The sequence below is a fragment of the Antechinus flavipes genome, chromosome 1 (assembly GCF_016432865.1).
Source record: "Antechinus flavipes isolate AdamAnt ecotype Samford, QLD, Australia chromosome 1, AdamAnt_v2, whole genome shotgun sequence".
NCBI classification, from domain to species: Eukaryota; Metazoa; Chordata; class Mammalia; order Dasyuromorphia; family Dasyuridae; genus Antechinus; species Antechinus flavipes.
In genome coordinates this window covers 676,817,102-676,932,687 of record NC_067398.1, presented here as the reverse complement: position 1 = coordinate 676,932,687, position 115,586 = coordinate 676,817,102, and the positions used below count along the sequence as shown (strand labels likewise).

At 39.2% G+C, this 115,586-nt stretch overlaps 1 protein-coding gene across 1 annotated transcript; it reads left to right on the top strand.

The window, feature by feature from the left end:
- The first annotated feature begins 24,594 nt into the window (after positions 1-24,594).
- On the top strand, positions 24,595-98,579 carry GNA11 (G protein subunit alpha 11). Its single transcript, XM_051972405.1, has 7 exons — positions 24,595-24,794; positions 64,206-64,390; positions 86,413-86,567; positions 88,240-88,368; positions 89,668-89,797; positions 91,033-91,186; positions 96,260-98,579. Exons 1-7 carry the CDS (start codon positions 24,659-24,661, stop codon positions 96,448-96,450), a joined length of 1,080 nt encoding a protein of 359 aa, XP_051828365.1. The 5' UTR covers positions 24,595-24,658; the 3' UTR covers positions 96,451-98,579.
- The last annotated feature ends 17,007 nt before the right edge of the window (positions 98,580-115,586 follow it).

Below are 115,586 nucleotides of genomic sequence, written 5' to 3'. Positions count from 1 at the left end.
AGAGTGATCTTAGGAGTGTGAGACTAGGCCTTGATGCCTGGATTCTTGTGCTGTTCTTCAGGGGCCTGTGGTAGCCCTACCAGTCTGCCTGTAGCCATTGGCAGAAAAAGGTGATTATATCCCCAAAGTGTGAGCAGGCCATGAAGGGAACAGAGCAGGCACTGGGGATACAACTCAGACTGCATAGAAGTGAATATTTGTGGGAAGAAATGAATGATTTTTTCCTATTTCCAAATAGACATTAATAATAATAATAAGCCCAAAGGCATAAAAATGAAGAGGAAATTAAGATGAAGATGGGACTAGAAAACAGCCCATATATAGATTTAGTGTCTAAGGAGACAGCCTGGCTTGGAAAAATAAAGTCTTGGGGGAAGACTAGGATAAGTGTCTGCAAGTATTTGATCTGATTTTTCTTGTGTAGCATGATAAATGTGGAAATATGCTTAAAAGAATTGCTTATGTTTAACCTATACTGGATTATTTGCTGTCCAGGGAAGGACAGAAGGAGAAGAGAGGGAGAAAAATTTGGTTTTACAAGGGTGAATGTTGAGTGAAAGTTGATATCCTTGGGGACAGGGGCAATAGACAGACATGTTCTGCTTGGTCTTCTCAGAGGAAGAGAATTCAGAGCAATGTGTGGAGCTGCAAAGGGGCAGAGTTCTATTTTTTGGAAGAAAAATGGAAACAAAACCTTCCTAACCAGCACAACCTTCCTCAAGTAGAAAAGGCCTTTTCTTCAGGTAGTGAACTAAAAAGTCTCTGAGGCAGAACCTTGATCTTTCTGACTCTGAAATCCAATGCTCTATCAGCTGTGAATTGCTGCTTTCAATCTGGGAGTCATGGACTCAAAAGATTTAATTTAGCTTTCACATAACTCAGATCTCTTGTTGGTTCCAAATGTCTGACTCAGCTCAAATGCTACCTCCTCCATGAAGTCTTTCCTGATTTCCCCAAGCTGAAAATGATCTCCTTTCTCAGAATTCACCAGCCACGATGGCAGACATTTCTCTTTTGCCACCATCACAATTTATTTTTTGGGGGAGAGCTCAGTGTGTCTAAAAGACTGATTGAGGACAGGGATGATTTTGACGTTACAAGTTAATAAATTCAGTTCAAGTCATTGAATTGAATTAAATTATTGGATTGTCAGTTTATTTTTATTTTTTAAATAGTTCCACATTTATCATACAGCCCAAGAAAAATCTGATCAAAAAGGGAAAAATGAGAAAGAAAACAAAAAACAAGCAAACAACAACAAAAAAGGTGATCCCCACTCAGTCCCCATGGCTCTGGGTGCCGACGGCTCTCTCCATCACCAGTCTATTAGAATGGCCTGTTGAAAAGAGCCCCGTCCATCAGAGAGGACCATTTTATAGTTTTGCTGTTGCCAGGTGCAGAGTTGCCCCGGTCCTGCTCCCTTCCCTCAGCATCAGTTCCCGTCCGTCTCTCCAGGCCTCTCTGACCTCATCCTGCTGGTCGTTTTTTACAGAGCCCTAACATCCATAACTCATTCAGCCATCCCCCACCTGACGGCCCCCGCTCAGGGCCACAAGCATTTTGCCCGCGTGGGTCCTTTTCCCTCGTCTCTTTGGGACCATTCCCCGCAGAGCCTGCTGGGCCACGTTTCTACAGCCATGAGCCACCCTCGTCTCCCCAGGTCAGGGATGGGCCCACAGGCCTCCGGCCGACTCCTCCTTCAGCCCCGGGTGGTCCCTTAGCCCCAACCTTCTTGGTTTTGGCCACTTTCTCCTCCGGGCCGCGGGGCCTGCAGCCACCCGGCAGGGAGCTGGGAGGGTGGAAGGGAGAGCGGAGCCCAGCTTTACTAACTGACGCCTTGTTGTGGTATTTAAGGCCTTTAACTCTCCCCCATCCCCCATCATTTACTGCTCTGCTGAGTAATTAGATGCAGCAATTGGAATGGCTGCGTGATTAGCCTGCCCTTCTCCTGGGAGGGCTGGGGAGGCAGCCCTGCCTGCAGCGCAGGCTGGGAAACAGCTGCTTCTCCTGCTCGGCTCTCCGAGCCCGCCTGCAGCTGCCCGCCGCCTCCTTCCTGCGCAAGCCTGCCAGCTTCCCCGAGCCAAACCGCTCCGATGCAAGGTCTAATCCCCTCTGGCAAAGAGCGAGAAAGCCAACCGAGCCCTGGGCCCCAGTCAGGAGGGCTCTGGGCCCGGGGGAGATCCGGGACGCGCGCCTTCCTCTCACTGGGCCTCCATTGGCCCTTCTTTAAATCCAGGAGCCAGAGAGAGAACACGGGGAAAGGTAGTTCCCTCTCTTCTTTGTAAAAGCCAGGGGACCGTGGGTACAGAATACTGACTATGCTGCCAGATTTGATGGATCCTGATTTTTCCCCTTTTTTTCTTTTTGCTGAGGTTAAGTGACTTGCCCGGGAAACTTTAAGTGTCTGAGGTCGGCTTTGAACTCAGGTCCTCCTGACTTCAGGGCTGGGGCTCTACCCCTGGATAGAGCCCTTCCCCCCCCTTTTAAAAATACTTTGTTAGAAAGAATGCTATTGGGGAAATATATTCAGATGGGGTGATTATGGAAAAACAAAAATTAATTTTAAAAAAGGTTAAAAACAACCTCCAAAGGGAGCTAGACCATTGTTGAATAACAATGGTCATTGAACTACTGTTAGTGACCCCATTTGGCGTTTTCTTGTCAAAGACACAGAGTAGCATGCTATTTCCTTCTCTAGCTCATTTTACCGTTCAGGAAACTGAGGCAACAAGGTTACGTGACAGCTAGTAAGTGTCTGAGGCTACATTTGAATGGGGACCTTCCCGACTTCAGGACAGGTACTCTCACACCTAGGTGACCTCAAAAGGACCTCCCAGCTTTGATGGGTCAGGATGATATGAAAGCTGTTCTGGTTTCTTATATCAGCTTGGTCTAGGGCTGAATTATACTTTAGTACCAAGTTTCATAGATAACTTTGATTCTAGTTGGCAGCTACTTTATTTTGTTGTTGTAAGTGAAAATAATATTTTTTTCAGTTAACAAAAATTATTCCCCTCCCCCATCTTCCCTCTTCTATCAGTGGATGCATAGGGAAACCCTTATAATTAATATTCACAGTCAAGCAAAACAGATTGTTATTGGCAATGTCTAAAAATATGTCTTATTCCATAGCCCTAGAAGGTCAGAAGCCCTAGATATGAGCATTTTGCATAACAGACCCACAAAGGGCTCCATTGATGAGTGGATGAGAGTTGGTTGAGTCCACCAAGAGACACTTCCAAGGCTGGAAGGAATCTGGAGCTTTCCAGCCTAAATGGGTCTTATCCAAGATATGATCTAATGGGTCAAAGGCATAATAAGGTCTGGAGAAAGCGGGGGTTAAGAATTAGGTGCAACACATGTTTAACTTGCAGTGGATTGTTTACTGTCTGTGGGTAGAGGGGAGGGAGGAGAAAGGGAGAAAAATTTGGAACACAAGGCTTTGCAAAAGTGAAAGTTGAAAACTATCTTTGCATGTTTTTGGAAAAATAAAAAGCTGTTATTAAGAAAAAAGAATTAGATGCAATAGAGAGGATGGAGATTGAGAGAAAGGGAACGGGGAAGACTAGGAGAAAGATGGAGAAGAAGCAGTTATGACTTTGTCTAAGTCCTTTTTATTTCTTGGGCCTCAGTAACCCCATCTGTAAAATGAGAAGTCATTTCCTAGTCTTTATTTTTATTCTAGCATTATTCCCTACTCCTCTCAGTGCCCTCTCTTTTCCAGTTAAACTGGCCAGCTAGTTAATAGTTCCCCAGACATAAGAATCCTATTCCCTTCCTTTGTGCAGGTACTCTCTGTATATGCAGGAGGCTTGTGTTCTCTCTAATCCTTGGAATTGAGGGCTGCCTTTTTCACAGGAATCTTTTCTCCATCCTCCATTTTGTTAAAGTTTGCTCTGACTCTCCTCTAAAATTGCTTTATATAAAGTGGTCCATGCTTCTCTCTCTGTTCATCCCCTCACTAGGAAAAGAGCTCCTTGAGACCAGGGTCTATTTCTTCTAGGCAAACTTTTTCACTGTGGGCACATTCCTTTCCCTTCCCCTCCCATTTCCCTTCTTACTTCCTTCCCCTCTCCTTGCCTCACTTCCTTTCCTTTGCCTTCCCTTCCTACTTCCCTTCCCATTTTCCATCCTACCCTTGTCTCCTCCCTTGCTTTGTCTTCCCATTTTCCTTTCTTCCTTTTTCTTGCCTTCTCTTCCTACTTCCCTTCCCATTTTCCTTCCTACCCTTATCTCCTCCCTTGCCTTGTCTTCCCATTTTCCTTTTCTTCCTTTTCCTTGCTTTTCCTTCCCATTTTCCTTTTCTTCCTTTTCCTTGCCTTCCCTTCCTACTTCCTTTCCCATTTTCCATCCTACTCTTGTCTCCTCCCTTGCCTTCCTACTTCCTTTTGGGTTCATCCCTTTACCTCTCTCTTCCTTTTCTCCTCCCCCGTCCCCCACTACACCTGTTTTCATTGATTTAGGTAATTACCAGTGAGGAAACTCCCTGCCCAGTTTCTGTCCCCGAATAAGCCCTTGTTCTCCTCTTGTAAGCTTAGAGAATCCTCTGGTCCACCCAGAAGTGAGGACAGCCTGACCAGGACTGTGTGGCCAGGAAACATCTGAGGGAAGTCTAGGACCTTAAAACTCCATCTCCCTGACTGGCCATGAATAGATAGGAAATATTCAGTAAATCCTTGATGAATGGAATTGAATGAAAAGTTGGATTATGTGATTTCTCGAGTCCTTCCCAGATTTCATCTTCCCTGTTCCAAGCTCAGAAATTCTGCTTTCTTGGCTAAGAAGCAGAGGGTCATGGCACAAAGCAAGCTGGAGAAGGACATTTGGAAGAAGAATGGTTTGGAGTACCGAAGATAAATTCGTCTTAGTCAATAAAATCTGTGGGAAGGGGCCGCTAGGTGGTACCGTGGATAGAGCATCTCTCCATAGTCAGGAGGACCCAGATATTGGCTGAGTGACCCTGGGAAAGTCACTTTAACCCAGATTGTCTCCCAAATAAATACATTCGGTGGGAAGAATGGTCCAAGGTGAGTGACACACACAGGGAACATATTTAGCTAAGACAGCTCTGGCAATATTGGGCTCATGATGCATTCCTTTCCCGTGGCCCTCATCTCAGTTGGGGCCTGCTGGCTCTGCACTTCCTCAAATGTCAGCTCTCATCTTGGAGGAGTTATTTTCTCTCAAATCCATGGTCTGCTCTCTTCTCTGTTGTCAGAGGTCACCTTTCACACTCCTTTAATCGCTTCCTTCCTTGAGTGACTGTATGACTGGAGAGTTCAGCTTGACTCTGCTGGAGGCTTCTCAAGTGTGCCTGGAACTCTCCTGAGCCTACTAGCTCTCAAACTGCTGGATGCTAGACACTATGCTTATGGGGGAAGAGGGGAGAGGAGAGGAATGGGAAATCCCCTCCTCCCCACCTGTGTCCTCTGGGAGGCACAGAGCTGCTCTGAGTCTGGACTCTCTGATTTTTGAACTGAAACAACCTGATTGTAGGGCTGGCTGGCTTAGCAATTTATTCCCTTATGCATACATTCATTCATGTATTTATTTTTTTATTATTTCTAGGTGTTTATGTTTTATACAAATTTTATTGTTTTTTATATTTTTTGTGTTACCTTTTATTTTTCAAAATAAAGACATTTAAAGATATATTGAACTCTTCAGTTGGCATATCCTTAAAATTTTTTTTTTTTAAATTAAAGCTTTTTATTTTCAAAACATATGCATGGATAATTTTCAACATTGACCCTTACAAAACCTTGTGTTCCAAATTTTCCCCTTCTTCCCTTCCTTGCTTTCCTCCCCTAGGTGGCAAGTAATCCAATATAATGTTAAAAATATATATAATATACATTATATATATAAGTACATATATACAGATACAGATAAATATATATTTGTAATATATATTATATATATATAAAATGTTACATATATAAAATATGTTAAATCCAATATATGTATACATATTTATACAATAATCTTGCTGCACAAGAAAAATCAGATCAAAGAGGGAAAAAATGAAAAAGAAAACAAAATGCAAGCAAACAACAACAAAAAGAGAGAAAATGCTAGGGCATATCCCTTTGAAAATTAAGTTATTTTATTTTTCCAAATATATGCAAAGGTAGTTTTCAATATTCACCTTTGCAAAACCTTGTGTTCTAAATTTTTTTCTCCCTCTCTCCCCACTTTTCCCCTCCCCTAGACAGCAGCAACTTAATATGGGTTAACCATCTGCAATTTTTCTAAACATTTTTCCATACTCTTCATGCTGCACAAGAAGAATTGAATGAAAAAGGGGAAAAAACAGAAAAAACCAAGCAAATAGACAATAATAATTTTAAAAAGTGTGAAAACACTATGTTTTGATACACATTCAGTCCCCATAGTCTTCTCTCTGGATGCAGATGGCTCTCTCCATCACAGTATTGGAATTGCCTTGAATCACTGCATTGTTGAAAAGAACCCAGTCCATCACAGTTGATCATCACATAATCTTGCTGTTGCTGTGGACAATGATCTCCTGGTTTTGCTCACTTCACTTAGCATCAGTTCATAATAAGTCCTCTGGGCCTCTCTGAAATCATCTTGCTCATTGTTGCTTATAGAACAATAAAATTCCATAACATTCATATGCCATAATTTATTCAGCCATTCTCCAACTGATGGGCATCCACTCAAGTTTCTAGCTCCTTGCCACTACACAAAGGGCTGCCACCTTTTCCCCTTTTTTATGATGTCTTTGGGATACAAACTAGTAAAAACTGCAGGATTAAAGGGTAGGCACAGTTTGATAGCCCTTTGGACATAGTTCCAAATTGCTCTTCAGAATGGTTGGATCACAGCAGTGTTTCTATTGGGCTTATACCCCAAAGAGATACTAAAAAAAGGAAAGGGACCTGTATGTGCCAAAATGTTTGTGGCAGCCCTGTTTGTAGTGGCTAGAAACTGGAAAATGAATGGATGCCCATCAATTGGAGAATGGCTGGGTAAATTGTGGTATATGAATGTTATGGAATATTATTGTTCTGTAAGAAATGACCAACAGGATGAATACAGAGAGGCTTGGAGAGACCTACATGGACTGATGCTAAGTGAGATGAGCAGAACCAGGAGGTCATTATACACTTCGACAACGATATTGTATGAGGATGTATTCTGATGGAAGTGGATTTCTATGACAAAGAGACCTAACTGAGTTTCAATGGATAAATGATGGACAGAAACAGCTACACCCAAAGAAGGAACACTGGGAAACGAATGTGAAATATTTGCATTTTTGATTTTCTTCCTGAGTTATTTTTACCTTCTGAATCCAATTCTCCCTGTGCAACAGGAGAACTGTTTGGTTCTGCAAATATGTATTATATCTAGGATATACTGCAACATATTTAACATATATAGGAATGCTTGCCATCTTGGGGGGGGGTAGAGGGAGGGAGGGGAAAAAAACGAAACATAAGCGAGTGCAAGGGATAATGTTGTAAAAAATTACCCTGGCATGGATTCTGTCAATACAAAGTTATTATTAAATAAAATAAAATTTAAAAAAAAAAAGAATGGTTGGATCAGTTCACAACTGCATCAATAAAACATTAGCATTTCAGTTTCCTTACATCCTCTCCAATATTTATTATCATTATCTTCTGTCATTTTAGCCAATCTGAGAGATGTGAAGTGGTGGACATACCCTTTAAAAAAAGGAAATACAATTAAGCAAAACTTACCAATAAGATGAGCCTACCTTGTATGCAACATTCTTTACTTATGTTTGCCTAATTTTTTCTAACTATAAATTTATTTTTTTAATGATTTTTGTTCTGATTTTTCTTTCCCAACATGATTCATAAAGCAATGCATATTAAAAAACAAACAAATAAAAAAAAATGAGTGGGGGAGAAAAAAAGGACATAGCAAACTATTCCAGTTTCTTTGTCATAAAAATCCTGAAAGGGGTCGGGAAATGGTCAGATATGGAATGACAGAAGAACAACAAAGAAACACAAGGTACTATTAGACTGTTAGCTCCTTGAGGGCAAGTAATAGTATTTTGTCTCTAATTCAAGGGCTTAGCTTAGTGCCTGGTAAAGTAAGTTCTTAATAAATACTGCCTGATTTGACTTTCTTGATCTATTAGTGCCTAATTACCTCTTCAAGTTGTCCTGTGCCTTCTTATCTTTTCCTTTCTTTTTCTTTTTTTTTCTTTTTAAACTGGGGATAGGGGTGGAATAAAGAAATCAATTGGTCAAAAGCAAATTAAGTCTTATTATAAATAAAATAGAAGGCAGGGTCTTCAGCTGGGAAATAGTAAGAAAATTTAGTTTAATAGTTTAAGAAGAACAGAGAAGGTTTGGAATTTGGAGAGTGGGATAGAGTGATAGCATGATCTGAAACCAATTGAAGTCATATTTCACTTGGTGGTGCTAGCCAATCAAGGGGCCAGTTTCCATCAGTCTACTGGTGCCATTGGGAAAATTCCTCTTGTAATCCTTGACCTCAGATCACCCTGTGGCTCTGACAAGAGGTCCTTGGAAAGTTGGTTTTGTGCTTGAGAGCAGTGATTAGAGAAAAAGAACCCCCTTCTGCCTCTCCCTACTCCCCTTTTTAAAAATTTCAGTAGATTAAAATGATTCACACAGGATAGATAGCAAGATCTCAGGTATATTATTTTTTCCTTACCCACCTTCAAACTTCCCTGTTACTGTCAGGGACAACCCCATCCTTCTAAGGTACCTAAGTTTTCATGACCTCAGTGTCATCTTCCACTCTTCACTCCCTCTCACCCCACATCCACGTTAGTTCCGAAATACTTTGATTCTACCTCCAAATCTCTCACATCAGCCCCTTCTGCCTACATTCACTGCCACAGAGTAGACCCTATTCCATTGGCTTCTTAATTAATTACTTAGTATCCCTGCCTCTTTTCTCCCCTTTTAGAGGCCAAAGTGATTTTCCTACAGAATAGATCTGACCACTACTCGATAAATACCAGTGACTACTCATTCACTCTAGTTCAAAAACAAGATGACCCCAAAGTCTTAGTTCAGTCTTACATTTTAATAACTTCAGAAGTATAAATGCTATAAATTTACAAAATACACAATTTGAAAGTTTTATTATATAAATTTCTTCTGTACTTATTTGAATTTTTTAGATTTTGACTATTTGAATATTTAAATTTTTATTTTATAATTTTTTACAAGATAGGGTACCCTGTAATTATATATTACACATGAGATAGTTTCTGGATGGCATTTTCTTGGACCAGTGGATCAGTAAAGGGGATCTTCTTGCTCAGCCACCTAGGTCACCTGATATATCATCATTAGATTTCTTCTTGTAGGGCCACATCAAATTTGTCATGTATGTACCAACTTCATTCTTTGGATTATCCTAATGCTAGTCACAAACGTAATTCTTTCAGTCACTGAGAAAGCTGATGAAAGTCTTTACAACATTTGAAAATTGAGTGAAGCACAAGACAGTGGTTATGTTGAATTTTATTTTATTTTGGGGGCAATTTAATCATTTTATTAACAAGATTATCAGATTATTAAATTTACAAGGATGATCATTTGACCATCTCTTTTACATCAAAAACAATCAGATCAAAGATAAATACTTCATCAAGGATTTCTAACCATGGAACATATGAGGGGAGACAATATGAAAGGTAAAAAAAGTGATAATCGCCTTTGACATATGTTTAATTTTAATAAGAAACATATCGATATTTTAAAAACTTAAAATAGTTAACTTTTCAAATAGTATTTTTTGTAAGTGCAGCATTTATGCTTCTCAAATTATTAAAGCTTAAAACTGTCCTAGGGATTTCTGAAACTCTAAATATAAAGTGTAGCTCGATCTCAATCTCTTAAGATGATTTTTTTGGTGCAAGTTTCATAAGGCACATGATTATATAGTCATTCATATATATAATGTTTGAATAGATAAATATGTAAATATTGAAAGTTCATGCTCTAAAATGTTTTGCATGTAGAAGTGCTTGGTCAAAAGAACATAGCAACTATTAGAATGTTTGCATAATACTCAGGTACAAATTTATACACAGACACATATGTATAGTTACCACAAATAAATGCAGAGACATCCATGTACCCAGAAATACACACATGGACAGATACTCACATACATGACCACATAATCACACGTAAGCAGGCACAAACAAAACTATATATTTCTCCTACATGTGAACACACACATATACATATGCTCCTTTAGTCTGCACAAAAACCCAACTTCTCAGCCCAACAACCAAAGGGTTTCCAGGGTCCCCAGTCCTGGGCCAGGGGCGTTTCCAGAGGCGGTGGTACGGAGTGTGTCCACTGGGAGGCAGAGTTTTCCTAAGAACAAGCAGCCAGGGATGAAGTCTACAAATCCTTCCTCCCTCCCTCCCTCCTTCCGTTTCTTCCTTCCTTCCTTTCCTCCCTCTCTGTTCCTTCCTGTCTCCCTCCCTCCTTCTGTTCTTTCCTTCTTTCCTTCCTTTTTTTCCATTGTGGACACATGCCTTCCCTCCCCTCCAAGTTCTCTCTCCAAGGCCCAAATAGAGATGGGATTAACAGAAGTCCAGCATTTTAGGGCCTGGGGCTTGGACTTCAGTTTCCTCCATCCAACCTTTTCACTGATCAGATACAAGCTTGCCTCCTCCAGGTAGCCTTTATGGATTAAACAGAAAGGATGGGGAAGTACCTTTCCCATTACTAACTACCCATAATATTTCTGCCATCATTCGAACCTCAGACACACCTTGAGATGTTCACCTCCCCACACAGGAAGGCACATTTCTGCTTAATGTAAGAAAGAACAGAATCTTCATGATTCCATTTGTTGTTTTCCGAGTAAAGATACTAAAGCGGTTTGTCATTTCCCTCTAGCTCATTTTACAGATGAGAACAGGACTAAAGTTACTTGGCCAAACAGCAAGCTGAAGTTGGATTTGAACTCAGGTTTTCCTGATGCAGATCCTGTGCCATCTAATGACCCAAGAAAGAGCTTATTACAACATATCTCATAAGTACCTAGAAATCTCAGAAGCTACCTAGTCCAATTCCTTTATTATTATTATGATTATTTGGCTTAGGCAGTTGGGGTTAAGTGACTTATCCAGGTCACACAGCTAGGAAATTAAGTATCTGAGACCAGATTTGAACTCAAGTTCTCCTGACTTTAGGGCTGGTGCTCTGTCCACTGTGCTACCTAGCGGTCCCCCCAATACCTTTATTTTTATTTTTATTTTTTACAAATAAAAGGTATTCATTAATGAAATTCGGTTCATAAAAACTTGTGCAGATTCCTGGGAAGTGTATGTGTATCTGTGTGGTGTGGTGAGGCAGATAAAAATCAGGGAGGTGATGCCATGGAATGCAAATGAATTGGATTTCAGTGAGAGAGAACTGTCCTCTTAAAACACTAGGGCCTGGTGGCCAGATATAGATCAGGACAACTGTCTGTGGCCTTGGGATGCTCTGGGAGAATTTGGCCTTTTTAAGTTAAGGTCTTTAACAAGTCTTAGACTGACTGAAGCATCCCCAATGAGTGATTAAGATTAGGTGAGAAATGAGACAGAGAATGGCTTCTTTTACCTAGTCAAGGAAAAAAATATGTTATATATGATAAGTATATAATAATGGTATATGCATGTATATGTAATATATATTATAATATACACATATACACACATATATTTCTCAATCTGGGATGAGGTATTAAAAAACTTAGAATGAAATTCCCAAGTTCACAGCTGATTCATCACATAGCATCTCTTTTCTCAAGAAGTCATCTGTCCTCAGGTCATAGCCAGGTCTTCTACACCTGTGATCATGAGGTGATCTCGTATGATCCAGGCAGCTGTGTGAGGAGGTCACTAGTATGTTACCAACTGCCTTTTTTCAATGGAGCAAAATAAGGCTCAGAGAAGGAAAGTTTGTTGAGGAAACTCCCACAGCTAGGAAGTTGTACCTCTGGTTCCCAATGGCATGTGTCTGTTGTCTTCACGTGAGCTTAGATGTGAAGCCTTCAAAGGTAGAGAATGTTGGAGACAGAAAAGCCATAAGAGATGATCCAAGTCCATCCTGGACCCCCTTTCCTCTCTTACTCTTTTAAGTCCTTTCCTTCGTTCCATATTTTACTTGAGGACCACTGGCCTGAGGTGGGGAGACTAGGGTTAGAAACCTGGCAATTTCTGTTCCAAAGCCTACTTTCTTCTGCCCAAATGGAGCTGCACCAGGCCAGCTATGGGTAGGAAGCACAATCTAAGTCAAGGCTGGCTAGGTGGTTGAGTAAGGGAGTTTTGGGGAGCAAGAAGATATAGGCCCTGAGATATAGGAAGAACTAAAGGGTTAAACCTGAAAGATGCCAGATGGGGAGACTGAGTTCATTCTAGAGAGGGCAGAAACAAGGGCTTGCCCAATACTCTGGTTTTAGCAAAAGAGTCTGAGGGGTTGCTAATTAAACATATTTTGTTTCTGGCCAGGGAAGCCCATCTAGTTGAGTTTGGGGAGAAATGCTAAGGATGGTTATAGAGAATGACACTTAAGAGCTTCAATAAGACATGGATAGCCAGAGCTATGAAGACATGAGATCACCTAGCCTAGGGTTTTCTAACTTTTCTTTTGTCATGAATTATTGTGGCAATCTCTTCTCAGAATATTTTTAAAAGTATAAAATACATAGAACTATAAAAGAAATTCATTCTATTGAAATAAAACTCTCATTTCCTTGTCATATTCATGGATCTCCAAGGAGTTTATGGATCTCAGGTTAGTAACACCTGATCTAGTTACTGCCCCTCACTGGCCCAGGAAGCTCTCTAAAAGGCTATTTTATATATAGCATTTCCTTTGTTGCTCTATTTTTTTTTTTCTGGTTATACATGTATATTAACTTCTAAAATACACATTTCTTTATGAATCATGTTGACAGAGAAAAATCAGAACAAAAGGGAAAAAAACCACAGGAGAGAAAAAAAAGAACAGAAAAACGATGTGAACATAGCATGTGTTGATTTACATTCATTCTTCACAGTTTTCTTTCTAGATGCAGATGGCATTTTCTATCCAAAGTTTATTGGGATTGCCTTGGATGTAGCATTCTCTTTGGAAGATAACCCCAATTAGTACTTGTGGATTGAATTTCCCAGAGTGACAAAGGCAGTGTGTGTCAGTGGCAGAATTGGAACCTGGATCTTTTTTTTTTTTAATTTTTTTTTATTATTATAGCGTTTTATTTACAAGATATATGCATAGGTAATTTTTCAGCATTGACAGTTGCAAATCCTTTTGTTCCAACTTTTTCCCTCCTTCCCCCCACTCTTTCCCCAAGATGGCAGGTTGACCAATACATGTTAAATATGTTAAAGTATAAGTTAAATACAGTATATATACATGTCCAAACAGTTATTTTGCTGTATAAAAAAAGTCGGACTTTGAAATAGTGTACAATTAGCCTGTGAAGAAAATGAAAAATGCAGGCAGACAAAAATATAGGGATTGGGAATTCTATGTACTGGTTCATAGTCATTTCCCAGAGTTCTTTCCCTGGATGTAGCTGGTTCAGTTCATTACTGCTCTATTGGAACTGATCTGAACCTGGATCTTCTTGACTGGGACAACTCGGCTTCTCTATTACGGTAATTCATTTTCTGTTTGTACCTTATGTCCACACCCAAGTCACATTTCTAGGGCTAGCACTGATGGGCATGAAAGCCAGATGTCAAGAGTTCTTTGACCCTCCCTGGGACTGCCTGGCGCTCTACTAGGGCAGAAATCTTCAAGTCACTCATCTTCCCTATCTCCTTGCTCCTGACTAATAAACTGTGAACTTTGTTCTTCAATAACCCCTACTTTATCTAAAGATAGTAGGGCACACTGCATATGGGTTGGTCCAAAGGTGACTGACTGGTCAGAGAAAATGGAACTTCAATAGGGAGAGGTAGGTGCCCCAGAACTGGATGACAGGACTCTATTTGTCTTGAGCATACTGGGATGGGAGAGGATAGAGAATGGGGAACACACAAAACACTGGGGCAGTCAGGGGAAAGGGAATCATGACAATTGTTAGATCTGTATGTGACTTTGTAAAGAGATTTTGACTTGGTATCTTTTTATTCCAAAGCATCAGTTTCCTCATCAGTAAAATGAGGGGAAAATAAAATAAAATGAGGGAAGGAACTGGATTAGGCCGGAAGTAGTTTTTTTCTAAAACACTTTTTGTAATCCTTATATCCTTAGCAAACTGGCAAAGAACAGGATCCCTTTCCAAAACAGTTTTTAATTGCATAAACCAAAACACATAGGATTACAAAGGAAACCAAGATAGGTGGATATAGTTTTACATGTTTTTTAATATAGTTATATATATGTATATATAGTATACATATATATACACACCTACATCTACATACACATATACATATATACACATCTACATGTATACATGTATATGTACATACATACACACACATATAAAATATTACATATCTTTTTTTTTTTAATTTTCAAAGCCCTGGGGTTAGGAATCTCTAGACAAATTTTTTCAAAGACCAGCTGCAGCTCTGCTTTATGAAGATTGGTTACAAGAACTGAGGCTGTTGAGCCTGCAGGAGACAAGATTTAGGAAAGATGTAATCATTGCACTCAAGTATTGGAAGGGCAATCAGGCAGAAGAATGTGACTTGTTTAGCTTGGCCTCAAAGGGCAGACATACTTCAGGAGTAAGGATTGCAGAAAGGCAGACAGAGGTGCTTGGCAAGAAAAGCTTTCTCCATAATGACAGCTGTCGAAGTGTGGAGCTGCTGGGCTCCTCCGCACCTGAGTTCTTCACACAAAGGCTGAACCACAAGATCTAAAATGATTCAGGTCAGAAAGAGGTGAAGTGAAGATGGCTGAGCAGCCAGAAGAGGTAAAGCCAGCTCTTCCCTGGATAGGGAGTGTCCATGAGTCCTTGGCTGTTGTTCAAAGAGTAAATTCAGAAATAAGCAGCTGCTTTATGTCTTCAATCCCAGAAGCAGGGCAGGATCTCAGTTCCAGTTTCTGGCCCAGTCTGAAGCCTGCGGAAGGATAACCAGGGAGAAATCCTAGACCAAAAGGAAGCCTGCAGTTGTGTCCCTGTGAGCCAGCAGAGCTTCCCAGCTGGCTGCTGAGTCCAGCAGGGGCAGACCCAAACAAAGGTCAGGAAGGTGCAGAGCTCAGATGAGAGGAGAAGTGGTTACACTTTTCCCCAAATCAGACCACTGTGGGAGCACTAAAGCCTTTCAGGTCCCCAGACTAAGATGTACTTCATATTCTAGAATAACCCAGCACTCTATAATGCGAGAAAGCAACAACAGAACCAGCTCACACCTTTCCCTTCAGAAAGGCACAGAGTTCAGCCTTAACATGGAGACCAAAGTCAAGAAGTAGGTTGATTGAATGAGCAAATAAACAAACAAAAGAATCCCACCATAAAGAGCTATTGTGGTGACTGAAATGCCCAAGACATACACCCAGAATATGAAAACAACTTCAAAACATTTTCATACAAAGCCTAAAAGAAAAACATAACTTAAACAGAATTGTTAGAAGAGATGACTCAAGAGTTAAAAAAGTTTTTATAAATGTAATGAGAAAAAATTGGAAAAGAAATGAGAGCTATATAAGAAAGAACTGGAAAGTAAATTAATAGGTTGGCACAAAAAGTTTGGCCAAGCAACAAACTGAAAATAAGAATGCAACAAATTGAATCCAATGACTCTATGAGACCACAAGAAATACTAAAATAAAGTCAAAAGACTGAAAAAGTAGAGGGAATTTTATAACAAAAACAACTCCTGTGGTAAATAGATCAAGGAGCAAGAACTTAAGAATCAATGGACTACTTGAATGCCATGATTAAAAAAAGAGCCTACACATGGACCCACACTTAACACCATATACCAAGATAAGATCCAAATGGGTCCATGACCTAAGCATAAAGAACGAGATTATAAATAAATCAGAGGAACATAGGATAGTTTATCTCTCAGACTTGTGGAGGAGAAAGAAATTTGTGACCAAAGATGAACTAGAGACCATTACTGATCACAAAATAGAAAATTTTGATTATATCAAATTAAAAAGCCTTTGTACAAACAAAACTAATGCAAATAAGATTAGAAGGGAAGCAACAAACTGGGAAAACATCTTCACAGTTAAAGGTTCTGATAAAGGCCTCATTTCCAAAATATATAGAGAACTGACTCTATAAGAAATCAAACCATTCTCCAATTGATAAATGGTCAAAGGATATGAACAGACAATTTTCAGAGGATGAAATTGAAACTATTACCACTCATATGAGTGTTCCAAATCACTATTGATCAGAGAAATGCAAATTAAGACAACTCTGAGATACCACTACACATCTGTCAGATTGGCTAAGATGACAGGAAAAAATAATGATGAATGTTGGAGGGGATGTGGGAAAACTGGGACACTGATGCATTGTTGGTGGAGTTGTGAACGAATCCAACCATTCTGGAGAGCAATCTGGAATTATGCCCAAAAAGTTATCAAACTGTGCATACCCTTTGATCCAGCAGTGTTTCTATTGGGCTTATATCCCAAAGGGAAAGGGACCTCTATGTGCCAAAATGTTTGTGGCAGCCCTGTTTGTAGTGGCTAGAAACTGGAAATTGAATGGATGCCCATCAATTGGAGAATGGCTGGGTAAATTGTGGTATATGAATGTTATGGAATATTATTGTTCTGTAAGAAATGACCAGCAGGATGAATACAGAGAGGACTGGCGAGACTTACATGAACTGATGCTGAGTGAAATGAGCAGAACCAGGAGATCATTATACACTTCGACAACGATATTGTATGAGGATGTATTCTGATGGAAGTGGATTTCTTTGACAAAGAGACCTAACTGAGTTTCAATTGATAAATGATGGACAGAAGCAGCTACACTCAAAGAAAGAACACTGGGAAATGAATGTGAACTATTTGCATTTTTGTTTTTCTTCCCGGGTTATTTTTACCTTCTGAATCCAATTCTCCCTGTGCAACAAGAGAACTGTTCGGTTCTGCACACATATATTGTATCTAGGATATACTGCGACATATTTAACATGTAAAGGACTGCTTGCCATCTGGGGGAGGGGGTGGAGGGAGGGAGGGGAAAAACTGGAACAGAAGTGAGTACAAGGGATAATGTTGTAAAAAAAAATTACCCTGGCATGGATTCTGTCAATATAAAGTTATTATAAAATAAAATAAAAAATAAATTAAAAAAAAAGAAAAAAAAAGAAGAAAAAAAGAGCCTACATCTCTTATTTTAAGAAATCTTCAGAGAACACTGCCTTGATCTCTTAGAACCAGAGGGCAAAATGGGAAACAGAAAGAATCCACCAATCACCTCCTCAAAGTGACCTCAAAATGAAACATGATAGCAACATGATAACCAAAATTCAGAGCTTCAAGGTCAAGGAAAAAATATTGCAAGCAGCTAGAAAGAGGAAATTCAAGGAACTAGTAATCATGTGTTATGATCACACATGTTTTAGAGTCATTATAAAGCGGTGAAAAGCTTAAAACAATGATATCCCAGAAGGCAAAAGATAAGAGTTTATATCCAAGAATAACTTATCCAGTTAAGCTAAATACAATGCCATAATGGGAAAAATGGATCTTTAATGAAATAGAGGACTTCCAAGCATTCCTGGTGAAAAGACCAGAGTTGTAGGAAAATGTTGAAGTTGAAACACTGGAGTTAAGAGAAATAAACACAGAATACCCAAACAAAGGTAAACTTTACATTCTAAGGGGATATATGTATGTCCCCTCTGATCCCTATCATTCAACTCATATAGGGAATCCACTCAGATAAGACCTGGAAATTGTTCTGTTATATTTTGATGATCTTAAGAATGTTAAAAGAGGGAAAGAGCAATAAGTTATAGGGGAAAGGGAAAGAAAGATGAGGGAAAATTATCTCATATAATGAAAGTGCACAACTAGACAGATATACAAACAAGAAGGGGGTGGGAGGGAGTAGATGGTATTTGAGCCTTATTTTCATCATAATGAAAAGGACAAGGATAGAAAACACATACACATGCAGAGTTAGTTACAGAAATACATTTCACTAAACAGGGAAATAGGAGATAAAAGAAAGGACAATTACAAATAGGATATATTAAGGATTAACACGACAAAAATATGATAAAAGACAAAAATGAAAGAATTAGGGGTTTTCAGTGTAATGATCAACCATGATTTCAGAGGCTAATTATAACATTACCACTTCCTGATAGAAAGATGAAGGATTCAGAGTGCCAGAATATGTATAATTTTTTTAAAAGTATAGCTAATGGAAAAATTTGTTTTGCTTAATTATACATATTTATTATCCAGTTTTTTTTTTTTTTTTTTGAATTGGGGAATGAAGTTGAGGTTCAAGGAATAAAAAGAGATTTTTGCTGACTGGGAAAAAAAAATCACTTTTTTTTTTCCAGATAAACATGGAGGGAACTCAACATTCCCATCCCATGAAAGCTCTGATGCTCAGAAGATGTGAGTTCTCCAGAGGTCAATTTTGAACTGCTCAAAGTGAGCAAAACTTCCCTCTCCAATTTGTTACTGCTTTACCCTGAAATTATTCCATATTTATTTTGCATAATATTTCCAGTTAAATCTAAGCCTAAAACCCATACTAAACCTTTTGGGACTTTATTTTTTAATATACTTATTTAGTGCTGTTTGTCCTTCATTCTTGAAGAGGACTATGACATCAGGGAGATGATGCTGTGACATATAAAGGAATTAGATTAAGTGGGAGAGATGTGCATAGTCACCTGTCTCACTTTCTCCTCCAGAGCCTTCTGGATTCAGTGGCAAAATACAAATTTAGACAACTGGAGATAGCCCTGGATGCTGTGGAGCAATTTACTTATCTGAGTACTTGATGAGTATATCAAGTGGCAGAAAGTAAAGTCCCTGAGAGCACGAGTTGACTTGCTGGCTTCCTTCCTTCCTCTTATCTTTATATTCCCAAGGACTAGTACAACACTAGGCAGAGAACAGTTGTTTAATAAATGCTTGTTGACGGATTGATCTTAAATTTGGGAGGGGTTGTAAAAGTAAGAAAAGATGGAAGGGGAAGAAGCAAATCTGGGGAAAGTGTTTTTGTTTCTAAGTCAGGGATTTGACAGCCTATCCTTGATATCTTAAAACAGTGGTTCTCAAACTTTTGTTTTCAATATCTTTATCCTATTAAAAATTATTGAGGATCTCTCCAAAGCATGTTTGTTTATCTGGTTTATATTTATATTTACCATATTGGAAATAAAAAGTATATTTGAATTTATAGACCCTCTAAAAGGGTTTCAGAGATCCCCAGGATTCTCTAGACCATACTTTGAGAACCACTGTCTTAAAATCATAGAATTAAAAAAAAAAAGTATTATCTTTTTTTTAATGTCACTTTCATTTTCAATATGAATGAATGATAATACATATATTAAGTGCTTGTTGTTTAGTCCTATATGACTCATGACCTCATTTGAGGTTTTTTAGGCAAAGATCTTGGAGTAGTTTGCCATTTCCTTCTCCAGTTCATTTTACAGATGAGGAAACTGAGAGAAGGTTAAGTGATTTGCCCACACTGATACAAGTAGTTCATGACTGGGGATGGATGTGCACTTACGTTTTTCTGAAAAATTTCCTTTCATTTTAGACCTCTTACTCTTTAGTTCTGGATGACACTGCCTCCCTGGCTACCCCTTCCATTACCTTTTCTCATACACCCAATTAACCAAAGATGGTGGAAAAGTTATACCCTCTGCTTTAAGAGAGGTGGTACAATGGATAGAGCATTGGGCTTGGAGCCTAGAATATCTGAGTTCAAATTTGGCTTCAGACATTTACTAGCTGTGTGACCCTGGGAAAGTCACTTAACCCTTATTTGCCTCAGTTCTGGACAGTGACAATATCAAAATTTATGGCTCAATTCAAATTCCAGTAGCTATTATCTATCAAATCCCAAGATATCCTCCCTTCTGTCTTGTTTGTTTAGACATATAAAAATTAAATAACATAGGCTTTAATTTGTAGCCTGGGTTCATCATCTCTCAGGAGGAAGGCAGTATATTTCATCACGAGACCTTTGGAATCCTGGTTGGTCATTGTGTTGATCAGGGTTCCTAAGTCTTTCACAGTGTTCTCTTGGTTTGTTCACTTCACTTTGCATCAGTTCTTGCAGGTTTTCCCAGGTTTCTCTGAAATCTTTTTCTTCCTTTCGTATAGCAACTGATATTCCATGACAATTTGTTCCTCAACTGACAGATATCCCCACAGTTTTCTATTCTTTGCCATCACAAAGAGTATGTTTTCTACATATGGGTCCTTCTCTTTTTGATCTGTCTCTGTGTTCAGTTCCTGGCTCACATTTTCCCTCTCCACCCTAACTTCTGCCTTTTTATTAGATTTCAACATATTTGAAGTCTCTTCAAATACTTCAACTTCCTACTTCTTCAATTTACTCAGCTCTCATGACCTACTTTTTGTTTTGTTTTTCTCTTAATTTTTTTTTCCAATTACATGTAAAGATAGTTTTCAATATTCATTTTTTTTAAGATTTCAAGTTCCAATTTTTTTCCCTCCTTCCCTTCCCCAAAATGGCAAGCAATTTGATAGGGATTGTATATGTACAATCAGATTAAATATACTGTCTAAGAAAAATCATATTAAAAGGGAAAAAGCAAGAGAAGGGGGGAAAAATGAAAATAGTATGTTTTGATCTGCATTCAGTCTCCATAGTTCTTTCTCTGAATGTTTTTCTCTGGATGGCATTTTCCATCACAAGTTATGACCTATTTTTCTACTCTACCTCTAGGAGTGGATGGTCACTATTGATCTCTGATCACAATTTTTTTTTTTATCATTCCAGCTCTATGTCTATCCTTCTTCTCCCTCTAACATCTTGTAGAACAGATGATGACCTTGTCAACTTTGGAAGTCATCAGAGCTGGTGTTCCCAGTGGCTTCTGCAGGTTGAAGCAAAGCTCTTGGAACTTAAATCATTTAAAGCAGGGAGAGGCTAAGAGACATCTGAGCAAAGGCAACTACAGGAATGACTGCCATCCTTGGAGCTCTGCAGAGATCTATATCTAAGGCAAAGCTTCTTAAACTATAGTTTGTGACTCCATATAGAAACATGTAACTGAAGGTAGGGGTCATGGAATTATGATTTATTATCAGAACATGTTTAATTTACATACCTATTATAACAATTTCTCAAGTGAAAAAGAGTCTTGAGTGGAAAAAGTTTCAGAAGTCCTGAACTAAGGTGATCTTTCTGTAGATTCCCACCAAGGGAGAAAAAAACCACTGGCCACAGACACACATTGAGTTTGAACTCATTTTCCCCAGTGGCTTGTGTAGTTGGGAGGAGTACACTCAGAAGATCTCTAGACCGTATTACCAGTCTCAGCCTCTCAAGGTTACTTTTACAGCCCTGAGGGGAAAAGTAGTCAGCTGTACCCTAGAGAACCTACCTTGTTCAGAAAAATAGGAATGAAAAGGTAGCCAAGGAGGAGATGCTCCATCATCACCAGCAGCTTTTCTTTTTCTCTCTACTCACACAGCTACTGGTTTGCCTAGCTCAGGCACTTCTCACCTCTCACCTGGATTATTAGAATAGGATTCTGAAGATTCTTTCTACAGTCTTCCCCTCCCAGATTATTATTATTATTATTTTTTAACTAGGTAAAAGAGGCCATTCTCTGTCATTTCTTACTTAGCCTTAATCACTCAATGGGCTTTGCATCTGTCAAACTGAGACCCGTTAAAGACCTTAGCTTAGAAAAGCTAAAGTCTTGAACTGCATCCAGAGCCATCCCCATTTGAGCTGATCTGTATCTTGCCACTGGATCCAGATTGCTCCAGAGGAAAGAGGCTGGTGACTTTGCACAGCTCTCCTTCATTTAAATCCAATTCACTTGAATGTTATAGTGATGTGTTTGAGGTTCACCACCAAATGATGAGATTGATGTAAGCAACAAGTGTTCAGAATAATGGCCTTTCTCTTTGGCATAAGTAGATTTACTTAGGATAAGAGGTTACAGATAAAATGAACAAATACAATAAACACCAGGAATGGTAAATATGAAATAGATTTGGGAGAGCATGTAGTTAGTTAGCTAGAAGAAAGACACCATGAGGCATGGGGGAGGAGGGTCTAAAGCACCACTAGGCAGAAGGTCCTGTCTGACTTTCCGAAAAGGAGTTCAGCAAAGATAGCCTAGGACATGGACTGATTTATAGAGGAAATTTAACATAACTTGGATTTCTGACAGAACACAGCAAGAAGCTACCCATGACCTCTACAGAGGATGGGCCTACAAAACTGAGCTGATCCCATCAGTTCCTTTCTGGCTTGCCTCAGGCAGAAATTTTATCAGCACTTCAAGGTCTCTCTGGCCATCCCACTTAGTTAACCAGGACCTCAATCAATAGTATCTGCTCCCTGATGTCTAAGTCTTTTTTGAAAATGAAGGGAAAACACTACCACCAATTCCACCACAACTACCATAATTACTTTAGGATTATTCTTTCTGCCCCTCTACTTTCTTTAAACCATCAAAATGATTTTCCTAGACTGACCATGTCTAGTATAACAGGCCAGAAAATAGCTGGATTTAAGAGAAATATTGGCCTAGGGAGTTGAGGATTGAGAGATTTACTTAGGTTTTCCCTGGGATAATTTCCTGAAGATTCCTCCTCAATCACCCCTTATAACTTGGGATGAAAGAAAAATAGTTCAGCAAAATCAATCATCAATCTGCCCGAGTCTGACAATGTATCTCTATAGTCCCTCACTTCTGCAAAGAAAGAAGGGGCTGCATCGTCTCTCTCTCCTAGAAAATTGATTATGACTACCTTGTAGTAAGGAATAGGGAATTTTCTAAGGCGGGAAGGCGCTTAGATTCTACCATCCAGGCTCATAAGGCCCTCAGAAATCATCAATCTTCTCTTTTCAGATCCAATAAGCATTTATAAAGGCACTACTGTGCGCCAGACCAAGGAAATAAAAGTCCCTGCTTTTAGGCTCTAACATTCCGCGGCAGGAGTTAATAATACCCCCACATTCACAGCGCTGGAAGGTTTGCAAAAGTCTATTACCTCATTATCTATCATCTCATCTGATCTCAACCACCCTGGGAGGTATATACTCTCATGACCCATTTTTCACATAAGAAGGAACTTCAGGGGCCTTTGCAGGGTCACACAAGTCAACTAACGTCCAAGGATTCGAGGCTTGAAACGCTTTTCAAAGCTTCCACAACATGTAAATGTCCAGTGTGATCAGCCTCAGCTTCCCGGAAGAATCCGGGCCCCTTTGGCCTTTACACCTCTGGGGTCTCGAGGGGGTCCGCGGCCTAAGAGGCGCAGGGAGGGGCATCTCCTAACTTTTAGGGGGGCGCTTACCCAGTATTACTCCCCCACTTTACAGATGGCGGAAACCAGGGTGCATTAAATCAGAAACTAAATAAGCAGGCAAAATTAAAAACTCTTATTGTACGGATCGAAGAACGAGGCCCAGGATCGGAAGTAACTTTTCCAAGGTGTCACAGCAGGGAGTCAAACCCAGGGCCAGAGTCCCCTCTCCACCCTCACTTTGCAGCTCACACCGAGGGGACTCCTTGTCCAAGGTCATACAGCCAGCCAGGGGCACTAGCCCCTCCATGGTCGGACCTCAGTCTCCCCATCTGTAAAATAAATGCCCAGCTCCCCGCTACTCGGACCCTCCCCAGCGCGCCGCAAGCGGAAATGGCGGAACGCGTTCATCCTTGCGGGGCTCGGGTCGGCACGCACTTCCCAAAGCCCTCCCCATAAGTTCCCCTTGTACCCCACCCCCCCAGGCCGAGGCAGCGGCAGGCGAGTCCTCCACATTCCCACAATCCTGAGCGGCCACGCCCCGGGAGCTCTGGCCTGCGCGCTGCCCCTTCCCCTCCTTGCTGAGGCGCAACCAAACGCGCCTGCCCGCCTCGCTCACGGGCCGTTCCCTACCTCTTCCTTCCCTCCCTTCTCTTTCCCAGCCCCTCCCTTCTCCTCCCGCGCGCCGCTGCCGCAGCGGCTGCCACTACCGAGGCCGCTATCAGCGCCCCGCCCCAGTGGTCACCTCCCGCCGAAGTCCCGCCCCCTGCCCGGCTGTTAGGGGGGCGCCACCGGCTTCCCATTGGCCGCAGTGCCTGCCCGTTCGCGACGAGGTTGTTTTCAGCGCCGCGGGGTTAGGTTGTCCGGCCCTGGTCGCTCGGTCTCGGCGGCGGCGGCGGTTGGCCTGAGGAAGGGGGGAGGAGGACGGTGGCCGCTGAGGGGACGGCGTCCGGGGAGGGGGGGAGGGAGGGGACTTCGGCTGGCCTGAGGCGGCGGCGGCAGCGGCGGCGCTCGGCCTGAGGCGGCGGCGGCGGAGGCCGTAGGGCTCCCGGCTGAAGCGGCGCAGGGTCCCCCCTCTCCGGCTCGGACTGAGGCAGCCGCGGCGGCGGCGGCGGCGTTGGCGGCGGCGGGGCCCGGCCAGGCCAGGCCCCGGCTCAGGCCCAGGCCCCGGGCTCGGGCTCGGTGAGGCGGGGGGCGCCGCCGGCGGCGGGGGCGGCCCCGCGGGCCTCGGGACGATGACTCTGGAGTCCATGATGGCGTGTTGCCTCAGCGACGAGGTGAAGGAATCTAAGCGGATCAACGCCGAGATCGAGAAGCAGCTGCGGCGGGACAAGCGGGACGCCCGGCGGGAGCTCAAGCTGCTTCTCCTCGGTGAGCCCCGCCCGGCCCCTCCCTGCCTCAGTTTCCCCACCCGGCAGGCAAGGCCCTTGCCCACCTCCTCCGGCCATCGATCCCCCGCGCCTGGGCCCCAAGTCCGGCCGGGGCCTTGCCTCTGCCCCGGAGCCTCTTTCCCTCTCTCCGAGAACTCCCCAAGCCCCTCGTGTGCCCCGCGCCATCCCGGGCTCTAGAGGAGACCGTGGGCCCCCTCTCCCCCCCTCCCCCTCCCCAAGGGCACACCTGTTGCTGGTACCTGGGCTTCTCCACCTGCTCGGGACTTGTTGTCAGTGAAAATAAGGGCGGGCTGAAGGATTTAACCCCCTCCCCCGGGATGCGTTCGGGCGAAGCAGCGCCCCCCACCCCTTAATCACATTCTGGGAATGTTGGAGACGAGTCCGACGGGCCAGAATCAGGATATTCCGTCTCCGAGGCAGTCTCATCTTTCCAAAAAATCTGGCCCCTGTGGCCCAGGGCGACCTAGGGTGACCTAGGGAAGTGTCTCCAGGGTGGTGTGAGGGAGCCGACCTTCGGAGAGAGGCCGGAGGATGAATACCTGGCCACCGGGGACTGCAAGAGACCCTTAGGGCAGGCCGTGTGGGAGCTGGGAGCCTCCCCTGTCCCTGGTGCTAGACGGGAGCCCGCGCCGAGCAAGCCCCTTCCCCGCACTCCACCCCCTCTCTCCCCATCCCCCACCCATAGACTCTTCCCAACTGTGTGAGGGAACCGATCTGTTTAGGCGGGGAGGAACTCCCTCGGGTGGATGAGGAGGCTTCTGGGGGACGTGGGTTTCCTCGGGGCCACGGATCTGGAAGGAAACACGGAATGGCTGTCAGTGAGGGGCAATTTGGGAGCCCCGGGAAAGGGAGACGCCGGGAGTTGCTGCTCTCGGAATAATGCACCAGTCAGGTTCCGGTGAGACTGAGGAAGTGTGAGGCGTGCGGTTTTGTATGAACTTAGTGGTGTCTCTGGCATGCACTTGGGGTTTAAAATGGAAGTCGGGTTCAAGGATGCAGGTCAGTCACTCCTTTTTGCAGCCTTGGCGGGGCTACATTTGACTTGAAGAGCCTCCTAGAAAAGCTAAAGGGCTTCATTCAGTAAGTAAGTGGAGCTCACCGTGGCGTCTCTTTGGAGTTGAATGTAGCCAGCAGTGCCCCTTCCTGGGTATGGGGACCAACCTTTCCATTTTGGGGGGCTCCCCCGCCGCCCCTCCCCCCCAAAGTGAAACATTTAGGGTCCATTTAAAAAGCTAATGGCAGCATTTCAGGATTGGTGTTTCAACGCCGATGTCTTCCAATTATTCTATCTTGCTCCTCATTTCCAGTAGCGTAGCTCCTTCATTTCATCTTCTAAGCCGAGTGGCTGGTCAGGATCGTAGAGCTGCTACTTTTTTCCGTGCCCCCCTCCCCCGTGGCTGCATTAGTGGTAAATGGAAATCGTTTTGCTGTTCAATTTCAACTCTATTCTTGAGAGAAAAAGGATTATAGAAATGCATTAGGTTAGTTGTAAAAGTTAGGATAAATTGTGCAACAAAGTGCAACAGATGAATGCAACATAAAGCCATAGACTGGGTTCAAAGGGAGTTACCCCCCAGAACATTGGATTTAGAATCAGAAGATCCTACTAATTGTGTGAGAAAGGGTGAATTGCTTAGCTTCTTTGAGCCTCATTTTCTTCTGCTGGGGAATGGGTCACTCTCAAACTGTCAAAATTTGGATAGTGTGTGCTATGTGCTGGGCACTGTGCTAAGCACTTTACTAACTATTATGTAATCCTCCCAATAGCCTAGGAATTTAGTGCTATTATTATCGAGATTTTACAGATGAGGAAACTGAGGCATATAGATTTAAGGGACTTGTAGGTCATCCAACTAGTTAGTGTTTGAGGCTGCATTTGATTTCGGGGCTTTCCCATCATTGTACTCAATGTGCAACTAACTGCCTGCCACACTTCTTGGTCTAGGTGATCAAAGGAGATGATATATGGAAATCACCATATGGAAGAGAAAGACTGGGTTTGTGGTTTTTGTTGGTATGAGAATTCCCTGGTTAGGAAACTTCCTCTATCAATTCACATTAGGGACTTCTCTGTTAGAGTTGCCTAGCACCCGAGAAGTTATGTCCAGGGTCATACAGCCAGTCTCCGTTAGAAGTGAAACTTGAACCCAGCTCTTCCTGGATTCAAGACCGCCCCCCTCTCTCTCTACCATGCCATGAAACCTGTATATAAATATGAGCTTTAATTATTTCCTGTGTAGCTGTTTAGGGTTTGAGGGTCCATCTGTATGGAGTGCTTGCTTTATAGCTTACAAAGTGTACATCAACATTGAGATAAGTAATTACAAATTCAGCTCTCATATTTTAGTTGCATCCAAGTCTTGGTGACCCTATTTGGAGTTTTTTTTTGGCAGACACTGGAGTGGTTTGCCATTTCCTTTGCCAGCTCATTTTACAGATGAGGAAACTAAGGCAAATCAGTTGAAGTGACATGTTGAGGGTCACAAAAATAGTAAGAGGAATCTTCCCGATTCCAGTGTCAGCACTCTATGCACTGCACCATCTAGCTGCTCTGGTAATATAAAAACTATTTCTATTTTCTAAATGAGAAATCTGAGACTCATAGGTAAGGATGCATAGAGTGGTCATTTTCAAAATTAGGACTTGAATCCAGTATTCTAATACCAGTACTTTTACTGTATACCCTTCTACCCCTTTCCAGAAATGATTGATGAAAGATAAAAACACCTCATTGTCATTGTTACTGATTCACTATTTTATAACTTGATTATATTTTTATGTAACTGATCATTATGAACTTATCATTGGTATTCCATAGATAAGGAATGCTGTTTCTAGGTTTCTACTAGTGTTAAGAAATGCTAAATGAGTTCATGTAAACGTTTGATCATTAAATGAAGTATTAGAGTTAGTCTTCTTGATTTTCTGCACAACTTCCCCAGGTTCCTCCTGAATACTAAAAAAAAAAAAAAACAAAAAAATGAATTTCTGTATTGGGTGTGGTTGGCTTAATAGGAAGGGTGTCCATATAATAGTGGGACTATTGCCTTCTGCAAAAGAAGACATACTCTTCTTTTTCCAGCTCGTGAGTATTTTACCAAAGTAATCCTCTTCTGTCATTGTAGTCACAGTAAGTGAAGGAAGTGTATATAAGCTACTTTCTGAGTGACTGTCTTCATTTTTAGGTAAATCATTTTTTTCTTACTTACTTTTACCCATTGGTAGTTGGAATAGGAAAACAGACTATTAAACTTATTAGCAAAACACTCTGAAAACGCTTTGGTTTTTTCCCCTGTATTCTGGGGCTTACAGGCTAATTAGCTGAAATGATTATTTTTTCCCTTCCCATTGTCATTTAAAATACAATTCTCAGTTTGAAACTCCTAGCCAGAGAATCGTTATTTACCTGTATCAATTTGTATATTATAGCAGGGCATTTCAGAATGTTGCTTTGAGTTCTTATTCAAAAGTCAGAGTGCTGTGACCCAGCCCTAGAATTAATTTCCGTGAATTATCCAAGCTCTTTGGAGCTCTGGGCCTATTCTTTGCGTTTACTTTTCTTGCTCTGGGGTGGTTTTTGCGGTGAGCACGTGAGGAAGTGTGTGCCACTCGATATTTAACCACAAAAGGTTTCATTTTCTGATTTTTGTGGTGTAGCTGTTCTCCATAAGAGACCAGTATCACCAGCAGTACTGAAAAGACTTTTAATTTACCATTTCTAGTGCTGGATATTTGGAACAGTGCACAATGAAATAAATTTTCTTGGTGGTGGGGCCTCCATAGGGCTCATTTGGGGGCTTCTATAATTTATACAGAAAGGTTTATTTTCTCTTGAATTTCAAATGCAATTAGATGTGCATAAAAATCAGGGAATGATAGCTGTGGTAGAGTGACCGAAATTCAGTTCAATTCATATAAAGTTCAGTTCAATCTTAGATTTATTAAACCCCTTCTGTATTACAGGCACTATGCTAAATGCTGAGGATATAAAGCTTGGTGGCCGGGGGTGGGGAATGAACTGGGTGTGAAGGAAACTTTGTTGTCAGGCAGCTTCCCTTCTGTTTGGGGACAGAAAAAACACTTAGAAAATTAAAAACAAAATATATTTAATTTTCCTGGGAGAGAGAATTAGCTACTGGGTTGAATCAGAACAGGCTTCCTACAGAAGATAGTACCTAACCTGAGTTTTGAAGAAAGCTGGATTTTAAGAGATGATGATGAATAGGGAACAGATTTCCGGAATGGAGGGGGTTAGCACATGCAAAGGGAGTATGGGGAAGAGCAGGCAAGCCAATTTGACTGGAATATAAAGGGTTTGAAGGATGGTGATATATTAAGCTTAGGAAGCTAAACTGGGACCAGGTGATGAAGATCTTTCAAAGGCCAAATAGAAAAATTTGTATTTTAAAAAAAGGCAAAAATAGAAGTCATTGGAGCTTCTTGAGTAGGGGGCCTGGATGAGCACTTTGTGTATCCTTTCCCATCTTGTGGTTGTAATTTGTCTTTGTTTTCTAAGAGGACCATGACAATCAGGAAGGTGACATGAAATGCAAGGAATTCCAACCCATGTGCTAGAAATGGATAAGGTGCCCACTGAACTTCCCTTCCAGCCCTCAGATTCTGTGATTCTGTTACCTGTGCTTTAGAAATAATCATTGAGAATGGATTGGAGAAGGGAAATATTTGAGTCAGAAAAATCAGTATGGAGGCTGGGAAGTGATGAGTGCTTGAATTAGATTGGTAGCTGTGTGCATAGAAAGGGGTGAATGGATAAAAGTATGTATTGGAAAGGTAGACTTGACAGCCTCTTAACGGCTGGGGTGGGGGAGGGAAGAATCTAGATCACTGAGGTTTGAAACCTGGGTGTAGTACCTTTTTTTCCCCCAAAATTTTTATTTAAAATATTTGAGCTGACATTTATACCAATAATTTAAAGATTTTTTTTATTATAGCTTTTTATTTACAAGATATGCATGGATAATTTTTCAGTATTGACAATTGCAAAACTTTTTGTTCCAACTTTTCCCCTCCTTCCCCACCTCCTCTCCCAGATGGCAGGTTGACCAATACATGTTAAAAATGTTAAAGTATAAATTAAATACAATATATGTATACATGTTCATACAGATATTTTGCTGTACAAAAAGAATCGGACTTTGAAATAGTATACAATTAGCTTGTGAGGGAAATCAAAAGTTCAGGTGGACAAAAATAGAGGGATTGGGAATTCTATGTAGTAGTTCATAGTCATCTCCCAGGTTCTTTCGCTGGGTGTAGCTGGTTCAATTCATTACTGCTCTATTGGAACTGATTTGGTTCATTTCATTGTGGAAGGTGGCCATGTCCATCGGAATTGATTATCATATAGTATTATTGTTGAAGTATATAATGATGTCCTGGTCCTGCTCATTTCACTCAGCATCAGTTCATGTAAGTCTCTCCAGGCCTTTCTGAAATCATCCTGCTGGTCATTTCTTACAGAACTATTGTTCCATAACATTCATATACCACAATTTATTCAGCCATTCTCCAATTGATGGGCATCCACTCAGTTTCCAGTTTCTGGCCACTACAAAGAGGGTTGCCACAAACATTCTTGCACATGCGGGTCCCTTTCTCTTCTTTAAAATCTCTTTGGGATAAGCTGGGTGTAGTACCTTTAGCAGAAATCTAAAACTGAGCCTTAATGTAGTGCCATTTTTGAATATGTTTGTAAAATCTCATGTGTTGTTTCTTGTAAGTATTCACTTATGTGTTCCTTTTCCTTATGAGGGGTTCTTTTTCCTTTTCTATGAATTACCTCTAAGCAGGATGGTCTTTTAGTGCCTATTCTCTCTCTCTCTCTTTTTTTTATTAATAACTTTTTATTGATAGAACGCATGCCAGGGTAATTTTTTACAGCATTATCCCTTGCATTCACTTCTGTTCTGATTTTTCCCCTCCCTCCCTCCACCCCTTCCCCCAGATGGCAAGCAGTCCTTTACATGTTGAATGGGTTGCAGTATATCCTAGATACAATATATGTGTGCAGAACCGAACAGTTTTCTTGTTGCACAGGGAGAATTGGATTCAGAAGGTATAAATAACCCGGGAAGAAAAACAAAAATGCAAGCAGTTTATATTCATTTCCCAGTGTTCTTTCTCTGGGTGTAGTTGCTTCTGTCCATCTTTGATCAATTAAGGCTCTCTTTATTGAAGAGATCCACTTCCATCAGAATACATCCTCAAACAGTATCGCTGTTGAGGTATATAACGATCTCCTGGTTCTGCTCATTTCACTCAGCATCAGTTCATGTAAATCTCGCCAGTCCTCTCTGTATTCATCTTGCTGGTCATTCCTTACAGAACAATAATGTTCCATAACATTCATATACCACAATTTACTCAACCATTCTCCAATTGATGGACATCCTTTCATTTTCCAGCTTCTAGTCACTACAAATAGGGCTGCCACAAACATTTTGTTAGTGCCTATTCTCTTAAACTATCCCCAGTGATCAGCTTCTGTAGCAGAGTTGTCAGCCTGCCTTCACACTTTTGGTCATCCTTTCTCCTATATCCACTATTCTGAATCTGTTCAATTTGAACTCTATCAAAGATATCTTAATTTTCAAACATTTATGGAACATCTTTGGTATGCTGGAAAGTGCTTTGCATTAGGAATCGAGATCTGTATTTTCGTTAAATCATCAAGTATTTACTAAAGGGACTGCTGTATTCCAGGCACTGTGCTAAAATCAGGATATACAGAGGAAAGACAAAAACAGTTCAGTTGCCCTCAGAGAGCTCATTTTTGAATGGGAAAAGACTACATGAAAAATTCTTTACAGACAAAATTTATTCAAGATAAGCTGGAGGTAATCTCAGAGGAAAGGCCCTGGCATGAAGGGGCACTGGGAAAGGCATCTTGTATAAAATGGGATTTTGACTACCTAGAGGCAGAGATGAGGAGTGAAAGCATTTTCACCTGGGTGGGTGGGTGGGGTGTGACAGGATTATGCCTGGAATCTGCAATTGTAGGTTTGTGTGGAGGGAGAAGCAGGAGGCTGGAGTCCTGGATCAGAGAACACAGAGAGAAGTGTGAAGTGGGAGTTGAAGAGAAGGTTTTCTGTTTGATCCTAGGGATGATGGAAGTCAATGGAGTTTGATTTGAGGATGGTATGGGTTGATCCATACTTCTGGAAGATCACTTTAGCACTGACTGAAAGTTAGGAAGGAAGGCCCGAGGCTTCAATTTTCTCTGCTGTTTGTTAGCCTGGTGTCCCTAGGAAAATAATCTTACCTCTTTGAATCTCACTTTAACTCACCTATGATACAGGGAGCTTAAGGCTTGCTCTCTAATGTGATTATTAAATGAGATAATTTGTATGGGGTATTTTATAAATTAATATAAAGGGTTATTATTGCTAAATACAATACACAACACACAACAATGAAAATGAACCCATTCACTAGCTTACACTTTGTGGTGACATAGTAAATGTTTGTTATAATAGTAGTTTGGGGAGTTATTGACAATGCTTCTGACTGAATTAAACTGTTAGAATTGAAAGGGATCTCATGGAGAAGCAACTTTTTTTTTTTTTTAATAACTTTTTATTGATAGAACTCATGCCAGGGTAATTTTTTACAACATTATCCCTTGCATTCACTTCTGTCCCGATTTTTCCCCTCCCTCTCTCCACCCCCTCCCCCAGATGGCAAGCAGTCCTTTACATGTTAAATATGTCGCAGTATATCCTAGATACAATATATGTGTGCAGAACCGAACAGTTTTCTTGTTGCACAGGGAGAATTGAATTCAGAAGGTATAAATAATCCGGGAAGAAAAATAAAAATGCAAGCAGTTTATATTCATCTCTCAGTGTTCTTTTTTTGGGTATAGCTGCTTCTGCCCATCTTTGATCAATTGAAACTGATAGTTCTCTTTATCGAAGAGATCCACTTCCATCAGAATACATCCTCAAACAGTATCGTTGTTGAGGTATATAATGATCTCCTGGTTTTGCTCATTTCACTTAGCATCAGTTCATGTAAGTCTCGCCAGTCCTCTCTGTATTCATCCTGCTGGTCATTCCTTACAGAACAATAATATTCCACAATGTTCATATACCACAATTTACTCAACCATTCTCCAATTGATGGGCATCCATTCATTTTCCAGCTTCTAGCCACTACAAACAGGGCTGCCACAAACATTTTGGCACATACAGGTCCCTTTCCCTTCTTTAGTATCTCTTTGGGGTATAAGCCCAGCAGAGACACTGCTGGATCAAAGGGTATGCACAGTTTGATAACTTTTTGAGCATAGTTCCAAATCGCTCTCCAGAATGGCTGGATGTGTTCACAATTCCACCAACAATGTATCAATGTCCCTGTTTTCCCACATCCCCTCCAACATTTCGCATTATCTTTCCCTGTCACTCTAGCCAATCTGACAGGTGTGTAGTGGTATCTCAGAGTTGTCTTTGCATTTCTCTGATTAATAATGATTTGGAGCATATTTTCATATGTCTATAAATAGTTTCAATTTCTTTGAGAATTGTCTGTTCATATCCTTTGACCATTTATCAATTGGAGAATGGTTTGATTTCTTATAAATTAGAGTCAATTCTCTATATATTTTGGAAATGAGGCCTTTATCAGAACCTTTGACTGTAAAGATGTTTTCCCAGTTTATTGCTTCCCTTCTAATCTTGTCTGCATTTGTTTTGTTTGTACAAAAACTTTTCAATTTGATATAATCAAAATTTTCTATTTTGTGGTTAATAGTGATCTCTGGTTCTTCTTTGGTCATAAATTCCTCCCTCTTCCACAGGTCTGAGAGGTAAACAATCCTATGCTCTTCCAATTTATTTATAATCTCATTCTTTATGCCTAGGTCATGAACCCATTTTGACCTTATCTTGGTGTACGGTATTAAGTGTGGGTCAATACCTAGTTTCTGCCATACTAATTTCCAATTTTTCCAGCAATTTTTGTCAAATAGTGCATTCTTATCCCAGAAACTGGGGTCTTTGGGTTTGTCAAACACTATATTATTAAAGTTATTGGCTGTTTTGTCTTTTGAACCTAACCTATTCCATTGATCAACTATTTCTTAGCCAATTTCTTAGTCTATTTCTTAGCCAATACCAGATGGTTTTAGTAACTGCTGCTTTATAATATAATTTTATATCTGGTACAGCTAGGCCACCTTCATTTGATTTTTTTTTTTTCATTAATTCCCTTGAAATTCTTGACCTTTTGTTTTTCCATATGAACTTTGTTGTTATTTTTTCTAGTTCATCAAAGTAGTTTTTTGGGAGTCTGATTGGTATAGCGCTAAATAAATAGATTAATTTAGGTAGTATTGTCATCTTTATTATATTTGCTCGCCCAATCCAAGAGCATTTAATATTTTTCCAGTTGGTTAGATCAGACTTAATTTGTGTGGAAAGTGTTTTGTAGTTTTGCTCATAAAGTTTCTGATTTTCCCTTAGCAGATAGATTCCTAAATATTTTATACAATCAGTAGTTAGAGAAGCAACTTTCAAGGAATACCACAGCTCCCTCACTTTAAAGACTAATATTGATAATAATAGTTAAGGTTTGTGCCAGGCAGTGTGCCTTTAGTACTTTGGATATGGAGGTAAAAGACAGAGCTCCAAGTCTAATGAGAGACAGCGCATGTTAACAAATATGTATAGCCAAGCTGTATACAGAATATATTGAAAATAATGAATTAGAATTAAGGGGATTGGAAAAAACTTCTTGTAGAAAGTGGATTTTACTTGGCATTTAAAAGAGACCAGGGAAGCCAGTCAGTAGAGATGAGAAAGGAGAGTATTTCAGATATGGGAACCACTGGGGTTTGGGGATATTAAACTAGGGCAAAATTTCTTAAACTGTGGATCGCACCCCATATAGGGTTGCATAACTGAATGCAGGGTTCATGAAAAATTTGGCAGCAGTAAAAGATTTTTGAATGTAACAAAAATTAATTCAAAATCAAATGCATAATGAATCCAAGGTGTTTCTGGCAGTAACTGCCCAGTTTGTACTGCATGACTTTACTACAGCCTTGGTACTGAACACATAGCTGCCAGAAACAAGGATTCATGATTATAAGTGGGGAAAGTTTAATCAGCACTGGACCAAGTAGGATGACTTCTTGGGAAGAAGGGGGAAAGGGAACAAATGGTTATTAAGTTCCTACTATGTGCGAAATATCTCATTTGATCCTCCTAGCAATGCTGGGGTAGATGGTATTGTTATTATCCCCATTAAATAGTTGGGGGAGCCTGAAGAATGTTGTTGTTGTTTGCCTTTTGTCCTCCTTGACATCAGGGAGATGATGCCATAATATGTAAGGGAGGGCTATGCAAGGTTACCGGCCTCACTTACCCCTCCAGAGCCATCTGGGTCCAGTGGCCAGCTTTAGATCGGGATGACTGAAGATGGGCCTGGATACAATGGGAGACCTTGGTCTTTTTAAGCTCTGTCCTCAACAGGTCTCAGTTTAATTGAGGCTGCCCCCATTCAGAGATGAAAACTAGGTAGCAATTGAGGCAAGGAATCTCTTCTTTCCCTAACCAAAACCAAACGAAACAAATATATGGCTTGCTAAAGTTCATGCAATGGCTACTTAGTGTCTGAAGTAGGATTCCAGTTCAAGCTTTTGTGACTCCAGGCCTAGTATTCCTATGCACTATGCTACTTAACTGCCTCTTGGTGAAGAATAGGTTGTAGTGGGGAGAGAATTGTGTATAATGTTAGACCCATCTTAGACCTATTGTAATTGTCCAAGTATGAGGTGTTGAAGACCTATATCAGGGTGGTGATAGGATAAGAAAGGAGAGAAGGCATAGCATGGCTGGATGGGTCTGTGTATGTGTATGATTTTTATCACACACACACACACACACACACACACACACACACACACACACCCCTACCTGATCTGAATTGAAAAAAGCTCAAGATTTTTTTTTTAATAGCTTTTTATTTACAAAAGTTATTTATGGGTAATTTTTCGACATTTACCCTTAAATGAATATAAACTGCTTGCATTTTTGTTTTTCTTCCCGGGTTATTTATACCTTCTGAATCCAATTCTCCCTGTGTAACAGGAAAACTGTTCAGTTCTGCACACATATATTGTATCTAGGATATACTGTAACCTATTCAACATGTAAAGGACTGCTTGCCATCTGGGGGAGGGGATGGAGGGAGGGAGGGGAAAAATTGGAACAGAAGGGATAATGCTGTAAAAAATTACCCTGGCATGAGTTCTATCAATAAAAAGTTATTTAAAAAAAACAAAACCCAAAACATTGACCCTTGCCAAACCTTCTGTTCCAACTTTTTCCCTCCTTTCCCCCACCTTCTCCCCATATGTTAAAGTATATGTTAAATCCAATATATGTATGCATATTTATACAGTTGTCTTGCTGCACAAGAAAAATCAGATTTAGAAAGAAAGGAAAAAACCTGAGAAGGAAAACAAAAATTCAAGCAAACAGTAACAGAAAGAGTGGAAATACTATGTTGTGGTCCATGTTCATTTCCCATGGTTCTCTCTCTGGGTGTAGCTGATTCTCTTCATCACTGAACAATTGGAACTGGTTTGAATCCTCTCATTGTTGAAGAGAGCCACTTCCATTAGAGTTGATCATTGCATAATCTTGTTGTTGAAGTGTATAATGATCTCCTGGTTCTGCTCATTTCACTTAGTATCAGTTCATATAAGTCTCTCCAAGCCTCTCTGTATTCATCCTGCTGGTCATTTCTTACAGAACTATAATATTCCATAATATTCATATACCACAATTTACCCAGCCATTCTCCAATTGATGGAAATCCATTCAATTTCCAATTTCTAGCCATTACAAAAAGGGTTGCCACAAACATTTTTGCATATGTGGGTCCCTTTCCCTCCTTTAAGATCTGTTTGGGATATAAATCCAGTAGGAACATTGCTGGATCAAAGAGTATATACAGTTTGATAACTTTTTGAGCATAATTCCAAATCGCTCTTCAGAATGATTGGATCTGTTCACAATTCCACCCATAATGTATCAGTGTCCCACTTTCCCCCCAGCATTCTCACCAACATTTGTTACTATCTTTTCTTGTCATCTTAGCCAATCTGAGAGGTGTTTAGTGGTATCTCAGAGTTGTCTTAATTTGCATTTCTCTGATCAATAATGATTTGGAGCACCTTTTCACATGAGTAGAAATAGTTTCAATTTCATCATCCAAAAATTGCCTGTTCATATCCTTTGACCATTTATCAATTGGGGAATGGCTTGGTTTCTTATAAATTTGAGTAAATTATATATTTTGGAAATGAGACCTTTATCAGAAATTTTGAATGTAGAAATGTTTTCCCAGCTTATTGCTTCCCATCTAATCTTGTTTGTGTTCGTTTTGTTTGTACAAAACCTTTTTAATTTAATATAATCAAAATTTTCTCTTTTGTGATCAATAATGATCTCTAGTTCTTCTTTGGTCACAAATTTCCTCCTCCTCCACAGGTCTGAGAGGTAAACTATCCTATGTTCTTCTAATTTATTTATAATCTCATTCTTTATGTCTAGATCATGAATCCATTTTGACCTTAACTTGTTAAGTGTTGGATCAATGCCTAATTTCTGCCATACTAATTTCCAGTTTTTCCCAGCAACTTTTGTCAAATATTGAATTCTTATCCTAAAAGCTGGGGTCTTTGGGTTTGTCAAACAGTAGATTGCTATAGTTTACTGACTATTTTATCCTGTGAACCTAATGTATTCAAAGCTCAAGATTCTAAGGGATGAGTTGAAGAAGCAGACTGTACTAAGGGAGGCAGGGAGAAAACATAGGTGTATTATGATCTCTATTGTACAGATAAGGAAACTAAGGCAAACAGGTTGTGACCTCCCTAGAGTCATACACCTAATAAGTATCTGAGGTCAAATTTGAACTCAGGTGTTCCTGACTCCCAATCCAACATTTTGTTCATTATACTGCCTAGAAATGTAGATACAGAAGGGTAGATTGGGTACTATAAGAAATTATGAACATGAAAAATTCAGAAAAGCATAGGAAGACTTAGGTAAACTGAGTGAACTTAGAACCAAGAAAACAATATGTCCCATGACTACAACATAAGTGGGAAAACAATGAAGCAAAACTGAAAGCTAAATTTATTGTTATTTGGCTCCAGAGAAGTTTGAAAATGTACTTCCTTGTAGAATGGGGGAGTATGAGTGTGGAATATTGTCTATGCAGTATCTCAACTGATCTGTTTTTTATCTTTTTAAAATTTTTGTTATAATAAGGGGTGACTGGATGGGAAAGAAATATCCTAATCATATTTAAGCACTTTAAAAATGAATATGTCAGAACATAGGTGGCACTGTTATTTTTTTTTTTAAAGGTAGTGAGAGGTAGACTTTGGAGGGCTTTAAAAAAAAAAATTTCCATAGCATTTTATTTTTCCTGTTATATGCAAAGATAGACTTCAGGATTCAATTTTGTAAGATTTTGAGTTCTAGTTTTTTTCTCCCTCTTTCCCTTACCTCCTCCCTCCACAGTACAGCAAACAATCTGATAGAAGTTATACCATACAATCATTTTAAACATATTTTGGAAGGCTTTTAAGTGGCTATTAAGGGTGTTGTATTTTATCACAGAAACAATGAAGATTTGGGATCACATATTCATGGATCTAGTGTTGAAAGGGACTTTATTTGTCATCTAATTTAATTCTCTCTCTATGTCTCATGTGTGTCTATCTCTGTCTTTCTCCCTCTCTTAGTTTGCTCAAAGTCATACTAATAGTAAATGTCAGAAATGTGATTTGAATTCAGGACCAATGCTCTTTCCACTGTACATATAGTATCTTCCATGGCTAGAGTTAGTTTTAAGAAGATTGGTTTGGAAGCCAGGTAGAAGATGATTGCAGAAGGGGCAAAAGATTGGATGCAGGAAGACTAGTTAAAAGACTAACCCAGTAGCTATAAAGGTAGTTTTGGAATTCAAGTTTCTTGATGCTTAGGCCAAGAAATTTTCTTCTACAGCCCACTGCCAGATAGAATGTTATAGTGAACGTCATGATACCTTGCTTGACTTGGTTAACTTTTGGCCTTCCTCTCTTGAATTGGGAACTGATAGTATTATTGATTGGTATATTGGGCAATTAGGTGTGCCAAGTCCGAAGTTAGGAACATATGAGTTCAGATCTCAAACACTTAGCAGCTGTGTGACCTTGGGCAAATCACTTAATCTCTGCCTCAGATTCCTCAATTGTAAAATAGCTGGAGAAGGAAATGACAAAAGTATCTAGTATCTTTGCCCTACAACCCCCATAAAGAGCCAGACACAATTGATAGGACAAATAACAAATAACACCATCATAGATTATAATATTGTTAAATTAGGACAAGTCCTAAAAATGTGGTATCTTGACAGTAGCAGAAACCATAAGAAGTGCTGAAAATGAGACTTGAGGGTAGTATAGAACTGACTGAACTTTTGAATTCATTAGGAATATAAGAAGGAGACCTGAAACTCCAGAACTTTAGCAGACTGAGACTGCTCTAGGTGATAAGATTTATGGAGGTCAGAGGTACATTGCTTATCAGTGGTCCTTTACCCTTGACTTTCATTTCATCTGTAGGGCAGGGAGTTCCTAACTTGGTTCTTTCTTATAACTTACCAGTTTTTATCATTAAGATTCTTGTTTGACAGGATTTATCTTCCCTGAATTTTCTTTTCTTTTCTTTTTTTTCTTCTTCTTCTTCTTTTTTTTTTTTTTTGCTGAGGCAATTGGGGTTAAGTGACTTGCCCCAGGGTCACACAGCTAGGAAGTGTTAAGTGTCTGATGTCAGATTTAAAATCAGGTCCTCCTGACTTCAGGGCAGCTGCTCTTTCCACTGTGCCACCTACCTGCCCTTCCTTGAATTTTGTTAGGGGATGGTTAGAGATTTCTTAGTGATTGACAGATTACTGACAAAAGATTTTATTTTCTTGGGATTGCTCATAAAAATTAAAAACAAAGCAAAACACTGGAGAGCATAGGAATAAATGATTTGTAGCATCTATCTAAACCCAGCAGCAAGCATTATATATAGTGGAGATAAGCTAGAAGCATTCACAGTAAGATCACGGATGAAACAAGGTTACCCATTATTACCACTATTGTTTAACATTGTGCTAGAAATGTTTATCTTTAGCAACAAGAAAGAGAAATTAAGGGAATTAGAGTAGGTAATGATATGATGATACAGAATCCTAGAGAATCGACTAAAAAACTATCAGAAACAGTTAGCAACTTTAGCAAAGTTGCTGGATATAAAATAAACTCACATAAGTCATCAACATTTCTTTATGTTACTGACAAAGCCCAGCAGCAAGAGATAGAAAGGGAAATAACTGTAAACAATTTAAAATAATTTGGGAATCTACCTGCCAAGATAAAGCTAGGTATGAATACAATTTGCAAAACATTTTTGAAACAAAATTAGATCTAAACAGTTGAAAAAATATTGATTGCTCATGGGTGGGCTGAGCTAATATAATAAAAAAACAATTCTACTTAAATCAAACTGCCAAAAAAAATTGCTTTATTGAGCTAGAAAATATATCAGAATTCATCAGGAAGAAAAAAAGGTCAAGAATATCAAGAGGATTAATGGGGAAAAAAATGCAAAGGAAGGTGGCCTAGCCATGTCTGACCTAAAACAATATTCTAAGAGTAGTGGTCATCAAAACCATTTGGTACTAGCTAAGAAGTAGAATAGTCAATCAGTGGAATAGGTTAAGTATACAAAGTACGGTAGTCAATGACTATTGTAGTCTAGTATTTGATAAACCCAAAGACTCTAGCTTTTGGGATAAGAACTTAATATTTTTCAAAAATTGCTAGGAAAATTGGAAAATGGCAGAAACTAGGCATTGGTCTGCATCTGACACTCTGTATCAAGAAAGGTTGACATGGGTTCATGATAGACATAAAGGATGATATATAAGCAAATTTGGAGAGGAAGAGATGGTCAGCCTGTTGGATTTGTGGAGAATAGAGGAATTTGTGGTCAAAGAATTAGAAAACATTATGAAATGCAAAATAGATAATTTTGGTTACATTAAGTTAAAAAAGTTTTGCACAAAGTAATGCAGCCAAGATTAGAAGGGAAGCAGAAAGCTAGGAAAAAAATTTTTTTTAGCCAGTGTTTCTGATAAAGGCCTCATTTCTAAAATATGTAGAGAATTGACTCAATTTTATAAAAATGCAAGTCATTCCTCAATTGATAAATGGTCAGAGAATATGAACAATTTTTAGATAAATTAAAGTCATTTTCTAGTCATATAAAAAGAATGCTCTAAGTCACTGTTAGAGAAGTGCAAATTAATACAAATCTGAGATAACCACCTCACACCTCTCAGGTTGGTCAAGATGACAGGAAAAGATGATAAATGTTGGAGGGGATGTAGGAAAACTAGATCAGTGATACAGTATTGCTACAGTTGTGAAACGATCCAACCTTTCTGGAAAACAATTTGAAACTATGCCCAAACCTATAAAACTTTGCATACCTTTGATCCAGCAGTCTCACTACTGGGTCTATGTCCCAAAGAGATCATAAAAAAGGGGAAAGGAGCCACATGTGCAAAAATGTTTGTGGTAGGTCTTTTTGTAATGGAAGAAACTAGAAATTGAGTGGATGTCCATCAGTTGGGTTGAATAAGTTATGGTACATAAATGTAATGGAATATTACTGTTTTAAAAGAAATGCTGATCAGGCTAATTAGAGAAAAGTCTTGAAAGATTTACATGAACTGATGCTGAATGAAGTGAGTAGAACCAGGAGAACATTGTACATAGTAACAGGTACTTTGTATGGATGATTAGCCATAGTAAATATAGCTCTTCTCAGCAATACATTGATGTAAGACAATTCCAATAGACTTTGGATAGAGAATGCTATCTGCATCCAGAGGGAGAACTGTGGATACTGAATATGGATTGAAACATACTATTTTTACCTTTTTTGTTTTTTTTCTTTTCTTGTGTTTTTCCTCTCCTTTTGGTCTGATTTTTTTATGTACAGCCTGAAAAATATGGAAATATGTTTAAAAGGATAGCACATATTTAACCCATATTAGATTGCTTGCTGTCTTGAGGAATGGGGAGGTAAGGGAGGGAGTAAAATTCATAACACAAACTACGAAAATGAAAGTTTCATTTCATAGAAATGAAAAACTATTTTTATATGGATTTGGGAAAATAAAATACTATTGGGGGAAAAAAAGAATAGTCCCAAATAAGAGGATGCAGAAGATTCCCAGAAGGTAATAAAATAAAATAGCATTGTGAAAGAGTATATTTGTGACATCTGAATATTCTAGGTTCTGTTAACTTGAAAAATGGATGAAAGCCCCGGCCCTTTTTCGATGTCATAGGCTTAAACATTCCATTGTTTAGAAATGTTAGACTTGTGAGCTGATATCATTGAGAAAATTCAACCTGGTAGATATTAATTCTTCCAGATTGTCTTGTTAAATAAAATTTAGGCTTCATAACATCCTTCTTTGTTTAGCCATCTCTGAGGGACTTCCTATTACTTTCAGGATAAAGTCCAAACTTCAACCTAATGCTCACGGTCTTCCAATCTGGTTTCAACCTGTTTTTAGTCTTTTATCTTTTGTTACTTCCTCTCAAATATTAAGTGTTTCAGCTTAACTATCTTTCTATAGCTGGCCCCCTTATGCAAATACCATAGTTTCATCTCTGTCTTTGGTTATCCTTCTTTCCTCTCACCTCTAATTTAATAGGCTTTCAATGTGGGAGAGAAAGTTAAAGAATTTCCAAATAGTTGAAGTTAAAACAGCAGAGCAGTGGGTCATATTGTGTGGTAGTAAACTTCCCATCACTGGAGAAATTCAAGTAGGGAAGTTTTGGGGGCTCTGAAGGAAGAGATTCCTGCTTCAGTTGGAATGGGACCGGATGATCTTTAAAGTCCCTGCCAGTTTTGGGATTGGCAATTTTATTTCTTATTTTTAAGGATTAGAACTATAGAAGCAATCTCTGTTTTAGAAAAAGGGTAATATATGTCAAATGTAATTCATATGCTATTTCAATAGTAAATCAATAGTAATTTTAATTTAATTCATTGTTGTTTACTATGTACATGGCTCAATGCTAGTCTTAGTAAGGAACACAAAAATAAAGGACCCTGCCCCACAAAGCTGTATGAGGCTACTAAAACACATTGTACAGTTAGTTTAGTGTCCTTTAGACTTTCCTCTGCCTCCACCCTTCCTGCTCCTCCCATTTTCTCTTGTAACAGCAAGGAAGGTGTTTACCAGGAGCTCCAGGCTTTGACTTATTAATTCCTCCTGGTTAGCTAGCTTTTTTCTATTTGGACTCGGAAGTGAAGGTTCTTTGAATTTCTCGATTTCTTCAGAAATTCTATGGTTTTACTGAAAGAAATTAACTTTTAAGAGTAAGAATATGGAAAACAGAGTAGGCTTTTGTCTATCCCAGCTTTTGGATTTCATTAGAAATATAATCTACTCCTCTTCCTTAAACACTTAGTGAGTGCCCAGATAATATATAACACTGTATTGAGCATTTGTAGTACTTTTCTAGTTCAAGTGATATGAATCCCTGCTATCAATGCAGTTATTCTTGTAAGATGGGACATAATGAAGGCAGTTTGTTGTAGTGGAGAGAGCCATGATTTTTAGTCAGAATATCTTGGTTCAAGTCCTTGTTTGGCAAAATTTTTAGATATTTAACCTTGGAGAAGTGATTTTTGCCTTCTGTGAAATGTAGATAATGATAATTGTACTACCTGCATAGTAGGATTGTTGTGAGAATATTTAGAAGGAGTCTTAGATCTTTTTAATGTCATATTTAAGAGGAACTTAAACATCACCCAGACCAATCCATTCATTAAAAAATAATGTTTTCTGTTTTCATATATCCATTTCTAAACATATTTCTCCGCTCCTTTATCCAGTTAACTGCCCCTTATAAACAGGAATCAATAACAATATATATGTGGTGTGGGGAGAAAAATTATGTGAAACCAAACAAGTTATCATCTGAGTCTGATGGTGAACGTAGTATTCTTCAAAGAAGGCATACCCTTATCAGTTCTTTTTGGGGCCAGCTTTAATCACTGTAGTTAAGCAATGTTTATTATCAGAGTTTTGTTTTTATTTTTGTAGTCTCATATATTGTTTTCCTTATTTCATTTTATAATACTTCATATAAATCTTACCTTTCTTTGAATTCTTCATATTCACTTTTTAAGCCAACAATCATTCTTGAAATGACTTTATTTCCTATTTTTTTGCTGTCATGAAAAAGTGCTAGAGAGACTTTATGGGGTTATGTAGGATTTTCTTGTCATTGATTTGGGGAGTATATGCTTTTTAGCGAGAACTTGGCTTCAAAGGGGAGTGTCATTTTAGCTTCATTCCAAATTACTTTCCACAATAGTTGGACCAATTCACAGTCATTTTTCTTATCTTTAAAAAAATTATTTGCTCCAGCCATGTAGTCAATCAGTAGTTCAGCTAGCACTAGAGTACAGGTATCTTGATTTGCAACCCAGTTTTTTCCTACATTAGTCTGTCTCATGTCAAATGAGATAATGTGAAAGTCTTTTGTAAATATAAAGTACTATATAGAAGTTAATTTCAAAAAAGATAAAATGGATTTTTTACATACTGAGTAATATGCAGGTCTCATAGAATATATAGATAGCACAAATAATATACCAACTTATATATAGTGAAATGAGGGGGTAGATGATAATAACTATGTAAGGTGGTAGATGAATCTGATGAGGGGATTCAGGACCATGCCATGTGTAGACTGAAAGAACTGGGGAGAGAGAGAACTTAGAAGAGAGAACTTGGGGGGATGTGGTTTCAGTCTTCAATGACAGAAGGGCCTATACGGGAGAGAAAGGTTATATTTGTTTTGCTTGGTTCCAGAGGGCATCAGTAGGACTTTTATATGTGTAAGTTGCAGGCAGAAGTCTCAGTTGATATTAGAACACATTTTTGAGTATTCAGAGCCTGTCAAAGAAATGATTTCCTTGGGAGGGAGCAAGTTCCTGGTCACTGTAGATCTTTAAGCAGAGATTGGATGAACTTCAGCCATTTAGGTTTTGTTATGGGGGAAGCTGCACCATAACTGTCAGCTCTCTGAGGGCCTGACACAGCTTTGTGTCAGAGGGCACTCTGTTCACTTGGAGTCTCCATTTGGGACAACTGACTTAAATTTAGGGCCTCAGTTATCCTACTGTAAAATCTGGGAATGAGAGAAATGAGGCTAGGAGATACAATGGAACAAAATGATGCATTTGGAGTCAGAGAACTCAGTTCTCAGGTTGGCCACATCTATCTGTGTGATCTGGGGCAGGCTGCTTCCTTTTTCTGGGCCTCAGTCCTCTTGACTGTAAAATCACAGGGTTGGGTTAGACAGACAACTTCACAAAACTCTTCCAACTTTAAATCTGTGATCCTGTTTTATATTTCTTTCCTTGGGAAGAGATTTATTTATTTATTTATTTAAAGCTCTCCATCTCAGATGAAGTATATTCTTTTGCTTGAAGATAAGAGAGTGTGAACGAATCCAGCCATTCTGGAGAGCGATCTGGAATTATGCCCAAAAAGTTATCAAACTGTGCATACCCTTTGATCCAGCAGTGTTTCTATTGGGCTTATACCCCAAAGAGATACTAAAAAAGGGAAGGGGACCTGTATGTGCCAAAATGTTTGTAGCAGCCCTGTTTGTAGTGGCTAGAAACTGGAAAATGAATGGATGCCCATCAATTGGAGAATGGCTGGGTAAATTGTGGTATATGAATGTTATGGAATATTATTGCTCTGTAAGGAATGACCAGCAGGATGAATACAGAGAGGCTTGGAGAGACCTACATGGACTGATGCTAAGTGAGATGAGCAGAACCAGGAGATCATTATACACTTCGACAACGATATTGTATGAGGATGTATTCTGATGGAAGTGGATTTCTCTGACAAAGAGACTTAACTGAGTTTCATTGGAGAAATGATGGACAGAAACAGCTACACCCAAAGAAGGAATACTGGGAAATGAATGTGAACTATTTGCATTTTTGATTTTCTTCCCGAGTTATTTTTACCTTCTGAATCCAATTCTCCCTGTGCAACAAGAGAACTGTTTGGTTCTGCAAATATGTATTGTATCTAGGATATACTGCAACATGTTTAGCATATATAGGACTGCTTGCCATCCTGGGGGGGGGGGGGGAGAAGGGAGGGAGGGGAAAAAACGAAACATAAGTGATTGCAAGGGATAATGTCGTGTAGAAATTATCCTGGCATGGATTCTGTCAATGCGAAGTTATTATTAAATAAAATAAAATTTATTACAAAAAAAAAAAAAAAAAAAAAAAGAAGAAGATAAGAGAGTGTGGATCAGATGACTTTAGGCTCATTGCTGATAAATATTTAACAATGGATGGAATTTTTATTTTTAAAGTAAAGTGTTATTGACATTTTTTGATTTTTAACATCACCTCTATTTCTTTCTTCAGTGGACCTTTCCCCACCCCCTTTCCAGATGGCCATTCCTTACAGTAAAACTTTTTTTTCAGAAAGAGGAAGACAAGAAAAAAAGGTTTTTCAAAATTTATAACATACCAAAAAGTCTAATATTATATGCAGTATCCTCCATCCAGTGTCCCTGATTTCTTTCAAGAAGCAGGATAGGTGTTTTTTCTTGACTCTTCTTTAGGGCTAGGTTTCTTATTCATTCTAATTTTTTACATTTGATGTTGATTGTTTTGTTGTTTCCATTTACATTGTGATAGTCATAAGATATATTGTTTTCTTGCTTCTGTTTCATTTTGTATCATTTCATATACATCTTTTCCTCCTCTCTATTCATCATATTGTTTTCTACTGAATAGTAATACTGAATTACTACATTTTCTTTAGCCATTCTCCTATTGATGGACATCTTTTTTTATCTGGTTCTTTGCCACTAAGCAAAGGTCTGCTCTCAATATTTTGATGTATATGGGATTTTCTGATGTTGTCACTTGGGGCTTCTTAGGCATATACTCTTCAATGGAGTCTCTGGATTGGTGTAGGTGGATGCTGCAGTTGGTAGAGCCCTAGACCTGGAGCTAGTAAGACCTGAGTAAAGATCTATCTCAGACTCTTACTAAGGGGTGACTCTAGGCAAGTCACTTAGCTGCTGTCTGCTTCAGTCTTCCCCAGTACTTAATGGAGATAAGGTTTATTATGAGAAGCAAATAAGATATTTGTAAAGCGCTTAGCATAGTACCTAGAAGATAGTAGATGATTAATACAGGGTATGAACATTTTATTAACTACTTCCAGTAGATTCCTAAAGGGAATCTTAAATTAAGTTCATTGCTTCTATTTTATAGAAGAGAAAACTGAAGCCCATAGAGCAATGACTTGCCTAACTAGTATGGAATAGAGCTGAGATGGCTGCTGAGCTTTATGGAATTGCTTTATCCTAAGGAATCTGAGCCTATTAAAATGTATCAGGTTTTGCTTTTTCTAGTTATATTTGTCAGTATATTTCATTAAAATGATAACTTAAAATTTTTTAATTGGACTTTTCTTCTAATGAGCTCCAAATGTATTTTTTTTTTTTATCTTCATGAAATCCCTTTGATGAATAGATTCCACCCCCTACCCCCATTTTACAAATGCAGAAACTCGAAGTATGACTGTAACTATTCGACATAATTATCACTTCATAGTCTTGCACAGTAGTGCTTTAGAGTTTGAACTGGGTTGTCTCTTTTCAATTAGCCAAGTATAGCAACAGAAATGGTGAAAATTGTGTAGCTTTTTTTTTTTTTAAACTTAATGGTTTTTTTAGTGTGATGATATGAAGGATTCCTCCCAGATTAGGTGTTTATAACTTTATAATGTGATGATGTATATCATCTTAAAGAACTTAAAGAGTTCTTATTAAAATCCCATCTTTTATTGGAAGCCTTACTCAACCTTGTGCCTTATATCTGTTATTTCCTATTTATCTTGCATATAGCTTGTACATATATGTTTGTTTGCTTGTTGTCATCTCTTTAAATAAGTTCCTTGAGGGCAGGGACTCTTGCCTCTTGAATCTCCAAGGATTTATTTAACACAATGCCTGGCACAGAGGCACTTAATAAATGTTTCTTGATTTTGATGAATTTTTGAAAATTGAAATTCGATTTTGAATTTTAGAAACCCAAAGTCCCAAGCCATATTTTCACCTTAATAGAACTTTGTTACTAGCATGCTTCATTCTAATACTACTTTTTTTTCCATTGGCCTTGTTTTAGGAGGCAAAATGCTAGAGAAAATTGAACTGGAGAGCGTTTGAAATCAGGAAACTAGAGTGTCATGAAAAATGAATAGAGCTTGAAACTGGGAATCAGGAGCCCATGGTTATGTTTTTAGCCCCTGGTAATGTTCCAGTGTGGCCATGGACAAATCTCTTCACTTTAGAGCTTTAGACTTGGAATCAGGATCCTGCTTTATCTAGCCTGGTAGAATCCTGGTAGCCTCGGATCTTGAGGAAGACAATCTCTGTCAGTCAGTTTTCTTATCTATAAAATGGGGACAATAATAGCACCTAGCTCACAAGATTGTGGTAAGCATCTATTGAGATAACATGTAAAATGCTTTGCGAACTTTAAAAAGCTAAAATAAATATTTTTTTTGTTATCTTCCTAAGGAAGTATTGTGAAAACCATAAAGCACTATATAAGTGCTTGGTATTAACAATTGGCTCTTAAATATTTCAAGGAATATTATATAATTTAAAAAATAAACTACTGTTTTAAAAATTAACTAGCATATCTCTTCCATTCCATTGAGTAGCAAAGAAGAAAACTCATAACAATAATTCATAGTTAAGCAAAGCAAATTCCTGCCTTGATTTTGTCCAAAATTGTATGTCTCATTCCTAACCTAAAGTCATCTATCACCTCATGTCTCTGTTAGGAGGTTGGAGATGTGCTCTGTTATGAGTACTCTGGAATTATGGCTGCTCATTGTGTTGATCAAGTCATTCAAGCTTGTTTTTCTTTACAATATGAATAATCTATAAAATGTTTTCTTGATTTTGCACCCTTTCACTCATTATTGGTTCGTACAAGTCTCAATTTTTTTCTGAAACTTTATAATTCCTTATGGTTACATAATATTAACATATTATCTTCATACATTGCATTTATTGTAATTTGTTTAGATAATCCCCAGAAGATGGACATTACCTTATTTTTCAGTTTTGTTTTTTTTTTACTACCAAAAAAAAAGCTGCTCTAAATATTTTAATCTTTTTGGGTTATAAGTCTGGTAGGCTATCAATGGGTTTAAAGAATATTTATATACAGTTTAGTGACTTTGGGAATATAGTTCCAAATAGCTTTCCAGAATGGCACTACCAGTTCATCAGTGTGCATATTTCCTTGTAGCCCTTCCAACAATTGCAGTATTCCTTTAAAAAAAAAACTTGACCTCTCTAATTATTTGTGATGAACATTTTTTCATATTATTGTTGATAGTTTAAATATCTTCCTTTAAAAACTGCCTATTCATAGTGTTTGATTATTCCTAATAGGGGAATGCTCACGCTTATAAATTTGAATCAATTCCTGACAGATCTTGGATATAAGAGCTTTATCAGAGACAACATGCAAACAAATGTGTACAGTTAAGCTACACACACACACAAATTAGAAATTGCAAAGGAAGACACTACCATTAAGAGGGTTCAAAAAAGATTTTCTGTAAAAGGTGGGATTTTAGTTTTAAAATTGAAGGAAACCAGAGAAATTAAGAATTGAGATGAGGAAGAGCATTCTGGGCGTGAAAATGTCTAGAGTTGGGAGATAGATCAAAGAATTAGTGGGAGATGTTTGTTTTCAATTAAAAAACTTTCTATTTCATTAACCAAAAAAACCCTCGCATGAAATTTTCAAGTCAAGTAAATCAAATTCCCACATTAGCCAGATAATTTCTTATTTTGAGTCCATTACTTTTCTGTCCACACATGTGTAGGGTTGGTTATTGCATTTAATCAGTTCTAGAGTCTTTCAAAATTCTTTGATGTTATAGAAATTGTTTTCCTATTTCTTCTCACTTCATTCTGCTTGGTGTTTGTACAGATCTTTCCAGGTTTTTCTTGAGACCCATCTTTCATCATTTCTTATGGCACAATGATGTTCATAACATTACCACTATTTGTTCAGTACTTCCCTACTTGATGGGTACTCCTTTTGTTTCCTATTCTTTACCACTATAAAAAGAGCTGCTATGATTATTTTTGTACACATGGGTCCATTTCTCTTCATTTATTTATTTTCTAGGGGTCTAGGCCTAGCAGTATTTCTTTGTTAAATAAATGAACAATTTAGCAATTTTTTGGGGCATTGTTCCAAATTGCTTTCCAGAATAGCTGGACCAATTCACAGCTGCTCTAGCTGTGCATTAATCTGCTTGTTTTCCTAAAGCCTCTCCAATATTTGTTATTTTCTGTCAATTTTGCCAGTCTGATAGGTGTGATGTAGAATTTCAGTTATTTCACTTTGCATTTCTGCAATTATTACTGATGTGGAGTATTTTTATATAACTTTAGTAGTTAAGTTATTTTTCCTTTGAAAACTACTTGTATGTATCATCTTTTATCTATTGGGAATAACTCTTGATTTATACATTTGAATCAATTCCTTGCATATCTTAAGATTTTTATTGGAGAAACTTGCTGCAAAGATTTTTTTTCTCTTAGTTACCTATTTTTTCTAATTTCAACCACGTTAAGCCTACTCCTTCTTTAAAAAAAAAAAATCTTGATTTTATTTTTTCAGATAGGGGAAAATACATCTTCATTCTCTCTTTATTCCCTTTCCCTCTTTGAAAAAGAAAAACAAAACCCTTGTAACAAATGCGCAAAATCAAGAAAAATTAATTCCTATATTGGCCATGTCATTCATATTCATACACACATGTATTTATGCATATGTGTATGTAGCCATACCAAAATAGATGTACATATACCTCCCTTAATAGATCAAAGTGAATTTCAGGTGTGTCTTCCTCTTCCTCCTCCTCTTCTTCCATTTTTTTTTTTTTTACTCCCCTTCCTCTCCTCCTTCACTTCCTTATTTGTAAAAGGTGTTCCAAAAGTCTTAGTGCAGTTTTGAAGACATTAAAATTGAAAAATGCGCTAAGACTTTTGGAGCACTCTATATAGTTGTTTACTTATGCATCCAAATTTTATGTGGTAACTTCTAAACCTTCCTCTCTGTTTCCTGTGCCTAGTATATTTCTTTTCCCTTTCCCTTTGAGGTCATAAATCAAAAAGAACATTTCCAGATTGTCTTAGATTTCCTTTGTGATGTCTGATGATGATACATGTTTCTGAGGGGACGTGTTATCTTCCCAGATTAAACTATAAACAGTTCATTTTTGTTTAGTCCCCATATAATTGCTTGATCATATTTACTGTTTCGATACTGTGTATTTCAAAGTTTCTATGAAATTCTGATATCTCATCAGGAATGCTTATATAGGCTTCTATTTCATTTTTTATTTGACTTGAAAACACTGAATTTTTGCCAGATTGTTTTGGGGATTTCAGGAGATACTAGTGCATTCTTTCTATTTTCAGTTTTAGCTCTTATTCTCAAAGGTTTGGACAGTTTTATGATTTTTTTTTGGGGGGGAATATGACATTTATTCCTGCTCCCTCTTTTCCTTTTTTGGCCCTAACTTTCAAGTAGTCTAGTGATTCTTAAGTTATCTTTCTTTGATCTGTTTTCCAGTCACTTGTTTTCATTTGAGATAACATAATTTATCTTTTATTATTTTCAAATACTTAAACTGTTTGGTCTGTTAGAATTTTCAAGGAATCTGTTGCCTGGGTAAAGTTTTGTACTTCTTGTCCTGAGATCTTATTCCCTTTCCAATTCTTCTATAACTTTCATTTCTAGGAAGTCCATACTGTTGTGTGTGTGTGTTTTTTTTTTTCCCTTGAGCCTTTGCTGGCAGATCTTTTAGTCATTGGGTTTTTTTGAGTTTTTCTTCAGGCATCCTTGTCATCATTAACAGCTTTTTATTGGGGAGGTTCTTTTTTGTGTGTGTTTTCTTATTTTTCTAGCTTTACTTCCTGAATTTAGACTTCATGTTAGGGTAAGGTTCTACTCAGTTCTGGAGTGAATGTCTGGATTTTACTTTGTTCCATGTTGTGTTCTCTCAGTTATCGCTGCTGTTTTTTTGGACAATTTAGTCTGTATTATTCCAGGAGGTCAGAGATAGCTTAGGATGGAACGTTATGCTACTAGTTTTCAGTGCAGGGTGCGACTTTCTAGTTTAAGCTCTGGAAATTCTTAATCTAAATTTGGAGCTTGTTCTTCTTTAGAACTCCATTAGATTGTTTCTAGACTCAGGTAAGGCCAGTCAGCTGGAAAGCTCTATGGTTTCCTAGTGATAGAAATGCTAGTTCTACTTTAGTCTGGGCTTCTGGCCTAGTTATGAAACCTGTGGGCTTCAGGCCACAGCCTAAGGACACTTTATGTGAGACTCCAGGCTCCTCTCTGGTTCATAGACCCAGAGTCTTTGCTTCTTGCTCTTTGCTTCATACAAGGCCTGGGACCCTAGTCTTGGACCATTTATTCAGCAAATGTTTGCTAAATTAATTTTTTCACAACTAAGTTCTATGTAATTTATTCACCTTTCAAATAGCTTTTAGCTCTTTCTAAATTAGCTATATTATTGCCACTCATGTATTGGTGAGTCCTCTCTTCAGAGTGCACTGGATCTGTGACCCAGCACTGGAGAGTCAACAACAGCTATTCCCTACACAAAATTTGCTTCCTTTCTGGGAGTTTAGTGCCCAATCCTGGGCAGCCCCTTCTTCAGTCTGGAAAGGCTAAATGAAAGCTTGTTCTTTTCTAACTAGATTTTGTCCTCAGTGTCTGCAGATTTCTCTATCTCACTATGCTGATAAACCTAGACTGGGAAAAATGAGTCGCTGATTTTTTTTTCCCCTGGATTTCCCAATTAGTACTTGATCTAATGCTTTTTCTAGATCTCTGAGGTATAGTTGGTGGGAGAGATTTTGGCTGTGCTACTTTCTTCTACTTTGCCATTTTGGCTGGTGATTTGTTCTCTCCCAATTTTAATTGTCTTGATTTTGTTTGTGCAAAAACTTTTAAATAGTGTATAATCAAAATTGTCCGTTTTGTCTCATATGATTGTCTCTGTCCTTTGTGTGGATATCATTTCTTCCTCTGTCCATATATCCAAAAGGTAATTTTTTCTTTGTGCCACTAAATTTGGTTCTTATATCACTGACTTACTTTTTATTCTCACATCCAAGTTATATATCTTGATATATGCTGTTTGTTTTATACCTACTTTTTAATCAGATTACTTTTCAGCTTTTCCAGCATTTTTTTTTTTTTGTTGTTGTTGTTGTTGTTGTTGTTGTTTTTGCTGAGGCAATTGGGGTTAAGTGACTTGCCCAGGGTCACATAGCCCAGGAAGTGTTAAGTGTTGTCTAAGGGCTGATTTGAACTCAGGTCCTTCTGACTTCAGGGCTGGTGCTCTATCCACTGCACCACCTAGCTGCCCCAGTTACTTATCTTGTTTTTTGTATCTAGTAGGTGTGTGTTAGAAACAAGACCCCAGACTCAATTTCAAAGTCTGTGATATTTTATTGAAAGAGATTGAAGGATGCAACCTTTTATTCTCATGAGAAGTGGGGCATACCCCTCTGAGAAAGAATGCATTTCCCAGCAGTTTTTATTGAATAATAGAATGTGGGTGTTTGGGATTATTGAACAGTAGGCTACTGTGTTTATTGGCTTTTGTATGTTGTACCTTATCTGTTCTTCTGCTCAACTCTTTCTTTCTATTACTCAATTGTTTTCATGATTTATTGCTTTGTAGTATCTGGTACTGCAACCCACCCCACCCACTCCCTTTTCCCACTTTTTCCTACTGTTTCCCTTGAGATTCTTGACTGTTTTGTTCCTCCTGGTAAATTTGTAATTTTTTCCCCCTAGTTCCATAATAAGCTTTGGTAAACTTAATTGGTATGACAATAAATAAATAAATTTATTTTGGCAGTATTTTCAATTTTTATCATCATGACATGACCACAAATGAGCAGTGAATATTTCTCAAACTTACTTGAGTTTGCCTTTATTCTTGGAAAGTGTATTTTGTGGTTGAATTCATATAGTTCCTGGGTGTTTCTTGGTAGATGAATTGTCAAGTATTTTATACATCCTATAATTATTACAAATTGTGTTTCTTATTCTGATTTCTTTTTCTGTGTTTTGATGGTAATATATGAAAATGCTGATCTGTGTATTTTATGTCCTGCAACATTACTAATTTGCTTCAGATACCTTTTTAGGTGATTCTATATGGTTGTCTAGATAGACTATCATATAATCTGTTAAAAAAAAAAAAAAAAAACAACCCAACAACCCACTATTTACTCTTTGCTTGTGTTTATATTCTCTTGATTTTTTCTTATTGCCATAGGTAGCATTTCTAGTTCTATCTTACATAGTAGCAATGTTGGGGAGCATCTTTGAATTAACTCTAATTCTATTAGAATTCTAATTCTAATTCTATTAGAAAGACCAATAAACTTTTCTCCATTACATAAAAAGTTTGCTCTTGGTTTTAGACATAATATCATTATGTGTTTTTAAAAAAAACTTGATAGAAACACCATTAAGGTGATATGTTGCTCAATGAAATGTGGTTGTGTTTTATGTTTTATTTTTTATTATAAATACAGGAAAATATTTTATTCTTGGAGCCCTTCAATTAATTATTTCTGTAAAGGTGTTTTTTGTTGTAGAACATCATTTTGAAAACCTACCCGTTTTCTTCTTCTAAGATAGATTTTCTTTTTCTTTTCTTTTCTTTTTTTTTTTTTTTTTCTTTGCTAAAAGGTAGATTTATTTAGAGAAAGAGGTTGACAAAATGAAGAAGTAGACACAGGAGTGGCAAATATAAAATAGATTAGGGAAAACAATAGGGTTACCAGGGAAAGGACCAGGGAAAGGAGTTTAGAAGAATCCATTGAAGTGTTATGTCATGAGGCCTGGTTGTATCGTTGACTGGCAGGTTAGATTCATAGAATTTAGCAGACTAATCAGGTAGCTATAGTAAGGAGAAAGATATTATTAAAGGGATGGATGACACCATGAAAAGAGAAGAAAGTACCTCATTGGGCTTTGTCCTGAAAAGGATTTAGCCAAAAATTATTTCCAAAGATAATATAGAAATTAAAAAATATGCATATGGGTCAGTTTTTGATGTTTTCTTCACGACATTCCTTTGGCAGCAATAAGGACTTTTCTTTTTTTACTGTCATCACAATTGATCCTTCTATAACCTTTAAAATTGTATTTCCTCCAGCATTTACTTATTTTTATTAATACATGAAGGATTGAACATTATGTGTCCCTTTGAGTTCACATTCTCTTTCTTCTGATTATTATTTTCATTTACTACATATTTGTATCCTTTTTATCAACTACCTTAGTAATTCAGTTGGAAGATTTGTGTTGATCTAGAAAGATTAATTCTCACTTTTATTGCTTATACCTATGGTTTTCTGCCCTTCTGAGTGATGATTTGGTACTGTGAGTTCTATGAGGACTATAATCTATCATTTTCTTTTGTCTTCCTCACCACTGAGTACAGGTTGTTCAATTCAATTTCAGTATTTCATAGTACTTTCATAATAGTACGAATGAATGAATGTATAGTTTAATTATAGTATAGTGTAAGGGATACCATACATCCTTACCATACGTCCTTGAAGAATAGGTAGGGTATCAACAGGCAAAAATATTTGGAGACATTGAGGCAGTTATTACAGCTATAGTAAACTGGATAAGCAAGGTGGGGAAGCATAAGATTTAGGGAAAAGTCTAAATTTTTCTGAGTATAGTTTATAAGACGAAAAGCCTCCAGAAGTCAAGGTTGCATCCAGATTATTTCTAGAACTAAGTTCTGCAGCTTTTAGGCATTTGTTCATTGTTTCACTTACATTTTTTTCCCTTCTCTGAGGCATTCGTAGATTTCTAAACCTTTCTTATTGCTTGGCTTTTTGTTATTGCTACTGTTCATGCTTTGGGTCTTTATTTCCCCACAAATTTTTTGTTGCTGCATCACATTTTTCTTTGGTTCCTTTTCCATTTTTTCTTACAGAAACAATTTTTTTCCCATGATTTTTTGATTATCCTTTTATGAAGTCATATGTATTTAGGTGGTTTTAACCTTCAACCTTCTTCTGGGGGAAAAAAAAAGGTTTGATCTACTTTAATTATGTCTCTTTGGATATTCCAGTGGTCCCACAGACTTTATCCTTTATATATCAAACTTCGTAGGTTCTTTTCCCCAAACACTTAATTTTTTGTGAAGAAACATTGTGTTTACTAGTCAAGAATATGGACACATAAGACTAAATATGGCATGGTATAATTGGCAAAGCCCTGGATTGTGAATAGCAATGTTTCTACTCCCATTAATTTGCTATGGGATTTTGATCAAGTCATTTTCTAATTTTGAACATTAATTTCTTTTCAAAAATGAAGGGTTAGATTAAGTGGCATCTGAAAACTCTCAACTCATTCATCCTATGACTTATGATATATGTTTCTCCTACTCTCTCACCCCTGCGAATTTGGAGGGGAGCAAAACAAATCCCCACATTGGTAGTGTCCAGCAAATGTGTGCCTCATCCTATGTAGTAGTCTATAAACTCTCAGTCAGGAGGTAGAAGGTGGAAGTCCTTGGGAATCATGATTGTATGAAGTATCTAATTTTGGTTTACCACCTGAAGATACTATCAATCCCAGCTCTTAGTAAAATGAGGATAGAGAGAGCTTATCCATATTGCATAGAAGATAGTCACATGAATTAACTATCTTGATTATATTTCATGATAGTAATAGCTAGCATTAAATCATGTTTTAAAGTTTCAAAGCATGCTGCATGTGATCTCATTTGATCATTGCAACAGCTCTGTGAGGTGGATGCCTTTGTTATTCTGCTCATTTAAAGTTGAAGAAATGGAGACTGAAAAAGACTTAAGTGTATGGGCAAAGTGATACAGCTGAGACAGAGTCTGAGGTAGAATTCAAAGTCGGGTCTTCCTGATTTATAAGTCCATCAAGATGCTTTGTAAAAAGTTGGGTCATCTGTCTCATGGGATACAAAGCCAATGAATCCTTCAGATTTTTTGAAATAGAATTTAAAAAGTAGTTGAGCAAAAAGCATACAGAAGCTGCAGGTATTAATTCTGACCCATTCCCACTTATATGTTAACTGGGAAGATTAACATTTGCCCTTTCTATGGAGCTGTTAACAGGGATCAAATGATGTCATAGATGTGAAAATGTCCCAAAATGCAATGTACTTGTATTGTTGTATATTATTTAGCATCACAACATCAGCCATTTTCTTGTAAGTAGTAGTTTTTCGTGATTTCCCATTTGAATCTTAAAACTTTTGAGCTAGATTATTGAAGCCATGACTTTGTAAGCTTTTGAACATTTCATAAATATGAGTAGTTATTGATGCTAAGTGAAATGAGCAGAACCAGGAGATCATTATATACCTCAACAATGATACTGTTTGAGGATGTATTCTGATGGAAATGGATCTCTTCGATAAAGAGAGCTAATTCAGTTTCAATTGATCAAAGATGGGCAGAAGCAGCTACACCCAAAGAAAGAACACTGGGAGATGAATATAAACTGCTTGCATTTTTGTTTTTCTTCCCGGATTATTTATACCTTCTGAATTCAATTCTCCCTGTGCAACAAGAAAACTGTTCGGTTCTGCACACGTATATTGTATCTAGAATATACTGTAACTTATTCAACATGAAAAGGACTGCTTGCCATCTGGGGGAGGGGGTGGAGGGAGGGAGGGGAAAAATCGGAACAGAAGTGAATGCAAGGGATAATGTTGTAAAAAATTACCCTGCATGAGTTCTATCAATAAAAAGTTATTAAAAAAAATATGAGTAGTTATTTGCTAACTAATGATAGTTTGGCTGCATGTTTTTTTTAAGCTATTAATTCTGTTAATCCTTTTTTTTTTTTTTTTTTTTTTTTAAAGATTTGGCCTTCCTGGGAACAACTTTGCTATTTGAATAGCTTACAAAGCTGATTATGTTGATGATGATGATGATTTTTTGGTTATAAATGTACATTAATTTTCCAAAAAACAAATTTCCTTATGAATCATGTTAGAAGACAGAATCAGAACAAAAGGGAAAACCATGAGAGGAAAAAAAAAAGAAAAAGGGGGGGAAGTGAATATTGCAAAAGCTGATATTTTCAAAGCAATTTATTATCTTAAGCTCTCTTCTCCATTCTATTTAATCCTCATCACAACTTTGTGATGGAGTTAGGCAAAAGCTTATTATCTCTGTGTTACAGATGAGGAAACTGAGGCCCAAGGAATAGAAATGATTTGTCCAAAGTAAGTTGCAACTTGCTCATAACTAATGACTAGAAAGTTAGGATGTTTTGAGTAATTCACTATGTAGTATTTCTACATGACAATATTGTCTCCCTCTATGCTGTCATTTGTTGCTTTCTTTAGATGTTACACAATTTGTAAAGTCCATTGTGGAGTAGTCTTGTCTTTTGTGCTTGTATGTATTAACAGAAAGGCAAATTTTTTTGTTCTATCTTAGAAGAAGAACCTTAGAAGGTTCAAGGCTTTGTTAACATTTGTCATCCAATAGGCATCGGGATAATTGGAACTGAAGCAGCCTTGATTTTTGTTATTTAGGGTACAGTGAATTTATAGCCAAATAAAATATTCGGTTCCTCTTTTTAATCCAGATTGAGACTTTCATGTATTAGATTATAGATCAGATTGCTTCCCATCTCATAGATCAAATTGCTTCCCATCTCTCTTCTCTTCCTCCCACTCCCATGTCTGTTGTTATTGATGCTATTTGCATTTTTTTGTTGCCCACCTTGAATCCTGTGCAGGGAGGGCCCATGTTCATAATGCTGCTGTTTTCACTCTTACTTCTTGATACTAATGTCCTCATTTTCATTTTTACCACTGGGCACAGATAACATATAATTACAATTGAATTGAGTATTTTAACAATCTCTCAATCTGCTCCTACTTTTTTCTTTGGAATAGGAGGAAATAATAAGAAAAGACTTGCCTCTAGAGTTAGAGTGGAGATGTAATGACGCGGTCAGAACCATTGAGAAATGAATCCAGACAGACTGTGAATGCAGGGCATCTGTTGAAGGAGGCAAAGACAAAGATGTTCAAGATCATCTTTGACCTCATGCAGGCATTGGTCCTATGAAGTCGAAATGAAAAAATTAGCCTCTCTTCATGGCCGTACAACCAGGAGGAAGTTTGGCATGAGAAATGTAGGAGCCCTATTAGAAGGACTAAGATGTAGCAAAAGATTGGAGGAGAACCAGGACTGTTGAGGTGTTGTGGTAAGGTGACTTTCAGAAGTTTGGATGGAGATAGGATGAAGAAGAAAGCATATTTTTCAGTATAGTTAAAATTTTTCTTTTTGACTTAACATTAAAGGTTAGCATTAGCATTAAAAGGTTTTCATAAAATGGGATTTTCCAGAAAGGACTATTGCCAAAAATAGTATTAATACATAACAACTTACATTTCTGTAGTTCTTTACATTTTGCAGAGCACTTTCTTCACAATTACCTTAGGGAGGAGTAATATTAGAATTTCTGTTTCTATAGAGGAAGAAATTGAGATTGAGAGATTCCTAAATGATTACTTATAAGTATTATCTCATTTGATCCTACAACAGCACTGTGAGGGAGATACTATTATTATTTTTCCCATTTTACAAAATCTGAGGCAAACAGGTTAAGTGAATTGCTCAGTGTCTAAGGTCAGATTTGAATTCAAATCTTTGTGACTCTAGCCCTTTTGACTCCTGCAACACATAATTATGATAAAAATTCTAACTCCTACAAATTGTAGGCTTGTGATCTTGATCTTGTTCCTCAATTCTAGATATTTATATGCTTAGAGATTAGCACAGTGTTATTTGGCATATACAAAATACTTAATAAATGTTGATTGATTTTTTTGAGAGGAGGGAGATAGATTTCATTTTTAAATCTTTGATTTACATTTTCTTTTTTTGAATATTAGTTTGGTTAGAATTCTTTTGTCCTTCAGATACGTCTTATTTTATTTTTCCTTTATGCTCTTATGGTCATCGTGTAAACTATAGAATGATATTATTTTTAAATTTTTCTTTTAAAAAAAATGGAATAAAAAAAGAAAGAAAACAATATTATTAAGGAGATAATTAGTGAACATTTGGAAAAAAAAGTTGGTAATCATCAAGAGCAGATCAGTTTTATTTCCTTTTTGATTAAGTTACTAAACTGGTAGACCAAGGAAATGCTGTATGCATATTTTTTATTTATATTTAGCAAGATATTTCCCAGAGCCTTTCAAGTTGTGAAGGCAATATATAATTAATTGGGCTCAAAAATAAGTTGAGTGGTGCGATCCAAAGAATAGTCAGTGAATTGATATCATCTTGTAAGAAGGCCTCTGGTTGTGAATTGATCTGGAGTAGTTCTGGAGAACAATTTGAATCTATGCCAAAAGGGCTATAAAATGTGCATAACCTTTGGTCTAGCAGTAATACTACTACTAAATCTATATTCCAAAAAGATCATAAAAAAGGGGAAAAGACTCATATGTTAATACACACACACACACACACACACACACACACACACACACACACACACATTATGCAATGATCAATTATGATAGAATTAGCTCTTCTCAGCAAAGTAGTGTCCCAAAACAGTTGCAAAAGACTTGTGATGGAAAATGCCATTCACAATCAGAGAAAGAACTATGGAGTCTGAATACAATCAAAACATAGATTGTTTGCTGTCTTGGGAAAGAGTGGGGAAAAAGGGAAAGAAAAAATTTGCAACTCAGAATCTTGCAAAAATGAATGTTGAAAACTAACTTTATATATAATTAGAAAAAATAAAATACCATTAAGTACAAAAAAAGGAAAAGAAAAAAGTAATAAAAACAGAAAGTATCCAATTGAATGCTGTTAGGATGATCTGTACTTGGACCTATTTAACATTTTTATCAGTGGCTTGAATAAATGCAGAAACAATATGCATAGCAGAGATGACCTGGAATTGGGAAGAATACCTAATATATTCAATGACACTTAGTATCCCAAAAGATCTTGACAGATTAGAAAATTGGCTGAATCTAAGACAACAAAACTCAAAAGGAACAAATGTGAGATCTTATACTTGGATTTGAGAAATAATCAAAGAGCAAAATAGAAGAAACACATTTAGATAGATAAAAGTTTGTAAAAGATTCAAGGATTTTTATTGGACTATAAATTCAATATTTATAGAAGCAAAATGGATTGGATACCAGATTTGGATTTAGGAATCAAATCAATAAGCATTTATTAAGCTATGTGTAAATTTTTTAAAATTAAATTTTCTTTTCTCCCATGAAAAAGCAATTCTTTCTCCTACTTCTCATTGGGGAAAAAAGAAAGAAAGAAAAGAAACACTTATATATGACCCTGGCCGTGGCTGCTACTATTTTAAAACCAAAACTTTTTCAAGCAAAACCAAATATTACATTCAGAAATGTAATTTTTATTCTTATAACATTCTTATAAGTCTTATTCTTTTACCTCTTAGTTCTTTGCTTCCCTTTTAGGAGATGGACATCATGCTTTTCCTCTAACTTCTGGAATTTATGATTGGTTATCACATTCATTGATCAGAGTTCTTAAATATTTGTTTCCAACTCGTTTCTTTTTATAATATTATTGTTGTATAAATTCTTCTCATTGTTCTTTTAAGTTTATTCTGTATCAGTTCATACAAGTCTTTAATTTCTTATGGCACCATAGTGCTCTACATTCATGTGCCAAATTCATGGTCAATCCCTTAATTTCCAGTTTTTCCCCACCACAACAAAGCTTCCATGAATATGTTTCTACATAGGTTTTTTCCTCTTCTCTTTGTGGCATAGGCTTAGTAGTGGTATCATTAGGTTATAGGGTGCACACAGTTTAGTAAGTTTTGCTGCATTTTTGAGGTACTTTGGATTAAATGACTTGCCCTTAGTCATATAAGCTCCTTCTGACTCCAGAACTGATGCTTTATCTGCTACACTATGCTGGGTGTATTATGAATAAAGAGACAGAAGTGAAGCATACTCTTAATTTTCCTAAGCATACTCTTAGGGAAATTACATTATTTTGAGGGGGAGGAGGCAATACACACACACACACACACACACACACACACACACACACATATACACACACACACACACACACACATACATATACAAAATATCCATAGGAAGGAAAATGGGAAGATGTGCATTCAAATCCTACTTCTGATACACATATTTGTGTGATCATAAGTGAGTAATTTAGGCTTTCTGAGCCTTTGACTTTCTGTAAGAGGATCCAATAATCACTTGGAATATATGCCTCAAAAGGTTTGTAGTAAAGTTCACATGCAATAATTTATAAAAATTGCTTTGCAAACTTTAAAGCAGCGTATGAATCTGATAGGATGATAACATTTGAATCAACTTTGAAATGGCTGTCAGGAACGAATGCTAATTTTAATTTTAGTCTGCTTTTAGAGAAGCATGAGATCCCAGGATGAAGAAATGATAGTGCCACTGCTCTTATCAGACTACATCTGGAGTTCATTTAAGTGTTTTAAATGCATTTTAGGAAGGATACCAACAAGCTGGGCATTGTCCAGAGTTGAATAGCCAGTGTGATGAAATGCCTCAAAGTCCAGCCATATGAGACTTAGTTTGAGGAAACAGGGATATTTAGCTGAAGAAGAGAAATATGGTGGAAGATCATGATGACCATCTTCTAGGGAAAGGCTCTCTTGTGAGAAGGATCAGATTTAATACGCTTGGTCGCAGAGAGCAGAGCAAGGAGCACTGGGTGGAAGTTGTAGGCAGGAAACTTGTGCTTGATGTTAGGATAAGCTTCCTTCCACTTAGTTATGAAAAAGTGGGATGAGTTCTCCAACTTCAAGCCGGGAAGTCTCCAAGCACAGGCCGAATGACAACTTTGGGGTGGTGTTAAAAGGGCAATTGTTGCTCAGGTACAGGTTGGACTAGACCTCACATTGCTGGATGCAGTGAAGTGGGGAGAACATCTGACAAGGAATTGGAAAGCATGAGGGGTGACCCAGCTTGTGTAAAGCCTTTTTTCTCTGATCTTTTTTATTATTGTTAAACCATTAAAATAAGGATCTAATTGGCTATTAAGGCCACCTCTTAAGATTCTAAAAGGAGAATGATATGGAAGAGCAATTGATATTTGAGAGGGTATGCCTTGTTAGTAAGCATGTACATTCTTTGTTTAAACAGATGTTTAGGTTTGTGACTTCAGAACATATCTATGTGGCGTTTGTTGTTATGTGGAATTGTTGGCCATCTATTTGATAGTGATAAGAGATATTGATGGTACAGAAATCTTTTGATATCTTTGGTCCAAGGCATCAGAAAGTATAGGTAAGGTATATCCACAGATGATCCCTACATTTAATTCTTGATGGATTCATTTTTTTGCCTTCCCCTCTCCCTTACCTCCATATTCCTTGGCATTTCCCCAGAGCTACTAAAAAAGATCAGGTGGCTCACTTTTGCAATTTGACTTCTTTCCTTTGTCATTTGGAGTCTTCTCTGGTTTCTCTTGAATAGAAATCAACAAAAGTCTAGAAATAATTGGTCCTGGCAAACAGCACAGATAAGTTAGAAAATATATTCTTTATTCTTAGGCAAGCAAGAATAAACTAGAATTTTAAATCCAGTTGCCAATCATGGCCTTTTTCAAGGTGGTTGATATTTCATAAGGAACAGTTCCTTAGGTTACTACTCACACATTAGGGATTGCAATTTTGGTATTTACTTCACTAGAAATTTAACATATGGTATTTTATTGGGTTGTATTAATAGGGTCATGTCTATTAAGGTTGTGGGGGGGAGAGAAAGAAAGATTATATATTTTTTGATGTCTATGAAAATTTACTGTAACATGATATCAGGTTTGAATACCAGAACTATCTTGGCCTTTGGGGTAAACAGCACATTTTTTCTTGAAAGAACTTCTTGCTATTTCTTTGATTAGAAAGAGAAGCCCACAGAAGTCAACTAGGAATCTTACTCAAATTATTTAATAGGGAAAGCAGGTGGCATATTTTTTCCCCTCAATACAGCATCATCATAAACTGTTTATATGTTCTTATCTAATTCCCATGCCCCTCTTCCCCCCTTTTAGGTACCGGAGAAAGTGGAAAAAGTACATTTATTAAACAAATGAGGATAATCCATGGTTCAGGCTACTCTGAAGAAGACAAGAGGGGCTTCACCAAGTTGGTCTACCAGAACATCTTCACTGCCATGCAGTCCATGATCAGGGCCATGGAGACCCTGAAGATTCTTTACAAGTATGAGCAGAACAAGGTGAGCGGAGACCAGGCAGTTCTCTCCTTCAGTAACTCCGTTGTTGAATGTTCTCTTTGTACCTGGGTTTGGGGGAATGGAATTGTGAAGAGAATGTTTTGAGGTTTTTCAGTGTCCTGGTTTCCTGGTGATTTGATTTCCTCCCTGTAAGAATAGGTTACAGAGATGAGCAGCCTTTGCCAGGGCTTGTAGCGACACCCATCACATGCAAGTTAAAGGTCCCCAGTATGAGCTCAGGCCCATGACATGAGGGCATAAGGAGGGCTAGAGAAATGCCATTTCTGTTGTTAAGCAAACCTCTAGGCCTGGAAATGTAGACAAAAGACTGAGGGTTGGAGGCCAACTGCTTGTGGGATGTTGGAAGACCTGCAGAAAATCACAGTTGGCCCATGACCTACCTCTCATGACTGTGGCTTATTGGATTAGTTTTTAGAGGGTAGGAATGTTAGGAAGCTCCAAAGCTGCCTCTTAAAAAGTAAATTATTTAGCTGGTTCTTAATGAAGCCAGCTTACAGTGCTGGTGTCTAGCAATCTTGTTTTCTTCCAACATGATGAGCCATTGGGTATGCAGAGTTCTCTTGAGTTAGTTGACAGATTTCTTTGGTATCTAACTGGAACCCACAGCTATTTTCAAACAGATGCTGGAAGCTGCCTGTAAGGCCCATAGCGACACTCAGTTGTACAGCTATATTTGAGGGTATGCTCTTGCTGTTTTTATTGATATGTTTTCAAGGGCTTATAACTCAGCCACAAAAATTTGCTGTGGGCTGAAGCTTGGCATAAGAGGAATGATTTTTTTGTACAAATATGGTTTAAATTAATCTAATTCACTTTAGGATTTGGAAATGCCAATAAGCTAGATTTCAGATATGTCATAACTTTTGGTCCTTCCTCCTCTAATGCAGACCAAAATTGTAATTATAATCCCCTAAATAAAATCATTGACTCTCCTCTCCCTCCCTGCAACTGTATTCAGGCATTAGATTAGGGATTTTAAGCAGAGCATAGAACTTCTCTTAAATTGAATTCAGTTTTGTCCTAGGAATATTGTTCTTGTTGCCTTAATCTCAGTGAGATGAGTTTACTGTCTCAAGCTTCTGTTCATTTTGCCTGGTTTACCTACGAAACTTTTGGAGATTTGTTTGTCTAGTCTGGACTATTGAAGAAGGGAAATGAAACATCATAGGTTGACTTTTGGACAGCTACTAATGGGTCATGAAGAAAAAGAACCTCTCAAAGCACAGTAAAGAGGGTGAGTTTAGGCTGGTTTTTGAGCAAATTCCAAAGAGATCCTGATGTCAGACACCTAACTTTGCAATGTCCTTAGGGTGTTTGATATCCTGTCTCAAGGCATGTAGGCTTTATGCTCTCAGCCCTCCTTCTATCAGAATTAAAATCCTAGTGAGCCAACAGTATCAAAAAGCTAATTCCATTTTAGGCTGCATTAAATGTAATCTAAAATCCAGAAGGAGGGCAAGTGAGAGTTTTGGGCACCACGTTTTAGGAAGAGATTTGATCAAGTTGGAGTATACCTCAAGGAGGATAGCCAGAGGATTAGGGGATTTGGAGAAGCTGGGGATCTTTAACATGGAAAAAGTAAGATGACTAATGTGAAAATATAAATTCGAAGGGATTTCAGCAACTATCTGGTCCAATATTTTATATATTTAATCTATAAGTTAAATGCATGCATTGTACCAATAATTATGCATATTCTAAAACTTATAGAAGTGAAAAAAAGGGGGAGTGAAATAAAGATGAAACACAATTTTATACATAAGGCTATAGAGAATCACAGAATTTTTGGGAAAGGAAGCTGGATGGGGCAGCCTGGAGTCTGGGGAAATTTGATTTCAAATGTTATTTCAGGTACTTACTAGCTGTGTGACCTTGGGCCAGTCAATTAACCACTATGTGCTTCAGTTTCTTCATCTCTGGTAGAGAGATTAGCAGTTTCTTCCTAGAAATATTGTGAGGATCTAATGAAGATTATGATGTCTTTAGCATACTTGGCTGGCATACAATAAGTACTCCACAAATATTTGTTATTGTTGTCATGTTGGACTTAGAATCAGGAAAACCTGACCTTGAATCCAGTCATGAACATTTAACTAGTTGTATGACTGGGCAGGTCACTTAATTTCTCTCAGCCTTAGTTTCCTCTTCTATAAATTGAGGATAATAATATAGTATGTATCTCATAGGGCTGTTGTAAGAATCAGTTGATAACATGTGAAGTGTTTTGCAAACCTTAACAGTGCTCATATAAATGCCAGCTGTTATCATCATCATACTATGAAACAGATTGACTTTAGGAAAATCACTTTAGTATCTAGATACATGGACTATATATTGCAAAGGGAAGAGACTAGAATCATGGAAATGAGTTAGAAGGCTAGTTAGGATAAGAGTCTAGGTGACAGAAGTTGAGGTCCTGAATTATGGTGGTGGCTGTGACAAAAGGAGACAGTTATGAGAGACGTGGATATAGGAGTGATAAGATTTGGTGACTTAGTGGTTGTGGATTTGGGGCGAAGGCATTTTGCTGGAGTCAGCTCTAGTCAGCTCTAGACTAAATTTTCATTGTGAGCATTTATATACTAGAATGAGCAAAACTACAAATCAAGGCTTGATTTATTTATTTATTTTTTTGACTCTTTAGGTCTTAGAAGTAACAGAAAATATTGATAATTCATATTAAAAAATTTTTTTAAATCAAAGCTGATTGTGCTGGCACATTGCTTTGTGAGGGAGAGTGAAGAGTGAAAAATGACACTTAGATTATGAAAAATTGGGTAATTAGAAATACAGTGATTCTCTCAAAAGTATTAGGAAATCTGTAAGGTGGGTTGGTCTGGACGGAAAGATTGTATATCTGTGATCCATCCATATCAAATAATATTATGACACTCACTCTCCCTCATTCAAAATCAAGTAGAGGAAGGTAAAGCTCTTTATCTAGCCTTCATTTTCTTTATCTATCCAAGACCCTTCCCACAAAGTGAACTGCAGTCAGAAGATATAGGTAGAATTTTCTCAATGGCACTTGTATAATTTAATCTACACAGTTCATCAGTTCTCTCTGGAGGTGAATAGCATTTTTTCATTGCGAGTTCTTTGGAATTGTCTTAGATGTAAGTCTTTACAGATTTTTCTGAGAGCATCCTGTGCTCATCATTTCTTATAGTACAATATAATTTGATCATGTGTACCACAACTTGTTTATCCATTCTCTAATTGCTGGGCATTCCCTCAATTTCCAATTCTTTGCTACCATGAAAAAATTTGCTATAAATATTTTACATTAAGGTCCTTTTTTTTTTTTTTTTTTTTTTTTTTTAAATCTTTTTGGGATATAGACTTAGTAGTGGTATTGTTGGGTCAACATGTATGCATGCTTTTCAACTCTTTAGGCATAATTTCAAATTGTTCTCCAAAATGGTTGAATCAGCTAACAACTCCATCAAGAGTGTTTTATTGTTTTAGTTTTCCCTCATTCCTCCCCCCATTTTCATTTTTCTTTTCTGTGGCATTGGACATTCTGATAAATATGAGATAGTACTTTAGATTTATTTAAATTTTCATTTCTTTAATGTTTAGAGCTGAATCGCTTATGGTTTCTCTTTCCTGTTTATTTTTTTCTGATTATCTTGAATCTTTTGTTTGAATATCAAATTTTCTTTTTTTTTTTTAAATTTATTTTTATTTTTATTTATTTATTTTTTAAATAATTTTTTATTGATAGAACGCATGCCAGGGTAATTTTTTACAGCATTATCCCTTGCATTCATTTCTGTTCCGATTTTTCCCCTCCCTCCCTCCACCCCTTCCCTCAGATGGCAAGAGTCCTTTACATGTTGAATGGGTTGCAGTATATCCTAGATACAATATATGTGTGTAGAACCAAACAGTTTTCTTGTTGCACAGGGAGAATTGAATTCAGAAGGTATAAATAACCCGGGAGGAAAAACATAAATGCAAGCAGTTTATATTCATTTCCAGTGTTCTTTCTCTGGGTGTAGCTGCTTCTGTCCATCTTTGATCAATTAAGGCTCTCTTTATCGAAGAGGTCCACTTCCATCAGAATACATCCTCAAACAGTATCATTGTTGAGGTATATAATGATATAATGATCTCCTGGTTCTGCTCATTTCACTTAGCATCAGTTCATGTAAGTCTCGCCAGTCTTCTCTGTATTCATCCTGCTGGTCATTCCTTACAGAACAATAATATTCCATAACGTTCATATACCACAATTTACTCAACCATTCTCCAATTGATGGACATCCTTTCATTTTCCAGCTTCTAGCCACTACAAACAGGGCTGCCACAAACATTTTGGCACATACAGGTCCCTTTCCTTTCTTTAGTATCTCTTTGGGGTATAAGCCCAGTAGAAACACTGCTGGATCAAAGGGTATGCACAGCTTGATAACTCTTTGAGCATAGTTCCAAATTGCTCTCCAGAATGGCTGGATGTGTTCACAATTCCACCAACAATGTATCAGTGTCCCTGTTTTCCCACATCGCCTCCAACATTCCCCATTATCTTGAATATCAAATTTTCTATTTAATTTTGGTTTTCTCATTCAGGAGTACTTGAAACTCGTATTTATTTCATTAAATATCTATTTTTTCTGGGTAGGTAATTTTTATTTATAATCCTAGTTCCTTTATCCTCCTGAATATTATATTCCAAATTTTCCTGTCTTTTAACATAGAATCTGCTAAATGTTGTGTGATCCTGACTGCTGTTACTGTTCAGTTGTGTAGTTGTGTCCAACTCTTTGTGATTTTCTTGGCAGAGATACTGTATAGTGCTTTGCCATTTCCCTTTCCAGCTCATTTTATAGATGAACAACTTAAGCAAATGGAATAAAGTGACTTACCCACAAACATGCAGCTCGTAGGTGTCTGAAGATGAGTAACTTTCTGACTTCAGTTCCAGTTCTCTATCCACTGTGTTGCTTAAACTGTCCTTGTTTTGATTGTGGATGATATTTAAATTGTTAATTTCTGGTTGCTTGCAACATTTTTCCTTTCTTTGAGAGTTCAAGAATTTGGCTTCAATATTCTTGGGAGTTTTCATTTTAGAATCTCTTTTAAGTGATTGGTGATTGGTGTGTTTTTTCAGTTTCAATTTTATTCTATTTGTTCTAGGCTATTAGGTAGTTTTCTTTGATAATTACTTGAAATAGAATATTTTAGGCCCTTTTTAAAATCATAATTTTTTCAGGTAGTTCAATAATTCTCTCTTTCAAAAATCTCCCCCCTTGCCTCTTCCAGGCAATTGGGCTTTAGTGACTTGCCCAGAGTCACACAGCTAAGACATGTTAAGTGTCTGAGATCAGATTTGAACTCAGGTCCTCCTGACTTCAAGGCTGTACTCCAACCACAGCATCACCTAGCTGCCTGCCACAAGTCCAATAATTCTTAAATTATTACTCCTTGATTTCTGTGAGTTGTTTTTTCCAAAGAAGAACCTATCCATAGACACTTACTATGCTGACAGGGAAGATCAAAACACAAAAGCGTAAAACAACAAAGTTAAAACTGCTACATCCAGATCCTCAAAGAAAAAGTTGACTTTTTCAGATTTGTTTAAATTCCTGGAAAAACTGAAAAAGGATTTAAAAAATCAAATAAGTGGAGTAAAGGTAAAATTGGGAAAAGAAATGAGTAATGCAAAAAAAAAAATCATGGAAAAAAGCCAGCATTGTGGTAAAGAAAGGCACAAAAAAATACTGAAGAAAATAACACTTTTAAAGACAGAATAAGCCAAATGGCAAAAGAGATGCAAAAATCCACTGATAGGAACTCCTTAAAAAGCAGAATAAGTTATATGGAAAGAGATGTACAAAAATTCACTGAAGAAAAGAATGCCTTAAAAGCTAAATGGAAAAGGAAGTACAAAAGTTCACTGAAGAAAATAATAAAGATTAAAATAATAAAAATAAGAATTGGGGATGTGGAATCTAATGACTGAGACATCAAGAAACAAAAAAATTAAAAGAATGAAAAAATAGAAGAAAATATACCTACTTTTTTAAAATCAAGATGTTGACTTTTTTTTAATGAGCTTTCCTGTCACTATAGTAAATGTCTGTGATCAAGTTCTTTTCTTGTTTGGTCATTTTCCAGCCTATTTCTTGACTTAATAATTTGATGTTAAAAAATTGGGCTCTATTCTTTGGGTGTAAAGGGCACTAGCTCAGACTATGAAGTTTTTTGTATAGTTGTTTTCAGAGCTAGTTCTTGGAGGGATCTGTAAGTTTGGAGGGATATGATTATTAACTAATGATTCTGGGAGATTATAGAGTTCCCCCCCTTTCTATTTTTAAGACCTCAGTTTCTGAAGTTAAATTTCCTTTTTGACTTTCTCTGACATCTCTGGTCTCAGGTGAATTTCATTCAATCAGGCTTGGTTGAAGTAAGATCTTTTTGTCTAGGTAGCCCAAGGTTGGTAGTGGTCTGAGTATTATGTAGTTTCTCTGTCCAAGGATGACATGTTATTCTCTGCATTTATTTATAGTTTCTCCTCTTTTGTTATCCAGTCAGAATTGATAGCCACTTCTCTTCCCCCCCCAAAAAAAAACTTCTGAACCCTTCTGTGGCACAGTTGTCTTTGGTCTAAGAGAGAGATGACCACATGACCATCCTTTTATTAATAGTGAGCCTTAAATAACTATCACTTGAACCGTTTAGTTTTAGTTTTTCCCAAGATCGTGTGATCTAAGGAAAGGTGTGTTTCCTCCTCTGCTTGCTTTGGTTTCTGACCACAAGTAAGTACTCCTTTATACCCTGGAACTATGGACCAGGATCTTGTTACTCTGTAACCACAAGATCCTCCTCCTCCTTAAGCCTGGGACTGTGATCTGGGACTCTAACTTGTATCTGTATATGGACCATGCAATAGTCATGTACTCAGTTCCAGCAAAAGGACTCCTGTAATCTCTTTCTGACCTGTCTGGCTCCATTACCATCTGTAGGCTGAGAGCTCTGGAAGCTGCCACTGTTGATTCATTTGAGGTGTGTTTAAAAAGTTTTTTTGGAAAAGAATTTGGGAGAGCTCAGGAGAGTTGCTGATCTTACTCTGCCATCTCTTATCCCCCCTCTTTCAAATCTTTCACAGTTGATCATCATTGCAACATTACTGTTATTCTGCAATGATCTCTCACTTCTCACTTTCATCAGTTCTTGATGTATTTTTCTGAAATAATTTCTTACAATATAGTAATACTTCATTATAATCATATGCCACAGTTTGTTTATTCGTTCCCTGATTAGCATTCCCTCAATTTCCAATTCTTTGCCATCCTAAAAAAGCTATTATAAATATTTTTCTACATATAGATCCTTTTCTTTTTTCTTTGATTTTCTTGGGATACAGACCTAGTAGTGGTGTTCCTGTGTTAAAGGGTATATATAGAGTTTTCTAGTCCTTTGGGTATAGTTCCAAATTATTCTCCAGAATGGTTGGACCATCTCATTCTTCTATCAGCAATTCTTTAGTATATCTATTTTTCCCTCTGTCATTTCTGATTGGTATATGTTGGTACCTCAGAGTTTTTTTAATTTGCATTTTTCTAGTCTAGCTGCAATTTAGAGCTTTTTAAAATGTGATTAAAGATAGCTTTGATTTCTTCTGAAAACTGCCTTTTTATAACCTTTGACCAATAAAAATTGGGAATTGGCTATTTGTTGTTGTTGTTGTTGTTAATTTGACTCAGTTCTGTAATTCAGTATTTATTTTATAAATAAGGCTTTTATTAGAAGACTTGTAAAAATTTTTTTTTTTTTTGCTATTTTCATTGTCTGGTATCTTTTAGCATAATATAATTTTTCTTATCTCTTTTAATTAGATATAGTTTTGTTTTGCTTCATCCTAGATTTTGATTTCAACCACTGCTTTTTTTTTTTAATTTAGTTTAGCTGAAGCACATAAGATTCTGCTCCAGTCTTTGATTTTTAACAATATGTGTGTTTTTCTGTTTTAAGTATGTCTTTTGTAAACAACATATTTTTTTTGGATTTGTGGTTTCTCATTCATTCTATTGTCTACTTCTGTTTTAGGAGTGAGCTTATCCCATTCCCATTCACAGTTAAGGTTACTATGTATTTCCCTCCATCCCACATTCTTCTCTGTCTCTGTCTGTCTGTTTTTTTTTTCCCTCCTCAAAAGTCTATTTTGTGTCTAACTTTTAATCTGTCCTCCCTTATTTCATTCCCTAACTTCATCACTGTTTCTCTATTGGGTTATTTATATTTCTATACATGACTGAGTTTATGTGTATATATATTCTTTCCTCTTTGAAACAATTTCAGTGGGAGTGAAGTTTACAGTTTGCCTGTGTTCCTTATCCTCAAAGCTTCTTTTTAAGTGCTCTTTTATGTGAAAAATTTTTTCCCATTCTGCCTTCTTCCTTCCTTCTTCTTCCAGTGTATTCTTTCTCACCCCTTACTATATGCTTGAAAGTCCTCTATTTCATTAACTATCTATTTTTTCCCCTGAAGTATTACACTCATTTAACATATTCTTCATTGTAATTTTAGCTTCTTTCCTCTCTGGAATATCATTGTAAACCTCCTGCTTCTTTAATGTGCAAGCTACTAAGTCTTGTGTGATCCTGATTTGTGACTCCACAATAATTGAATTGTCTGTTTCTGGGTATTTGAAGCCAGAATTTTCCTAGTAGTTTTCCTTTTGTTAACTCCTCTAGCAGGTAATGATTGGATTCTTTCGATTTTTATTTTATCCTCTAGATCTAAGACATCAGGACAGTTTTCCTTGATAATTTCTTGAAATATTATTTCTGGGCCATTCTCAGCAGAGGAGGAAAAAACAAGATAAGAAATGAGCAAATCTTTCTCCTTTTGATGATCACTTGTACTTGTAGCCAATGCCAAACAACAGCCCTAGTTTTCTCTGTATTTGCTTTTTTCTCCAATACAGCTGTGGAAAAATTCCTTCTTGTTCTTAACTTTAGTTAAATTTATTTTGAGCTTGAGCATTTCCAGCACTATTAAGAGCATCATGCTCTCATTTCATCCTTTTTTTTTTTTTAAAAAAAACCTATTTTTACTTCTGTTTTATACATGTTTTTGAAATTTAAGATAATTCTTTTCCAATCTTAGTGAATTACTGATGCATCCATAACAGTGTCATTAGAGAAATACTGCTTTTCCCTCTGGATTTTTAGAATTTTATTATTGAGAACTTCTTATCCCTCCTAGGCTGACTTGCTCTGTGGAATTTCAGTCCTTGGGATCCTGTCCTTCCTCTGTACCCTTAGAATCTGTTTCCCTTAAGTCTAAGGAGCATACCAGATTATGCCCAGCTTTCTTCTACTGTCACAAATTCTAGAAAGGAAGTGGTCATTTCCCATAATTTCCAACCTAGCAACCAGTTCCTTCCTGTTAGTGAGAAGCAGATCCAGAATAGAATTTCCCCTTGAGAGTTTCTTTCCCCTTTTAAGGATGAATTTTCATTAAAGTAATTTAAGAAATTACCAGCTGCTTTATTTAAAGTATGTAATATGTTATTGAATATTTCCCAATTGACGTGCAAATAATTTTTAACATTCATTTAAAAAATTTTTCAGTTGCAATTCTCCCCTGTCCTTCCTAAGCTTTCCCACACTCCCTGAGAGGATAAGTAAGCAGTATATCAATTATACATGTGAAGTGATATAAAAATATTTCCACATTAACTTGTAGTGAAAGAATCCCCTCCAAAAACAAACAAGAAAAATAAGGAAAGATTTAAAAAAGTATGCTTTAATCTGTACTCCGAGTTAATCATCTCTCTCTCTGTAGGTAGATAACATTTTTTCCTCATGAGTCCGTGGGTCATTATCTTGATCAGAGTTGTCAAGTTTTTCACTTGGTGATCATACAGTATTGTGTTTATGTGTATAATGCCCTTCTGATTCTGCTTGCTTCACTTTGCATTATATATATATATAGCACAGTAGAGAAATCCATTGAATTCTTCTTCACTCATTCCTGATTGATGAGTATCCCTTCAATTTCCATTTTTTTTGTCACTTCAAAAAGAGCTATCTGCTTTACTCTTGTTGTTGTTGTTTTGTTTGTTTGTTTTTTCGTGAGGCAATTGCCTACGGTCCATATAGCTAGAAAGGATCAAGTATCTGAGGCTGAATTTGAACTCAGGCCCTCCTGATTCCAGGGTCAGTGCTCTATCTACTGGATTACCTAGTTGCTCCTGCTTTACTTTAGAAAGAAAAGAAAGCTAAAGCTCCAGTGGTTGAACAGATAATTGAAGACCCCTCCATGATCATATTATCATTCTGTGTCAAGCTTGTAATTTGTTCCTCAAATTTCTCATTTGTTTTCTCTTTCTATCTAGGTGGCTTATAGGCAAAATGTCTTCTATTTCTCTCTTGATTTTCAACAAAGTGCATTCTTCCCTATATTTTTCTATCTTACGCTTTGTTTTCTTACATTACCATAAAATTGCTACAATTAAAAAAATAACATTTCTTAATATACATTATTTCTCCATCTTTTTACTCTCTCCTCCTCCTTTTTAAGTAATTCTGTTTCTTTAAATGAGATATAACCATTCAGAAGCATATTCCATTCGTGAGTTTCTTCCCACCAAATTAATTGTCTGTGAAGTTTTGAAGTCTGTGTCTAGACATTTGAGGTTGTGAGTTTAACTCCTGGCTTCTTTCTTGGATTTATATTTCTTGTTAATTCCTAGGTATATCAACTGTTATTCTTTAATTGTAGCAATTTTATGATATATAGTTAGGTGTATAAAACATACTTAGGAAGTTTTCTCCTTCTCTCAACCTTTATTGAACAACCCTTTTGATTAGATTTGTAAAACCATACAAATATATCAAAATGTTTTTGTTATTAATTTAATTTAAAACACAACAATAAAAGCATATAAAAACAAAAAAGTAGATTGTACGTGAAATTGGACTTGTTCCATATAGTTTTTTAAAGTTTATTTTAAATCTGACAAGGTAGTAAGAAAACTGTCCTGTTTTGTGTCCCCCTCTGAGTTCTGTTGTCTTCTCTATATTTAAAAATACTACATTGACTCCCCCCCCCCCTTTTTTCTAATGTATTTCTTTTATTACTCACAGTTCTCTGCACATTAAGGCATCATCCCTCACATGTAACCTAGGTATAGTTAAGTGAAACAAATCAGCACATCGGTTAGGGCTGAAAACATCTTATTCTATATGCTAGTCCATCAACTCTTTTCACGTACTGGGAGACACACTTCTTTATCTGCTATCTGAAACCAGTAATTTCTTTTCTTTTCTTTTTTTAAATATATATATATATATATATATATATATATATATATATATATATATATATATATATATATACACACACACACACACACACACACACACACACACACACACATATATATATATATATATATAATTTTGTAATAACTTTATATTGACAGAATCCATGCCAGGGTAATTTTTTTTACAACATTATCCCTTGCACTCACTTCTGTTCTGATTTTTCCCCTCCCTCCCTCCACCCCCTCCCCTAGATGGCAAGCAGTCCTATATATGTTAGATATGTTGTAGTATATCCTAGATACAATATATGTGTGCAGAACCGAACAGTTCTCTTGTTGCACAGGGAGAATTGGATTCAGAAGGTAAGAATAATCCGGGAAGAAAAACAAAAATGCATATAGTTCACATTCATTTCCCAGTATTCTTTCTTTGGATGTAGCTGCTTCTGTCCATCATTGATCAATTGAAACTGAGTTAGGTCTCTTTGTCAAAGAAATCCACTTCCATCAGAATGCATCCTCATACAATATCGTTGTTGAAGTGTATAATGATCTCCTGGTTCTGCTCATTTCACTTAGCATCAGTTCATGTAAGTCTCTCCAAGCCTCTCTGTATTCATCCTGCTGGTCATTTCTTACAGAACAATAATATTCCATAACATTCATATACCACAATTTACCTAGCCATTCTCCAATTGATGGGCATCCATTCAGTTTCCAGTGAAACCAGTAATTTCTTACCAACTCTTGGTGACCAAGATTGTCTATCATTTCTGTATTTTAAGCTATGATTTAGGTCCAATTACATTTTCAGATACTTTTTTCTTCTTTTGAAGCCTTTTTCTTCAATAGATAGCAATGAGAGAGATAAACTGGAATTAGAAAAACTTAAGTTCAAATGTTATATCTGTTACTAGCTTTATGATCCTGGGAACTTAACTGTTCCTTTTCTAAGTTTACTCTTAAGTAAAATGAGTTTTAAAAAATTAACTTAATGGCTTTTAAAGGCCCCTTCAAGCTCTTACTCTGTGGTCCTTTTGACATGTGATCCTATGGTCTTATGGTCTGTTTGCCAAATTCTAGTTCTATTGACTGTTTCTAGATAGTCTGTAGGAAACTTGAATAACAAAATTGCTTCTTTCTCTATTTAGATCTTCATACAAGCACTTCTCATCTCATATGCTATTTATTTTGCATCTGGTATGTATGTACCAGGCATTGTCTAAAAATGTTGGGAATATAAATAAAGGTAAAAGGCCTTCAAGAAGCTTACTGTCTCATGTTGAAGATAGCATGTAAACAATTATGTACACACAATATAGACAGGATAGAGTGAAGAAAATTTCAGAGGCAAACCAGTAGAGTTCAGGAGCATTGAAAAGGGGAAGAGAGCCAGGGGACTGAAATAAAGGAGAGAATTTTAAGCATGTAAGAAAGTCAGGGAAAAGACCCAGATTGTTGTGTTCAAAGGTAAGAAAGATGCCAGCATCACTAGACAGAGGAGCTAGTGGAGGGGAGTTAGAAGACAGGAAAGAGACCCAGTTATGAAGAACTTTAAAAATCAAGTAGAGGATTTTACGTTTAATCCTACAGTTAATAGGAATCACAGGATTGGGAGTATGACATGAGCCAACTGTACTTTAGGGGGATCAATCTGACAGCTCAGTGAAGGATGGACTGGAGTGAAGAGAAAGTTGAGTCAGGGAGACCATCTAGAAGACTTTTACTGTAGTTGAGGTGTGAGGTAGTGAGAGTCCTCATCCAAGTGGTGTAATGTTAGAGGAGAGAAGGAGACATGTATGAGAAATGTAGAGATAAAATAAGTGGGATCTGGTGATAGGATGTGGAGGGACGATGAAGAGGATAAAGAATGGAGAATGATACCTAGACTATGAGTCAGGATGATTGGAAAAATAGTTGTTTCTTTGACATTGGGAAAGTTAGGAAAGAAAGGAGGGTTTTGGGGAAAGATAATAAATTCAGCTTTGGAAGTGTCAAGTTTTAAATGCCTGTAGGAAATCCAGTTGGAGATATTAGTAGCCAGTTGGAGACACAAAATTGGAAATTGAGGATGAGTTTATGGTTAGTCAAATGGATTTGAGAATCATTAGCATAAAGATGATGTTGAATCCAAAGGACCTGATATCACCAACCAGTTAAACATAAAGGGAGAAAAGAAAAGGACCTATGACATAACCTTGAGATCTACAATTAGCAGGCTGGCTTAGCAAAGGATTCTGAGAGAAAGTGGTGAGATAGAAGAACCTGGAAAGAGTGATGTCATAAAAATGTAGAGAGAAGAAAATGCTTGATGGTGGTGAGGGCTGCCAAGGATTCAAGAAGACGACTGATAATGGGCCATTGAGAAAGCTACTCAAAGAGTAGCTATAAGAGGGAGGAGAGACACAGGATGATACCTAGCAAATGAGGATGGATGATTTTTTGAGGATGGAGACCTTTTGGTATATTTGTAGACATCCATTTAGTGAGAAGGTGGAGATAGAGAGGGAACTGTTTGCTGGAGAAGATAATATGGAATCATTTATTCGTGTAGAGAAGAGCCACATCTTTGTGTGTGAGCAGAATAAAGAAACAGGTACTGGAGGAAGATGCCTAAGTGAGATGATTTAAGGAGGAGGAGAGAAGAGGGACATGAGGACAGGTGGCCTCAATTTGTTCACTTTAATAGAAGGCAAAGTTTTCAGCTTATAAAGTAGGGAGAGGGGACACCATGAGGTTTTAAGAAGGGATAGGGAAGTTTGGAAAGTTATGGTGAATGAAATAGTGAATAGGAAGTATGAAAGGATTTCCTTGCCACAGTGAGGGCCCACTTGTGATTATGTAACACATTTGTAATAGACTCCATCAGTATTATTTAAAAATTTTTCTCCATCTTCTTTCAGCAGTATATGAATGGAGACAAAAATCATAGATGGAAGGAGTAATCCAAAACTGATAGTAAGATGAGAAGGCAAGAAACTTGAAAGAACAAGACATTGTAGATTTGAATTGGTTCTCCAAGGGGTCAAGTTGAGAAAGGGAGGAAAATCTAAGGGACGTGGATTAGAAAAAAACGAAGGGGTAGAAGGATTAGAGGTCATGATGAGGACAATGACGAGGGTTAGAGTTTGCAGAGCTGAGGCAGAAAGATGGAATATCAACCAGTCTGTGATCCGATAGGGAGATTTCAGAGTTTATAAATTGATTGCAGTGGGGTGAAGGGAGAGCGCCACGGGAAATGATTAAGTTGAGGAACTGGTTGGTTACAGTGTTTGAAGGAGTGTTAGTATGTTGAAGTCTCCTAATAGGAGGGCAAGAGTTGAGAAGACAAAGATTGAGCCAGATGTTGAATTTACTGAGGAAGGATGGATACTGCATATTGGTAGATTATAGCTACCAGAATCTTGATTGGGTGATTAGGTATGGATTGAGTTAACTTCAAAGAAAGAGAGATCAATGGTGGCAGGAGAGTTTGGAATCTCTCTTATTGGGGGGAGTGGGAGAGTATTTAAACTCCACTTTGACTGCCAAATAGAAGGATATGAGTGAAAACTGCTCTTGGAAAGGATGGCCAATTTAACTTTCATCAAGAGGGAGCCAGCTCTGAGTGACTAAAAGAAGATGGAAAGAGTGAGAGAGAGATTTAAGATGAAAATTTAGTTTCAAGATTTTAAGATTTAAGATGAAAACAAATTTCCTTTTGAGCAGGAATTCCAAAGAACACAGTGGGAAGGATGGGATAGATCAGGAGTGAAAATGGGGAGAGAAATTAGGTTTTAGGAAAGGGGAAAAGGGAGTGGTTTAGTGGAGGATGGAAGGGCTTGAAGGTTAATAGCTGGGAGTTCAGAATTCCTAAGGATGGAACTATATTAATCATTCAGCCTCTCTTGGGGGTGTCAAAAAGTAGTGTGTAGCTGAAGAGGAGGAAGAGGGATGAAACAACTGATGAGAAGTTGTAGGATGGTTTGGAGAAAGTTCATTACATTAACTCATTGAATTTAGGGCCTGAATCATTTTTGTCTTATGATCTGCAGTATTTGTTACTTAGCTGCCTAATAAATACTTTTTGAATTGGTACTTCTCTTGTCCTATAGCTTATAAACCATATTCTCCTTATCCTCAGTCTCAATGATTCATTTTCTTTCTATTAAACTGAGAACTCTCTTGGCCCACCATCTTGCCCTTCCTTTTCATTATTCCTTCTGAAACATCTGGTCCATTGTTAACATATTTCCTCCATCCTAGACTTTTTCCTCTTTTATTCTTGCATTCAAGGAAACTTGGCTCCTTCCTAAAGACAGGGTCACTCTTTCCAGCATTGAGTTTTCCTCTCAGAATTCTTTCATACTAAGTAGGCATATTTTTTGTTTGTCATTGCCTCTTCTAGATCTTCCTCCTGTTATTCTTGTTACTCTGAATGTTGTTCCAAAAGTTTCTACCTCATTTCCCAGATCTTTATTGTAATTATCTACTAGCTTCCAAGTCATTCTTCTTTCTTAAAAAGTTTAGAACCTGGCTCATGGTCCTCTTTATCCTAATCCCTACACTCATACTTGAAGCCATCAGCATACACAATGATGTCTCCTCAAATATTCTGTTTTCTCAGTTCATCAGATACCTCACTTTCCACGATCTGTACTTTTTATATTATGAGCATACCTTCAATCTTGCCATCATTTGTAACTAATATATTATCTTTATGATCTCTAACTCTGGGATTTCTCTTTTAGACCATAACTCCTTTTCCCATCCCCTCCTAACCCAGTTTACTCCTCTTAAACATGACCTTCATCCTGTCCTTTTATTTCTCTATCCCATCTTCTTTTCCCAGAACACCATTCCTATGCTGGTCTTACTTCTCTTGATTTTACAGTTGATCACTTTAACTCTAATCTGTCTTCTGTCCATGAATTTCATGACCCTTATTCTCTTGCTGCTTTTCATTTATGCTGCACTCCTGGGTTATGTCCACTGTATTTCTTGTGTGCTTATACTTGGAACTATGATGAACTACTTTTGAAGATGATATGCTGTGCCCACTGGTTCCACTAAAATTTGTTCTCCAATTTTACCAAGGTCCTAACTTCTTTAGGGTAATCCTTTTATTCTTCCTTGATTGACTTTATCTGTTAAAAGATTATTTTGGAGGCAATTAGATGGCATAGAGCACTAGCTCCTGAAGTCAGGAGGACCTGGATTCAAATTTGGGTGACCTTATGCATGTCACTTAATCCCAATTGCCTTGCCACCCCCCCAAAAAATTATTTTTGTTAAAATTTTACCATTAGATTTTGTTTTTATATTACCTTCATTTACCAATATATTATTCCACTTTCTTCCCCTCAAAGAGTCATCCTTATCTCAACAAATGCTTTACTCAACACTCTCCCTTTCAGCTTCATTATTTACTAATAGAAGCCATCTTCTATAAATGTCATTGGAATATGAACTCCTTGAAAGCAAGAGGTTGTTTTCATTTTTGTCCAGTACCTAATACAGTTATGGCATTTATTAGATACTTATTCATTTGAATTAGTTTCCACACTTTTCCAGACCCCCATCTACATCTGTGTTTGCGTTTCTGATGGTATATCTAGGGCTTAAAGGAGCTTGAAGGTCATATTCAAAATATTCTCTACTTTCCATTTTTCTTTCCATTGTAGACCTAAGAATCCTCCCTCCTGTGCTATTGTTCTTTAGATACTTAACTATTTCAGTGATTTTTTTTTTCTTCCTTTTCTTGACAATTGGGTGACTCTTTTCTTTGCTAAGGCCTTGCTTTCTACTTTATATCCTTAATTCCATGACCCTCCTTCCTATCTCTTTTGGGAATTGCTTCTTTCTTTCTTGTCCTCAAAAGTCACACATGTAGTGCCTCAAAGTGTCCAGAAGTCATCATGCTTTCCTTCAAATTTATTTAAGTCTCTCCCTCCCTCCCTTTTTTGTCGAAGGTTCCACGCTTTTACTGTAGACACTCATCTTCAGAATATCTAGTTATCCTTGACTTTTCCCTCTTCCTCTGTCTACATATCGAATTAAATGTCATCTTTTTGATTAACCAGTTCATCTCTCAAATCCATCCCCTTATTTTGCCTTCACATGACTTCTACCCTAGTTTAGGGATATCATCATTTCTGTCATTTTTCCAATAGCTCCTTTTAATGATTTGTCCTTCTTCTAGTTTGTCTTCTCCCTAACACATCTATTACATTTCTGCCAAAATAATCTTCCAAAGGCAAGATTTGGTCAGCTTATTTCCCAGTTCAAATTCTTCAGAAATTCTCTGTTGTTTCTAGAATAAAATACAAACTCATTAGCCTCACATTTAAGGCACTCCTTAGTCATGCTATGTTCTGTCATGTATTCTGGCCTAGTAGCTTGCTAGCTGCATTGTGAAGTAGGCATTTTATCTTTTATCATGGTGCCTTTTTTTTTTTTTTCCTCTCTTTTTAACATTCACTTTCTTTTTTTTTTTTAATTTTATTTTATTTAATAATAACTTTATATTGACAGAATCCATGCCAGGATAAGTTTTTACAACATTATCCCTTGCACTTGCTTATGTTTCGATTTTTCCCCTCCCTCCCTGCACCCCCTCCCCAAGATAGCAAGCAGTCCTATATATGTTAAATATGTTGCAGTATATCCTAGATACAATATATAACATTCACTTTCTCTACCTCCCTCTCTCTATACCTATCATTGAAAAGGCAAGCAATATTTTTCCCATTATAAATGTGAAGTGATGCATAATTCCAAATTGCTATCCAAAATGACTCTTAACAGTTTACAACTCTACCAGAAGGTATTAAGTTTCCCTAATTTGTTCACATTCCCTTCTACCTTTCTTTTCTGTCTTATCAGCTAATCTGATTGATATGAAATAATATTTCAGAGTTGTTTTAATTTGCATTTCTTTAATTATTAGTGATTTAGAATATATTTTCATATTAATATAAATTGTATTCTTTTATGTGAAAATTGCCTGTTCTTATTTTTATAAATTATATTCAGTTTCCTATAAAATTGAGAAATGAGACCTTTATCAGAAAAATTTGTAAAAATCCTTCCCCCACCCCAGTTTCCTGATTTCCTTCTATTTTTGACTTCATTGGTTTTCTTTGTACAAAACCTTTTTAATTTCATGTAATCAAAATTAGTCACTTTACCTCCTGTCAGCCTCTTATTTGGTCATAAAATCTTTCCTTATCCATAGATCAAATGAGAATTGTTTCCATGTTCCCTTAATTTGCTTATGATATCATCCTTTAAAATTTTTTTTAATTTTAAAGCTTATTTTCATTTTTATTTATGCAGAGATAGTTTTCAACATTCACCCTTGCAAAACCTTTTGTTCCAAATTTTTTTCTCCCTGTCTTCCTTCATCTTCCCCTCTCTCCCCCCTCATGGCAAATAATTCAATATATATTGAAACATGTGCAATTCTTCCACATATTTCCACAATTATCTACAAGAAAAATCAAATCAAAAAGGGGCAAAAATGAGAAAGAAAACAGTGCAAACAAATAATAAAAAAAAAGTGAAAATCAACTATGTTATGCTTCACACTCAGTACCACAGTTCTCTTGCTGGGTGTAGATGGCTCTCTCCTTCACAAGTCTATTGGAATTGACCTGAATCATCTCACTGTTGAAAAGAGCCGTTTCCATCAGAATTAATCACTGTATAGTCTTGTTGTTGCCGTGTACAATGATCTCCTGGTTCTGCTCATTTCACTTAGCATCAGTTCTTGTAAGTCACTCCAGGCCTTTCTGAAAACATCCTGCTGGTAGTTTCTTACAGAAAATAATATTCCATTATATTTATATACCATAATTCAGTCATTGCCCAACTGATAGGCATCCCCTCAGTTTCCAGTTCCTTATCACTACACAAAGGGTTGCTGCAAACATTTTTGCACATGTGGGTCCCTTTCCCTCTTTTAAGATCTCTTTGGGATACAGGCCCAGTAGAGACACTGCTGGATCAAAGGGTATGCACAGTTTGATAGTCCTATGGTCATAGTTCCAAATTACTCTCCAGAATGGTTGGATTAGTTCACAACTTCACCAACAATGTATTAATGTCCCAGTTTTCCCACATCCCTTCCAACATTCGTGGTTATCTTTTCCTGTCATCTTACCATTCTGAGAGATATGTAGTGGCACCTCACAGTCTTATTAATTCACATTTCTCTGATCAATAGTGATCCTATGACCAAAGAAGATGTTTGTGGCAGCTCTCTTTGTAGTGGCCCAAACTGGAAACTGAGTGGATACCCATCAATTGGAGAATGGCTGAATAAATTATGGTATATGAATGTTATGGAATATTATTGTTCTGTAAGAAATGACCAGCGGGATGATTTCAGAAAGGGCTAGAGAGACTTACATGAACTGATGCTGAGTGAAATGAGCAGGACCAGGAGATCATTATATACTTCAACAATAATACTATATGATAATCAATTCTGATGGCCCTCTTCAACAGTGAGATGAACCAATCAGTTCCAATAGAGCAGTAATGAATTGAACCCGCTACACCCAGCAAAAGAACTCTGGAAGATAACTATGAACCACTACATAGAATTCCCAATCCTTCTATTTTTGTCTGCCTGCATTTTTGATTTCCTTCACAGGTTAATTGTACACTATTTCAAAGTCCAATTCTTTTTGTACAGCAAAATAATTGCATGGACATGTATACATATATTGTATTTAACTTATACTTTAACATATTTAACATGTATTGGTCTACCTGCCATGGGGGGGAGAAGGAGAGGAAAAATTGGAACAAAAGGTTTTGTAATCGTCAATGCTGAAAAATTACCCATGCATATATCTTGTAAATAAAAAGCTATAATAATAATAATAATAATGATGATGATGATGATAATAATAGTGATCCTAGAGCATTTTTTCATGTGACTAGAAATGGTTTTAATTTCTTCATTTGAAAATTATCTGTTCATATCTTTTGACTACTTATCAATTGGAGAATGATTTATACTCTTACAAATTTGAGTCAATTTTCTATATATTTTAGAAATGAGAACTTTAATCTGAACTCTTGGACGTAAAAAAAATTTTCCCAGTTAACTACTTAACCCCTTAATTGGGGTGGAGCTTGGTCTTGGTGATGACCTTCTATAACTCCTGCCAACCCCTTCTCTGGTAAAAATTGGACTAGATGACTTCTCAGTCCCTTTCAACTGGGAGATTTTTTTAATAGTACCGTTTTGTTTTCAAAATACATGCAAAGATAGTTTTCAGTATTTCCTCTTGCAAAACCTTATATTCCAAATGTTTTCTCCCTTTCTTCCCTCTCCTCCCTGCCCTAGATGGCAAATAATCCAATATATGTTAAACTTGTGCAATTCTTCTATACATATTTACACAATTATGCTATATAAGAAAAATCAGATCAAAAAGGGAAAAATAAGAAAGGACAGCAAGCAAACAACAAAAAAGGTGAAAATACTATGTTGTGATCCATACTTAGTTCCCATAGTCCCTCTTTTTGGATGCAGTTGGCTCTCTCTGTCACAAGTCTGTTGGAATTGTCCTGAATCATAAATTGTTGAAAAGAGCCAAATTTATCACAGCTGATCATCACATAACTTTGTAGTTGCTGTATACAATGTTCTCTGGGTTCTACTCATTTCACTTAGCATCTGTTCATTTAAGTCTCTCCAGGCCTCTCTAAAAATCATCCTGCTGCTCATTTCTTACATTCATATATGAACCATAACTTATTCAGCCATTCTCCAACTGATGGACATCCCACTCAGTTTCCAGTTCCTTGTCTCTACAAAAAGAGCTTACAAAAACCTTTTTACACATGTGGATCCTTCTCTCTCTCTCTCTCTTTCTCTCTCTCTCTCTCTCAATGATCTCTTTGAGATACAGACTCAGTAGAGACACTATTGGATCAAAGGGTATACACAATTTGATAGCCCTTTGGAAAAAATCTGTTCTCTAGAGTACTTGGATCAGTTTAGAACTATACCAGTAAGGTATATTGTCTTAGTTTTCTCACATCCCCTCAATATTTATCATTATCTTTTCCTGTCATCTTAGCCAATCTGAAAGATGTGTAGTCATACGTTAAAATTGTTTTAATTTGCATTTCTCTGATCAATAGTGATTTAGATAATTTTTTTTTTTTGAGAAAGCACACTGATCAGATTAGGACTGAACAGGTTTAAGGAAGGAAATAGAATATTCTCCCTAGGAAAAACATCATCCGGTCTTGCCCTTTTGGATTAGAACAGAAATTTTATTCAAGACTCCCTTTGAGTTTTTTGTGTAAAATATGCATGTGTATGAGAATAAAAACTCCTAATGTGCAACAACAACAAAAAAAAAAAAACCCAAAACAAAACCCACCAAAAAATTTGAGTAAAAATGCCCTTCCCTGCTTCTGTGCTAATTCTTGAATTTATTCATCTCACTGGAGATGTGGAATGCTCTTGGGAAAAATGTTATCAATGTCATTGATATAGTAATGAACTTTCTCTTCTAGTTGATGAATATTGAAATAAAAACTGAGTGATTTTGGAAATCCTCAGTTTTTAAATTGCTTTTTTATGTTGCTAAAGCTAGTCATGTTCACAGCTTTTGTCTGATGAACTGACTGTGAGGTTTAATACCTGGATGGGAAAAGGACAAAAATTGGCTGATCTAGAACCAATTAATTCTCTCTTTTTTTCCTGTTGCTTTAGGCCAATGCACTGCTGATTCGAGAGGTGGATGTTGAAAAGGTCACAACATTCGAGCATCAATATGTAAGTGCAATTAAGACTTTGTGGAATGACCCTGGAATCCAGGAGTGTTATGACAGGAGGCGAGAATACCAGCTCTCCGACTCAGCCAAATAGTAAGTATGGGATCTGTCTGACACTTAGTTTCATTTGTCACAGTTCCTGTTTTTCTACTGTCTGAGTTGCAAATAGATTCTCTGTACTTGGCTGGATTTTTCTGAAAATTCAAGTAATTGTCCTACTTTAATTCTGTTAGAACAGGCTTTTGCCACATTAGGACAGCTCCTAATCAGGTCTTGGCTCTGTCTTGTTTGTGGAATGGCCAGAACAGGTCTAGTTCTATAAGAATCCCAAAGTGGTAGGAAGATTGGAGTTTGAAGCTTTTGTTGTTAGTCTGTCACTTTCCAAAATAAAATAGTCCAAACTAGGGCTGCAAATGTAAGTTAGTGGTTATTAATATGGCAATATCTGTCAATGCTTATGTATTCTCAAATTTAAACAGATTGGCTTCTTCCTGAGACTGATCAGCTCAGTATCTCGAGATTCAGTCCTCATTCCTCAGTCCCTCAGTCCTTTCTCCCAGTTGCCTGCTGAGTGTGCAAGCTGCCTTCATTTAGGAGACAGTAGGCAGCTTTGACTATGGGATAAACACGTGGCATTAATTCCTTTGGAAGTAATTCCAAGTGGCTCTTGTCTACTGGTGGCCAAGTGAGAACATCAAAGAATTGGACAGCCAAAAAACCCAAAACTGTTTGGTCCTTTGACCAACCTTCAAATTATTGCATGTTTCTGTATTATCATAGGCGCTAAGAGTTCTTCCTGATATGAGGAAAGATGACTGACTTATTTGAAGCCTTGTTTCTAAGGCAGTGATGGAAAAGACCATCTCCTGTGCTTCATGTGCTTGAAAAGCTTGAGCCTTGGGAGTGAATAAGGTTGACTTTTTTCCTTCCTCTGAGTTTTTCTCACTCCATATGATCCCACTGCCTCCCTATTTCATATAGCTACTGCTTCTTTCCTCCTGCCAGTTTAATAAACTTTAATAAACTCTTGGTGTAGCCAAGCCCTCAGAAAAGTCTCTTATAAGAAAGGAAAAGATATGAGTGTGTGTATTCTCCTTTTCCTCATTTAAACATATTTAGGAAGCATAGAGCTTATAGTCTAGCAGAGAAGGGAAACAGAACACTCTTTGAGCTTGCAAGAAAGAAGGGAAATTAAGGTTAGGCTTTGTTGAGGAGGCAGCATCTGAGCCAGGACCTAAAAGACTTTCATTAGGGAGAGATGGACAAGGAGGCTGCAAGGTCCTGAGAATGTGGAATTGGTGTGAGTAGAGGAAAGCATGAAGTTGTGTAACAAGGACAACAAAAAGTCCTGGTTAGATGTGATTGATAGAGTATATGGGGACAAGGAGGGTCAAGTGTGTGCACTAGTCTAGGTTGAGAAGTAAGAAGGATCTTTATGAGGGGAATAACTGTGGGATTATAAAAAAGGGATCAAGAGAAAAATAGTACAAGGTAGAAGGGTGAATTCTAGTGATTGAATGTGAGAAATTTAATATAGGGAAAAATATTTAAGGTGATAACTGAGATTTTGAATGTGGGAGTTTGGAGATACCATAATGCTATTGACAAAGCATGCTCCCATTTCTGAAGGCACAACTTGGGCTTGAAGGAGCATCATAAGTCATAGAAGGATAACTCCCTGTTCTCCGCCTTCCCTATTTCTTCACATTGCTGACCTAAAGGATCCTCCTTATGCTTTTTTTGTTTGTGTTGTGTGTATTTTTAGCTACCTAACTGATGTTGACCGTATTGCCACCACTGGGTACTTACCCACCCAACAGGATGTGCTGCGGGTTCGAGTCCCCACAACCGGTATCATAGAATACCCTTTCGACTTGGAGAATATCATCTTCAGGTACCTAGATCCTACCTGCTGGGTGGGTTGACACTGTTGGATTGAACTTTGTACAGGGTGCTTCCAGAGCATGGTGAAGGAGCCCTCAACTTAGAATGGCAGGGTTGTGAGCATCCTAGCCTAAGCTAGATCAGATAAACCTGAAAGAGAAACACTGAGCTGGCCTTCGAGCCCAGTAGACCACCCTGCTTCTCCCAGCAGAGTGTGGCCTGTGGCCCACAGACACATTGACTGGGGAGCTCTCACTCAGCTTACTTGCCAGCCTGGGGCACTTGTAATCTGCGCTGCAGTGCCATCAGTTTTAAAGGATGGGACCAAAAGAGCTTTTGGGGAGATCTTTAACCTAATGGTCCACAGATCAGCTCCTTTAAAATGGCTTCTCCTTGCTTCCTCCCTCCAAGAAGCCTTTTGCACGACTGTTCTGTGAAGGATGCCTCTCCCTGGCTGTTTATCTCAGCCTGGCTGCGGGTCCCTCTGCAGGGCTCAGGGGCTGGCCCAGTCGTCATCCATCACCATACAGCTCTCCGGATATTTCTCCTCACAGCTTTGGAACACAGGGCCCAGTAGGGAGCTTTAATGTAGGGAAGCTTAATGAAATTTGTCGAATCTACTTTGCAAAACGCTTTCTCTGTGGGCACAGGGCTCCAATACATCACTCTGACACAGGCTAACTAGCTAGGGGGAATTTTTAAGCTGTGATAGAGGCTGTGATCTGAACTTGGTGCTTCCTTTATTAATAATGTTTCAGACTGTGAGTAAGGCATGATAGGCCCCTCTGGGATTTCAGAAAGGTATGTGCTACTACTGCCGTACTCCAGTGCCTGGCACCATGACAAGGATCTTCATGGGCTGTGGAGAGGGACGGTGTTATTCAACTGGTCCCCTTCATTTAAGTTAACAGGACAGTCTTGGGCTCCATCCTTTTGGGAGGAGCCCATTCAGCTTTTAAAATGGATTGTCTTGGGTGATTGATTTTATTGACTAGGTACTTATTCTTTATTTCCTAAATCAGAACTCTAGAATTCAAAGTGATTTAATTGCATCTGTATTTGAAGCATGAATTCCTTCTCCAGGCTCTGGAAAAGCAGTTGTTTAACCTGTATTTGAATAGCTTTTCTCACTTGCAGGAGTAATATTCTAGGAACATTTACCTTCTTCTTTGGAAGATAGCATGCCTATTATTGATTTGAATTGTTGGTAAGGGGATACACCATTATTCATGGATTCAGAATGGGAAAACCGAGGGGTAAACCTTCACTGAACTTACTGACCACTCTCTGCTCTGTTTTCCCTTCTCAGAATGGTGGATGTTGGTGGACAGAGATCAGAGCGAAGGAAGTGGATACACTGCTTTGAAAATGTGACGTCCATCATGTTTTTAGTTGCTCTTAGTGAATATGACCAAGTTCTAGTGGAGTCTGACAATGAGGTAAGTGAATTTTTGGAATTAGGTGTGAGGAGAGGTCAAGATAGAGAACTCTGATTCCTCATAATTTATAGTTACAAAGGATAATGGATTGAAAGAAACCTTAAATGATATTATGTCCACCCTCTGCCTTTATACATTATAAACTGTTTTCCTTACATCAATTTGTGGGTAGGGAACAAATAGTGAAAGTAGAATTTTCCAGATTTGTAGACACATAAAGAACTTGAGACTGAGAGATAGAATTACTTAACCCAGAACACATAGCTAGTAAGAAGTCAGCTCTTCTGAAAACAAATTTGCATCTTTTTCACTAAACCAGGGGTTCTTAATATAAGGTGTGTAAATTAAAAAAAAAATTATTTTGATAACTAGGTTTCAATATAATTGTTTTCCTATTGTAATCCTTTATATTGTTATTTAAAAACATTATTCTGAGAGAGGATTCATAGGTTTCAAGTTATTGCTGACAGAAAAGGTATTCTAAAACTCTGAAGTCTTTACAAATCTTGGAGGTGGTATGAGGATGATCTTATTCTGTTAATTTAATTTTTACATTTGGGTTCAGACACCTAGAAAAAGTTGTTGTAGGAGTAAATAATTTGTCCATGTGAGAATACAGGATATGTAGAGTATTATGAAATCTTTCTGAGAGCAATGTTCTTGTGTTTGTGTGGAGAGATTTGTAGTTTTTCTTCCCTTTGGTGGGGGAAGGAGCTGTCAGATTGATAAATTTCCTTGAGACTGCTTAACTTGCCCTGACTAACCCTCACCTTTTTTCACCTATCTTCCTTTTAACTGGTTCCTGGTCCTGAGATGGCTTTTTTTAGTGACCAGCAGTAGTGGCAGTTCTGTTCTCAAGTTAGGAAAACCAGGCAATACATTTTAATTTCTATGGGCACGTTTTAGAACTGTTTCTTTTGTGAGTTATGGGAATAGTTGGGAAGGTGGACCGGAAAGAACATGCTGATGGGAAGGTCAGCTGTCCGATTGGATGCTTGCTGTGGGCTTTTTGTTAGGAATTCTCAAAGAATTCCATACCATATATCAACAGAGTTGATATATGTACCAAGTGATTGACCTTTACTTCTTTATTAAGATATATTCAAAGTCAGTTACCAGGCAATTTATTAAGTACCTACTATATGGCAGGCACTATGCTAAGTTCTGTGAAAACAAAAGCTGAAAGAAAAATGCTCCTTTAATAAAGTGTGTTCTCGTTTCTCCTTCCTGGTTAGAACCGAATGGAGGAAAGTAAAGCCCTTTTTCGGACCATCATCACTTATCCCTGGTTCCAGAATTCCTCAGTAATCCTCTTCCTCAACAAGAAGGATCTGCTGGAAGATAAGATCTTGTACTCCCACCTGGTGGATTATTTCCCAGAGTTTGATGGTAAGCCTCTTAAGTTGGGAGGAGATCTTAAAGGAGGAGCAAAGGTTCATTAGACTTGCCATAAAATCAGAAAAATCTTCTCACTAAAACTGACCTTCCTTTTGACTCGAGTTAAAAGTGCTTTCCAGAGCAAGCACTGCTGCAATTGAGCTTCCTTTTGAAGCCTCTTGGGAAACAGACCCATCTGGTATCAGGTGACTGTTAAATAGAAGGGGGCAATAGAGACATTGATCTGACCTCAGGCAGCTTGAGGCAGAAATGTACATTAGGTAAAGGATGGCAGGCTGGCCAAGAGGACTAGATGAGTTGCCCTGGGTCGAGTCATTTCTGCCAATTTGCAGACAAACAGGAGGGATGAGGCCCGTGGGCAGGAGGGATCATGTTGTCAGGCAGGGCTCCCTCTGCTGGCTACTGTAGCCAGCTACAAGGCCATTGGGCATTATGCCAGTCAGGGAGTGCCAGTCTTGGTGTGCGAGTGAATTCCTATCACTCAATAGTCTGCCTGCTTCATGAGGGAGAAAGGAGCTTTGATTGATTGTGGATAAGAGAGAGTCATCAGTGTATAGCCTCCAGGAGCATGTAAGAAAAGAAGAGCGTCTGAGATCAGAGATTGCCTTCCAAGTCCTCTTGTCTGAAACATGGTTATGTTGATACTAAAACACAAAGAGAATTCCAAGGCCATTGCTTTTGAATTTCTTCATCCAACAACCATTTTTTTTTTAAAACAACATTAAGAATTAGTAAGAAGGAGAGGCCTGCATATTCTTAACCTTTCTCTTATCAAAAAATCTGGTAACTGAATAGGGAACTGGCCCATGAACATTTGGAAAGGGGAGAGAAAAGAAGCAAAGATGGAACACTAATTACAGTGTCAGGAGCCGGCTTTGGATCACTGCTACCTCATCCTGTGTGCATCTGCTCAGTAATGTGAAATCCAGTTCTGCTGAGAAGAATTGATTTGGTTCTAGACAGATGTCTTGGTTCCCTTCTTTTCCAGGCAAACTGCCTTGATGTGGTGTAAAAGCAGCATGAAGGGTTTATAGGCCTAATGTAGCATGCGGTTAGATAATTAGAATAACAACAATACCTAGTGTTTCCCTTTGGAAACACTTTTAAAAAAATCATAAATTGCTTAATCAGTTAACTCCCCTCTGAGTTAGGAAATGCTGATTCTGGCTTTTTAAGGGGAAAGAGAGTGGCCAGACATTTCTCAGCCTTGTTCTCTGAGTAGGATCATCTTCCTTAATGATAGCTCGGTGACATCAGGTTCATCCGAGATGGTGCTTACTCTTTTATTGGCCTGTTAAGATAGATATTGCATTGCTACCACTTGGTTTTATCTCACCTTCATTTCTGTATACATTTGTTCACCTCTCCCTGCCTTCTCCTGAAAGTGAAGGAAAAAACTATCCACCCAAAGGAGCTCCTACAAAGCTGTGTGGGAGGGGCAGGCTGTCTGTTTTTCTTCAGGGCCCATTTTGGCTGTTAAAACCACACACAGGGTCGATGCTGCTATTTATTTAGCCAAGAAAAGGTTCTGTAACCTTTCTGTCTGTAATGGCCAGTCATCTCTCAGGTTGAACAAATGTTCATTATGTACCTTTCTCTCGGTACTGAGCATACGCAGACAAAACCTTTCTAGAGTTCCTGGCTTCAGAGTGGGCGCTCTCTCTTTTGAGGTTGGGACATTGTCTGACAAGCCTTGTGGTGAGCCAGCACTCGGGGCGGAAGGCCCATTTTCCCTGTGTTTTTCATGATTCCCTCTTTGTCCTTTTTTCTTGACCCACCTCCTCCATTCCTGCTCCTGGGTCAAAACCCCGGGCCAGTGTTGCTTCTGGGGGACCTGACCTGACACTGAGTTTCTTGTTCCCTTGGCGTCTCTTGCCCTCTGGTGGCAGGATGGTAGGAGCTTTGTTTTCTGTCTGATAATGAGCCTTGACTTGTAGCAGAATAGTGCTGGCTTCAGCTTCTAGCTGAGGAAGTGAGGCCTTCTGTGTCCTGGAGTTAGATCCTCCTTGCTTGGGTACACATGGTACTTTTCCTCTTTGTGAAACTTCAAAGAATCACAGAAAACCAGAGTTATAGGGGTTCTAATCTAATTGATGGCTGAACAACAGTCCCCTACCATGTACTCAACAAGGATCAGCCATACTTTGCTGAAGACCTTTTATGAGAGATTCTCTCCTAAGAGAGAGTCTCTTCTTCTTGGGGTTCACTCAGATTATTGGGAGGCTTGATCTTGACTTCAAGTATAAATTTTTAGCTTCTATCTTTTGCTTTTCCTCTTGCTCCATCCTTTCTGGTGGTATCAAGAAGAGCAAGTCCAGACAACCTTTCTCATGCATGAAAGTATTTGATCTTGTCTTCTCTAAGACTTTTCCTCTCCAAGTTAACCATCCCCAGTTCTTCCTTTCACCCATTAGATTCCTCTTGCTTCTTTCCAGGGTAAGTGCAGCTCTCTTACAAATTAAGTCTAATCTGATTTCTTCATTTATTGGTACTCTCCTTCGATTTTTTGGAGTTTATTTTTAATTGATTAAGTGAGTACATCTTGTCCCTGTCCCCTCCTGGTTGGGTGAGCCTCCCTTCCCCCAGTAATATAAACTTCTTGAGGACAGGAACTGGTTGTTTTTTGTGTTTGGGTGTTTTATTTTTTGTTTTTTTTGGTCTTTGTATCCCAATGCCTTGCCAAGGCCCTGCTCTATAAAATGCTTATGGGTGAATTGAAAATAGTTAGATATTCTTTTAATAGTCGTCTCTTTATCTTGGGTGCCAAATCTCTATTACCAGTTTGTTTTGTCCTTTTCCATGCAAAGAACTCTCCTTGGAAGATAAAACAAACAGTAAGAGTTATGCAACCTATCCTTTTCTCTCTCATGAATTGTCACTGCCCTATCCATATTGAGCTGTTCTTTCTCTGCTCTGCTTTCCTCCAAAATAACTAAAAATATTCCCTTTCCACCCCCACCTAACAAAACTCCATTTCCTCCTCTTCTACCCTCTTCTCCCACTTTGGAAAAAGGGAAAAAACATACAATAAAACCCCTTTAGCAAATATATATGGTCAAATAAAATAAATTCTTGCATTGATTAGGTCTAAAAATGTCTTTCTCCTTTTGCACCTTGAGTCCATTCCTTCTCTGTCAGAACAGGTGAGACGCTTTGTTATTGATCTTCCTACAGCCTTTGCTCAGTCTCAACTTTTACTTCTCTTGCTGCTCTTTTGGGATCATCACACTTTTGGTGTTCATCCTTGTTACCTGCCTGTGCTTCCAACTTGTGTACATATTTTTAAAAAATCTTAAAAAAAAAATTTCCTTGTTCAAGGAATCTGTTCCATTGTCTTTAGACAACTCTTCCTTTTCTTCCTCACTGGAATTGTTTCTATTTATCCTCAAAATTTGATTCTTGAGAGCTTCTCATCCCTTCCAACCGGAATTTCCTTGTAAAATTTGAGTCCTTGAGATCCTTATTGTCTCTCTGAACCCATTGATCTTTTATTTCCCCAAATCTCAGAGTCATCTAATGCTGCTCTGCTTTCCTCCTCTAGCATGAATTTTGAGATGAAGGGGTTATTTCCCCTCAAGGTTCTCAGCATTTCTACTCAGTAACTAATTTTTCCTTTCAGTTCTACAATGTGTTTTTCTCTTCTTGGTTCTTTTTCTTTTCTAAGGATGAAATTATTAATGCAAATAAATAATTAGATTCTATTTGGGGGAGATTACTCTTCAACAGTGCCATCCCTCATCATTTCTAAATCATATCTTGATGGCAGTCTTATAATGTTTTTCCAATCCTTCATATGCTTCTTAGTTCTAGCTGATAATACTTTTAGTAAAAAGTACTTTTGCTTTTGCTTCTATTGGGCTTTGCCCAGTGTCCTTGGATTTCCTTATAAAGAATATATTCCTTTTATACAGTGCTAATCTTCCCTTCCCTCTGCCCCACTTTTTTTAACCTTTCCTGATTTATTTGAATAAGAGAGATTTTTCCAATTCCATAATCTAGCCATGGGTCTCATTTGACTGCGTCTCACTGAAATTTATTCATGAAGTCGTGTTTCCCTGCATTCAGACTTCTAATTTGTTTCCCATACTTTTAAGACTTTTTGTTTTCAGTGTTATTATTGAAGGGGCCCGAAGAAGGGAGGAGATGAATCAAAGAAGTGAGTTCCAGAGAGGTGGCCAAAGAATAGGAATTGGACAATAGACCTCACAATAGTAGTGTCAAAATGAGGTGCTTTCTTGGGAGAGAAGTGAAGTGACAAAATATTGGTGCTTGGAAGAGACTGCAGGAGATTCCCCCTTTATGGACTGAGGTGGGTGGGTGGGGCTAGGTGGTATTTAAGAATCAGTACTGAACAATTAATTTGATAGAAGAATTGAAAAATGCCAGCTTCTCTAGAATTTCATAGAATCATAGACCAAGATAGGTTCAAAGAGATCTTAGAACATAGAATGATGGTGCTTGAAGATGCTTCAAAACTGGAGTTCTTAATCTGGGATTCATGTAAGGGAGCTGTGGATAAAGTTCAGGGTATCTGTGAATTTGAATTGGGCAGGGGGGGGAGGGAGGAGGGAAATCTCATCTTTATTTTCATTAACCTCTACGCTAAAATTTAGCATTTCCTTCAATAATTTGAAGACTTTGTTCTGAAAAAGACTTCACCTAGCTGCCAAAGGTGTCCAAAACACCTCCCCCCAAAAATGATGAAGAAATTCTGTCCTAGAACAAAGAATTTCAAATGTTAGAAAAAGCAACCATAGAGATACCAAATCTCACCCTCTGTTTTTACAGATGGGAAATTGAACTCCAGCATGGTTACATGACTTAATCTAGTGGCAGGAGTAGGATGAGCCTCCACCTGTTCTGTGCCTAGAACAGCCCTCACTCAGCATACCCATCTGAATAACTAGGATCCGAATTAAGTTATTGATACATTGACAGTCCAGAGTGGCTTGTAAAGGATCTACACTCTCTCAGCCAGGGGCACATTTGAATACATTCCCTGAAGATTTTTGGGTTGTGGATGTAAGTGACTCTCTTACTCTCCCTTCTTTATCCTTGTCTCAGGACCACAGAGGGATGCCCAGGCAGCCAGGGAGTTTATCCTCAAGATGTTTGTGGATCTAAACCCAGACAGCGACAAAATCATCTACTCTCACTTTACATGTGCCACAGACACGGAGAACATCCGCTTCGTCTTTGCTGCTGTCAAAGACACCATCCTACAGCTCAACCTGAAAGAATATAACTTGGTCTGACCCTGCTTTCTCCCCTAAGAGGCCTCAACGTGAAGAAAAGACCAAAAAAAAATTTTTTTTGAAAAAATTACAGGAAAAATATCTTTACTTTTTAATGATGTAATGATTGCCAATTGTCTGATCTGTGGAGTGGCGAATTTTGCTCAGTGTTACCTTGGATCTCATGTCTCTGTCCACAGGAATAGTTGATTTTTTTTTTCATATTTTTAACAAATGGCTTTTATTTCACAGTTATCAGGGGATACACTTCACTCTTCTCCACACCTTGTGCACCTCTTCACCTTTTGCCAACAGCAAAGGCGGCCTTCTCGTGGGCTCAATTTTTTGTCGCTCGCTTTTTTTAAAAAAACAACAACAACAAAACAAAAACTTAAGCAAAAAAACTCTACCCTATTTTCGGTTACAAGTTCCCACCTCTTGGCCAAGTTTTATGGACTTGCTGAACTTATTGGGGGGTTGGGGAGAGCCAATACTCCCCCCTCCCTGAGCTCCAGGGGGCCTCTGTCAAGATCGCCAGACCTGCTTGCCTCCCTCCTCCCTGCTTGATCCAGGCTCCACAGTCCACTGTGATGATATAGGGGTTGAGGAATGGTGTTTCTCCCAAGAATGGAAGCAGAAGCCCCCCACCCATCCAGTGACCAATAGACCCCAACAAGCCATCCCCCTTCCTTCTTCAGTGCATCATACAATATAGTCTGGGTTTTTTAAAGTTTTTTTTCCCCTTTCTTCTTGATTATAAAAGATATGGAGACTGTGATTTTTCTTCTTTTTTTTAAGTTATTGATGTTCTATATATAGTTTGCTACAGGCTGTATTTTTGTTCAGTGGACTTCGAAAGGTGGGAGCTTGGCCAAGCAACAGCTGCCAACCCTTGGGAAGTGCCTGACTGTGTCTTTTTCTGGGGGGTGGGGGATGGGATACTCATATATACTCTGTTGATGGAAAAGGATCTCCCAAGTGAGCCGCCCTCATCTGTAAGTGGGTAGCGACTTGCCCAAGCCTCCCCTTTCTTGGTGGGATGAAGATGTTCCCGTGTACCGAAGGATTCGGCACACTCGTCTAACACCAAAGTCTTGGGGTTGGTTTGGAGGGTTTCCTCGGGGTTCCTGAGCCCCACCTCTGCTTCTGGCTTTTTAGCATGCTGCTGCCCAGGGCAGAGGAATCTGATTTTCCACACGCAGCTCTGCAGGCGGCTCCTGCTCTGTCTGGGCCCAGAGTCCTTCAGAAGGGCCTGTGTCGGACCACGCAGCCAAATAGCTTGGTCTGGCCCCTCTGAGGGCAGACGAGCAGGAGGAAGGCTCCTTTGAAGTAGTCTCGAGGGAAAGAGGAAGGGATTGTCTCCTTTTCTGTTGGAAGGAAAGAGGGCCTCTTCAGAAGCTTCTCAGCCCGTACTTGAGTTCGGCGGGGGGCTGCTCCATTGCCATTGGGGGCTCCTTGTCAAAGCACTTGCACGGACTGCTGTCCAGAGCTGCCTGTGCTTGGGGGTTGGGGGCAGCACAGGCACTTTTTTTTTCCCCCGGGGGAGATAGTCTACAGGCATTGCCAAAGTCAGAATCAGGCTGTTTAGGCAAGAAGACCAGGCGCCTTAGGACTGTGACGGACATCCAGGGCTTGCAGATCAGCCTGAATCCCAGGTGCCAAAGGAGGCAAGTGTTTCACCTGGGTCCAATAGAGGTGCCAAATGCCAGTACCTCCCTAGATTTCCCCTGAGGAAGATGGGCAGCACCCCTAGCCGAGGGACATCTCTGCTGGAAGCAGCGGGGAGTCTGGTCCCTCACTGCTGGCAGGCTTGGGCCCTGCCCTTCCCCAGCCCTGGTTCAGGAGCACTTAGGACCAAGCCTGGTGGATGGAGCATGAAGAAGCCCTCCCCCCAAAGCAGACTGTTTGAAAGAAGGCATCCCAGTTTGGGTTTCTTTCTCTCTTCTCTTTTTTTCCTCTAGAGGGAGGGAAGGGGAGATTGGCTTTATCGTTTTATTGTAGACTGAACACTACTTCAGTGTTTTTTTGCACAAAACGTAACGGGAAATGAACCGCCGGAGATGCCTTTGATCCATAACACTAAGTCTGGAGCTTACACTTCGAGTAGTCTGTTGTGTGGTTTCATTTCTTTTGACTGTCATGTTTTGTTCCCCACCCCTCCCCCCCTTTCTTCTTTCCTCCTCCAACTCTTCATCCCTTCAGTCCTCCTTCCTGCCTTTTGGTATATATGTATGTGTGTGTGTGTGTGTGTGTGTGTGTGTGTGTGTGTGTGTGTGTGTGTGATATAGATATAACTCTATATCCATATATCATACACACACATTATATATATATATATATATAAATAATGAGGCAAGGGACATCAGTCAATGTTGTATCTCAGACAGCTCTGTGGGAGGCGGCACACCATCAGAGCCTGCCCAGAAGAACTCAGCCCTTTAGTTAGGTAGCCCCATGCCTAAGGACAGGAAGGCCGGCATCTGAGACAACAGTTACATTCCTGAATGTCTAGTTTTAATCCTATTTAGGGGTGACTAGCTGCTTGGAACCAGTTTCCCTCTTGTGTCTATGCCAAAAAAGGTTTTTTTGTAGCATGAAATCATATAAGAGGATTTTTACCAGAAACCTAAACCATACACCAAACAAACCCAACTTCTTGGGGTGAGTCCAAATAGCTTCCATAGGGAGCAGATGGTGCTAAGCCCCATTCCTTTTTGCCCCCTTTTGTACCAGTGGCTGGCATGGGGTCCATTGCTGGCGGTGGACCTGCACCAGGAAACTCAGGACCCTAAAAGTAGAAGGATAGCAAATAGGACTGGTTGCCCTTTCCTCAGGTTCCTGAGTGGCTCCGGAGAGGGGCCCTTTGATGCAATAGAGATTTCATGATTTTTGATGGAATTGGATGAATTTTTGTCTGGTAGGGAATGCTGTGTGTTACTTCAACACTACCTGCCATCTAGAAAATGATAGAAAATTATGTGGGGGCCCAGCTCCCCAAGAAAAGAAAGGGGTAAGTGTTTAGTTCTGGTCTAGATCATGTGTCGCTGGGGATTCTCCAAGCGTGTCCTAGGGACCAAAGTCTGGTTGGTAAACACCTTTACCCCGCTGGTGCAGCCCTTTGTTTGAGTTATTGGATTTTCTAATATGTCCACCTGTCAGAAAAGTGCCAAACCCAAAAGCAGACACCTGTCCCTTTCCAGGCAAGAGGCGGTGAAGAGCATGCCCGAAGGGGACGGACTGGACACAGAGTGGGGCGGGCGGCCACCTCCCCCAGCCTCCCTCGTGCTGTTTGCTGGGCTCCTTCCTGAGACCCCTTTTGCCCTGCTGAGGACAACCAGTTTAGCTGGCTATCGGTGCCGGTCGGGGGAGAGGCAGGATAGGTGACCCACTGTGAGGCCGATCTCTCTCTCCACATCATTCCATAAACCCCAGTGCCCAAGGCTCCAGATCGTCCATCTCTGCCAGCTTCTCTGTTTCTGCCCTCACCCAAGCGCTTTTTGCCTCTCAACAATGTTGGCTTTGCTTTTCGCTGGGGGGGCGCCACTCTGCCATACTGCCCCTCCCAGACACCCCTCCGTGTGCGCGCGTGTGCTCGTGTGTGTGTGTGTTGTGTGTGTGTGTGTTTTTTTTTTAAATCACTTGATAAACTGCATTTTTCTCAAATGCTTCTGGAGTGTGCTGACCATTTTCTCCTGTCATTGCTGAATCCAGGTGTTCCAAGTCCCCAACAAAGATAAAATCGACTGCAGCACCCCCTCTTTTTTCTAAAGAAGTATAGTTGTGCCAATGCCCCCCTCATAGTAGTGCACGAGATTCTTAAAGTGCCAATGTGGTGGAAATTATTTGGTAATACTTGTATATTCTACAATCCTGATTTAAGACAATTTAAACATTAACCTATTTAAAAAGATACTATATAAGATGCTGTTTTTTAAACCTTGTCATTTGAAATGCATGTATTGTTGTGAGTGTTGGGGTGGGGGGAGGGTGGAGGGGCGGGCCAGAAGGGGTGGCCCCAGTGCCAGCCAACCAGCCACGTGGGTGCCTGTGGCTTCCAGCTAGGTGAGATAGCAGGAGTTTGCTCTGATGTCAGGCCCTGACTCCTTATTCCAGAAATACCTGATGGAAAATGATTTTCATATCTTTCTCCTGAAATAAATTCTCTGTTTCAAATTGGAATAAATTTTGTTCCTAAATGTTCTGGGCCCTTTTGGACTTATTTCTCGACATAGACAAAGGAGGAGTAGAGAAAAGGCTTCCAGAGGCCAGTTACCAGATGCCCAGAGTCAAGTTGGTGAAGAAAGACGGCCTTAAGGAAGTGCTTGGTGTCCCAGTGACTGGCCTTGACTTGGGAGGAAGGGGTCCAGTGGACTCAGGCCCTTCCAGAGGCTTTTCACTAAGTAAAAAATGGGCTGAGAATTCACCCTCTCCCAATTGTTGATCGGCGATCCTGCTGGCACTCCTTCACTTGTAATCCTACCTCACTCATAGACATTTCCTGAGCACTGCGAGGCACTGTGCGAAACACGGGACACAAGAGTCAAAAACTGCTCTTAAGGAGCTCTCGTGTTACTGGGAGAGACAACATAGACACGAATCAGGCCACTGGAAGGCTTTAAATTGAGTCTCAAAGGAAAGCAGCCTAGGAGGAGGTTGGGGGGAAATGAGGAAATTTCAGGTGTGCCCCCAAATTGCAGGATGTCACTTTGGAGTTGTAATCATGAAGCTGTCTTGTGGGGATCGCTGGGGTCATTGGGCCTGCAAAAGAGACGAAGTGTGTGAGAAGTTGGGATATGGGAGTGGGAGCAGACATGTTAGAGGACAGTTTAAGTAGTAAAAGCATTTTTTCCTCCCAAGTTATTTAGTTTATATTTTGTGAAGTAGCTGAGTTATAAGGGACAAATTCAACTTGCAAGTGGGGGATGGACAGAGCTAGGATTCAAAGCCAAGGCCAAGGTGGTACAATCGGAAAAATGAATACTCTTCAATAGAGGGAAAGGAGGCAGTTTCGGCTCTGTAGGCAAAGACAGCAATCAGTACTAGGCCCAGGATTGCCTTGTCACTGGAGAGCCAGACGAGGTGAGCAGTTGGATACTGCAGGGGTTTTCATGCACTGCTCAAAGGAGTTGGACTCAACCCCAAAGTTCCTTCTGAAGCTTGGGCTCTTTGATGGTTTGGTATTTATTGGCAGTCGTCTAGCGAGCATTTGGTTAGGATGCAGCAAGGACTGGGGAAGCCACTTCTTACTGCTTCCTTGGCTCCGGTCCCTTCCCAGCTGTCTCACGTGGCTGCAGGTAGATGTGCGTGGGTATATTATGTGTGTGTGTGTGTGTGTATTTGGAGAGTTGTTCGTGGGTCAGGGTGAGGGGGTGGAGGGAATTGGGGAGATTGTGGGCACTTTTGTGTCTCAGTGTGAAAGGAAATTTCCCCTGATGGCCATTAGGTGTCACCTTGAGCCATCCTTGACAAGGTCCCTTCCATGAGAGCTGGGGTTTTAACAAGAATTCAAGTAAAACCACAGAACAGGAGTCGTTTTAGGCTTTAGAAGGTTAGAATAGATAAGAGCCTTACTTTCCCAAAAATGTAAACAGGTCCAGTAATAGAAAGTGACTTTCTGGGGTTACTCAGCAAGTCTGTCCCTGTGGATTCCCAGGGGGATTGGTGGAAAAGGCAGCATTGGAACCGGAAAGAAAGGAAAGGATGCCAGATCTGGCTTCGGGAAAGGGCCAATTTCTGCTTCCAACACTGTCTGTCTGCTTCAGTGAGTGCCAAGTCTCCTCATCTGTAGAATGGACCACATCATATGGGGAGTGCCGTTGTGGTGGAGAGCCCTATTTAGGGAGCTGACTTAATTCTCCTTTCTCCTTCCCAATTCCTTCGGGCCTGGCTAGCAGTGATCACTTCCTCCTCTCGGCACGTTATGGTTTTGTTGGGGAGCATATTCCCTCTCGAAGGCAGATCACGCTCTGTTTTTGGCTTAGGAAAGAGTCTTCATGAGATGCTAAGATGGACTCTTCCTGCTGTGGCCATCGGATGAGGAACCTCTGAACTTAGGCGGGCTGCTCCGGCCTGTATTTAGAACTGTTGGCCATTTTGGTAGATGGGCCCCACTGGAGCTGGGGCCCCTCCATCACGGACCCCCAAAGTCAACTGCACAGCTCCTGAAGCATAGGGCGGGACTTTGGTAGAGTCAATAAGTCAATCATTGAAATTTGGATCTTGGGGTTTTAAAGTATTTATATACATAATCTTGTATCTTAGGACAGTTCTAGTAGGTAGGTAAGGGTATTGATCAAGCATGAAGTACCGACTTTGTGCAAGGCCCTGTGCTTGGGGATGAAAACCACACTCAAGGGGAGGCCTTGGGGAGAAGGTGGCACCTGAGTTGGGCCTTGAAGGAAGTTAAGAATTCTGATAGGCAGAGGGGAGGAAGGGAGTCTTCTATTCCAGGGATAGGGAGACCTTTTATCAAAGCCTTATCGAACAGAAGAAAACCAAAGACGGGGGAACAGGGGTCACCCGAGTTCGGTAGCTGCCAGTCTTCCGGATGCCTGGCTCCCTTTTGCCTTTCTAGTCCACACGGATTGGACGCATCATGGACTCCCTACCACCCCCACTTGAAAGCAGCATAATGATAAAGAGGACAGTGCAGTAAAAATGCAGTAAATGCTACAGGAGAGTGAAAAGAGGTGCAGAGAAGCTGTCAGAGAGGGGTGCGGGCTCCCCTGGTGAGCTCGGTGGTGATCGTGGGCAGAGGTCTCTCTGGGTCCCTGGATTCTTTAAACCAGGGACCCTGGAGTTTGGGGTGGGGACTAGAGAGATGCCGGTTCTGAATATCTGAGGCTGATCCCGGTGCCTCAAAGGATTGGTGTGAGATTAGGTATATAAGAATACCTGGGAACTAAGAAGTAAATGTAAGAGATTAAATCCCACCAGCTTTATTAATCGGATTGTTTGGCTAGGCGGCACAGTAGCTAGGGTGCCGGGCCTGGAGTTAGCAGAACCTGAGTTCAAATTTAGCCTCAGACACTAGCTGTGTGACTCTGGGCAATTCACTTCACTCTGTTTGCCTCAGTTTCCCCATCTCTAAAGTGAGCTGGAGAAGGGAATGGCAAACCATTCCAGTGTCTGCCTAGAAAACCCCAAATGGGGTCATGAAGAGTGGGACACCAGTGAACAACAGCTTAGCCTTCACAATTGTATTAGCTCCTTGACCAAACTCCTCTTGTATCTTCCCCTCTGTCTCTCCTGTCAGTCCTCCCTAAACTGGCTCTTATCACATCCTTGCCCTGCTGAGATAGCCCTCACAACTCCCGGGGTTCATCCAGAGCAGTCCACTCTTTATCGATATTCAGAGTCTTTCAAGCTTTGGCCCCAATCTAATTTACCAACCGTCTCTCTACTCCCAGGATCAGAGGGATGTTGTGGTCGATTGAATAGGCTGGGGACTCCTATTTCCTTGGAGAGGCTGTGAGATCCCCAAGAGCCGGGCTCTGGCTTTTCCTCTTATTTCCCACATGGGGTCTCGTGCTCAACAAGTGCTTTAAAAACAGAGATGGAATAGAAGGCTCACTAAATACGATGGAGTTAAGAGGCCCGAGTTAGGATTTTACCCTTAGGAACCGTGACCCCATTCTTAAAAACCCTACAGGGTACTGCATAAACCGCCATGTGTTATAGAAATGTCTTTAACTAAAAAAAGATTCTGGTTCAGCCGAACCTGTTTTTCTCCCTTGCATTTTTATGGATCTTCACACACCAAAGAGAAAAATGTAAAATAAAGTCATTTGTTATTGCTCAGTGTCCAACCCTAAAAGGCCCTGTTTGGGGAGTTTTCTTGGCAAAGACTGCAGCGGTTTGCCGTCCCTTCCTCTGGCTCATCTTAGAGCAGAGGAAACTGAGGCAAGCAGGGTTAAGTGACTTGCCCGGGGTGTCCCAGCTAGGAAGGCTCTGAGCAGGTTAGAACTCGGGGAGGTTGAGTCTTGCAAGTTCCGAGCCCAGGGCTCTGTGCGCAATGGCGCCCACACAAAGTCGGGTCTGCCCTAAAAGCAGTTACCAGGCTTGCTTTCCAGGGGGGACCTTTAACAAGAATGGGGCAGGGGGGAATAATGCTGATTTTCCTCCCAGTGCCTGACTTTTACTCTTGGAACGCCTGGGACAAGGCCCCTCGGGTTGGCAGAGGAACGTCCAGGATCACAGGTTTCTTCCGGCTGTCAGCCGGGCCGGGGGAACGAGCCGGGCCGGGGGAACGAGCCGGGCCGGGCGCAGGATGCCGGGACCGGCAGGTCCAAGATGCCTCCCAGCACTTCGCTACCAGAGCCTTTCAGTCCCCGCTCTGCTGGTGCAGAAGAGAGCCGCGGCTCCCCGGAGCCTGCCGGGCCATGGAGTCCTGGAGCCGATCAGAGAGGTGAAGAATGACTGGCTCCTGCTCCGCAGGGGGTCTGTGGCAGAACGAGGCCCCCAGAGCTAGCCCCCTCTCCCCTCGCCCCACCCCAACCTCCGGGGAAGCGGAACCTCGAGCTTCCAGCAGCAGGGGCAGAAGCTGGTGCTCAGCCTCCTCGGAGAGCCGAGCCCTGCGCTGTGATCAGCGTGTGAAGTTCTTTGTTCTGTTTACGTTGACGCGGGAAGAGAAGATTGGGGGTCCGGAGAGGTGGGGGTGATAGCCAGGTACCTTCTGCGCATGCACAGTTGTGAGTGAGCCGGCTCCAGTTACATCTGGTGACTTCTAAAGACAGGGTAGGGCAGAGGGATAAGCATTTACAGAGCACCTACTGTGTGCTGGGCACTCTCAAGTAATTTTTTGGGGAGAGCAATAAGCATTTATATAACACCTACTATGTGCCGGGCACCCTCTTAATCTCTTTTTTGGGAGAGAAATGAGCATTTACATAGCACCTACTATATGCTGGGCACTATCGTCTTAAGTGCTTTTTTTGGGAGAGGAATAAGCATTTACATAGTACCTACTGTGTACCAGGCACCCTCTTAAGCACTTTTTTTGGGAGAGGAATAAGCACTTACATAGTACCTACTGTGTGCCGCACATCCTCTTAAGCGCTTTTTTGGGAGAGGAATAAGCATTTACATAGTACCTACTGTGTGCCGCACATCCTCTTAAGCGCTTTTTTGGGGAGGCAATTTAGGTTAAGCGGTACCCAGGAGCCTTTTTCATTCATTCATTCATTTTTTCTTATTTTGGAGGCAATGGGGTTTGAACTCGGGTCTCCCTGACTCCAGGGCGGGCGCTCCCTCTGCTCTTACCCACTTGTTACATTTAAGTGCTGCCATTGTTTCCATTTCACATCGCGGAGATGAGGCGGGCAGCCGGGAAGGGCCGGCCCGGCCCGGGTTTCCATCCCTTGGGGGGCGGGCTCGGTCTGCTGACGCGCTGAGCCCCGGCTTCCAGCCGCGCTCTCTTACCTTACCTCCCGAAACCACGTTTCCCCAAATGTCCCAGGACAGAAGCAAAAACGGGGCCGCTAGGGGGCGCCAGAGGGCACAGAGCGCCGGACCTGGCCTCCACCAGTCTCATCTGGAATTTCAAATCCGGCCTCAGACACTGAGCAGCTGTGCGACCCTGGGCAAGTCCCTTACCCTGCTTGCCTCAGTTTCCTCATCTGTCAAATGGGCTGGAGACGGAAATGACCAATCCCTCCAGTATCTTTGCCAAGAAAACCCCAAATGAGGTCGGGAAGAGTTGGGCACGACTGATCTTGACAACAGATGTACGATGGCAGCTGGCTCAGGCAGTATTCTTAATATAATCATAAATAACTAATATAATTTTATGACATCATAATGGGGAAACTGAGGCTGGAGAAAGATGACAGGAGGAGGAAGCCCGGGTTCTAGTCTTCACTCCACTGCTGGCTCCCCGACAGATGTGATCTTGAGTAAGTCCCCTCCCTTCCTTAGACCTCACTCAGTCTCATTTGTAAAGTAGGCGGAATTCTTGTCCAGCCTTTATCCGAAGGTTGTTATGAGGACTGAATGAGAGCAGGTGAAAGAGGAGCCATAAAGCGCTTAATTTTTTTTTCCCCAATTATTTTCTTTATTCTACTTCCGACCAAATTGGGGGGAGGGGAGGGAAAAAGCAAAACTCCTGTAACAAATACAGTCAAGCAAGACAAATTCCCAAATTGCCCTCGTCCAAAAAACATGCCGGGGCCACCAGGAGGTGGGGCTTTGCTTCATCGCCCATTTCTCTGGTTGTGTTGATCAGAATTCTTTTTGTGTGTGTGTGTGTGAGGCAATTGGGGGATCAGAATTCTTAAGTGTTTCCAAGTTGCTTTTGTTCACATCACTCTGCATCAGTTCATACAAGTCTTTTCTGATTTCTCTGAAGCTAGCTTTTTTTTTTTTTTCCTTGCTGGGGCAATTGGGATTAAGTGACTTGCCCAGGGACACACAGCTAGGAAGTGTCCGAGGTCAGATTTGAACTCAGGTCCTCCTGACTTCAGGGCTGGGGCTCTATCCACCGAGCTGCCCCAAAATTATCCCTTTCAAAATTAATTTCATACAGTACAATAGTGTTCCATTGCACTCAGCTATTCCTTAGTCGATGTATACCTCCAAACTTCCTTAGTTTCTGGTTCTTTATCAAGACAAAAATACTATGTTTTTTTTTTTTTTGTACGAATGGGAACTTTTCCTCTTTCTTGTGTCTCTTTGAAATATTGAATCAGTGGTTAAAGTGTATGATCAGTTAAATAACTTTTGGCACATGGTGTGAATTAATTTCCATGACGGTTGGGCTAATTCACAGCTCCGCCAGCGATGGTTTGCTCACAGCCCCTCCAACAGTTGCCATTTTCGTTGTGATTTTCCTTTTCACAAAGCACTCTGTAAATAAAAACAGTAGTCTTATCCAAGCTCCTTGTTTTACAAAAAGGATACTCCATTTAATTCTGAAGGGTTCCCTGGAACAAGTGTCTCCAAAGCACGGACTGAGGCCCTTGGAACCAGATCTTTACTCCAATATATGTGTGTAATGTACATATTATTATATATATTAGCACATTTGGTCAATAGAAAGGTGATTGTATGTGAAAGAAGAGACGCAGACGCCTACCCTTCTCCACTTAGCACCCCCCGGATTTCTCCCTCTTTTTACTGTCCAATCCATCCATAAGCATTTATTAAATTCTCATTTTTTGCTCTGTCCTGCGTTAAACAGTTGTTGAGACAAAGAAATGGCGATGGCAGTTCCTGCCCTGAAGGAGGTTACTTTTTAAACGGGCGGGCAACAACACTGCATTCAAGAAAGATGCAGAGCCAGTGAAAGGTCGCTGGTGGGACCCGGGAAAGGCTTCCTGGAGGAGGAGGAGCTGGAATCTTAAAGGAAGCTAGAGAATGGAATAGCTAGAGAGGAGGAGAGAGAGCATGGTGGGTAGGAGGAACAGCCAGCTCAAGAGCGCTAAGGATGCCAGGGCCCTTAACAACAGGAGAAAAATTGGGAAGACGGGAGGATTTGAGGGGAAAGATAACGAGTTCTGTTTTGGACATGTTGATGTCCAGTTGTTCGAGCTTTCAGAGATGGCCTTAGACACTTCCTAACTGTGTGACCCTGGGAAAGTCACTTAACCCCGTTTGCCTCAGTTTCCTCCTCTTTAAAATGAGCGGGAGAAGGAAATAACAAACCACTCTCTTTGCCAAGAAAATCCCAAATGGGATCATGGAGAGTCACACACGATTGAAAACACTGAACATGAGCCATCCAGTTTGAAGTGAAGTGAGAGTAAAGTGCAGGAAAGAGTCCAGGACTTGGATTATAGCTCTGGGAATCCCCTGCCTAGAGATGATAACTGAACTCACAGTTGCTGTTAATGCCACTGAATGAGGGAGCGCAGAGGGAAAAAAGAGAGCCCCGGATGGAGAGAGGCTTGGGGAAGAGGGGGTGTGTGCACAGTGATCCCAGCATGAAGGAAGAACCAGCCCCCAAACCCAAATCAAGACACTGAAGGAGCAGAATCCACAGAGAAAATTCTTTTTTCTTTTTCTTTTTCTTTTTAAATAACTTTTTATTGATAGAAGCCATGCCAGAGTAATTTTTTTACATTATCCCTTGCACTTAACTTCTATTCCGATTTTTCCCCTCCCTCTCTCCACCCCCTCCCCCAGATGGCAAGCAGTCCTTTACAGGTTAAATAGGTTACAGTATATCCTAGATACAATATATGTGTGCAGAACCGAACAGTTCTCTTGTTGCTCAGGGAGAATTGGATTCAGAAGGTAGAAATAACCCGGGAAGAAAAACAAAAATGCAAGCAGTTTATATTCATTTCCCAGTGTTCTTTCTCTGGGTGTAGCTGCTTCTGTCCATCTTTGATCAATTAAGGCTCTCTTTATCGAAGAGATCCACTTCCATCAGAATACATCCTCAAACAGTATCGTTGTTGAGGTATATAATGATCTCCTGGTTCTGCTCATGTAAGTCTCTCCAGTCCTCTCACACAGAAAATCCAAAGAAAAGAGAGTATCAGGGAAAAGACAGTTAAGAGTATAAAATCTGCAGAAAGGGTAAGAAAGCTGATAGTGATGGAGAAGAGGCAATTGGCTATGTGGCCCGTTAGAGTTAGGAAGCTCTGGGTTCCAGTTCTGCCTCGGATACTAGCTGCGTGACCTTAGGCAAATCGCTTTTCCTCTCAGCCTCAGTTTTCTCATCTGTGAAATGGGGATAATAGGGTGGTCGTGAGGCTCAAACCTCACAGGGTTAGTGTGCGGATCAAACAAGATTACATGTGTAAAGTACGTCGCGAAACTTAAAAAGCGATATAAAATGCTATCATTAGCTATTCTTGAGAAAGCAGTTTTAGTTGGATATGGAGGGCAGAAGCCAGCTTGCAGAATGTTTAGTCGAAAGAGAGGAAGTGAAAACACTGACTGCAGACAGTTTTTCCAAGGTGTTAAGCCAAGAGTGGGAAAGCTACAGCTGGGAAACTGGGTGACGGCTGACAGGGGTGGCGATATCTAGTAAGGATTTTTTAAGGGTAGGGGGAGACTTTGTAGGCAGCAGGAAAGGAGTCAATAGATAGGGAAGAGATTGGAAATAATGGGAGATACAATCTGCTGGAGAAGATAGGAGGGGATAGGATCAAGGGAGCATAAAAGTGGAACATATGGGTGATGGCAAGATCAGGAATACAAATATTCTTCTGTACAGCTGAAATGGAGTGGTCATTAAAGCTGAATATATCATAGAACTGGGAAGTTAGAGTATTGGGATTTTTTTCCTTTCCTTTCTTTCTTTCGTTCTTTTTTTTTTTTTTTTTTTTGCTGAGGCCATTGGGGTTAAGTGACTTGCCCAGGGTCACACAGTTAGGAAATGTAAAGTGTCTGACACCAGATTTGAACTCAGGTCCTCCTGACTTTGGGGCTGGTGCTCTATCCACTGAGCCACTTAGCTGCCCAGAATTTAGAGTATTTGAAGGAAACATCAACATGCATGATGAAGTTCCCTAGGATGAGGGAAGGATTTAGGGTAGAGAAGAAGACTTTGAGCAAGCTACCAAATTAATCTTTAAAAAGAGAGAATGTTTCAGAGTTCAGAATCTGGACTAGATGACACTTTTGGATTGAATGGACATCAAAAGAGGAAAGGCTGTAAGAGATGGTAGGAGGAGAGTGTCAGACTGGTAATAATGAGCGTAGAGTAGACTGAGCACCAGTAATGCAGTCAGGAGGACCTGAGTTCAAATGTGATCTCAGACATTTAGCACTTTCTAGCTGTGTGACCCTGGACAAGTCACTTAACCCCAATTTTCTCACAAAAATTAAAAAATTAATAAAAATATTACCAAAACTGAGAGTGGGAATGATGAGCAAGGACCAATGAATCTTTGAGGGGGATGTGAGTTGGGAGGAGGATGGATGAATGTACCCATTCCTGGAGAGGGAGTCCAGGAAGACAATACCATTAGGAGGGAGCCAGTTATCAGTGACTTTCAGAATGTAAGAGCAAGAGAAAAAGTGATAGGAGAGGAAGTTTGTTAATTGTGAATCAGGTATTCTAACGAGCATGGTGGAAAGATAGTTCTGGAGCGGGACAGTGGGAAGGTGGGAGGTTTTGAGAGGCGGACAACTGAGATTGGGAAGGGAAATTCATTCTTTGGCAGGTATAGCTTCAGAATCAGGTATAAGTAGAGTAGAAGGGGCGCTAACCATTGGAGGAAGAGCCCAGACCAAGTAACAGTGAGCTCCATAGATCCAAGCAGGTAATCTGAAGATGCAAGGTCAATGTTTTGTGTCCATTCAATCCTCAAATGCCAGACGTGCTAATGTTGCTGTGTGCTCAGACATGTCTGATAATGGTGTGGTCAGGAGGGGGTTTGTCTGTTCTTACTCTACCAGCTAGTGCACAGGACCTGACCGTCTGGTGCCTTCAGGGAAGGTGGGCAGGAAAGGAGGCCATAGGCTGCCTCCCACCTTCCGAGCCGGGACGTGACCCTCTCCGGCAGTTATGACCTAATTATTAGCCGAGTGCCCCAAGTAGCGGTTGTGTAGGACCACTGGGAAAATCCCATCCTTCCTCCCTCATCATCTCATGGTTATAGTTGACTCCCCAAGAGGGCGGGCTCTGTGCCAAGGGGCTTTGACCTGTGAGTAAGAGCCCCGCCTCCCTTTTCATCTTGGGTGAGACAGGGTGACTCATGAAGGATGAGCAACCGGGACGGATATCATCACAGTTTTCCCCCAGAACCAAAACTTCTCCTGCCTTCCAAACTTCCATATACCTGTTATCAGCGCCACCCTCCTTCCCATCACCCAGCTTCTCAGGATCTCAGTTATGCTCGACTTCTTGCTCCCCTTTACCTCCCCCACATATGAGACCAGTTGCTAAATCTTGGCATTTTTATCTCCGTAATAGCTCCAATCATCTGTTCCCTTTTCATGATTAGCAGAGACACCCCCTGAATTCCGGCTCCCATTATTTTTTATCTGAACTGTTGCAATAACCTCCTAATTGTCATTCCATTCTCCAGACACGCTGTCCACGTAATCCCCTTACTCAATAAAATTCCGTGGCTTCCTGTAGATAGTAGGCTCGCAAATTATTTCTTTATCTCATCCTTTTATTCATTTCAACTTTTGTATAACTTTTATAACATACAGAATTAGTAATACATGTGGCTAGGTGGCACAGTGGTTAAAGTGCCAGGTCTGGAGTCAGAGGACCTGAGTTCAAATGCAACCTCAGACACTTATTGGCTGTGTGACCCTGGGCAAGTCACTTAATTCCATTTGCCTCAATTTTCTCATCTATCAAATGAACTGGAGAAGAAAATAACAAATCACTCCAGTATTTTTGCCAAGAAACCTTCAAATGGGGTCATGGAGAGTTGGACACAACTGAACAAGAATAAAAACAACACACGTGTGATTTATAGAAAATATAAATATTGCTACAAATTGCATGCTCAAAAATGTTTTTCTCATAGGGGTAGGCAGTCAAATAAAGTCTGGAAACTACTCCCTTAAAGGAGTGGGCTGGGGAGCCCCGACCCACCCATCTTCCTTGCCTCCTCCCACCTTCCCAATCCATAATGGTGGGAAATCCTCACTAATTGTGAGGAAGGTTTTCCTGACATTAAGCTTAAAATTTCTTCTTTGTAGATTCCTCTCAGATTCCTGGTTCTCATCTCTGAGACAAAACAAAACAAGTCTGATCTCCCTTTCCTGCAAAGTCTGTGGCGAGGAAATGGAGAAATAGACACGGGATGGGAGAACAGCTAGCTGGGCACTTAGTGCACACAAACAGGAGGCGCGAGCCCTCTGGGTACAGCTGCCACAGACCTCATCGTTTAGGTCATTGTCAGCCTTAATCAGCCCCATGACTTGTTTGAGGCAGGGTAGGGCAAGTTCCCCTCTCCACCACACCCTAGGGCCCTCAGTCTTTTCCTGGCCCCATTCCTGCCCTGATTTCATCCCCAAACCCTACTTTTCTCTGCTCTATCCCTCCCTTCTCCCATCCCCAAGTCATACGTGTCTGCTAGGGGAGAGGCTTGGAGACTTCTGGGTTTTAGAATCCTAGGAAATTTGGGGGACTCGTGGCGCAGTATCAGACGCAGTTGCTAAAGATTAGAAGCAGAGACCGCTCTAGAGTATGTGGCAAGCTCCTCCAGGAGTGTGCCTCTTCTGAAAGTGATAACAAACTAGCACCGAAGAGATACAGAGAACTGAACAGGGAGCCCAGGAAGAAGTAACAGTTACTGTAAGTGTTCTTTCTCTCTCCTCCCCCTCCTCCCCAGTCATATCTCTTGTCAGGAGGAATTTTGCCTTAATCATGGATTTCAAGGTTTCCAAGTACTTTGGAGGGAGGTACTTCAGATTAAATCCCCTACTTCCCAGGACTCTGCTACATTGTTAGCAAGTTACCCTTCTCCTTAGAGAGTTTTTCCTAGGAAGAATTTCTATTGGTAACTAGAAGGTTCACCATTAGGAAGTCGTGTAAGATGATGGTACCAGTGAGATCAAGGTAAGTCAAGACAGAGTTCCCAGCCTGATCAATTTATTGACAATTCGCCAATAAACAGCTAATGAACGCCTCCAAAAAGCTAAGACCCTGACCCAGGGGAACAGCTGTCTTTTATGGACACAAAGGAGAATCCGGAACAGAAGGCAACATCATCGATGGGGGGAAAAAAAAGAGTATGGTTGGTTACAAAGCTCGATACCATCGGTTGGAAACTGGGAATGAAGGGCTAGCAATAGCCCCTCCTTCCCTCATGTCACCACGAAATGTTCATTGTTTGAGTACACCTGCAAGGACAGTTTAGAGATAGCAGAGCAGACTCCCTGGTGTCCACCTGCAGCCTTCAAGGATAACAGATTTCCTCGAGGCGAGAATAGAACAGTGATTAGCCAGATAATGGACTTCTAAACTTAACTCAGAAATAGTGCTTTACATGAGAGATGAATTTCCAAACTTTGAGACAAATGAAACATGGCTTAGACACAAAAATGTCGGCTGTGATACAGAATGAAATCAATAACAAAATAGAATCAGTGTGATTTTCCCATTTTTCAGTGGTTACCTCCAAACTCTAACCTCCCCCCCTTTTTTTTAGTGTTTTCAGCATCTTGAGGCTTTTGTTTACTAGGAAGTTAAATTTAGAGGGAAGATACAATATTGAAGTATTTACAAGTTGGAAGGGACAAACATCTCATCCCACCCATAATGGTAGGGAATCCTTACCGCCATGTACCTAACAAATGGTGATCAGGATTCTGTCTGAAGACCTCTTAGAGGAAAAAACTCCCCAGCTCTCAAGGAACCTGAAGGGACAGCACTAATTGTGAGGAAGGTTTTCCTGACATTAAGCTTAAAATTTTAAACAATTTTCTTTTAAGTTGTAAGTTCCAGATTCACTCCTTGCTTCCCATCCCTCTCCCATCCAATGAGAAAGCAAACAGTATATTAATTATACATGTAAAATAATGCAAAACATTTAGAAAATGGGATGGGGGGAAAGAGGGGAAAATTTGGAACACCAGGCTATGCAAGGATCAACGTTGAAAAATTATCCATGCATATGTTTTGAAAAGAAAGCTTTAAGAAAAAAAAATAATTCAAAACCTTTTCATATTAGCCAAATACAAAAAAAAAAAAAAGCAAGGAGATTCTATTTCAGTTTGTACACAGAGTTCAACAGTTCTCTCTCTGGACATTTTCTTTCATTGTGAGTCCTTTGGAATTGTCTTGGATCATTATGTTGAGTAGCCAAGTCTTTCATACTTGATCATCATTATAACCTTGCAGGTGCATGGTGATCTCTTAGTTATTCTCACTTTATTTTGCTTCAGTTCATATAAATCTTATGTTTTTCTGAAACTACCTCCTTGTCATTTCTTATAGCACTTTTGTACTCTGTCACAATCATACAGCACTATTTGTTTAGCCATTCCTCAAGTATGAGCTGGTTTTCTCCAGTTGGGTCTTAATGCAGATAAGTAGCTGGAAGATATAGACATTGGGTCAAGTTCATTTTATCAGACTTTTCACTTGCAGCCTCTCCCCTTATAAGTTGTATAATCTTTTCTCTTTATCTGAAAGCATTTTCCTTCCCATTTCAACATCTTTTTTTTTCCTTTTCACTTCCAACCTTAAGCTTATTATTTTATTTTATTTTGCTAAGGCAATTGGAGTTAAGTGACTTGCCCATGTTCACACAGCTAGGAAGTGTTAAGTGGCTGAGATCACATTTGAACTCAGGTCCTCTTGACTTCAAAGCTAGTGCTCTATCCACTGCGCCAACTAGTTACCCCCTTTAACTTTTCATCAGTCTGATCTTGCCACCTCTTGTTCATTAAACACCAGTGGTTTTCTATTACCTCCAGGATCAAATATAAAATCCTCAGTTTGGTTTTTTAAATCCTATACAATTTGGCCCCTTCCTATCTTTCTAATCTTGTTGTATTTTACTCCCCTCGTACCTCTGTGAGTTAGTAATACTGTCCTTGATGCTATTCCTCTCATTAGACCTTCCATCTCTTAATCATCTTTTTTGCAGCCTGTCCTCCAGTGGATGGAATGCTCTTCCCCATTGCCTACCAGCTTCGCTGACTTCCTTCAAGGGCAACATTTTCTGCAAAAGACTTAACTTGTTCCCTTGTCACCACTCTCCATCTTTCTTCTGCACTACATATATCTTAGGTGTGTATTTTTTTTGCATGTTTACTCCTTCTCCTCCAGAATTTGAGTCCCTTAGAGGCAGGATTCATGGTTCTATCTTTGTACCCAGCACTTACTACAGTGCCTGAAACACAGTAAGTGCTTAATAAATATGTATTTGCTGACTAAAGGACAAATGAGGCAGATCCCTTCCCTGTCCCTGGAATCTCTGTCTTTCATTAAGAAAGTTTTAAGGTTGCATCAACCTTCTTGACTATGATACCTGACTGTGAATTTCTATTGAGCTTGCCTTTCCCCCCAAACTACTAGATCTTCTTTGGACAAATCTTGTCTCCATCTTGTCCTTGGGAACTCAAGTATAAGATTCTCTTTTTATCTCTATTGAATTTCAGCTGTTAAGATTTGACCAATGCTGTAGCCTTTCAGTATCTTTCCTGGATCCTTCCTATGTCATCTAACTTATTAGCTATTTTTCCAAATTTTGTATCATTTGCAAATTTTATGAGTATTCCATCTATGCTTTTAT

Bases quoted from the DNA above. Each gene is read 5' to 3' on its own strand.
- GNA11 (XM_051972405.1), top strand. From the start codon at position 24,659: ATGACTCTGGAGTCCATGATGGCGTGTTGCCTCAGCGACGAGGTGAAG. The intron at 24,795-64,205 runs GTGAGCCCCGCC...CCCCCCTTTTAG, and splicing joins GCTCAAGCTGCTTCTCCTCG to GTACCGGAGAAAGTGGAAAA. The intron at 89,798-91,032 runs GTAAGTGAATTT...CTTCCTGGTTAG, and splicing joins TAGTGGAGTCTGACAATGAG to AACCGAATGGAGGAAAGTAA.